The sequence below is a fragment of the Staurois parvus genome, unplaced genomic scaffold (genome assembly GCF_062004578.1).
Source record: "Staurois parvus isolate SC_StPar_1 unplaced genomic scaffold, SC_StPar_1.0 ptg000287l, whole genome shotgun sequence".
Lineage (NCBI taxonomy): Eukaryota > Metazoa > Chordata > Amphibia > Anura > Ranidae > Staurois > Staurois parvus.
Genome location: NW_028318083.1, coordinates 2,990,405 through 3,094,306, shown reverse-complemented (window position 1 = coordinate 3,094,306; position 103,902 = coordinate 2,990,405). Strand labels below are relative to the sequence as shown.

The 103,902-nt window shown below is 42.9% G+C and overlaps 1 long non-coding RNA gene across 1 annotated transcript; it reads right to left on the bottom strand.

The window, feature by feature from the left end:
* Positions 1-13,834: 13,834 nt before the first annotated feature.
* LOC149458322 (uncharacterized) lies at positions 13,835-81,512 on the bottom strand. The gene is made up of 2 exons (XR_016313421.1): positions 81,343-81,512; positions 13,835-14,428 (listed from the first exon to the last, which is right to left on the bottom strand). It is a non-coding gene; the product is annotated as an uncharacterized LOC149458322 (long non-coding RNA).
* Positions 81,513-103,902: the final 22,390 nt, after the last annotated feature.

Here is a 103,902-nt window from a genome sequence, read left to right as displayed (position 1 = left end):
ATTAGAAATTCGTTAGTTTATCAAAATATTTCCAACATGCCCTATCACTCAAATTCGATGGGCGCTCGAAAAACAGTCTTTGCTGTTGCCCACTAATGGTGCGAAAATTCTTAGAAAAGAATTTCAAAAGAAAATTCTTTCAGAATTCGACCCGTGTATGGCTGGCTTAAGGCATACAGTGAACCTCACTGGGTAATATTTCAAAGTCTATTTACTGAAAGAAAATCTGTAACATCCAGAAGAACAGACACCTTGGAAATGTTTACAGGAGAAATCTATTCATTTGCAGAGTTAGATTTGCTGTCTCAGTGGAGGGTTATTATATCACCTTCCAAGCAAACCAGCAGACTCTTATTATTATACAGGATTTATATAGCGCCAACAATTTGTGCAGCACTTTACAATATAAAGGAGGCAGTTACAATATAATACAGTTCAGTACACAAGGAATAGGGAGGCCATGATCATGGAGCTTACAATCTAAAGGAAAAAGTACTCTTAAAGGGAAAGTACTGCATATTTTAGTGAGCACATTTTGTCCAGTTATTATTCCAGCCTGGACTGTTGGTAAACATAAAACTTATTTTTTTTTTTTTTTACTTTTAGACAGAATAGAGAACATTTAAGGCTCAAGGTTTTTTACCTTCATGCATTCTATGTGCAGCAGCTCCCCCAGGCCACCCTAATACTCACTTTAGCCCCCCTCTCGATCCAGCGATGTGCACTGGAGTCTCGGCTATCCCGGGACTCCCTCTCATCATTGGCTGAGACAGAAGCGAGAGCCATTGGCTCCCACTGTTGTCAATCACAGCCAGTGAGCCAATGAGAAGAGAGGGGGCAGAGCCAAGCCTCATCTCCATGTGTGAATGGATACACGGAGCAGCAGGTGCCCCCATAGAAAGCTACTTGCTATGGGGGCACCCAACAGGAGAGAAGGGCCAGAAGCGCTGGCAGGGGACCTGAGACGAGGAGGTAAGTATAGACCTGATAATTAGTGTTTTTGTCCTATTGTTTCAGTTCACATCAATGTACTGTGTTGCTGTGTGCTGGAAAGAATTACAGTGGAACTAGAGTAAAAATTACTTACTGTAGTTCCAACTGTCTGACACCTGAGAGGTCTCTCACTGGCATCTTCTCCCTGGCTTCTTCCCAGTGCCGGACTTCAGGCATCTTAAATGGCCAGTTTGGGATGAGATCAGTCCCACGCATGCACAGGAATGCAGCCACCCCAGTGTGCCTGAACGTAAACTGAGCAACAAATGCAACAGGGGATTGTGAACAGGTAGGTAAGTGTATTTTATAGCAGAAGAGACATTGCAGGTCACAGTGTTGAATGAGTCATTTTGTAACATTTCAATAATGTAAAAAAAAAAGAAGTAAACTGTATGATGCAAATAACTATCTAAGCCCTGGTTCACATATATGCAGCTGTGCGAGCTGAGTTTTGCATGGGCACGAGAGCCCATTCATTTGAATGGACTCCAGTACCCCATAACACGCAGGGAAGAAGTCCCTGTACTTCTTTGGAAAAAGAAGCCCGCACGGGAACCTCGGTTCCCAGTACGGTTGTGTTTTCCAGTGTGGGCGGGTGCCATTAGAACTAATGGCACCCGCCCACGGGTGCGCAGTCCTCTGTGCGGGTAGTGCAGCTGCACGGATTTTAGTGCAGATCTGCAGCGGCACCACCATCACAGATGTGAACCTAGGGTAAGAGAGGAATACCCTTCATTTCGGAGATATTTCCTTTAAGTTCCTCTACAGCAGGGGTAGGCAACCTGCGGCTCTCTAGCTGTTGTGGAACTACATTTCCCATGAGGCATTGCAACATTACAAAACTGACAGTTACAGCTATGACTTGCAGAGGCATGATGGAACTTGTAGTCCTGCAACAGCTGGAGAGCCGCAGGTTGCCTACCCCTGCTCTACAGCATGGGTGTCAAACTGGCAGCCAGCTAGCTGTTGCCAAACTACAAGTCCCATGAGGCATTGCAAGATTGACAGTTACAAGCATGACTCCCAAAGGCAGAGGCATGATGGGACTCGTAGTTTCTCAACAGCTGGAGGGCCGTCAGTTTGACACCCCTGCTCTACAGACTACAAAACAGGAAGTGAAGGGAAATTTCCCTAAAGAGACACAGTAAAAAATAAACTGACAGGGGTTTTAACCTTTTTCCTGCTATAAGCAATTTTTTTTTTAAATTGGGTTTTACATGCACTTTAAATAGGTAAAGCCCAACTCTGGGCACAAGAAAAAAACACCCCATATTGCAAGGGTTAAAAGCTCATTTTTGCCTAGAGGTAGAGGAATAAGGTGAAACACTTACCTCCTTGCTTGAGCCAGCAGGCTCCTTCCATCTGTGCAACCAGTCCCCCACAGCCTGCTCTCTAAGGTGCTCCTGGCCGCAGTCGCATGCTTGCTTGCACAATACAGGACTAATAGTCCTGCTTTGTTTGTGATGACGTGGAGGGACTGGCAAAGTCTTGCCTTCAAGGAGAAGTGGACAATGCCTGAGCCTGCCAGGGCAGGGGGTAAGTTCAGTAATAAACTACACATTAGCATTAATGAGCATTTAACAGCACAGAAGTCAACACCATTGCAAGGGTGTTTTTTTTTTTACCATCCTAGAGTTGGGCTTAAAAGTAGATCTAACTGAATGGCATTTAGTTTACTAAAACACAGTACTGTACATCTTATCCATTTTCTGACCACAGCAGGTACAGGATAAGTGATGTACCCATACACGTACTTCGCTTAGCACATGTGCATTTCCACAGGACACAGCGAATTGCGGTTGCCGGTACCTGGCCGCTTTGATCGGCTCGGGGATCATGCGATCGCTATGCGATCCATCACTATGTCAACAAGGCTGTTATGAATTAATTTTATTCATAACAGCTGTGTTTCCTTTAATAAGCTGTGATTGGCCCACAGCTATTACATGGTACCTGGGCCAATCACACCACCCTGTACCATGTAACAGCTGGTGGCCAATCACAGATCACAATAGTAAAATCACAGCTGTTACGAATTACGGGATATTTTTTTTTATTGCTGTTCACAGCAACAGCAATGTTTTGAACTGTCATGAATGGGTTAATTCATGACAGTTCAAAACATTGCTGTTGCTGTGAACAGCAATAAAAAAAATATCCCTGATCATCCTCCCAGAGTAGTACAGTGTTTCTATGATGACACTGAACTACTCTGGTGAAAGTATTAGAAAGAATTAAAAAAAAAAGTAAAAAAAAAAAAAGTTTTTTTATTTCACATACTATCACCAGTTAGTTCCTGACCACCACCACACTAGTCATATTCTGACATTGTACTGCTCTGATGACAGTATGTAAACAGAAAATTGTGAGAAAAAAACAAATGTTATTTAATTTCTTCATTTTCCAAAAAACTGTTATAAAAATTGCAACTTTAGAAAAACTCAGCATGCCTTTTACTAAATGACTATCTACTTTCCTAAAAGGGGTCATTTGGGGGGTATTTGTACTGTCCTGGCATTTTAAGGGCCTCAAGAAAAGAGATCAGACCGTCGGTACATCAGGATTGATCAATTTTCAAATACAGTATATATGTACCATAGATTATATAGTATAGTAGTATATAGAACTCTCACACAAACCAATGAATACACACTTTGTGGCCTAAATTTATGAAGAGATTGTATTTTATTGGATATGTTTTATAACAGAAAGTAGAAAATATTGTTTTTTCTTCAAAATATTCAGTCCTTTTTCGTTTCTATATTAAAAAATAAAAAACCCAGAGGTGAACAAATACCACCAAAAGAAAGTTCTATTTGTGTGAAACAATGATATACATTTAATTTTGGTACAGTGTTGCATGACTGTGCAATTGCCAGTTAAAGTAGTGCAGTGATGAACAACAAAGAACGGCCTGGTTATGAAGCGGTAAAACCTTCTGGAGCTGAATTGGATAAACAATGGCCATGCTTTTTTCATTATGTTTTCATCCATTTTCACATTCCAGTACTACTGGTCTCCTCCAGGCTTTTTTTAGCCACTTCTTGTCTACATGCAAACACTCTGGTGCAGGGGCGGACTGACAGCTCATGGGGCCCCCAGGCAATAGGGGATCATGGGGCCCCTGTGTCCTCGCCAACACTCAAACCACACCCAAAAAAGCCTATGAAAGGTACCAGGGGTATCTCATGGGGCCCCTTACCGACAACAGACTCTCGGGCAGTGCCCGAGGGCCCGAAAGGTTAGTCCGCCCCTGCTCAGGTGGCAACTACACATTATAGCACTGGACTGGCTTCTTGAAAATGAAAACTGTAAACCATGTCTGAGCTATGTGTCAAGGCATGACTTGCTGTAGCATGGACCAGAGGAGCATGTGACAGGAGCTTATTTAGGAGACAGTTTCAACTCCGCTTTAATGCTACTTTAAGACTTTTCCCCCCTTTTTTTGGATGAACTAGACGGAATTGTATCTTTTTCCAATCAGACTATGTAACTTTCTATGTAATTGCAGAAACAGTTTAAGTGTCAGAAGCTGACCTTTAGCCCCCAGTCATATCAAAGCCGACTTTGAAATTGTGCGACTTACAGTGAAATCGTACGTTTTCCAAATCAGGTGCCCTGCCGATTTCAATTGCGATTTGCAAGACATCTGACACAGATATCTATGCAAATCACAAAAGTAGTGCATGTACTACTTTAGAAATTGGTGCGGCTCCGACCAAGTCAGAACCCCACCGATATGACCGCTCTAATTGCAGATAATATGGTGAAACTTGGCAAGTCACAGGGCATGCAAATCGCATGCCAAATCGCACCCAATGTGACTGGGGTGTTAAGAAAAGACACTTAGGCCTGGTTCACACCTAAGCAATTTGCTTTTGATCTGTTTCTGCAGTACTTTTTGAGGTGCGTTTTGCATTTTTGCACACTTTTTTCAAAAATAATTTTTTTTATTTGTTTTATTTTTTATATTATTATTTATGTTTTTTTTTTAACATACTGTCACCCTAGCAGTACAGTGTCACCATGGTAACACTGTACTACTTGTGGGGGGTGATGAAGATTTTTTTTTTTTTTACACTGATTGCTTTTAACACCCATAAAGACTGTAAAAGCAATCATTTTTCCTTCTCTCTGCCTGCATTCTTGCAGCCATTGAGAAATAGTGTGCGAGCTGTGATTGGTCACAGCTTGTCACGTGGTACAAGGCTGTTGTAAATAGCCTTGTACCATGTTATCTCTGTGATCATTCACAGATTTCACTAGTAGTAAGCAATGATGTCAGAAGTGACATCTTGCTTACTACTATTCATGTGATCACTGATTGGCCAATCACACAGAGGTCCCGTACAGCGCACAGTCCAAAATAGCATTTATATATAGTACATGGGCCAGAAAATGGTTAAAAACACCAGTTTTGGGTTTAGAAAATTCCCTGACCCTTTCCAAAAATGCAGCGGTTGAAAAAAGCATAGATGTGAATGTGTCCCATAGGAAGCCATGTTTAATGGACTGTAGTGCATTTCTGCAAAAAGCACCACAAAACAAAAATGCATAGATGTGAACTAAGCCTTAGTACAATATTTATTTTCTTCTCATGTCAAAAATTATCAAAGTCATGGTTCATTGACTTATTGTTAGTGCTCACTGCAATCTCTCGCAATTCCTTCTCACTGTAGAACAGGATTATTGGCATCACCATTATCCCAGGAATATGATAACAAAAAGTTAGGCAGGTTCAGTTTTATTGACTGAGAGTTTCACCGTAAGGTCTAGTTCACTCTAGTGCGATACCTGATGTGACTTGAGTGAGACAGAATTGCAGGACAGTGAAAAACACATTGTTTTCAATGCTGAGACTTAGCAAGAATCGATTTTGGAAAAGTTCCTACGATTTGGGATTGATTTTGGCCCCACAGACTTCCGTGGAAATAAGGGAAAAAAACTAATGTTACTAGGCTATTTTCTCTCCAGGTTTAATGTTTTTAATTTATAAGAATGAATCAGGAAAATACTGCACTGGCCACTAGATGGAGCTGATGATCATAGGAAATAAGTATTTTCTATGATCATCAGCTCCATCTAGTAGCCATAATGCAGTATGTTCCCAATTTACACTATTCTTATAAATGAAGAACTTCCGACCTGGAGATAAATTAGCCTAGTAACGTTGATTTTGCCCCGATTGCATTTTCACAGGTGAAAACTCATATGGAAAGAAATATATTTGAAATATATTTTAAAAATATTCTTCCCAAATATATTGACATATATTTGAAATGCTACAATTTTGGCCATATTCAATATATATTAAAAAAAAATATATATATATATATATATACTGTATGTTGAAATGCGTTTTTTATATATTGCAAAATATACAAAAAATATTTCTAAAAATATACTTTTTTAAAATTTATTCTTCAAATTTTTTTTAACATAACAAAAAGTAAATTTAACAGATACTTTTACATATATTTGTAAATGCATTCCAAAAATTTAGATTTGTATTTTTAAAGACATACAGTATATTTTAAATGTATTTTTAAAAATCTGTTTCACATATTTTGTAATAAAAACACATTTCAACATGCAATGTGTATATATATATATATATATATATACAGTATATATATTTATTGAAGTATATTTTGAAATATATTGAATATGGTCAAAGTTGTAGCATTTCAAATATATGTCAATATATTTGGGAAGAATATTTTTAAAATATATTTCAAATATATTTTTCTTTCATGTGGGCAGCCCTCCAGTTTAAAAAAAAATATACTCCATAATCTCTCATGCATTCTGTACCAAAAATGAAAGAAAAAATGTTTATCTATCTATCTATCTATCTATCTATCTATCTATCTATCTATCTATCTATCTTTCATAGCCTTCCAAGTTAACATACCATAACATAATGGAAGTATGTGGCTGATGCTGTAGGGGGTGCATTTTTTTGGCTTGAAAATCAACCTGTATCAAAGAAGAAAAACTTTTCCTTTTTTTTAGTTTTGGATAGAATTTGGAAGTATTAGGAACTCCTTTTGGTTTCAGGGCTCCTTTAAAGAGATTTCCTCTCACTTCTTATTACAGTGACAATGGTTTTACCATACAGGGTAAAATCTGCAACAAGGATACAGCAATAAAAAGCTATTTTTAAAACTGTGCTAAAGCACAAAAATGCCCAAGTTCAGCCTCAATCAAAGTCCACAAACATATGGTAAACCTCCCCACATTTGCCTTGGTACAGTGCTGTCACTGTGCTCAACTTGTCAAACCACTACAGTCATCTCTTTATACAGTCACTTGTGATCTCCTATGTCCTCCGGCTCTGTGCTCTGCTTGTCATCTTAGACTATTTAAACACAAAACTGGAGGACATAGGAAATCTTAATGTAAAGGCTAAATACATAAAATGAAACACTGGGGGAGATTAACTAAAACTGATACACACAGAATCTGGTGCAGCTGTGCATAGCAACCATTCAGCTCCTAACTTTAGCTTGTTCTATTCAGCTTTGGCAATAAAACCTAGAAGATGATTGGTTCCTATGCACAGCTGCAGCAGATTCTGTGTGCATTAGTTTTATTAACCCCCCCCCCCCCAATATGATAAAGTCTGTCATTAGCAGTGTTTGCTTTTTTTGTTTTTCTGAGTCCTCTCTAACATTTTTTTACCTGTTCAGCAAAAGTGCCAATTAGAGGGTTGAGACAAACCATTTAACACTGACAGTGGTGCTTACAATGGTCAGCTTTTATTCATTCAGTTAAAACCTTTATTCCCCCCCACCCAAAAAAAAAGAGTTATAACTGATTAAAAAGGGTTTGCAAGAGTTAGGCTTTAATTTGTTAATTACTTAAGTCCATCATACGGGAAGTACAGTGGCTAAGTGGTTAGCACTCCGACCTAGCAATACTAGGGTCGTTGGGTCAAATTTCAACTATGGCACTGCCTGCATGGAGTTTGCATTTTCTCCCTGTGCCTGTGTGGGTTTCCTACCAAACTCCAAAGACATGTTGGTAGGTTAACTGGATCCTGTCTAAATTGGCCCTAGTATGTGTATGTATGAATGTGAGTTAGGGACCTTAGATTGTATGCTCCTTGAGGGTTAATGACCGAAGTGAATGTTCAATATATATGTAAAGCGCTGTGTAAATTGATGAGGCTATATAAGCATCTGAAATAAATAAGTCAAAACCTACTAGTCCATTTAACACTACCCTCTCCAGAAAGTGATGTTGTCCAAGGGTGGCTCCAATGCTCCTCCATAGATAGAGGAGCCACCCTAAAACAAGAAGTATGTTACTGGTTCGATCACCAGGTGAAAATAAAAAAACAAATGCAACTATAAGCCATAAGGACTGGTAAGCTGATATATATGTATTATATATATAAACCCTTTCTGTGCTCAACATATAAATCCTCCAAAAAATTATGAGTGGAAGTCCATAGAGTACCAGTCTTACGACAAAATTAATCACCAAGTGTCCATAAATAATAACGTCACTCAAAATTTCGATCAAAAAAGGAAAATTCAAAATCTTTCTGTTGAGCCCTCTGGCTCCAAAGAAGACGTGAACCTCAAAACAAGAAAAACTCAATAGTGCATTATCATTAATAAAATAAATCATTAATAATGTAACACGTGTGCACTATTCACTCCGAATAAAAATGTGACCACATACGTGATTGTGAACACTTGTGAAAACCGTGATAGTGTATCACACTGTGAATCAATAATTAAATACAAAAATAAAATGCAAAAATAATTTCCAGTGGCATTCAGTGTGCACTTCTAGTGTCTGAATTAAATACACTTACCAAATAAATATTATAATACACTTTAATCCAGCAGAGGGTATGTGCCTTCAGAGCCTCAGTGCATGTACTCCATTGTACCAATGCTCCACAGTATACATAGGAAAGAGGAACAGACCCATATAGTGTAATTCCGTTTTTAGATATAATAAATCACTTTATTGGTTGCTCTTACATAAAAACAGCATAAAAATGCCTTATTCCCATGTCTCCAAACCCTGAAGCAGCTTCCAGGAACGCCAGGTATGATATTCCAACTTTCACAATGGCCGCTCCCCTACTTCTGGTCCTCTGTGGCCTACTGACGGTGCATGCATTGTTGCCCTGGTACTCTGGACTAAGCATCTGCTGTACTAGATTGCTACTCTGTCCCACTGGACTTAACCTTTGCTGTACAAGATTGAGCCCTGCTACTCATTGTGCATGGATTGTTGCCCTGTGGCTCTGGACTAAAGGTGGGAATACACGATTAGAAAATTGACCGATCGGTCATCTAATGACTGAAGGCGTTCGGTCGTTGGTCGAAATCGTGACCCACATTAACAAATCTAAAAAAATTGTTCGTCGGGCAATACATAGTGTTGACGTCTTCCGTACAAGTGGAAGTGATGCAGTGTGCGTATGACCTTGTAGCTACGCCCTTCCGGCCAGAACGAGCGATATACACAACAATTAACAGCAATGAGTATAATATAGTTTATTACATTACCTATATACATAAAATATAATATGTAGAATTCTGGTTTCATTATCTCATTAGGCCAATCTACTTTTAACATTTGGATTTTTCGTTCGTGTTTACGAAGATTCTTTGGACATAATCATCCGGGTCATCTTCTCTTTCCGCTCATGCGTGATAGCGCTTTATAGATTTTTCTTGTACGACCGTCATACCACCGCATAGAAAATTGGTCGTTTGTATGCGAAACGACATTTTTCACTGTTGTTCAACCGGATTTTTTTGTTCGCAATATCGTTATTGGTTAAAACATCCTGCTCATCAACGAAGAGAAAATGGTTTGATCAGTGGTTCTGCGAAATGTTTCGTACAGTTATCTTATCGTGTGTACGGGGCATAAGTCCGTGCTGCACTAGACTACTGCCCTGTGCCTTTGGACTTATCCCTTGATGTGGAAAGAAGAATAAAGGGACTTATCCCTTGATGTGCTCTATTGCCACCCTGTTAAATTTCTGCATGTCCCACACGGTGTTAGAATTATTGCCCTTTGACTTTCCACTCATCTGACTCCCTGTTTTTTCAGCCCCCAAAATAAAGAACCCCTTTGTCAGGGGCCCTAACCCCTCTTGATCTCCGCTTGTGTTCTGTTCCACCCACACCTCCATCACAATACTGAAGACGTGTTCCCTTATAATTCAAAGCCAATCACTGGTTTAAAAGCAATACCAAGTTCACAGTGATGTAATGCAGTCACAGGAAAAACAATACCAAGCTCATGGCTGCAGTCACAGGAAAAACAATACCAAGCTCATGGCTGCAGTCGCAGAAAAATATAAAACCAAGCTCATGGCTGCAGTCGCAGAAATATATAATACCAAGCTCATGGCTGCAGTCACAGATAAATATAATACCAAGCTCATGGCTGCAGTCGCAGAAATATATAATACCAAGCTCATGGCTGCAGTCGCAGAAAAATATAATACCAAGCTCATGGCTGCAGTCACAGATAAATATAATACCAAGCTCATGGCTGCAGTCGCAGAAAAATATAATACCAAGCTCATGGCTGCAGTCACAGATAAATATAATACCAAGCTCATGGCTGCAGTCGCAGAAACATATAATACCAAGCTCATGGCTGCAGTCACAGATAAATATAATACCAAGCTCATGGCTGCAGTCGCAGAAAAATATAATACCAAGCTCATGGCTGCAGTCACAGATAAATATAATACCAAGCTCATGGCTGCAGTCACAGATAAATATAATACCAAGCTCATGGCTGCAGTCGCAGAAAAATATGATACCAAGCTCATGGCTGCAGTCACAGATAAATATAATACCAAGCTCATGGCTGCAGTCGCAGAAATATATAATACCAAGCTCATGGCTGCAGTCACAGATAAATATAATACCAAGCTCATGGCTGCAGTCACAGATAAATATAATACCAAGCTCATGGCTGCTGCAGCCAGAAGTGACATAATGCAGTTGCAGTAATGAACCCAGAACTGGTGTAATGCAATTTTAGTGAAGTTCAGGGTACAGATGCTTTCTGATCACCTCCTACTCCCCCTGTTGGGGCATTTTACCCTGATCTCAGGCTCCCCAGAAGAGCAGGGGGCGACACATTCCTGATACTGTAAAAGTCATCACTTTTACTTAAAAGCCAATCCCTGACTTAAAACAGCAATACCAAGGTCATAGTTGCAGTAGCAGCTGTGAGCTTGTTTTAACCACGTTAAGACCAGGACATTTATAAATTTACCTTGGTAGACATCGGGTTAAGGAGCACAGTACCTTCTGTCTTGTCTATTTCTTTAGTGATTACTTGGGTGTCAGTCAAGTGTCAGTTATTTATTGAAGCTCTTGTGGTCTGTTTGGGGTGGCACTTTGATACTTGCTATAAACGTTCATTCTTACTTATATCATAAACCGGCATAGAAACATCTAGAAATGCTAAACTATATAACATGATGATATGACTTATACATCAGTGGAGAAGAAAGAGAAATGACATTATAAAATGTATAGTTAAGCTAGGGTGTGATCCTGATATCTGGTATCCTTTTTTCAGTCCTTGCTCTTGTTATCCTGGCCTTGAAGTGTGTCTAGTTCCATTTCATGTGCTCCTGTCTCCCAGTTTTCACTCCTGATTCGTGCCTAGTTTTGTTCTCTCCTTTGCCTGTTATCTTTGATCTGGTGGACTCCCTGGATCTGACCACCGAAGTGAATTGACCTCACTAGAATGCCTCCTGTTCTGATGTTGGCTTGGTTAGTTGGTTCTTGCTCAATCCTTTGGCTAAGGTCTGCCACAGATGGTTTGAATTATGGCAGATTCAGCCAAGATTCGAACCATGTATGGGCAGGCTGAATGTACCCAAGGTGATCTATTGATCAACTTGGGTACAACTAGCCTGTCGGATTTTACATACAACTATTACTCTTGGCTGGTATAGCCATGAGCAATAATCAGTCTTCTCCTGGTGGTGATGGCTTCCCTTGCACCTGCGTCACCACTGGGAGAAGACAGTGATTATTGAACTTCTTTCCTGCAACTCGTGCAAAGAAATTCGCTCTGTGTATGGCCTGCCTTAGATGCTTGGCCCTTGTTATCTCTGTCAATGACCTTGGTTACCCTCTGTTGTCAGTCTTTACTTCATTTTTATTGGGATCAGTCCCCTGATAAGGTCAGGTAATCTGGTGCTTCAGATTCTGTCTCTTAAAGTGGTTGTAAAGGCTCAAGGTTTTTTACCTTCATGCATTCTATGCATGAAGGTAAAAAAACCTTCCCTGTGCAGCATCCCCCCCAACCCCCCTAATGCTCACCTAAGCCTCCTCTCCATTCAGCGATGTGCACTGGAGTCTCAGCTATCCCAGGACTCCCCTCCTCATTGGCTGAGACAGAAGCAGGAGCCATTGGCTCCCACTGCTGTCAATCACAGTGAGCCAATGAGAAGAGAGAGGGGGCGTGGTGGGACCGAGCCACTGCTCTGTGTGTGAATGAATACACGGAGCAGCGGGTGCCCCTGTAGCAAGCTGATTGCTGTGGGAGCACCCAAGAAGAGGGAGGGGCCACAAGCACCAGCTGGGGCCCTGGAAAGAGGAGGATCCAGGTTGCTGTGTGCAAAACCTCTGCACACAGCAGGTAAGTAAAGACATGTTTGTTATTAAAAAAAAAAATAAGCCTTTAGAATCACTTTAAGTCCCGGGGAACCCAAGTACCAGTAAATCACATAAAGATCCCTCGAACAGTGACTGCTAAAGGTGACGTGCACTGCACCTGTGGTCATCTGAGATGAGACCTAACCCTTACAGAATGGATTGCTTAAATAGACATAATTTCCAATATTTTCTGGTAAATTTTGTTGATCTGAGTAATCGATGGATGTGGCCATTTTAAGACTATATTAATCATAATTTCTAAATATACTATAAAGTCATTTGATGTTATTCTCAAAGGGACCACATTACCCCAGAAAGCTATTGGCTCCCAGGATGGGATTTTTCATAGGCCACCTAGGCTGTAAAAAAAACTGGGCAATCAAAGTTTTGCGCTAGAGTCTACAAGCAGAAGATGGATAGTTCCCAGCTATGTGGTTGATGATAGATCGACTTCTGTAGATCCAGCCTGCCTTTACATGGTTTGAAACTCAGCCGGTCCCTGGTGAACCCGCTGAATTTCGATCCAGGTATGGCCGCCCTAAGGCCTGGTTCACACCTATGCAGGTTGCAGTTGATGCTTTTTCTGGGTGCATTTTACAGTCCCTTAGGAAACCATATTAAATGGCCTGTAGTGCATTTTTGCAAAACTGAAAACGCACTGAAAAAGGCATAGGTGTGAACCAGGCCTTACATAAGAACCACTCCAGCCCTGCCTCCTTATTGCTCTCTGGTGTGGCCAGAAAAATAAAGCAAGATGCTATAATGCATGTGTGTTCTAGTACCAGCTCATATATGTTCTAAAAGAAAGGAGCCAGTGAGGGTTTTATTCACAAAGGAATTATAACTCTAGTCTAAAAGATATCTGGCATTTGTTTTTATTGTGCTTCTGCGTCCTTGGGGAAAAGCCAGATACTTTGAAAATGCCTCCCCCTGAGTATGGTTCAGTGGAACAAATTAGTTTTAATAGTATAGAAATAACAATTAGTTTTAAAGCATATCTAAACCAAAGAAAAATATGTAATGTAATATATATACAGTTGCAAGAAAAAGTATGTGAACCCCTTGGGATTACGTGGAGTTTTGCATGAATTGGGCATAAAATGTGCTCTGAACGTCATCTAAGTCACAACAATAGAAGAACACAGTCTGCTGAACATAATACTACACAAACATTAGATGTTGCCATGGTTTAATTGCACATAACATGTAAACATTCACAGTGCAGGGAGGAAAAAGTATGTAAGCCTTTGGACTTAATAACTGGTTGACCCTCCTTTGGCAGCAATAACCTCAGCCAAACATTTCCTGTAGTTGCAGATCAGACCTGCACAATGATCTGGAGTAATTTTGGACCAATCCTCTTCACAAAACTGTTTCAGTGTAGCAATATTCTTGGGATGTCTGGTGTGAATCGCTCTCTTAAGGTCATGCCACAGCATTTCAATCGGGTTGAGGTCAGGACTCTGACTGGGCCACTCCAGAAGGCGTATTCTGTGCTGTTGCAGCCATTGTTTTGTTGAATTACTTGTATGCTTTGGGTTATTGTCCTGTTGCATCACCCATCCTCTGCGGAGCTTCAGTTGGCGGACAGATGGTCGTACATTTTCCTGCAAAATGTCTTGATAAACTCTGGAATTCATTTTCCCATCAATGACAAAATGTTCGTACCTTTCTCAGCTGTCTTCTGTGAACTACAAAGTACCATTCTTCTATGTAACTGAAATGAGGAGAGGGGAGTTGTTTGTAGTCTAAATTAGGAGATCAGCCTAGGACAGAAAGTATGTTATTGGCAAGATCACCATTTAAAACACAGGGCAAAAAGCCTTAAAAAAAGAAACCTAATGCAGCTACCACATCTAAGGCCACATTCACATCTTCGCATTCTGGGTACAATGTACATTTCTGCGTGCATTCCTGGGAATGTGAAAAACAAGCACAAAACAAGCAATGCACTTTCAGTACCATTATTTCTTAATGACACCCCAAACTTGGCTAGGAATCTGTCGTTTTGTCACATGACAAAAAGTGTGGCAAACAAAGGAGCCAAGATCTTCTCCTGAGAAAGGTACAAGCGGTATTTTGACACATTTGTCACAAGTAGGGTAGCCCATTCAGGTGAATGGGCTGTCCTACACTGTTGCGCAAAAAAAAAAAAAAAAAAGAAAAACACATGCACTGATGTGCATAGCACAGATGGTAATGAGACCTAAGGATTACAAAATTTTAAAAATTTGTTTTTGGATTTTGTTATGTTTCTAAAACACGTTTGTTTTTGGATTTAGATGTGTTTTATAAAACACAAAATTTATAATGTTTATTATTGATTGTGTTTAAAGGGGAACATTTATTAATGTCTATGTGGCGCAGCTCATTTGCTGCATGTGCATGTTCATGTGCAAGGCGGTTTTTCTTCTTTAGGACAGCTAAAATTTTGCTTCTCTTTTATGCATCAATAATAATTTTTGTTTTGCTAATAAAATGAAAGTGGCAATAAGCTTTGTGTTCTGTTAAAGTCATATGTTACGTCCTCCTGTTTTGTGCGTGCCGGATAGTTAACCACATCTGCACGGTGCTCTTTCAGCAGAAGACTGGCAGAAGAGAAGCATTTTTTTTTCACTCTCTACAGGAAGAAGAACAAAGTAAGTAGGTGTGCTGATATGTTACTTTGAGTTTCAGTTTCTGAAAATTGCATGTCTGATATGGTTTCAAAAGTATCACAAATCCTACAACAACTTTTAAAATACAAACGTATGCCTTGGGTCACAACCCCCTCCACCTACATCCAGGTCCCAACATTTAAAATGAAATATTAAAGAAAAAAGTTAAATTAACAGTTAGTCCCAGTTCACATTAGTGCGACTGCAAAGTCATTTGGCTTTGTGTTCTGACTTTGCTGTGCGACGTCATTGTAGCTTCTTGACACTCAGAATAGAAGTCAAGGCAAGTTGCAATGAAGTTGCAGAAAAGTAGTGCAGGAACATTTTTTCAAGTTCGCTGTGACTTGAGTGGCATGGATTAGAACGGTTCCATTGATGGTAATGCGGTGCAACTTGTCATGCGACTTTGAACTTGCAAGTTGCATGACAAGTCGCACTGGTGAAACAGGGCTTAGGGAGCTATTTATAAATATTTTCACCCAAGTTTCACGTAGCTTTCACCCAAGATACACACATTTTACTAATTGGATTAAGCTGGAAATTAAACTGGATCTACTGCAAAGACACATATTTTCTCGTAAGCAATAAATTCACAAGGTTTTCACAATGTTAGTCATAGGTGAACTGTAAGATGGAATTTTCTTTATAGTATAAGTGTAGTTCACATTACACTGTAAAGGGTATATACTGTATCTACGTAGTTAGTAAGTGGACATTGACATTGACACTTGATCCCTTGTGGCCTTATCAATTAAGTTGAGTTGGTGGTATGATTTGTTAAAGTGGTGGATAAAGGGGAGATTACAGAAGAGAGGGAATGGGAAAAAAAGCAACGGAAGGGGAGGAGGAAGTAACAGAAGTCTGTCCAGCAAAAGTGGCAGTAAGAGCGCTAGGATAAACCATTTAAAGCTGAATTTCAGGAATACAGCAGTTTTGTGAAAAGAGCAGGCATACTATGAGTTAAAGCGGAGATCCATTCAAAAGGGTACTTTCCGCTTTAAGGACTTGTCCCCAGCTCCCAGTTAAGAATTGGCACTTTTGGGGAACGGGGGAAGAGCTGGTACCCGATTCTGACAGGTACCCGCTCCGACCGCCAGGGTAATCGGAAGTTCTCCTCCCTCTTTCAGTTTTCTGGCACATGTGACAGGTCCCAGAAGACTGTGGGATCATTCACAATGCGCAGCACTGCTCATGTATGCGCACTGGGCTTCCAGCTGTGAATCCACAAGCTGCCACAGTCAGGTGCCCACAGTTAAGATGCTGGCGCAGGGAACAGAGGAGGGCCGGTAAACACGGCTGGGGTAAGCACAGTTTTTGTAGCTGATATAAATAGGTGCAGCGCATGAAAAAGATAGAATAAATGTAAAACAGTGTCAACACACAATATAGATATTGAACATATGAAATGACAAATGTACAAGTGATACACAATAATATGTCCCAAAGTAGGGAACTAGACCAAACAATAGTCCCAAAATTGTGATGTGATCAATCGAAGAATAAATATTAGTGACTTCTGTGACTTCCATGTTATTCCCCCACCATTATGTACTCACCATAAGCAAGTAGCAAACCATCATAGAATGGACTGACACTTAGGGGTAAATCTGCTCAATTCCCATCTTCAGTCAGAGGTCTATCTAGGGGTGGGATCTCTCCAGAAGCAAGCAGCAAACCAGCATAGAACGGACTGACACTTAGGGGTAAATCTGCTCAATTCCCATCTCCAGTCAGAGGTCTATCTAGGGGTGGGATCTCTCCAGAAGCAAGCAGCAAACCAGCATAGAACGGACTGACACTTAAGGGCAAATCTGCTCAATTTCCATCTTCAGTCAGCTGTCTGTCCAGGAGTGGGGTCCCTTCTAAAGTGGAAGATCATAAACCAAGCCCAGAGACAGCGTATTATAGTGTAGTATGTTTATTAAAAGTAAGCAACCATGTGAAGCTGTCTGACAAATAATAAAGTAAAATAAGGAAGAAAAATATATTTGAAATATATTTTAAAAATATTCTTCCCAAATATATTGCCATATATTTTAAAGATATATATTTTTAAAATATACTCAGCAGATTTTTTTTAACATATAAAAAAGTAATTTTAACATATATTTTTACGTATATTTGTAAATGCATTCCAAAAATGTAGATTTTTATTTTTAAAGACATACAGTATATTTGAAATGTATTTTTAAAAATATTTTTTCATATATTTTGTAATAAAAACACATTTCAAAATGCAGTATATATATATATATATATATTTTGAAATATGTTTTGAAATATATTGAATGTGGCCAAATTTGTAGCATTTCAAATTTATTGCAATATATTTGGGAAGTATATATAACATATAGGATTCCAACAATGTCTGATCCAGTCCCTTTCAGTATGTCCAAGAAGTAAATAAATTTGAGCCCACACTTCATGGCACAAGAACCATTTCCATTTGTTAACACCAGCCCACCAGTGTAGAGGAGGACAGCAGATCCAGTACGAGTTATCCTGCCCATTTACCTAAGAGGCTTCCATGGTGACACCCGGGGATTCATACCAAGAGAGACAACCGTTTGGCTGCCCAATACCCAGGGGGAGGAGAGTCCGTTAAGACAGCTCAGCTCATCCATCCCATCCCATGAGGGGGACCTCTGGTTATATTGATTATATGCGTATTGAAAGATACGCATCTGGTGAGTGTGTATTTTTACTATTTATCACCTCGCCACTGGAACGTGAAGTCACTATCAACTCCTGTACCTATCACCTGCCACGAACTGTCACCAGTTTTATTATATTATTATATTATCATTTTATGGATTTGTGATTTTATCTTGATTTTTACTTTTGACTATGATTTTACTATGATTTACCCCAGAACTATATAATTTTTCAGCGCTGCACTTTCTTTTATATACCCAAAACGGACTTCTCCAATGAGTGCTGGTAAACTCAGATTAGAAAAAGGAACTTCTCCACTCAGAGCCGAACATGGACGTGGAATGTGATTAATTTCATCTGGTATGAAGATATAGCTGCTGGTTTCACCATGTCCTTTCTGCTCTGAATCCACTAATATATATGTGCTCCTACTATAGAGGCTCTCAAATGTTTATAGAGTTAGGACTGCAAATAATGCTATGGTGCCGTGAAGTGGCTCTGCAACTTACTCATGTATTTGCAAATGTTTTTAACATGAACTGTTAGGGCTGGTTCACACCATAGAAACGCAGTATAGATGAGTTCCAAATATGTTTCTGCGAGTGCGTTTTTTAATGTGTTCCACTTCAATTTTTCACCCTCTCTTTTTCTTCAATTTAAATAGGGACATGTGCGTTCCAGTGCATTTTTGTTGTGTTTTGGTGCGTTCCGATGCGTTTTTTATGTGTTTTACTGCATTCCAGTACAGTTCTGTGCAGGAAAAATTCAGCTTGTTCTACATTTTTTTCTGCAGTGGGAACGCACTGGAACTGCAAGCACTGATGTGAACTATGACATTGACAAGCATATAACCTACTTTCTGTACGTTTTTGGATGCAGAAAAAACTGAAATGCATGCAGTATGAACTGGCCCTTAGGATAATTTGATTGATTGCAGGCTGGTTATAGAGTTGAGCTGTGAATTTTTCTTTGTTGTTGTTTGATTGGTGTGAACCATCCCTAATGGGTTGATTCACACCAGGGTGCAAAGAAGTCAGTTTTTCTGCACATGTTGAGCAAGGGCACAGCAATATCAGTTGTTCTCTATGTGCCCTGTTCACAACATTAGTATCACCTATGGATTTTTTCTGAGCAGGAATCTGCAATGTGTATAAGTGCCCAGGTATACTGGTGCGATTTCAGGTTTTTGTTTTCAGGTTCAATTTGCGAATTGAAATGGCACGTGAAATCTCATCTAATGAATGCGAATGTCAGTGTCATAACATGTGCAATTTGCTGCAGAGCCATTTCTAAAGTAGTTCTTGCATTGCTTTTTGCTGCAGTTTTGTTGTGATTTCACATACAAATATAATGTAAATCGTAATGCAATTTGCAAGAAATCTTTGAAAATCTTTACAAGTAGCAATAAAGTCATCAGAAATTGCACCTGAAATCGCACACAAATCACATGATTTTAAATCGCAGTGGTGTGACCGGTGACTAAAACTCAGTGAAGCACACATGAAAACCGATGTAAAGTGATGCCTCTGCAAGTGAAATCTGCATGTCAGTTTCCATCAGTTTTTCTGCATGTATATTGTGAATGAGCCCTAAATCAGTAAAAACTGAACATACCTTGGGAATATGTAGTTAGTCTAGATCCCTTTAAAAGTTTGCGCTCTGGATGAAGAGCATATTGCCCTTTAACTTATGAACAGTGTACTATTTTTACATAAAATCTCACCTCACACACCATTGGCCATATAAAGATTATCTGAGCAGATTGGTAATTAACCACTTGCCTACCGGCATTTTTACCCCCTTCATGCCCAGGCCTCAGCTTTCAGTGCTGTCGCACTTTGAATGAAAATTGCGCGGTCATGCAACACTGTACCCATATGAAATGTTTATCATTTTTTCACACACATAGAGCTTTCTTTTGGTTGTGTTTAATTGCCACTGGGTGTTTTATTTTTTGCACTATAAAAAAAAAGAGCAAAAAATGTGAAAAAAAAAGTTTTTCTTTGTTTCTATTATAACATTTTTCAAACAGGTAATTTTTCTCCTTCACTGATGTGCGTTGATGAGGTTGCGCTGATAGGCAGCACTGATGGGCACTGATGAGGCTGTACTGATGAGGTGGCACTGGTGGGCATTGATGCTGTACTGATGATGCTGCATTGATATGCTGCAATGATGGACACTGATAGATGGCACTGATAGGCAGCACTGATGGGCAACACTGACTGGTGGCACTGAGTGATGGCACTGATGGGCGGCACTACTGGGCACTGATCATCAGTGATGATCATTAGCTCTAGTAGCTATTGCAGTGTAGTATTTTCCTGTCTGAGGTATTTCAGGAGAATATAGCATTATTATTATTATTCCAGAATAGCTGTTCGAATACTTGAGGCATTCACACAGCAGTTTTTTTAATTAATAGACTCCTTTGTGTCAGACAGCGGAACTAAACTCTCTCAATCAACATGGACTATTTTTAATCCTTATGCAACTAGCATTAATAAACAGAAAGAACAGTATGTTCACTTATTTTAAGCCTGGTTCACACCTATACGTGTTGCAATTTGCTGTGGGAAAAAAGTCCCTGACCCTTTCCAAAAATGCAGTGGCTGAAAACACATAGATGTTAACGTGTCCCATAGGACACCATGTTAAATGGTATGTAGGTAGTTATACATTCTAGGAGTCTTCATGGACATTTCTTTCATGTGGAGTAGGGAAGGAGAGGCTTTCTCAGCTAAGCATGCCCTCTTGCCTGCATGCCTGATCTAAAGGCAGATAGATTCCAGGAAGTAAATGTTACATGAATCATCTGCCCTCACTCAAGATAGCCATGGCTAGAAATGCTAGGGTGGTGTTTTTCAAAGTGATTTTGCAACAAAATGAAGAATGGAGACATGGTTGGACGGATGGATGAGTTTGCGGTGAATATTAAAAATTAATTAAATAGAGTTTTTAGTTTGTGGGGCTCAGATACATTTTAGTCCAATATTATTTTTTAATACATCATAGGTTTCTTAGTAAAATAGCTTATAACAATGACAGAACTGTGTTAACAGGTTAGAATCAGAACCATGTTGTATAGAGATTACTGCCTGTCTTGTCCCCAATGGTCATTGTCATAATACAATTTCCACTCATATTGGGCTCCATTCACTAAAGCAGATCACATGCACATTTAGGTGATATGACTTTTTTTCCTAAATATCATATGCGATGCTGAAAATGTCCAATCACTATTACATTTTACAGTATTTACCTCCAAATTCAAAACAGCTTAGCAAATACCACATAAAACAGTATTAAAGTCAGTTCACAAAAGGTAATAAATAATTAAATGCATGAATTAAAAAAGTAGTGGTCCAGGCATGCGGTATTTTAATTTGTAGGGATTTCCTTTCACTTCCTGTTTTGGCTGTGGGACATGAAGTGAAGGTGAATCACCCCAATGGGACATAGATGGCGAAAAAACTGACAGGGGTTCTAATCCTTCTCCACTGTATCTGTCCCACATGGATATCCCATCATGAGATGAAATTCTGAATGGTTTCATGAGATAAATACTACACATTTCGGTGAAATACCACATAGCATATTTTAGTAGTGTTTTTTTGTGAATTGCAAAAAAATGTTTGAAAACCTCTATGAGCTATTTTATGTCAGATTTTAAAGAGGAAAATACTGCTTCGTGAATTGAGCCCTCTGTTTCCTGTTTGGAATATATCAATATACACTCACCAGCCACTTTATTAGGTACACCTGATCAATTGCTTGATAACACAAATTCCTAATCAGCCAATCACATGGCAGCAACTCAATGCATTTAGGTATTTAAACATGGTGAAGACGACTTGCCAAAGTTCACACCAAGTATCAGAATAGGGAAGAAAGGGATTTAAGTGACTTTGAACGTGGCATGGTTGTTGGTGCCAGACGGGCTGGTCTGAGTATTTCAAAACTGGTGAGTTACTGGGATTTTCACATGCAACCATCTCTAGGGTTTACAGAAAATGGTCTGAAAATAGAATATCCAATGAGTGGCAGTTGTGTTGTGACAAAAATGTCTTGTTTATTTTTTAGAGGTCGGAGGAGAATGGGCAGACTGGTTCAGCTGTGACATTCACATGGTAGGGTCAGAATTTGGCGTAAACAACATGAAAGCATGGATCCATCCTGCCTTCTATCAATGATTGGTGGTGGTCATGTAATAGAGTGGGGGAGATTTTCTTAGCACTAGCAAGTTGTACCTAATAAAGTGGCCGGTGAGTGTAGTGATGGGTCTTTTAATGATGAGTACATGGCCTAGAACTGAGCGAAGCTAAGGGGAGGGCCAGCATGACTGGGGCTTGCAGACCAGGTGGAGATTTGAATAGGGTGGGAGTATATTCATTAGGGAGGGGTGGTTACTCACCTGACTGGAGAAATTGAGTATGAGGGTGGTCTTTCCAGGATGAGGAGAGGGGTTGGGACTTGTCGAGTGTCAGGTAAGACCTGCCCATAGTGCATGTGAAGTTCCGCAGTGCACAAATATGCGCACTCACACATGCGGGCGCGCACCTGTCACTAATGCTGGTGCCAAAAGGGCTATTTAAACTGGCTGCAGTAGTTGTCCCATTGCCGTATGGTCTTTTCCCTGCTCGTGTTCCCTGATTCCAGTGATTGTCTCCTGATACCGAACCAGCCTGTTCCTGATCTCCGCTTGATTGCTTCCTGCCCTGACCTCTGGCTTGTCTTGGATTATTCTTCTGTCTCCACTCCTGTCTGATTGATCTTCCGTTGCTGAGCTGGCCTCTGACCTGACTACTCTTCCTCCTGCCACTGTAAGCCTGATCTGCCTGACTGATACCGAACCCGGCTCGTTTGACCCTGCATCCTCAGCACGCTGCGCTCGAGTATTCATCCATCCCGCACGGCTACATCAGAACCCTGCTCCTTGTCTACAACTCATCAGCTCACCTGCTATTACCGGACTGATCACAGGCACTCATACCCCACCGTGCCCCTGCGACCGCCGTCTCACCATCAGCAGTCCTTGAGCCGGAGTTGTACGGGAAGCCTGCCTCTTCACGTCAGGCTCACTATCCAGGTACGTGACATTGGGTGTCAGTCGGAGCTTGTGCGGGTGAGGTTTCTTCAGTCTTTGTCTGGTACCTGTGAAGAAAAATAGACCATGTGTGATTTGGATGGGATGTTCTCCCAATTGCGGGCAGCAGCAGAAGATCAATGGTGGCCCCGGTGTTGAGTGTTTCCTCTGGCGCTGGCTCTGAGGCTGTGGTGGGGGATATGGTTGTTGGTGGTTCTGGGACCAATGGCAGGGAAAAGGTGGTGCCGGGGTTTGATGGGGTGCGTTTAGCAGATGCGGCTAAATGCGATGTCTATGTGTGCTTTAAGGGGTCCTTGGAAGCTCATCTGAAGCTGTAGGTGAAGGAGGTCATTTGGAGGGGTAAGTATGTGGAGATCTTCTCTTTGTTGCCGTTGGAGAAATTCAACTTGGACAAAGTTTGGCCGGATGAGAGTAGGAGGGAGGAGGAGAAACGGCGGTATCGTTTGATTCCTCGCACTTTCTCTAATTGGCTTCAGGCGTTTGCCATCTTGGCAAGCATTATAGGTGAGAGGACACCGGAACATTGTTCACCTCTTTTGTTACTTGGATTCCATCGGGGAAGCCAGGGGGTTTATGGGGGGATCGCGTGGTTGTGTTATGATGAGCAGTTTCGGCAACGCAAGTTGGTTTCGGCCATATTTGTGTTGGGACCACAAGAATATTGGATTGTGGATGAAGCTGATGACACCCGTGCAGACTACCACTCATCCCTTTCCAGGGGGTGTCTGTGGTGCAGCCTCGGTTGCACAGCTGGCCGCGCATCGTAAAGGATATTGCTGGCAACTCAACGAGGGACCGTGCAAGTTTGGATCTGGATGCCGCTTCCGTCACAAATGCTCGGGCTGTGCGGGGTTCCATTCCTTGTCCCGGTGCTTTAAACAGGGAAGGGGGAGAGGAGGCGATGCTGGAAAAAGGGAAGACGCCAATGAAGGTAGGAAGGATGGTGCCGTTTTCAAAGCTGTACCCTGATTGGGTGGCGTGTTGCCTATTGCAACAGGGTTTCGAGGACGTTTTTTTGATCCCGTGTGCTTTGGAGATTGTTCCTCCCGTGGTGGATAATTTAAGATCGGCGCGTCTGCATCTGGACGTTGTTCTTGCTAAGTTGGACAAGGAGGTGTTCTTGGGTCGCATGGCTGACCCGTTTGCCCGCCATTGCCTGATCTTGTCATTTCACTGTTAGGTGTTGTTCCTAAGGAGGAGCCCAATAAATATAGACTCCTCCATCATCTGTCGCAGCTGAGAGGGGTTCAGTCAATGACGCTATTGACCCAGATCTGTGTACAGTTTCTTATACTTCTTTCGATGCGGCGGTGTCGTGGGTGCGGCAGTATGGTCGGGGTTCCTTGTTGGCGAAAACTGATATTGAGGCGGCACTTCGCCTATTGCCCGTGCATCCCAGTTGTCTCTGTCTACTGGGTTCCAAATGGCAGGGGCGCGTTTTTGTGGACCGTTGTTTGCCTATGGGTTTTGCCATTTCTTGTTCCCTGTTTGAGAAATTTACACCCTGTTCCAAAATATTATGCAAATTCTATTTAAGTGTCACAAAGATTAAATATTTTGTTTTTCAGTTTAACTCATGGATGGCATTGTGTGTCAGGGCTCTTTTGATCACTGAAAACAATCTCGGACACCTGTGATAATTAGATTGGCAGGTGAGCCCAATTTAAGGAAAACCTACTAAAGGAGGGTGTTCCACATTATTAAGCAGAGCACTATTTTCAAGCAATATGGGAAAGAAAAAGGATCTCTCTGCTGCTGAAAAGAGTGAAATGGTTAAAAGCCTTGGACGAGGTATGAAAACATTAGATATTTCACGAAAACTTGTTCATCGCACTATTAAGAGATTTGTGGCTGATTCAGAGCAAAGACGGGTTCGTGCAGATAAAGGCACATTGAGGAAGATTTCTGCCAGATCCATGCATCAGATCAAGAGAGCAGCTGCTAAAATACCATTACATAGCAGCAAACAGATATTCGGCCACCACTAACCAATGCTCACAAGTAGAAATGGCTGCATTGGGCAGAAAAATACATGAAGACTAATTTTCAAACAGTCCTGTTCACTGATGAGTGCCGTGCAACCCTGGATGGTCCAGATGGATAGAGTAGTGGATGGTTGGTGGACGGCCACCCTGTTCCAACAAGGCTGCTACGCCAGCAAGGCAGTGGTGGAGTCATGTTTTGGGCTGGAATCATGGGAACAGAGCTGGTCGGCCCATTTATGGTCCCCGAAGGTGTAAAGATGATCTCTGCAAAGTATGTGGAGTTTATGACTGACCACTTTCTTCCCTGGTACAGAAGGAAGAACTATGCTTTCCGTAACAAAATCATCTTCATGCATGACAATGCACCATCTCATGCTGCAAAGAATACCTCTGCATCAATGGCTGCTATGGGGATAAAAGGAGAGAAAGTCATGTTGTGGCCTCCATCCTTCCCTGACCTCAATCCTATTGAGAACCTTTGGAGCATCCTTAAGCAAAAGATCTATGAGGGTGGGAGGCAGTTTACATCCAAACAGCTGCTCTGGGAGACTATTCTGACATCTTGCAAACAAATTCAAGCAGAAACTGCCCAAAAACTCACAAGTTCAATGGATGCAAGAGTTGTGAAGCTGCTATCAAATAAGGGGTCCTATGTTAAAATGTAACGAGACCTGTTAAAATGTTTAGAAAGTTAAAATGTTGTTAAAAGTTTGATTGAAATAGCTTTTGATTTCAGTAAATATGCTGCAAACACAACAAATGACAATTTTCAGTTCTTTACAACCTATAAAGTGTTTTGAAACTTACTGTGTGTAATTTGGAACAGTGCATTGTAAGTGTTTTATGTTTAAAAAAAATCCTGTTATCATTAGGAGGTTTGTTCAATAAAATTTGAATTGTACTCTTAATAGTTGATAACATGAGAATTATGCTGACTGTTATTTACATCAGTTATTTAGGTAAATGAGAAAAATATAATTTGCATAATAATTTGGAACAGGGTGTAGTTCCTTTTTGGAATGGGCTGTGCAGGATGTTTCTGGGCTTGCCTCCGTCATCCATTATTTGGATTTTTTTTTGTACATTGGCCCCCCTGGGAAGTTCTATCTGTGCATCCCTACTGAGCATGTTGCAACATGTTTTCGAATATTTTGGTGTCCACTTGGCTCCGGATAAGACGGTGGGTCCGAGCATGGAGTTGTGTTTTTTGGGCTTTGTTATCAATACGGAGGCCATGGAATGCTGTTTGCCTCTGGATAAACTTGAGGATCTCCGGGGGTTGGTGACTGTGGTTGCAGGAAAATTCGTGATTTGCAGTTTTTATTAGGTAAGTTGAATTTTGCTTGCCGCATCATGTTCATGGGGCATGTTTTTTCCAGGGGCTTGGCTGCTGCCAAGGCTGGAGTTGCGGCCCCGCATCATCGTGTTAGGCTGAATAGCGAGCTATGGGAAGATTTTGGGGGTGTGGTGGACATTTATTGATTCCTACAATGACAGATCGCTTTGGTTGGACGGGGCAAAATTAGTTTTGATCTGGAATTGTTTATGGATGTGACAGGCTCTGCTGCTTTTGGGGCGTATTTTCAGGGTCAGTGGTGCGTGGGTCTGTTGCGGTGCAATGGAGGGAGGCGGGTTTGTTGCACCATCTGACTATTTTGGAGCTTTTTACAATAGTTTTGGTCATCTTTTAGTGGGGTCCTAATTTTTGGAATAAACGGATTCGATTTCATTGTGATAATGTGAGTGTGGTCCATGCTATTAACAGTGTTTCGGCCTCCTCTAGGCCGGTGGTTCATTTGCTTCGTCACTTGGTTCTGGACTGTTTATGTCTTAATTGTTTTGTTTCAGCTGTTCATGTTCCAGGTAGATAACTCAGTGGCTGATGCTCTGTCTCGTTTTCAGTGGGACAGATTCTGTCGGCTGGCGCTGGAGGCGGAGCAGCGCAGGATTTCTTGCCCAGATCATTTGTGGAGCACCGCCTTGCCCCTTCTGCAGCCTTGATTCGGAGATCGGTTTGCGAGTCCACTTGGGCCTTCTACGATAAAGTTTGGCGGGAATGGCTGGATCTGGTAAGTGAGATTAGGAGTGAGTCCGGGGTTGATGATGCTCGCTGCCTCCTGCTTTATTTCATTGGTAGGAATTTTGAAGCTGATGTTTCTGCATCTTTGATGTCCCGCAAGCTGGCGGGGTTGGCCTTCCGATTGAAACTGTTGGGCCGCTGTGACGTTACAAAAGATTTCCTTGTCCAGCACGCTATGCGGGTTATCGGAAGGGCCATTCAATTTCAGATGCCAGGCGGCCGGTTTCTTTTGAGGTTCTTCATGCGGTGGTGGGCCAGTTGGATGGTGTTTGTTCCTCGTTGTATGAAGCTACTCTTTTTTGGACGGCATTTGTGCTTGCCTTCTTTGGTGCTTTTCAAGTTGGGGAGTTGGTTAGTTGGAACACGTGGGGTGAGGGCGGTTTGGTTGGTGGTGATGTGCTCTTGTGGGGTTGTAGGTTGGGTGTTTTTCTGCGCAAGTCAAAAATGGATCAATTGGTTCAGGGCTCTTGGATTGAGCTGTCCGAGATCTCCTTGTCCTGGATTTGTCCTGTTAATGCCATTGGGGGATTTCTCAGGTTGAGACCTGATCTTCCTGGGGTTTTCTTTCTGCATCAAAATGGGACGGCGCTGTCTTGTTTCCAATTTGGGGCAGTGTTTAAACAGTGTTTGTGGTCTGCTGGGTTGAGTACGGAGCACTACTCATCTCATTCTTTTCGCATTGGGGCAGCTACGGAGGCTGCCCGGTGGCGTTTGAACAATCAAGTCATTCGCCGCATTGGCTGTTGGAATTCGGCTAGGATCTGCTTATACGTGCATCCTCAGCTCTTGTGATGGGTGTCTAATATGTTTGTTGTGTTGGGTTATGTCTTGCGGGTACCTGTTACCGTCCATTCCTTGTAATTTTGTTTTCTGTGTTTGGGGGTGTTTGTTGAGGGTAATCTACCTCCTCCCACTTTCTTTTCCTTACAGGTTCTGACGTCTGTTTGGTGTGGATCCTGGGCCATTCATACGTTTTTTTCGGAGGCTAGGTGGGTGGATGTTTGGAAGGTGGGTCGGCAACTGGGTTTTTCGTGGAGTGAGGCCAGGCTTCGTTGGCTTGGTGTGCCTGGGATGTTGTGGTCCACGGTGGTACCTAAGATCCACCGTTATTCCCGGTTAGACAGGCCTCCGAATGTTCTTGTGTTGAATGTGGGCAGCAATGACCTCGGGTTGCAGTCTATGCGGGAGCTGATCCAGGGCATTAAATTGGATTTTTTGTGCCTTTGGTCCTTTTTCCCACAGACTGTTATGGTCTGGTCGAACATGGTGGCCCGTTCTTCTTGGCGCCTAGCCCGTTCGGTCGACAAACTCAATAGGGCCCGGATAAAGGTCAACAGGGAGGTGGCATGCTTTTTTGTGCAGAATGGTGGCCTAGCAGTCCGTCATCGTGATTTGTAGAAAGAGTCCTGGTGGTTTTTGCGGGCAGATGGTGTGCATCTCAATGCTGTTGGCATTGACTTATGGTCGTTGGGCCTCCAAGATGGTATCCAGCAAGTGTTGCGGGTTTGGTGGGCTACTCGAGTGTAAGAGTTCACACTCGTGTGCTGTGTCAGGGGTTGTTGGGTCTTTGAAGGCGGTGCTGGAGTGACAATTTGGTGGATTATGGGTTGGGCCCATCGTAGGCAATTATAAGGTTACGTTGGTAAGGTTGTAGTTAATGGGCTGTATCTGGGACTACGTAGCTGTAGTATTGTCCCTGAGGCGGTGTAGTAGTGGCTGGGGGCCTTTTCATTGGGTGTCAGATACAGCCAAATTATTTATGTGATTAACAGTGCCTTCGAAGACCTTGGACCCGGTTGGGATCATTACTGCCAGTTATTATTTGATTGTACTGTATGAAGTGTTATGTAATAGTTAAGTTAAATAAATGGGTTGCTATGGCCGTTTTTACATCAAAAAGGAGAGTAACGTGGTTATGTCAGGTGGGAGAAGGTTGAGGGGGTGGTTGTTTTATTGGTTAGGTGGTAAGTATTAGCCTTGATATTCTACATGTCCCTCAGTCATGACTGGAGCAGGGGAAACAATTACAAACAAAACAAGGTAATTTGCTGCAACAAGTAGCCTGAAGCAAAAATCTGAACAGAGAAAAACTTGAATGCCTGGAGTGTTATAATGTGATGACCTATAGATGTGACTCTTTAAGTGCGGCTTCACGCTGCCCCAGTGCTGTCCCGCTGTGCTTTGGGTTTCATGTGGGTTAGCTGCATTTTCCCATAGAATTCTATGCTGCAAACCAATAATGCAGCATGCAGGAGTTTTGGTGAACGTTCTACACTGCACCAAGACCTCATAGATGTCTATGGGTCAGCAAACTTGCACAAAAACCACAGCTTTAGCAAAGGCACTGTGAAGCCACTCTAAATATGAATCCCAAACTGATTGTCACAGAAAAGATTAAAAAATGACTTTTCAGGTATGCCATTGTGACGATGTACTTTTTGTGTATTATAATTTATGTGAGGTATACTTATCTGGCTTTCTCCTGTGCTGACCTAATGTTCCAGTCAAGAAGGAAGATAAAGGCTTAATTAGGTGGTGCCTCCTCCTTTGTCAGTAATGTCAGTAGAAGTATTGCGGGCAACTGCAGATTACCTGGAAAATGATCAACTGTTGCAAGAGACAGGAAATCTGTTCTTAGGTCATATACATTTAATTAAGGAGATATACAGAGATATACAGTAGATACATACTGTATATAATGACTGAATGGGTCAGTATATCAAGCACCACATCCGAAATAGATCCATTACAGAGATAGAAGGCCCTGTAGACCGTACTCTCTCTCCAACATATGCAGTAGATGCAGAAGTATGCTAGGGTGCACTGCAGAGAAGCATGAACAAAGAGATAATCTCTTCAGAAGCAGGTGATGTCCTTTGTTATGGGCCAGTGGCCTGCTGCGACCATCTTTTTCTGACAGGAGAAGGATTGAAAAATGCCCATAAGCTCTCCACATTAGAGAAATGGTAAATGGGAATCTGCTTGATGAGTAAACTTGGATTTTCATGTTCTGTACTGCTTCATGGGCAATTATTTTCAAAATGCTCTATTGCTGTCGAAAATATCTATCTATCTCCTAGATTGTAAGCTCGAAAGAGCAGGGCCCTCAATCCCCTCATGTTTTGCATTGTATTGGTATTGTTCTGTCACATGTTCTGTCCCCCTCTGTAATGTACAGTGCTGCGCGAACTATTGGCGCTTTATAAATACTGTATAATAATAATATCTAACTTTTTTATTTTTCTTTCTGAATTAAAAAAAAAGGATATGAATAGTACAAATCATCTCACAAAAAATGTCATTCTACATTTCTTTTAAATGATAATTTTAAATATCTACTCTTATTAGGTTATCCACAAGTCTTCACCCCATTTTATGTAATGGTGTCTATATACACTATATTGCCAAAAGTATTGGGACGCCTGCCTTTTACACGCACATGACCTTTAATAACATCCCAGTCTTAGTCTGTAGGGTTCAATATTGAGTTGGCCCACCCTTTGCAGCTATAACAGCTTCACCTCTTCTGGGAAGGCTGTCCACAAGGTTTAGGAGTGTGTCTATGGAAATGTTTGACCATTCCTCCAGAAGCGCATTTGTGAGGTCGGCCACTGATGTCGGACGAGAATGCCTAGCTCGCAGTCTCTGCTCTAATTCATCCCAAAGATGTTCTAGGTCAGGACTCTATGCAGGCCAGTCAAGTTCCTCCACCCCAAACTCGCTCATCCATGTCTTTATGGACCTTGCTTTGTCCACTGGTGCGCAGTGATGTTGGAACAGGAAGGGGCCATCCCCAAACTGTTCCCGCAAAGTTGGGAGCATGAAATTGTCCAAAATGTCTTGGTATGCTGACACCTTAAGAGTTCCCTTCACTGGAACTAAAGGGCCAAGCCCAACCCCTGAAAAACAACCCACACCATATTCCCCCCTCCACCATTACACTCGGCACAATGCAGTCAGGCAAGTACTGTTCTCCTGGCATCTGCCAAACTCAGATACATCCATCAGATTGCCAGACAGAGAAGTGTGATTTGTGACTCCAGAGAACACATCTCCACTTCTCTAGAGTCTAGTGGCGATGTGCTTTACACCACTGCATCCAACGCTTTGCATTGCACTTGGTGATGTAAGGCTTGGATGCAGCTGCTCAGCCATGGAAACCCATTCCATGAAGCTCTCTATGCACTGTTGTGCTAATCTGAAGGCCACATGAAGTTTGGAGGTCTTTAGCTATTGACTCTGTAGACATTTGACGACTTCTGTGCACTGTGCACTTCAGCATACACTGACCCAGCTCTGTCATTTTTTCACGGCTGAGTTGCTGTTGTTCCCAGTTGCTTCCACTTTGTTATAATACCACTAACAGTTGATCGTGGAATATTTAGTAGCAAGGAAATTTCACAGATGGACTTATTGCACAGGTGACAACCTATCACGGTACCACGCTTGAATTCACTGAGCTCCTGAGAGCGACCCATTCTTTCACAAATGTTTGTAGAAGCAGTCTGCATGCCTAGGTACTTGATTGTATACACCTGTGGCCATGGAGGTGATTGGAATACCTGAATCCAATGATTTGGAGGAGTTTCCCAATACTTTTGGCAATATAGTGTATATCAGTTTTATGCACAGCAATGGCAAAATTATTATTATTATACAGGATTTATATAGCGCCAACAGTTTGCTCAGCACTTTACAATATAACGGGAGACAATACAGCAATGAGGGCCCTGCTCCGTGGAGCTTACAATCTAAGATATAAAAGTTTCAAACAGAAAGCAAATGCTAACCTAACCATGGGGTATGTTCTCTTAACATGCATCTCATATACTGTATGAGAATATTGTGGTTTTTTAATTCTGATGAAAAAAATCCCACACACACCAAAGAGTTTAGTGTCAGTTGAAGATTGTGGGGTTTTTTCTGTTTCGTTGGTAAGATGAGACAGGAAGGAAAAGCAATTTCTTGAGTGTGCATGCTAATTATACTGTTTCTGATGCACGCAAACCACATTTGTAGCCATTTCTTGGAATTGCAGACTAAGTACCTTTCTAAGTGATAGTAAAATGAAAATACATCATCCCCACTACAGCATATATTGATAATCTTGCAGCTGCTAATGATGAAGTGAGGGCAGTGTATATTTATGCCAAGTGTCTGCGTTGAGGGACAAAGATATACAGTAGGTAATGGTTATATTAAGTAAGCGAGGATATGTCATTTGATTCTCCTGTATTGTCACACCAATCTTAAAGTGGTTGTAAACCTCAGACATGAAATATGAACAAAGTATATCTATCTACAGTGTGAAATTGTCTAAATCCAGAGTACTATGTGTAATTTCTGTCCACTGCTTCATTCCTCTGCTATAACCATGAGTCACGTCTGAGACGTTTTTCTGACACCAAGAGAAAAATGGGGACAGGGGAGGAACAGCCTGTGATTGACCGCCTCAGCTCTGTTCCTGTGGGCTGTGTAAAGGGAGGGTATCCCCCCTTTCCTCCAACCATCTCTCAGAGCTCTCCTCACTGATGGAATTTCAGCTCCCCGCCCCCTGCTTTTCGGAGCTGAGAGATCCTGTGTAAATTCTCCACTTTGAATGGATGTAGGGGAAAACCACTATAGATAAATAGGTACAACCTATGTTGGAGGATTTGTTTCATTTCTGTGTATCACCTGAGGCCAGTCACTTCACTAGGTAGATGTAAGGGTTTACAACCACTTTAAGGTCTTGTTCACATCTGTGTATTTATGCCTGTAAAAACGAACACAATTTGCATGATGGGATCAGTTGCAATAATGGCAATTGCATTGTATTCATCCATACATTTTTCTTGCAGTTTTAGTACCATTGATTATAATATTAGCACTGTTTGCATCATACATTTTGTGTGCAGTTACACAGGGATTTAACAATACCAAAAATATAACAGGAAAACAGAAAAGGCGCAAACGCCTAGAGCATTACCTTAAGACAATTTATTACAGAAATTAAGAGACAAAGATTATACTCACAAGACAAGTGAGCTAATGGCATTTCACTGCATAAGCACATGGTATAGACTGCTCTCCACCTTCAACTGGAGACAAGATGGTGATAAATGCTGATGTGTTTTGGGGACCCTATCCCATTCCTCAGAGCAAAGGCTAAAAATGGCTGTTAATCAGCCTTTGTTCTGAGGAAGAGGATAATGTCCTGAAACACGTCAGAATTTATCACCATCTGGTCTCCAGTTGGAAGTGGAGAGCAGTCTATACCGTGTGCAGATGCAGTAAAATGCCATTAGCAAGGCCCACTTTGCAATTTTTTCCACAGTTTACCTAAAAAGAATGACGGCAGCCAGAGAATGAATTTTTAAATTCCATCAAACAGGTGAAAAAGAAAGCATTGCTTTAAAATGTAGGGATAGAGCATTTGACTGTAGGGGTGCCCCCTGAGCATTTTCTCCATAGTTGTACTTGAAAGGAATGATGGAAGCCTGTGAATGTAGTTATAAATGCCATCAAACTGGCGAAAAAAAACAGCAAAAACGCTAGTGGTATGGCTCAGTGGCAGACAATTTGACTGCAGTTTGAATGGTCCTTGGTTTAAATCTGAGTGCTACATTATTATTATTATACAGGATTTATATAGCGCCAACAGTTTGCTCAGCGCTTTACATTATAGTAGGAGACAATACAGTAACAATACAGGTCAATACAAGAGGGATTTGAGGGCCCTGCTCCTTGGAGCTTACAACCTAGGATGGAAGGGTTAGTGGTGAAATAGTTAATAACTGTGGGGGATGGAGTGGATGGAAGAGTAGAGGATTCCAGTATTAGCAGAGGACGGGATAGGCTTCCCTAAAGAGATAGGTTTTCAGTGATCACCTAAAAGTCAGCAGAGTAAGCGATAGTCTGATAGATTGGGGTAGGGAGTTCCAGAGGATGGGGGAAGCCCTGAAGAAGTCCTGGAGATGAGCATGGGATGTGGAGACAAGGGAGCTAGAGAGTAGGAGGTCTTACGAGGAGCGGAGAGTACTGTTTGGGTGATATTTAGAGACAAGATCGGTGATGTAATTTGGGGAAGTGTTATGAGCGGCTTTATATGTCAGTGTTAGTTTTTTGAATTTTATTCATTGGGCAACTGGGAGCCAGTGGAGGGATTGGCAGAGAGGGGTGGCAGATACAGAACGGTTAGTAAGGTGGATGAGTCTGGAAGCAGCATTCATGATAGACTGAAGTGGGGATAGCCTGCGATGAGGTAGGCCAATGAGGAGGGAGTTACAATAGTCGAGGCGTGATATGACAAGGGAGTGAATAAGTTGCTTAGTGGTTTCCGGGGTTAGGAACGGTCGTATCTTGGAGATGTTGCGGAGTTGAAGTCTACATGATTTTGTCAGCGATTGGATCTGGGACTGGAAGGACAGATGGGAGTCTAGGATTACATCTAGTAACCTGGCATGAGGGGAGGGACTGATGATTGTGTTATCGATCTTGATGATGAAGTCAGGGGAGGGGGCACGGGCTGGAGGGAATACTAAGTGCTCAGTTTTGGAAAGATTGAGTTTGAGGAAGTGGAGTGACATCCATGCCGATAAGTCACTTAGTAGGTTAGTAATGCGAGTGGAGACTGAAGGGGTGAGGTGAGGGGTAGACAGATAGATTTGCGTGTCATCAGCATAGAGATAGTAATTGAAGCCAAGGGAGTTTATCAATTGACCAAGGGAGGAGGTGTAGATGGAGAATAGAAGAGGTCCAAGGACAGAACCTTGAGGGACCCCTACAGAGAGAGGGACTGAAGAGGAGGTGGCAGCGTTATAGGTAATAGAGATGAGCGAAGTATTCAAAAATTTGATTCGGCTGATTCGGCGAATTCGAGGAATAAATTCGCTGCGAATTTAACTTATAAAAAGGGTGTTTCTAGGCTTCAGAGAGCCTTTATATTAGTGCAGAACACTGTACCCTTAATTTAAATGCCCTTGGAGTCTGCTGGGGAAGAGAAATAATACTGTCAGTCAGTATGACATGCAGATGAGTGCCGTCGATCTTAGAATCACCGCACACTTCACTCATTTGGGCAGTCACGGGGCCAAAACCAGAGTGTGGAGCCACAGTGTGGCGGTGGAGGCAGCAGCAATGGGAGGCCATACAGCACCCTATGACAAAATGGAACCCACCAGCAGTGTGAGGAGACCTGAAAGTGGCACATGGCAGAGTGTGGCGATGGAGACAGCAGCAATGGGAGGCCGTACAGGGACCCATGAGAGACTCTGGACCTGGCAGCAGCATGAGGAGGCGGTACAGGGGCCCATGACAGATTACGGGCCTGGCAGCAGCATGAGGAGTCGGTACGGGGGCCCATGGCAGATTACGGGCCTGGCAGCAGCAATGGGAGGCCCGTAATCTGCCAGCACCCTATGACAAAATGGAACCCACCAGCAGTGTGAGGAGACCTGAAAGTGGCACATGGCAGAGTGTGGCGATGGAGACAGCAGCAATGGGAGGCCGTACAGGGACCCATGAGAGACTCTGGACCTGGCAGCAGCATGAGGAGGCGGTACGGGGGCCCATGGCAGATTACGGGCCTGGCAGCAGCAATGGGAGGCCCGTAATCTGCCAGCACCCTATGACAAAATGGAACCCACCAGCAGTGTGAGGAGACCTGAAAGTGGCACATGGCAGAGTGTGGCGATGGAGACAGCAGCAATGGGAGGCCGTACAGGGACCCATGAGAGACTCTGGACCTGGCAGCAGCATGAGGAGGCGGTACGGGGGCCCATGGCAGATTACGGGCCTGGCAGCAGCAATGGGAGGCCCGTAATCTGCCAGCACCCTATGACAAAATGGAACCCACCAGCAGTGTGAGGAGACCTGAAAGTGGCACATGGCAGAGTGTGGCGATGGAGACAGCAGCAATGGGAGGCCGTACAGGGACCCATGAAAGATTACGGGCCTGGCAGCAGCATGAGGAGGCGGTACAGGGGCCCATGACAGATTACGGGCCTGGCAGCAGCAATGGGAGGCCCGTAATCTGCCAGCACCCTATGACAAAATGGAACCCACCAGCAGTGTGAGGAGACCTGAAAGTGGCACATGGCAGAGTGTGGCGATGGAGACAGCAGCAATGGGAGGCCGTACAGGGACCCATGACAGATTACGGGCCTGGCAGCAGCATAAGGAGGCGGTACAGGGGCCCATGACAGATTACGGGCCTGGCAGCAGCAATGGGAGGCCCGTAATCTGCCAGCACCCTATGACAAAATGGAACCCACCAGCAGTGTGAGGAGACCTGAAAGTGGCACATGGCAGAGTGTGGCGATGGAGACAGCAGCAATGGGAGGCCGTACAGGGACCCATGAGAGACTCTGGACCTGGCAGCAGCATGAGGAGGCGGTACAGGGGCCCATGACAGATTACGGGCCTGGCAGCAGCAATGGGAGGCCCGTAATCTGCCAGCACCCTATGACAAAATGGAACCCACCAGCAGTGTGAGGAGACCTGAAAGTGGCACATGGCAGAGTGTGGCGATGGAGACAGCAGCAATGGGAAGCCGTACAGGGACCCATGACAGATTACGGGCCTGGCAGCAGCATGAGGAGGCGGTACAGGGGCCCATGACAGATTACGGGCCTGGCAGCAGCAATGGGAGGCCCGTAATCTGCCAGCACCCTATGACAAAATGGAACCCACCAGCAGTGTGAGGAGACCTGAAAGTGGCACATGGCAGAGTGTGGCGATGGAGACAGCAGCAATGGGAGGCCGTACAGGGACCCATGAGAGACTCTGGACCTGGCAGCAGCATGAGGAGGCGGTACGGGGGCCCATGGCAGATTACGGGCCTGGCAGCAGCAATGGGAGGCCCGTAATCTGCCAGCACCCTATGACAAAATGGAACCCACCAGCAGTGTGAGGAGACCTGAAAGTGGCACATGGCAGAGTGTGGCGATGGAGACAGCAGCAATGGGAGGCCGTACAGGGACCCATGAGAGACTCTGGACCTGGCAGCAGCATGAGGAGGCGGTACGGGGGCCCATGGCAGATTACGGGCCTGGCAGCAGCAATGGGAGGCCCGTAATCTGCCAGCACCCTATGACAAAATGGAACCCACCAGCAGTGTGAGGAGACCTGAAAGTGGCACATGGCAGAGTGTGGCGATGGAGACAGCAGCAATGGGAGGCCGTACAGGGACCCATGAAAGATTACGGGCCTGGCAGCAGCATGAGGAGGCGGTACAGGGGCCCATGACAGATTACGGGCCTGGCAGCAGCAATGGGAGGCCCGTAATCTGCCAGCACCCTATGACAAAATGGAACCCACCAGCAGTGTGAGGAGACCTGAAAGTGGCACATGGCAGAGTGTGGCGATGGAGACAGCAGCAATGGGAGGCCGTACAGGGACCCATGACAGATTACGGGCCTGGCAGCAGCATAAGGAGGCGGTACAGGGGCCCATGACAGATTACGGGCCTGGCAGCAGCAATGGGAGGCCCGTAATCTGCCAGCACCCTATGACAAAATGGAACCCACCAGCAGTGTGAGGAGACCTGAAAGTGGCACATGGCAGAGTGTGGCGATGGAGACAGCAGCAATGGGAGGCCGTACAGGGACCCATGAGAGACTCTGGACCTGGCAGCAGCATGAGGAGGCGGTACAGGGGCCCATGACAGATTACGGGCCTGGCAGCAGCAATGGGAGGCCCATAATCTGCCAGCACCCTATGACAAAATGGAACCCACCAGCAGTGTGAGGAGACCTGAAAGTGGCACATGGCAGAGTGTGGCGATGGAGACAGCAGCAATGGGAAGCCGTACAGGGACCCATGACAGATTACGGGCCTGGCAGCAGCATGAGGAGGCGGTACAGGGGCCCATGACAGATTACGGGCCTGGCAGCAGCAATGGGAGGCCCGTAATCTGCCAGCACCCTATGACAAAATGGAACCCACCAGCAGTGTGAGGAGACCTGAAAGTGGCACATGGCAGAGTGTGGCGATGGAGACAGCAGCAATGGGAGGCCGTACAGGGACCCATGAGAGACTCTGGACCTGGCAGCAGCATGAGGAGGCGGTACGGGGGCCCATGGCAGATTACGGGCCTGGCAGCAGCAATGGGAGGCCCGTAATCTGCCAGCACCCTATGACAAAATGGAACCCACCAGCAGTGTGAGGAGACCTGAAAGTGGCACATGGCAGAGTGTGGCGATGGAGACAGCAGCAATGGGAGGCCGTACAGGGACCCATGAGAGACTCTGGACCTGGCAGCAGCATGAGGAGGCGGTACGGGGGCCCATGGCAGATTACGGGCCTGGCAGCAGCAATGGGAGGCCCGTAATCTGCCAGCACCCTATGACAAAATGGAACCCACCAGCAGTGTGAGGAGACCTGAAAGTGGCACATGGCAGAGTGTGGCGATGGAGACAGCAGCAATGGGAGGCCGTACAGGGACCCATGAGAGACTCTGGACCTGGCAGCAGCATGAGGAGGCGGTACGGGGGCCCATGGCAGATTACGGGCCTGGCAGCAGCAATGGGAGGCCCGTAATCTGCCAGCACCCTATGACAAAATGGAACCCACCAGCAGTGTGAGGAGACCTGAAAGTGGCACATGGCAGAGTGTGGCGATGGAGACAGCAGCAATGGGAGGCCGTACAGGGACCCATGAGAGACTCTGGACCTAGCAGCAGCATGAGGAGGCGGTACGGGGGCCCATGGCAGATTACGGGCCTGGCAGCAGCAATGGGAGGCACGTAATCTGCCAGCACCCTATGACAAAATGGAACCCACCAGCAGTGTGAGGAGACCTGAAAGTGGCACATGGCAGAGTGTGGCGATGGAGACAGCAGCAATGGGAGGCCGTACAGGGACCCATGAGAGACTCTGGACCTTGCAGCAGCATGAGGAGGCGGTACGGGGGCCCATGGCAGATTACGGGCCTGGCAGCAGCAATGGGAGGCCCGTAATCTGCCAGCACCCTATGACAAAATGGAACCCACCAGCAGTGTGAGGAGACCTGAAAGTGGCACATGGCAGAGTGTGGCGATGGAGACAGCAGCAATGGGAGGCCGTACAGGGACCCATGAGAGACTCTGGACCTGGCAGCAGCATGAGGAGGCGGTACAGGGGCCCATGACAGATTACGGGCCTGGCAGCAGCAATGGGAGGCCCGTAATCTGCCAGCACCCTATGACAAAATGGAACCCACCAGCAGTGTGAGGAGACTTGAAAGTGGCACATGGCAGAGTTAACATGTTTGGGGCATGATTCATGGCGGATTTAGTCAGTTTTGTCAGGAACTGGTGGTTTGAAATCCAGACTAATCCACGCCTGATTCATTTTCACAAACGTGAGTCTCTCCACACTTTGGGTGGACAGTCGTGTCCTCCGCGGAGTTACAATACCTCCTGCCGCACTAAACACGCGCTCCGATGCCACGCTACTGGCCGGGCATGACAGCCTTTCAAGGGCAAATTCAGCTAGTTGGGGCCAAAGGTCAAGTTTCGTTGCCCAGTAGTCAAGGGGATTGTCTACCTCGGTTGGCAGGGTGCTGTCCAAGTAGGCCCGAGCCTGTTGTTTGAGGTCCTGCTCCAGGTCCACCTGATGCTGCTGCTGCTGCGGCTGGTTAGTAGTTTCCTCACTGCGCTGGTGAAGAAAGCTACTCATCATCGACTGCAGACTGAGGCAGCTGCTGCTGGTGGAGCTGCCACTGCTCCTACCACCCCACCCCTCCCCTGCTGCCATGGCAGCGGAACGCGAGCGCACAGGGCCCACAGTGTCTGAGGATGGACGTTGGCGCAGAAAGGCAGAGACCAACTGACTACATAGGTGGTTTTTATAGTACGTTATTTTGGCCTCCCTCTCAGCAGGTGTGAAAAAGGCCACCATTTTTGAACGGTAGCGAGGGTCCAACAAGGTGGACAGCCAAAAGTCATCCCTCTGTCTGATGGTTATTATTCGGCTGTCGCTACGCAAGCAAGCGAGCATGCTATGGGCCATTTGTGCCAAGGAATGCGTGGGACTCCCTGCCTCCATCTCCACAGCATACTGCCACGGTGCGTCTGGGTCCTCTGTCTCCTCCTCCTCCTCCTCTACCAGATGCTCCTGCTCCTCCACTCCTGTCCGCTGAGTGGAAAAACCACCCATTTCACTCAATAATTCCTGAGCACCAATGTCCTCCTCTACCTCCTCCTCTTCTTCCTGTCCTGCCCCCACAGGGGTCATGTGGCGTTGAGATCTGTGCGCCACGTCTACCGCACCCTGACCAGCCATTGTTAACAGCATTTGTTCCAGGACGTGCAACAGAGGAATGACGTCGTTCATCCCATAGTCCTGCCGACTCACGAATAGCGTGGCCTCCTCAAAGGGCCTGAGCAAACGGCAGGTGTCACGCATGAGCTGCCAATGGCTGACATCTAAGTTACACAGGGGAGTACCTTTATCCGCTTGTAACATCAGGAAATCGGTGATGGCCTTTCGCTGTTCATAAAGGCGGTCTAACATATGTAGGGTTGAATTCCACCTTGTTGCAACGTCGCAGATCAGGCGATGCTGTGGAATTCCGTTCTGCCGCTGCAGCTCAAGGAGGGTGTGCTTTGCGGTGTAGGAATGGCTGAAATGCATGCAAAGTTTACGTGACATTTTAAGGATGTCTTGCAGTGGGATGGTGGATTTTAGGAACCGCTTGACAACCAGATTGAACACGTGAGCCATGCATGGCGCATGGCACAACCTTCCTTGACGCAGAGCAGACACCATGTTCTTTCCGTTGTCGGTCAACATGGTTCCGATTTTCAGTTTGCGCGGAGACAGCCATCTGTCGATTTCTCTGTTCATTACACTCAGAAGTTCCTCCCCTGTGTGACTACGTTCGCCAAGGCATACCAGGTGCAGCACAGCGTGACACCGTTGCGCCCTGCACATGTGATATGCCGGTCGGGTAATGGGACTTGGCACGGGGGTGGCGGCTGAGGACACGGCGGAAGAAGAGGTGGTAGAGGCGGACATCTTTGCCGGACCAAGGACGTGCAAACGTGGAGGCAAAAGCGGCGTGACCTGTCCAAGTTGCTGGTGCGGCTGTGCCGGCACCACGTTCACCCAGTGGGCCATAAATGACATGTACTGTCCCTGACCGTAGTTACAGCTCCACACGTCGGCGCTGCCGTGCACTTTGGCAAAGACCGACATGCTCAAAGACTGGCCCACCATCTCTTCTACATGTGAATGCAGGGCTGGCACTGCCTTTTTGGCGAAGAAATGCCGGCTTGGCACTCTCCACCGCGGCTCGGCACAAGCCATCATTTCTCGGAAAGGTGCTGAGTCCACCACTTGGAAAGGGAGGGACTGCAGCACCAGCAACTTGGACAGGAGGACGTTCAGCTTCTGCACCGTCGGGTGCATGCTCGCAAACTGTTGTCTCTTGGAAACGGATTCCAAGAAAGACTGCTGACGGAATCCGTGAAGAGGAGTAGCAGGAGAAGGAGCATCTGAACGAGCGGAAGATGCCAACGAGCGACAACTCCCCTCAGCAGAGGTGTTGGAGCCTTGACTGGCTGATAGAGGGCGATTGACGTCGGGTGACGGAGCAAGTAACGGAGCGGGTGATGGAGCGGGGACTGGGGCAGGCAGAACCGCCGTATCTTTATCACGGTTTTCCCAGGCCACCAAATGGCGACGCTGCATATGCTGAGGCAACGCTGTAGTCCCAACATGGGCCCCCTGGCCACGCTTGACTTTCTGGCCACATAGTCGACATACGGCTACGTTTACTTCCTCGGGCGGCTTGACGAAAAATTGCCACACCGCCGAGTAGGAAACTTTGCCCCCGCTACTCCTCACTGGCTGACTGCTACTTCCTCCGTGCACACCAGCACCACTACTGGCCGTGGTGGTAGGCTGCAGTGGAGCTGGTGCTCTACTCCGTGGCCGTTTGCCTCCACTGACACTGCTGCAACCCTGCTGCCTCCTGGGCAACCCACCGACTGTTTTGCTCGCTGGCAAGCTGGCACCCTCTTCTCCTGATGATGCGGAAGCAATAGCCTGATGACGACAAGGCTGCCAAGTGCGATCAGCCTCATCATCATCAATTAGGGTCTCCGCCTCACTACTAGCCCCCTCGGCTGCATGTGGGTCAGGAGACAGACCTGTCTCTAGACCGGCTACCGAGCCACTCTCCTCGCCAGTACTTCTTCGCCTGGCTGCTGAAGAGGCGGATGTCTCCCTCCGTTCCTGACCGCCCTCTGTTAGCTCTTCCTCACTGTACAGTGGGGCTGAGCCCACAGCATGCGATACTTCACTTGGTGAGGGAACACCAAAGGACAGGGGCAGGTAGAGGACACGTGATTTCAGTGGGCTTGCTCTCGGGCCATGCCAACTAACGGTTGTGTCTGACGTACCCACCGACCGTTGGCTGTAGGTGTCAGAGGTGACCTGGGAAGAGGAAGACGACCGAGCCAACCAATCGATGATGGCAGGGTTGTCAGTGGAGACACGACCGCTGGATGACACCGGGAGCACTGGCCTCTGGCTGCGACTAGTGCTGCCTCGACCCCTTCCTCTGCTGCCACGTCTGCTCGCTCCTAAAAAATGGCCTCCTCTGACACTCCTCTGCGTGTTGTCTGACATACTCTTTAATTCAACGATTCTGTGTCCCTGAGTAACGATTATGTGTCCCTGAGTAACAGTTCTGTGTCCCTGAGTAACAATTCTGTGTCCCTGAGTAACAGTTCTGTGTCCCTGAGTAACAGTTTTGTGTCCCTGAGTAACAATTCTGTGTCCCTCAGTAACAATTCTGTGTCCCTCAGTAACAATTCTGTGTTCCTCAGTAACAATTCTGTGTCCCTCAGTAACAATTCTGTGTCTGTCCCTGAGTAACAATTCTGTGTCCCTCAGTAACAATTCTGTGTCTGTCCCTCAGTAACAATTCTGTGTCCCTCAGTAACAATTCTGTGTCCCTCAGTAACAATTCTGTGTCCCTCAGTAACAATTCTGTGTCTGTCCCTGAGTAACAATTCTGTGTCCCTGAGTAACAATTCTGTGTCCCTGAGTAACAATTCTGTGTCCCTCAGTAACAATTCTGTGTCCCTCAGTAACAATTCTGTGTCTGTCCCTGAGTAACAATTCTGTGTCCCTCAGTAACAATTCTGTGTCCCTCAGTAACAATTCTGTGTCCCTCAGTAACAATTCTGTGTCCCTCAGTAACAATTCTGTGTCTGTCCCTGAGTAACAATTCTGTGTCCCTCAGTAACAATTCTGTGTCTGTCCCTCAGTAACAATTCTGTGTCCCTCAGTAACAATTCTGTGTCCCTCAGTAACAATTCTGTGTCTGTCCCTGAGTAACAATTCTGTGTCCCTGAGTAACAATTCTGTGTCCCTCAGTAACAATTCTGTGTCCCTCAGTAACAATTCTGTGTCTGTCCCTGAGTAACAATTCTGTGTCCCTGAGTAACAGTTCTGTGTCCCTGAGTAACAATTCTGTGTCCCTGAGTAACAGTTCTGTGTCCCTGAGTAACAATTCTGTGTCCCTGAGTAACAATTCTGTGTCCCTCAGTAACAATTCTGTATCCCTCAGTAACAATTCTGTGTCCCTCAGTAACAATTCTGTGTCTGTCCCTGAGTAACAATTCTGTGTCCCTCAGTAACAATTCTGTGTCCCTCAGTAACAATTCTGTGTCCCTCAGTAACAATTCTGTGTCTGTCCCTGAGTAACAATTCTGTGTCCCTGAGTAACAGTTCTGTGTCCCTGAGTAACAATTCTGTGTCCCTGAGTAACAGTTCTGTGTCCCTGAGTAACAGTTCTGTGTCCCTGAGTATCAATTCTGTGTCCCTCAGTAACAATTCTGTGTCCCTCAGTAACAATTCTGTGTCCCTCAGTAACAATTCTGTGTCTGTCCCTGAGTAACAGTTCTGTGTCCCTGAGTAACAATTCTGTGTCCCTAAGTAACGATTCTGTGTCCCTAAAGTATCTGTGGCCCTAACTCTGTCCCTAATACAGAGAGGTCTGTCTCTCTTGAATGACCAGAGGCAAATGGAGAATTGTAAGATGGCCGCAATTTATAGCTCCACCATTACACAGTGCTGGCTGGCTGGCTGCTGATTGGCTAATGCGATCACATGTCATGAATGAATGCATTATGGGTCAGCGCGCCTTGTCTGCGCGCCTTCCCAGAGATCCCCGCTCCGTCGCCACACATGTCGCCGCCATTTTTGGAAAAATTTCGATTCGCGCATCCGAAGTCTGCTAATTTTCGGATTCGAAACGAATTCCACTTCGCCAAGTTCGATTCGCTCATCTCTAATAGGTAACACTGACGGAGCGCTGTGATAGATAGGAGGAGAACCAGGAGAGAACAGAGTCTCTGAAGCCAAGAGTGTAGTTTTTTGAGGAGGATGGGGTGGTCAATCGTATCAAAAGCCGCGGAGAGGTCGAGTAGTAAGAGTATTGAATAGTGGCTGTTGGTTTTAGCAGTTAGTAGATCATTAGTGAGTTTTAGTAGGGCAGTTTCAGTGGAGTGTAGAGAGCAAAAGCCAGACTGTAAAGGGTCGAGAAGGTTGTTTTTGGTGAGGTGGGAACTACGATTGTAGACTAAGCGTTCTAGGAGTTTAGAGGTAAATGGCAGCAGGGAGATGGGTCTTAAGTTGTTCAGGTTGGTGGGATCCAGGGAGGGTTTTTTAAGTATGGGAGTGATGTGCGCGTGCTTTAGAGGGAGGGGAAGGCACCAGTAGAGAGGGAAAGATTGGAGATGTGAGTGAGGGAGCATAGGATGGAAGAGGGAGGGTGACCGAAGGAGTTGCGAGGAGACAGGGTCCAGGGGGGCAGGTGGTGAGGCGGGCTTCTGAGAAAACCTTAGTGACCTCTTTGGTAGTAGCAAGGTCAAAAGAGGAAAGTGTTGACGGAGGTTTAGTATGAGGAATGCTAAGTGGGGTGGATGTCTGTGTAGTGGCGATGTCCCTACGAATTGCGTCAATGCTACATGAGCATTTTGTTTACAGTTGTACTTGAAAGAAACAATCACAGCCTGTGAATAGAGTTATAAATGCTATCAAACAGAAAAACGGCAGAATGCTTTGGAATGCAGGAGGTGTAGCTCAGTGGCAGAGCACTTGACTGCAGGTTGAGAGATCCTTAGTTCAAACCTGGGAGCCCCCTGAGTGGTTTGTGTGCTTCAATGGGATGATGGCAGCCTGCAAATGTCATCATAAATGTCATCAAACAGGTTAAAAAAGGAAAAAAAAACTCTAGAGAATCAGGTATAGCTCAGTGGTAGAGCAGTTGACTCCAGATCAGGAGGCCCTCCTTTCAAATCCAATTGTCCTCTGACCGTTTTGTCCACAGTTGTGCTTTAAAGGAATTATGGCAAGTTGTGAAAGTATTTGTAAATGCATCAAACAGGTTAAACAAATACTGGAATGATGACAACCTATGAATATAGTTATAAAAGCTATTAAACAGATTAAAAAAAGAAAAAAAAGAACCCATGGCGTTCTGTGATGGTGCATGGGAGAGAGCCTGTCATTTTATTGCTCTTCCTCTCATCCATTTTTATATAAGATTCAGTTAGAAGAATATATTAATCTCGGATACAAACACATGTAGCTCTCACTCCCCAAGAAGCCGCTGAATTGTATTGGCTCCCTTCTGCTCTCCACCTGTATTGACCTGCCCTTATCTGGACCCGAGAACACCAACACACCTTGAAGGTTTAAATGGGCTTTATTTAAAGGCAAGCCCTAAAAGGAATGGGTTAAGTAACATCAGTTTACAGGACAGCAGAGCAGGCACCTTGTTAACCACAGTCACAGGTTGGGAAGCAGCAGGTGCAAAAATGTTCACCATGCAGACACTAGAGAATGATTGCAGCCCTGAGCGCAGTACATAAATTTCCAATATAGACAGTCTCTGGGCATAGCAGCCCAGAAAACAGCCCAGTCCAGCTCTTTTCTCTCACAAACTCAAAGCTTCAACTGCAGCAGCAACCAATAAGGGCACAGTCCAGCCTTATCTCTCTCTACATTTGTCCATAAAAGAGGAAAGAAAGAAAAAAAATCCTTTCTGCCGTTTATTTGGTTACCACTGCTGAACAGAATTCAGAGTGATTTGTAAAGATTTTTTCTTTAAACAACAAACATGTCAGACTTACCTGCTCTGTGCAATGGTTTTGCACAGAGCAGTCCCAATCTTCCTGTTCTTAGGTAACCTGCTGATGCTCCTGGTTTCTCCCCCTTCCAGGTACCCCCATAGCAATAAATTAATCAGTATTCGGCATCCCAAATTAAATATAGCATAAAATATGTAAACCAAACTTGTGTAAAATTCAAAAAGTCCAAAAAAGTCACACTTTCACCCTTGAAAGTGAATAATATCATAAAAACCTTTTTTGTGTAAGTCAATACGTATAACAAAATAAAATAAAGTCCAAAATAAATTAATCCTCTGTGTCCAACTTCAATATTCCCATAAATCCAGATCACGTGAGTATCTCAAAAAAAAAAAATGAAACTAAAATAGTGTATTACCTCAATAAAATCGGTATATACTTTAACAACCAATAAGTATATACTTATAACAAATACGTACAAAAGCAAACCAGGATTCAAAACGTGAGTAACACGTGAATCATGAGATCACTCTGTGTACATTATAAATAAATAAATATAAATTAATTAATTAACACTATTTTAGTTTCATTTTTTTTTAGGTACTCACCTGATCTGGATTTATGGGAATATTGAAGTTGGACACAGAGGATTAATTTATTTTGGACTTTGTTTTATTTTGTTATACGTATTGACTGACACAAAAAAGGTTTTTATAATGCCACCATAGCAAGCCACTTGCTTTGGGGGGCACTCATGCAGACTCGATCCTGAGCTGGACTCTGAGTGACCATTGACACACACAGAGCAGCTCGGCCACTCCCCCCATTCCCACCTCAAAGGTTGTGATTGACAACACATGAGACAATAGCTGCTGATGCTGCCACCATGTCCAGTGAGGAGAGAAAGAAAAGAGAGAGTCACTGCTCTCGGGCACAGTGCTGGATCAAGATCAGGCTCAGTATAAGGGGGAGCTGGGGGAAAACAATCAAAATTTCTATCCATGCATTCACGGCTTGCCAATTGGCCATAGACAAGTCTTTTTTTTTTCAATCACCCTGCCCTGCAGGTTGAACATAAAAATATAACTGATTCCACCATCCACACACTCAATGTGGATAGGGATTCCTCCCACTGATATATTGTATTCTGACAACTGGGAGCTATGTGGTCCCTGCTGAACTGGATGAATATTGATTCATCTATGGGCAACTTAAGACTATTTAAAAAAAAAAAGTGTAGAATGGAGTGGGAGTGTAAAGTGAGCATGAGTGATGGAATTTGATATAATGGGCCCCTGACTTAATTGTTTTGTTCCCCTAGTTCATTATTTTTGCCCCCTAGTTCATTGTTTTGACTCAAACTTGGTTCCTTTTCTGAAGCATTTTGCTCAGAAATGTGCTGCCTGGAGGTTCCCCCCTCACATCTGTAGGTAGGGTGAATCTAACAAAGATGGTATTCCTTCATCCTTCAAGATTCTTTTATTTGTTTTAGGCACTGTTCCATCTTACTCCAAAGATCCTTTTTTGTTCGATTGGATAGTATTATCGTTTCTTTTGTATGGGCTGGGAAGACACCAAGGTCGGTCTACTCTTTAACTGCCCCTATCCCAGGGTGGGCTGTCTCTGCTTAATTTTCAGGTGTATTACTGGGTAGGCCGCAGTCTTAGTCACTGTTAGGTGGTGGTTTTCCCAACCAAGGGACAATCCAGTGGTTGCCTTGGAGGTGGCTGTTGTTGGTTCATACGCTACTCTTAGTAATTTGGTCTTTCAGGCCCTAAAGCAGGAATTACACGCCTAATGAGGACTATGATCTTGATTTGGGTAGTGACGAGGGCGAAATATCCCACTACATTCTCACCGCAAATACACCTGTGGGAAAATCCAGTTCTTCTACACATGAATAGTATCCCTGGACCCCAAATTTGGACAATGAGGGGGATAGTGGGATTAAAACTAGTTGTTGCTTACGGTAAATTGTGATTGTTTCCTGATTTCAAGACTGCATTTCATCTCCCTAATTGGATGCTTTTTTGCTGTGTAAAACTACGCAAGGCCTACCGTAATCAGTTACCAGCCTCGATTACGCTGGAATCTGATCCAGTGGAATGTTTGTTGACTTCCCAGGTCTCGGACAGACCACTTTCCTCTCTTTACCTCTGACTGTCTCTAGATTATGCTGCTAAGGTTATTAACCTCCCTAGCGGTATGATTATGTCAATATTTCTGTGCTCAAAGCGGTAAATTTTTTTTGCATGGAAATATGTTGTTTTTTTATTGTAGGCCTGTAATTTTTAGGAATAGCTCACTGAAATCTGTCTGAACAAGAGTCTAGTAAACATCCCGGGTATGATAAAATTTGAAACACGAAATCTTAAATTATAACATAATAAATAATCATAAAAAATAATAATATAATAATAAATTTAATTCAATAATATAATCAAACCAAAAACACTGAAATTTGAAATATAGCGCCAAGTTTGCACATCACTGAGCTTAGTTGCAAAATCGTTTTCAGTGTCTGATGACGAATTTCCCCACAAATCATTATCACTCAATTCTGCAAGTGGTTCTAATTTACTATCGCTGTTCTATAGCTGATCTAAAACCGCTTTTGACATAAAGGGATGCTTTTTGGACACCATGGATGTTTCTCAGTTTCCAGGCAGAAAGAACAGTAGAAATGCAGGCAGGGCACAGGACAAAGCACTAGGGACAAAATGTATGTGAAATGGTTTGATACAGTAATGTTTTACTATGTGATTTTAGTGTATTTTGTGAATGTCACTTTTTAAAATTTTTTAATTTCCCGCTGGTTCCATCCCCGTACGTCCCAACGCTCGCAGGGACCAGAAGACGGATGCCGGCATCGGCCGGAGGAGAAGCCGGGGACGCTGCAGGGTGGACATCGTGGGAGCGAAGGACAAGGTAAGTGAAACAGGGATCACAGAGCAACACTGCAGTGTAATCCCGTGTGTAGCTTGGGGTTGCCGCTTATAGCACTGATAATTAACCCCAAGCCAAACTCGGGAATACCGCCAGGGGGGTTAAAGTATTTCACAATGGCAGGTTGATCTCCCCGATCTGATGGTTGAGAACTGGGAAGATTGTCTGAACTCTTATGTCACACACTGATTTTGGCTAGAGACCGTTTCATACAACTGAAATTTCTACATAGGGCTTATTATACTCCTCAAAGACTAGCAGTTATCTTGGGATGGCAGATGGAATAAACCTCCAGACAAAACTCATGAACACTAATTTAGCTGAATAATGGTCGCGGCCTTGTTTATTGGATTTCACAGCTTTAACAATTCATAACTATAACTTTTACTTAAAAAAACATAAATATTTTAAAATACATCAGCCCAGTCAAGAAAGACGGCTACAGAGTGGTTGTCTTGTTCTGGGACGACAACCATGGATGTTATTCCAGAATACGCCCCCAGCGGCACACATCCATTGTCGCCGGTGATTGCTGTGTCCTACGGACACAGCTGATCACGTGATATGGTAAACAGCCAATCACAGCGGTCTTTTACCACGTGATCAGCTGTGTCCAATGACACAGCAGATCACCTAAGGAGGGTAAGTGGTTAAACTATCTTGTCAAAGCACCTTTTGATTTTATGACAGCATTCAGTCTTTTGGGGTAGCTTAGCTGTACTGTTCTTTAAGGCTCTTTGATCTGGATCAGCTGATGGTTCTCCTGAGGCTTAACAAGCTCAAGTGGGCTTTACATTCATGTGATTGGCCAATTGTTTGTTTTTGCATTAAGGTTGATCACACTACACTTGAATCGAACATTCTGTTCTGTTTTATCTTTTACAGTATTGAATTTTCCAAAGATCTCTGAGAGGAGCTGAAGCAGTTGTACATTGAGGTTGTTAACCCTATGTCTTTTGGAACTTTCTTTACATGTTTACTTATTATAAAGTACCTGAAATAAATAAATACATTTCCTGAACTTTTTATCTTTTTACCAGTTTGACATATTTATTGGTTCTGTTGCTCATTTGAATTTATTATGATCTTCCCTTTTTAGTGTCACTAGTAGCACCATTCTTTGCACATATACCACCACCACCTCCCTCTCACTCCCCCTCTCTGTTGGGGTCCCTCAAGGCTCTGTCCTCGGGCCCCTTCTCTTCTCCATCTACACCTCCTCCCTTGGCCAACTCATACACTCTCACGGCTTCAACTACCACCTCTATGCCGATGACACACAAATCTATCTCTCAACCCCCCACCTCACCCCCTCGGTCTCCGCCCGAATCACACACCTGTTGAGCGACATATCAGACTGGATGTCGCTCCACTTCCTTAAACTGAACCTCTCCAAAACCGAGTTTCTTGTCTTCCCTCCAGCCCGGACACCACCCCCCATTGACTTCTCCATCAAGTCCAACAACGCCACCATCAAACCCGCCCCACAGGCCAGAGTACTTGGTGTCATTTTGGACTCCAACCTATCCTTCCAGCCCCAAGTCCACTCTTTAACAAACTCGTGCAGACTCCAGCTCTGCAACATCGCCAAAATCCGCACGTTCCTAACTCCAGAAACCACTAAACAGCTCATCCACTCCCTCATCATATCACAACTCGACTACTGCAACTCCCTTCTCACTGGCCTGCCTCGCCGCTGGCTATCCCCGCTTCAGTCCATCCTGAATACGGCTGCCAGACTCATTCACCTTTCCAACCGCTCCGTTTCCGCCACCCCCCTCTGCCAATCCCTCCACTGGCTTCCGATTGCGCAACGGATCAAATTCAAAATCCTAATGCTGACGTACAAAGCTGTCCACCATACTGCCCCGAACTACATCACTGACCTAATATCCAAGTACCGCCCAGCACGCACACTCCGCTCCTCACAAGACCTCCTTCTCTCTAGTTCCCTGGTCTCTTCCTCCGATGCCCGCCTCCAGGACTTCTCCAGGGTGTCACCCATCCTCTGGAACTCCCTGCCCCAACCCATCAGATTATCACCTACTCTCCTTTAGGCGCACCCTGAAAACCCATCTCTTCAGGGAAGCCTACCCCGCCCCCTGCTAACTTGCCGACCTCCTCCACTCTTCCTACCACTCCATCCCCCACAGCTATCTCCTCCTGTGCCACCATCCCCTCCCTCCTAGATTGTAAGCTCGAAAGAGCAGGGCCCTCAATCCCCTCATGTTTTGCATTGTATTGGTATTGTTCTGTCACATGTTCTGTTCCCCTCTGTAATGTACAGCGCTGAGCGAACTATTGGCGCTTTATAAATACTGTATAATAATAATATACAGTGGGTAAAGAAAAGAATCACCCCCCTTTAAAAAAATCTAATTTTGTTGCTTTGCAGCAGGAAATGGAGATAGACACATTTTTTTAAATCCAGCTGTATTTACATTCCAATGAAAGATATAACACCAACAAAACAAAAAATTCAAAAGCAGAATCACTGAGTTCGAAAAAAGGATCAACCCCCTCCTAAAAATGACTTCTAAACTCAATCAAGTGTAGCTAATCTAAATAGAAAAAACACAGCGCCCAGGACCAATCTACTAACAACCAATTTTAAGTGAAATGCTGCTGTGCATAGGTATATAAACCAAAACAAATTTTCTCAATATAAACCAGCGCAAAACACAAATATTATAATAATGAGTGAATATAAAATTATATAAAAATTTTTTTTTTAAATAATCTTTAAAGTCCAGTGATAAATATAAGTGACCACAAACCCGTGACTTATAAAAATAAAAAAAATAAAAATTATTTCATGAATCAAAAGTCCAGTGATCCCCAAAAAAACTTTCTAAAAATTAATCTTCAGTGCTTCAAATAGTTCTTCCACCATCCACCAGTGCCAAAACCAACATAAACCGCACTCACCAGATATTGGTGAGTAAAACACCATTCAGGATTATTTAGGGCTCCTGGACCCCCTTTGAGGACTCCTCTATTTTCCACCTCAGATCTATGGGTATTTCTCCTCTCGTCCCCTCGCCAAATCACCAAGTTCCAAAAGGGAGAAAAAGACTAATAGTGTAATACTGTTATACCTCTTATTATTTAATTTAAGCCAAACCACTCACATTTCATAGGATAAAAACCAGCATTTATTTATAGACATCAATCGAATTTTCAAACAGCAATCGAATTTCCACAGGTCCTAGGAACTCACAGCCATGTATACAGCAGGATGACAGCCTCCATACAGAAAACTTCCTCCACTAGTCAAAATGGCCGCCTGGAACGCAACCCTCGGCGTGCGTTCCACTCACCGGAAATGACGTCGGACGTTCGGGAGACCAACCGGAAATACGTCAACCCGTTTCGCCCCACCCACAGGGCGTTTTCAAGACTATGAACATTGTGTGAATCCAAACTTTGGCCGCGAGGAGGATTCTGGGAGCGTGGTGACATCATTTCCGGCGGCCTTATTTGAAACCCCTGTATTCATATACCCATGCAGGAGATTCATAGCATGGGGTACTGAAGGCTTGTTACAAGACGATTTTAAATGTTAGTGGGCAATTTTACTATATATCTACTTACCTAATAAACAGGATTACACTATGTGAGTTTTTGTTTGTATATGAACCGAGGAGGAGATCGCTGTTAGAGTGTAAGAGGCGGGGAAGGTCCTGGTGAGTCATCTAAAGGGTCCTGTTGTAAAGCGAGCTGACCCTGTAGGGTCTTGGCAAGGAGGTGAGGAGCCAACACAGCCGAAGTTTGGATTCACACAGTGTGGACACGTGTGACACATGCATGAAGACTGTTAGTCCTTTTGTTGCATTTGGACACTTTATCTTACTTTGGATTTATCATTATTTATAATAGATGATTGGAGTGATTTTTATTGCACTTTATTCTCATTTTGATTGCACTTTATTCTCATTTTGAAGCACACGGTTTGCACAATTTTTTGCTTATGCACATATTTGTAAATGCACCATTTTTACACATACAGTATGTTTAGTATTTTGTGTCACTATGTAGAGCACTTTTCAGCCAAGTGTGCACTTTATATTTATATTTATATATAATTAGTTTAGGGAGAGCGCTGCACTTTATATTTATATGTACTCCTCCATTAGGCTTCCAATTTTGGTTACACATTCCTTCTTTGATATCATACTGAATTTGTCATTGCTTGTCATATTTGCCTGTATTCTTTGACTCTTCTTGGCTTTTTTTTGCTTGATCTGTTTTCCCCAAAGGTTGGCGTGACCCATCCACTGGGTATGCTTTTACTATTCTCATTCCCCCAATGACCATCACCATGGTCTGCTTGAATATTCTTTCCCTTAATGTACAAGGACGTAACATACCGCAGAAACACACTAAAGCCTTCTGCACTTTTGCTACTACAAAGGCACATGTGCTTTGCATAAAAGAAAACACATTTCACAATCTAGGCTACAGTTCACTATACCTTCAAGTATATATGGCCTCAGCCACAACTAAGCAATGGGGTGTTCTTATCACTTTCCATCAAACCACACCTTCCTACTCTCTACCGAAATTAAAGACCCAGAGGGAGGATACATAATTCCCACAGGTCAGCTTATGGACTTTGCTTATTGGGACCACTTATTAGCAGCATAATATGAGACAAATGTAACAGCAGATAGTATCTGGTACTAGCCAGAATTACAAAGTATGCCCCTGATCATTCAGCTCTCTGTTTTTGTGGCTGTTCGGGCTCGGGTACACATATGCACATCTGATGGGATTGCCCAGTGAGCCAAGACTAGAAGGCAATCTTTGCACTCACCTCAGAAATATTCCAGGCACCCCTCCAGTCAGATCTGTCTACCGCCCTCCTCAATTTGAGGCCAGCATCTTTGACATTCTGACAATTTAAACTCTTGATCCCATTCCTGACAGCCACGAAACAGACGATAGTCAAAGCATAGAAATCCCCCTCTTTTAACCACTTGCCCTCCAGAGGATTTACCCCCCTTCCTGACCAGGCCATTTTTTGCATTACGGTGCTGTGTTACTTTAACTGAAAATTGCACAGTCATGCAATACTGCATTCAAATTAAATTTACGTCCTTTTTTGATATTTGATTGCCTGTTCATTTTTTATTTTTTGCGCTATAAGAAAAAAAAAAATTCTGAGAAAAAAAACAATATTTTGGACTTTTTGCTATTAAACATACCCAGTAAAAAAATGAAAGGCCAAAATGTATTTTGCTACATATCCTTGCTAAAAAAATTCCCAATATGTGTAAATCAATTGGTTTACATGAAAGCGTTTACAAATGGCGGTATATATAGAGCGATACCTCAGTTCACGAACTTAATAAGTTCCATGACTCTGGTCGCGAACTGAATTGGTCGCGAACCGAGGCAAATTTTCCCAAAGCGTTCAATGTAAATCAGGTTAATCCGTTCTGATCCCTACAAACGTGATCGCAAACTGAATTTGCCGAATCAAATTTTTCCATAAGGTTCAATGTAAATAAGGTTAATCCATTCTGAACTTTTTTTTTTTTTGAACCTCAAACATATGAAACAAAGTACAGTATAGTACAGTATGAAGAGAGAGAACACTAACCTTGCTTGAGACGACTTCTGTCGTGGAGGACAGGAAGGCAGGTGTGAGGCAGTTATTGTTCAGAGGGAGAGTCCCCCTCCATAAGGACATTGGGGAGATCTCCATCATGGGCGTGTGTCCCAGCAGTGCCTTTTCCTGCTGCGTAATTTAGGTTCTGTTGGGCATCTTTTTCCGGAAGAGTCATATTTCATCACAGTTGAACACTTGTTGAGTGACATATCCTTCTGTCTTCATGAATTCCGCAAATTCTTTCTTGTAGGCTTCTGCAGCAGCCTTGTCAGAACTGGAAGCCTTGCCATGTCTTGTCACACTGTGGATGCCACTTCTCTTGTGGATTTTTTCAAACCACCCTCTACTGGCATTAAATTCTTCACTTGCTGCACTTGTACAGTAGATGAATTTTTTTGCAGTAAATCACTGTGCAATTTCCTGGCTTTTGCACAGATCATAACTTCACTAACGCTATCACCTTTCAGCTGTCTCTCACTCAACCACACTAACAAACGTTTTTCCACTTCTTCGAGCACTTGCATCCTCTGCTTGGTTAACATCATTACTCCTTTTGCAACATCAGCTCCTTTGATGGCAGATTTCTTATTCAAAATAGTGGAGATTGTCGTCTTCGCCATCTTGTGCTCCAAGTCCAGATCAGTCACACGAATACCACGGTCATGCTTTTCTACAATTTCCTTCTTCAACTCAATGGTTATTTTCTTCACAACCTTATTTTTTACCATTCTTGCTCTGCACTTTCTTTTTACCACCATGCTTGCTCTGCACATTCTTGTCACCTTCATTACCGCTCTGCACGTTCTTGTCACCTTCATTACCGCTCTGCACGTTCTTGTCTCCTTCATTACCACTCTGCACATTCTTGTCAACTTTATTACCACTCTGCACTTTCTTTTTACCAACATGCTTGGTCTGCATGTTCCTGTCACCTTCATTACCACTCTGCACATTCTTGTCACTTTCATTACCACTCTGCACTTTCTTTATACCACCATGCTTGGTCTGCATGTTCCTGTCACCTTCATTTCTGCTCTGCACATTCTTGTCACCTTCATTACCACTCTGCACTTTCTTGTCTCCTTCATTACTGCTCTGCACATTTTTGTCAACTTTATTACCACTCTGCACTTTCTTTTTACCAACATGCTTGCTCTGCACATTCTTGTCACCTTCATTACTGTCACGGATCACACGGTCGCCGCCACCAACATGCGACAATCGCACGACCGCGACTAACAGTAATACGTCACGCCGGCGGCGTCAGACCCCAGACCTTCTCACCAAACTTGTGACCAAAGGACCGGCCGATCTAAAACCGCAGTGTGATGCACGTAACAAGGCCACACCCAGCTGCACCCTGCACAGCGATTGTCCAGATAATGGGCTACAATCGGTGCCTGCAGCCTGAATGCGCTTGTTACTGGGTCAGGTTAATTACGCAACTAACCCTCTACTGCCACCACCACTTTTGTCGGAGACTGGGAAACTCCCGTTATCAAATATACACTATAATGATTGAAAAGTCGCCTGTCCAATACGGTCACCTACAGGCCAATTGGGCAGGGAGTAAACAAACACAGTAGAGTCTCTTCAAAAGGCAGGAATTTGTGAATTGCAGGTAAGCGCTTAAAAACAGTTTAACACTTTCAGAAAGAAAGATTTATTACTAAAAGAGTCAAACAGGTGCAATAAAATATTTACAAAGAGATGTCACAAAAAATAAATAAATAAATATACATATATATAAAGATACAGCAAAGGGATAATAGGAAGAAAATTACAGGGTTAAGTTGCTTGCCCTTAGCCTTGTTTTGCAGATCCAAGTTGCAGAGCAGGATGATTCCTTGATCTCCTTTTGTTACGATGTTCAGTTTGGAAGATCTGTTACACTCTAACTTGCAGGCTTGCTAGCCTGTCTCTTTTTTAAAAATCCCTCTGAAAGGGGGGTTGCTCTGACTACGCTGTTTTGGGAGGAGTCAGTGGGGAACTCTGAATTAGAGCCAACATCTGTCATAATCCATGACATGAAACATCGGGGGGGGGAAGCCTTACTTGAGGAATGTTCAATTTTCTTTCACGTCCGGAGAGAAGCTATCTTATCTTGATTATGATGGGGGAGAACTTTCTTTTTACCACCATGCTTGCTCTGCACATTCTTGTCACCTTCATTACTGCTCTGCAAGTTCTGGTCACCTTCATTACCACTCTTCACTTTCTTTTCAACAACACGCTTGCTCTTCACATTCTTGTCACCTTTATTACTGCTCCTCACTTTCTTCTTACCACCATGCTTGCTCTGAATTTTCTTTGGAGCCATACTGGATGTCTGGTACAGTATGTGTTAAAAAGCACATAAAAAATCTCTACAGCAAGTGTGCACAGGGATGTACAGTACAATACTGTACAGTATGTGCTAAAAAGCACACCAAAAAGCTTCTCAGTACTGTAAGTTTCTTCACAGTATACTTTCAGTGTCTGTCTGTGACCACGATCTCGCCTACAGGAAGTCACGACCACATGTCAGAGCAGGGAAGATGGCCGCGGCTCATGTTCGTCAACCGAAGCAGAGTTCGTGAATCTGAGCAGATTTTTGTGAACTCTTCTATTCGCGAACCAAGTTGTTCATGAACAAAAATGTTCATGATCTGAGGTATCACTACTGGGATTTTTGAAAAAATGTTTACTAGTAATGGCGGCGATCAGCGACTTATAGTGGGACTGTGGGACTGCGGGACTGCAGCGGACATTCTGACAGTGGGGGGAACTGACTTGGTGTCATTGACATCCCCAATGACACCAATACAGTGATCAGTGCTAATAAAGATCTCTGACACTGTATTAATGGCATTGGGCAAGAAGGGGTTAACATGTGGGGTGATCAAGGGGTTAACTGTGTGCTGTGTGTGTTTTACTGTATGTGTGTGTATGCTTCACTGTAAACAGTGTGCAGGAGCTGACAGGGAAGAGAACTGTTTTGTTTACAAACAGTTTCCCCGCCCCCCCATTGGAGATGCTCAGCAATCACCGAGCGCCGGCGAGTAATCACCGGCCGGGACACAGTGATTTACAGCTGCGGCCGTGACGGGCAGCATGGGTAGGGCATGCGCACACCCCCTACCTGAGAATGCAAAATCATATATATATATATATATATATATATATATATATATATATATATGTGTGATTTTGTGCACCTGTGCCGCCCTGTAGCAGTACTTCTGTTGTAGACGGGAAGCAGTTAATTTTGGCTGAGATGAATTACAAAATGCAACGCACCCTAATTCATGCTAAGATGGAAGCTTTTGAAAAAGGACAGATAGATACATTTGACAAAGTATGGCAGCCATGGATCACTAGCCTACTGGCAGACTTTGATGAGATGGTACTTTTACTTTGGTAGATGGAACTACTGTAGTGTGTATACCTAGCTCACTGCCCAGCTAGGGCCGCACCCGTCACCTCTGAGGAATCTCTCCTTCTTTGTCTCTCTGTCTTTCCCTTTTTCGCTTGCTCCCTTCCTTCTTAGATTGAGCCTTGTATCTTGCTATTATTGGCTTCTTCATAGCTGAGCCTGAGACTGTTCAGCTGGCTTAACCCTGTTCTACTTCCACTAAGGCCCATTTTCTTATCACAACCCAGCCACGTTACATTTTCTCTGTTCCAGGCTAATGGCACAAAATGAAACATAAAGTAGACGGCTAGATTCCTTTAATGTCTTTTGATCTGAAGTTTTGTAGTATTTGTTGTGTTAGTTCAGTTAATAGACCCTTGATTGCACTTCCAATTTGTCCTATTTCTGCATTGCAATATAACACCTATTGCGTTATACTCTAATTATGTTCATTGGTGAATGTTTAATGTACCATGGTGGCCTGCCTTAAACTTGTTCTGTACTAGGTTCTCTGTTAAATGTATAAACAATTTTAATAAGAAAATAAATAACACACGGACATGGTTTTGAGAACGGGACATGCATGCTTTCTCTGGGCGAGGTGAATTCTTTGTTTTCCACTGCATGCTCTGGCGTTTTGTTTCCAGATCATGCTGTAAACACCATGTTTCTTGAACATTAATAACCCTATCAAACGCCTCTGCATTCTTCAAAAGATCAGATGAATTTGAAGAAAATGTTCTTTCTGATCTTCAGTCAAGATTCAAGGCACCATGTTTGCCTAAATCTTTCTAATTCCCAAATCCTCTGTTAGAATCTGTTGCACTGTTTCTCTGTTCACGTTCAATTCTTTTGACAGCCAATGGGCTCCTGCTGCTGTCTCAGCCAATGAGGAGGAAGAGACCCCAGACAGCAGAGGCCGTTGAGAACATCATTGTCCTGGATTGGAGGGGGCTCAGGTAAGGATTGGTGAGGGCTGGGGGGACCGCTGCACACAGAAGGTTTTTTATCTTCATGCATAGAATACAGTGAAACCTTGAGCCTTTAGAACAACTTTAACATGGGCATTACAAAAAAGAATACATTGTGGTCATATTGGATCACACCCCCTATTCATCATATGCCCATGTTCTCTGCTGCAATGGACAGGAAAAAGATATGAGATAATAATGCATTTTATGCATTTCTGTGATAATACCTCCTGTCGTTCACAGGGTGACCCTGACTCTGATCGGTTCCACAAAATTCGTAATAAATTGCCTGTCCCAGAAATTTGCAGATGTGTATATGCCCCAACAAAACATCTGCATGGATGAGTTCCTTGTACATTTTACTGGCAGGCTTGCAATGGGAAGCAGTGGTAAGATAGTCATCCTTGTTCCATAAGGGGTACCATTCATACATGGACAACTTTTATGCAAGCATGCTGCTTTTTAGACATTTGTTCATTAAAGAAATTGGATGCTATGGCACCATGTGAACCAATTGCAGTGGATTCTTGTAATGGCCCATTAGTACCCCACTTAGAAAGGGGAAGAAATCCTGCTTTTGGAATAAGGAACTACTCACAGTAAAATGGAAGGACAAACGTGATGTATTCAACCTGTCTTCCATTCACCCAGACAGGACAGTTCAAATTAATACGGCTTCTGGTGTCGCTAAAAAGCCTCTCTGAATCCACACCAAGAATCTAAATAAGGGAGGTGTAGACTTCAATGGCCAGGTGATGAAGCCATATTTAGCCTCCCACAGCTAGACACTGGTACGTCTACACTGGTCTATATTTTTATTTACAGCTGAAATGCACTGCTTACCTATGGATGGGATTGTTTATTATATCTTTCAGTATTTTATTTCAACAGAATTGAAATGTTATAGAGATTTATTTATTAGTACCATTTTTTATGTGTTTATTATATTGTATCCTGTGATATTGTGCCAACTGCTTGATTAGATGTTTATAGGTTTTTTTAAAAGGTTTTTAACCTGAGCACAATTATTTGTGTTGTTTAATCTATACATTTATTTAAATTGGTTCTGTACAATTCTTTTGTTTTTTACAAAGCTACTGGAAGAACTGTATCCTTCCTAAAATTTCAGGAAGCGGTCATCTAAGCCCTTTTTGTATCCAGAAGGCGCTGCTGCCCAAAACCCAAATCCAGATGCAGTTAGCCAGCTGCATGAGAGGCATTTTCCAGATGTTCTCCTACCCCACTCCAACACAAAGGTCACCCCCAAAAAAAGATGTGTCTGTGGTAAATGCGGAATAAGGTGTGACACCCTTTTTTTGTCCCTCCTGTCCTGGCCAACCCAGCCTCTGCTTCCGTTGCTACCACAATGTAGTGGACTATCAGTCTAGGGTACAGCCTGGCACAGTATAAGGGGCTGCACAATTCTGCACAAGAAGGGTCTCTAAAGATGTTAGGTAGTCAAGTCGACTGTCTATCACATTTTTACAGACCCTAAAATCAAAGGTTGGAAAGGTTATGGTTCTGAAAAGTTAAGTTGCAAAAAAAGTAAAAAAAAAAAAAAAAGTTGTTTTTTTGAGTTAATGTTATAATATTAATGTTATTGTTTACTTTCCAGGAATGCAGCACTGATCTGTGTATTCTAACAGCAGCAGGGTGCTGTTCTCAGAATACATGCATCAGAGCCTGCAGCGCTGAAGGAGGAGATTTCTCCATCCACAGTTAAAAAAAAAAAGAACATACTGTATACAGTATGTCAAGCATTAGGAGCGTGGGGTGGTCAGCGGGCGGTAACTCCTATGCTTTGGCATATACTTTTTTTACTTTTTTCTTGCAGAGTTCTTCATCCACATCTATTGATGTGAATGAAGGAATCTGTTAGGTTCTTTTTCATTCAGCCCACAGGTTGCATGAATAAAAAGGACATTACATGTATGCCCAACATTAGAAAAGTGGGTGGATGTTTGGTGGAAGCATCTAATGTTAGGCATAAAATGCAAGGGCAGTTTAAATACCCCCAAATTACCTCTTTTTGGAAAGTAGACACCTCAAGGCCTTTGTTGAGAGGCATGTTGAGTCCATGCAAGATCATATTTTTTGCCAAATGCCAAAATCTTTTTGTTTGTTTACACAACGTTGTCACTTTAATTAAATATTTCTTACACAAGCCCTGGAATTACATCTCAAAACACATTCTGCTACTTCTCCGGAGTATCGGGATATCACATGTAAGAAACTTTTTGTCAGCCTAGCCACATACAGGGGCCAAAAATCCAGTGAGTACCTTCAGGTTTTCAAGGGGCGTTGATTATGCATTGGATTTCCTGCGTACCTATCACATTTTCAGAGGTCCTAAAATGCCAGGAGAGTATAAACACCTCCAAATGACCCCTTTTTGGTAAGTTCTTTGCTTTTTATCATAGCTTTGTGTATTTTTTAGGCTGTAGTTACATCACATTGCAGTAACAACATGTTGATGCACTGTGGTACTGTCAGGGATCACCGCGGCGCATAGGTCTGCCAATGCGCAGATTGCCAAAACGCACTAACAGCGCAGGGTGCTCTATTTAAAGCCGGCTCTTGCAATGCTCAAGTGCCGTATGGTCTTATTCCTGTGTTCCTGTTCCTAGTTCTGAGATTTCCATGTTGCTGAACCTGCCTGACCTGGATTATCGTGACCCTCTCCTGCCCTGATCCCTGGCTTGTCTGACCATTGTTCTGCCTTCTCCTGTTTACCTGACCTCCTGTTGCTGAACCTGGCCTGTGACCCGTTTATCCTTTTGCCTGCCGATCTGTACCGTCTGCCTCTGCTGTTACCGACCTGGCCTGTCTGACTACGCTACACACTATCTCTTCACATCTGGCTCTCACCTGCTACCTACCACTGTCAAAACCACCTCTACCACAGCTGGTTGTACTCGGGAGTCGCGACCTGGTCTCAGGCTGCTTCAAGTCCATCCCCACCATCAGGGGCCCTGGTGAAACAGCGGACTGAGGCTTAGACTCCGCGCCCTGAGGAATTCCAGCCTGTGGGTCGCTAGAGGCTACTGCCAGTCGGTCCGTGACAGGTACCAGTCATTTTGAATGGCACCCCAACACCCCTTGCCAATAACGCGTGTTGTCAAATTGCTGCTTACATCTTTTTGGTGTGTTTTGGTGCATTAGACAGCCCATTCGAATAACTAAGGCAAAGTGCATTAATGTGTGCATTAAATGCACCACAAAGTTGTAAATGAGATACTGAATAAGCAAGCTAAATCAGACTGCTAGTATACAAACTAAAAGAACTGTTACTTAGTGACTTCACAAGAAAAATCTCTTCATCAGCACTTCCAAGGAATGTGTATTGTGTTACAAATTGACATAATGACTAGTGTTTTCTCACAACATAGGCACTGAATGTGTGTTTTACATGTAAACACAGGTATAGCTTCAATATGCTGAAAGAGGAACAAATTACTGATTTACAAAAAAATATTCAACTATGCACCTGTTGTACCCCACAGGTTGTGTGTTGTGTCAATCTGTCTAATTTTTGCTTTGCTTTTTTGTTTGCTAACATATTAGTCCTTATCTATTCGCAAACAAAATTAGCTGGTTAGGTAGAGCAGGACACGCTGACTGTGCTGCCTGAAATACTGCACATGAACCACACAAAAGTAAGTGTAAAGGGAAAGAATTAGGTCTTGTTTCCACTAGTATACTACAGTGTACACCCGCAAGGGCTGTGTTTGCCCCCGCTCAGGGATGCACAGGTGTTCCTTGCCATTCATGTCAATTAGGATGCAGTGGCTGCACAGACACAGCCCCTGTTCCCAATCTTCCATATGTGTGGAGCATGGCCGTAAATGCAGATAGTGTGTGTCCAAAGCTGTGCACCCGCTCCTGTATGACTGTCAGTTTGGGAACAGGGGCTGTATCCGTGCACCTGACAACTCCCAATGGATATGAATGGCACTGCCTGTATCAGGATACATGGAATACATAAGTGTCCCCGTGCGGGCAAATACAGCCCTCACACAGGTGTATGCTGCGTATGGTTCACTTACTCTTTGTGGAAGTACTGATTGTAGTATGCCAGTGTGAACGATGCCTTAACCACATGGGAGAGGTCAGGGTCCTTCTGTGGCTAGGTCCTTATAACAATGATAGAATATTAATGTAGAATTTGGGGTCAACTGGTACTGGAGTCTAGTCCAATACTATGAAAAGAAGTTAGCGCCAGGGACACTATATACAAAAAAGGACCTATGCAGTCTGTTTATCCCACTGCATTTCATTATGGATCAGCAAGAGTGTGATATTCCAAGGTGCAGACTAGTCAGTATGGAAAAAACATCCTACAAAAGCATTTGTAGGCAATAAGAAGATACAATGATATACATGCTATAGACCAGCCTTTCTCAACCAGGGTGCCCAGGCACCCTGGGGTGCCTTGAGGTTTTTTCAGGGGTGCCTTGGCAAAATGTCTAAAAATTGCCCAAAACTTGCATAGAAGCCAGCGGGTGAAGTTACACAAAACCACAGGTCTTCATTGTGGCCACTATGACCTTCTAGCTGCCAGCATCCTAACAACCAATGATATCATCAGTTGATAAGGAGGATGTCAGCATCCTAGTTTGCACTCCTCTGCCGCCTCTCCATTAATGTTGGGGTCACATTACCTCAGTGATAATGAAAAACCGAGGGAGAAGAGAAACATTGGCATACTAGTCAGTACCAGTGTGCAAAAGTGTATTTGCTTTGGAAGTATAAATCTCCTGTAATGTTGGGTGTCCTACATGTGTGGATTTTCTGTATATAAAACTACTAGAATAGTTTTTCACATTTTACAATGGGGTGCCTCAAGACTATCCTTAATTTTAAGGGGTTCCTCGGGACTGTCCATAATTTTAAAGGGTACCTTGACTGAAAAAAGGTTGAGAAACACTGCTATAGACAATAGACTGAAGAAAAGTTCTAAAGATAACTTATACTTATATCGCACATCACATGCATATATTGGAGCTGATCAGTCTTTTTGCAAAATAGGAAAAGTGTTTGGAGAAAAACAAAAAATTCTGGTCAATTTCTGCATGATCCATTAACCTAGCATTTGAGATTACAGCCTCAGCTGTTCTTGGATGTTTTAATAAGGTTGACAAAAGATTCTCCCATATGTGGCCAGCATAAAATATACAAGTATTGATTTGCAGTACTCACTAAAACTACTAAACGCTAGTTTAATTTGGTTATTATTTATTAATGCACAATATGACCCATTCAATTGCATTATTTAAAAGGGCCAATTAACATACTGCTTTGGGTAGTGGGAATCTTAATTAATATAAAAATCTTAAAATATTTTATATATAAAACAGAAAAAATATAGGTATTTAGTCCCTTCCCTCTTTAATTAATGGAAGGACTGTCAAACCAGCCCTGGCTGAAGTTATCCTATAGTGTTAATAAGTGGCCTTTCACAGAGTCGGTTTTCATTGTGATCAGCAGGGAATATGCTCGCAAATCCCCTGCTGATCAGAGCAGGGCGGTAATTGACACATCCACGTCCGCTCAGTTTATGCAGAGAGGACATGGACAGACCCTGCTCTATGGGCAGGGATCTATGAGTAAACGGATTCTGCTGTTTACATCCAGCTGCCTCCGATCCTATCTATCCAAACAGAAGTGGAAGTGGAAGGCCTCCTCCATTTTATTTCAGCGGTTCTGATTGGACCCAGAGTTAGACAGGACACATCCATGAATATATGGACCATCCAATCAGGTTCTCCTGAAAACCTGACTGAATAGCCTATGTAAAAGGGCCCCAAAGGCGCACACTCTCCAAGACCTGCTTTTCTTTGAGAGTGGGTATTATTTGTTAATTCATTGTTCATATTAATGCTAATGAACTATACATCCCATTTAACTGCAGTAAAATGGGTCATAATACATACTTTTGGGTCTAAAATATTTTAATATAAAACTGATAAATACAGAGTTATTCATTCATCTACCCCTCTAATTAAAGTGTTACTAAACCCACAACAGTAAAATCAGTCTGTATATGCAGTAAAGAATGCTTGTTATACTCACTGTGGAACCTAAGGGGTTAATCCTCTGCATTGTGTACAAAGGCTGTTTGATCCTTTCTTGTATGCCCCTCCTCTTGTTGACCACCTGATACAGACTGAATCCATAGTCATATGCACACGCTCAGTTTGGTGTGTTTTGCTAGAGAGGTTTTTTTTTTTTTTTCTTGGGAGGGTCAGCACAGGGCCAATCAGCACTGTCCAGACAGAGGGTCAATACTTTCACATAGAGCAGAGAGAAAACTCCTCTTACAAGCTTTAACCAGTGCTCTGCTGAAGTCAAAAGACTGCTCTAACTGCTGATGAGAAAATTTATTTATCAGTTGATATCAGCAGCGGACTGACCATTTGGAAACTCGGGCACTGCCCGAGGCCCTGGAGTCAGTAGGGGGCTGCATGAGATGCCCCTGGTACCTTTTTCATAGTCTTTTTTTGAGTTCGAGCAAGGACACAGGGGTCCCATGATCCCCTATTGCCCAGGGGCCCCATGAGTTTTCAGTCCGCCCCTGGTTGATATTTACTAAAATAATTGCATTTCCATGTTTTGTGTACTGTGGGAGACCAGATATAGTGAATGCAGGGTCCTGGGTTTAGTAACACTTTAATTTACCACCAAATATGCACTAATTAATGTTATTCTATAGTGTTAATCAGACATGCACTCTGCAAGACCAACGTATCTATTTTATTGGGTACTATTTGTTGATGTACTGTTGATAGATTGCACATCCCAATTAACTGCAATATTAAAAAAGGTTACATGACATACTGATGGATCTAATATACTTGCATATAAAACTGATAAACATAGAATTATTAATTTCTCTTTATTTTTTATTAATATAGTGACCACCAAATCTGCACTGGAATAAATTGAATCATTTGGGCGCCACTCTCCTAAACATTCTTGTTTACTAGTATATTTTTTAAATTTAATAACTTTGTATTCTCCATTTTCCTCATTTTATAAGTGTATTCTAAGGACTTGGGCTGCACCTTGTGTCTTTCACATACCCCACTATGTATTTTGTTCCCCAGTAATGCACTATGTAGATTGTCCTTACTTAGGGTGTTTTGCTGTTATTGTTACCTGCAGGAAGCCTTATCATTTTCCCTTTTTAGGGAATTGTACGGTACATATACTTTCAGCAACACATACCAATATGTTTATGTGATGTGCCCTCCACTTTTTTCCCCTCTTTCTCTCTCTCTCTCTCTCTCTCTCTCTCTCTCCCTCCCTCTCTCTCTCTCTCTTCTTTTTCTTTTTTTCTGTCTCTTAACCATTAGACCTGGGTGTTCCTTTTTCTCAGTTGCCCTTCTACCCAGACCATGATGAGGGATATTTTTTTTCATCCTTGTCCTTGTTCAACTGCAGGGATTTCAATTTCCTGAAGAAGAGGAATCAGGTATTATACCACTTTCACAAAGCCGCAACTAAAATATTATTACTCCAAGAAACTCACTTTCGCTCTGGCAAAATCCCCACCCTGACTAGCAGATTCTTCCTGACATGGTTTAATTGTCCTAAATATTGGCTCACCACCTGCCTCTAAAGCAGGATGCTCCAGGCAATTAAATGATAACCTCCTCGCTGGCGTACCTTGTATAACAGACGTAGCACAAGCCATTACAGATTTTATTTCTGATCATCTCTCAGAACAGACAGACCCCCTTTACTAAGTGGGAGGCACTTAAATGTGTTCTCCGTGGTATTTTCATTCAGCATGGGTCCCATCTCATAAAGGCCAGGGCATGTGAAAAATGTCATCTTATAGATGTAATCTTCTCCCTGGAATCCGGCCTCCTGTGTAGCCTTATCCAATGCCAAGAGAGGACTTCCCAGACTATTAGATGACCCATCTTAGAAAAAGGGAAAGAAACTCATTATTGTTTAGCAAATAAATGTTGACAGCACCTGGTTAGGGTCTTCCTCCCCTGGTGCCCCAGGCAGTCTGTCAATCTCTCAGCTACATTTATACCTCTCAGGGCACTAAAGTACACACAAACTCTGAAATTACTTCTGAATTTCAAAATTTCTTTTCGTCCTCTAATACCCCTACTACATCTTTATCTGACAACATGTCCTCCTATACCCAAGACACAGCCCTCCCATCTATTGACTCACAAACCTCCTCTTTGTTGAATGAACCCATTACAGAGGTGGAATTTCTGCAGGTTATCAAGGGTTTGAAGCCCACAAAATGCCCAAGACCTGATGGTTTTACACCCTGATTTTACAAATTCTTCACCCCTCAACTGGTGGCAATAAAGACTTTTAACTTGATTGATAATCATACTTCCTTTTCACCTCTGCTTTTCAAAGCTTATATAGCAATATATCTAAAACAGGCAAATACCCATCCTCTTGTGGTAGCTACTGCTCAGTTTCACTCGTCAACATAGACTTAAGGGTTTTTGCCAAGGTGCTTGCTTCCTGGCTTTCCCCTCTGTTACCTGGCATTATACACGAGACCAGGTGGGTTTTGTCTCTGAGCATAAAGCTATGGACAACACAATGAAGACTCTCCATCTAATCCCTTATATTAAGAGACTAAAATTGAAAGCCTGTCTTCTATCATTCAACACTGAAAAGGCCTTTCATAGAGCTGATTGGAGATTCCTTTGTCTGTCTTTAGAACTAATAAGCCTCGGTCAACACTATCTATAAAGCTATGTCACTATACTTTGTCTCCTCAGCCACTGTGCTAGTGAATGGAACTATTTCTGACCCATGTACAATCTTGAATGGCAAGAAACAGAGATGCCCATTATCTCCCCTATTTTATGTCATTGTTATAGAGCATCTCGTCCAAGCCCTTAGATTCAAAAACTGGATTTCAGGAATATAGAATCCTTCTGCAGACCATAAACTTTCCTTGTATGCTGATGACCTCCTTTTGTATGTACAACAGCCTCACATCTTCATCCCATCAATTTTACAAGATTTCCAAAGATTTGGAGCATTCAGTAACTTTAAACGTATCATCTCTAAAACTGAGGCCTTAAACATATCTCTTCAGCAGACCTCCATTTCCCAACTTGTAGCTAATTTCCCCTCTCAATGGCAGTCTCAAGGTATTTCATACCTTGGGACTATTATTCTTTCGAACTTAGCCAACCTTTACTCTCTCCCAACTATAGTCCCTTATTATCTAAATCTCAAAAGGACTGGAATGCTGGACCTCATTCCCTCTACCTTGGTGCAGTAGAATTAAAATAGACATCCTCCCTAAACTTTTATATTTCTGTCAGACAATTCCCCTTGTCCTGCCACATTCCTTTTATCACATACTTTTCTCCCTAGCTATTTGTTTAATATGGAACTATTATCAAATCTTTTCACTAATGACCAGTACTTGGGGCCCATATCGGGGCATTGGAGAGATCAGATAAAGTTTCTCTGAACCTGGGTATAGGTGCCTGCACTGTGTCCCAAACAAACAATACTGTTCCTCTTTAATTGGGTGCAGTAGTGTTTGTCCATCCACCTCACACCAACTCCTGGGGTAACGATTGTCTCTTTCTGTTCTCTTTGACAGCTCAGTGAAGTCAGTGGTAATGGTGTCCTCCCCAACAATCAGATGGCAGTACCAGTCAGCAACAGTGGCACTCTCATGAACTAGGGAGATATCCTCTACTTTGCCTCTCTGCATCCCCGATGAGGTGGCAAAATGTTCCGTTAGCAGCCTGCTTCACAGTTTGTCTCCCACAAAGTCCTCACCACTTCTGCCTCAACCCCAATCCTTCCTTTTCATCTCCACAGAGACAAGGATTAACGCTGGGATGTGTGGTTTCATTGCCAATCAGACACAGGTGGTCTGTCTACGAACTACAGTCAGGTCCATAAATATTGGGACATTGACACAATTCTAACATTTTTGGCTCTATACATCACCACAATGGATTTGAAATGAAACGAACAAGATGTGCTTTAACTGCAGACTGTCAGCTTTAATTTGAGGGTATTTGCATCCAAATCAGGTGAACGGTGTGGGAATTACATCAGTTTGTGCCTCCCACTTGTTAAGGGACCAAAAGTAATAGGACAATTGGCTTCTCAGCTCTTCCATGGCCAGGTGTGTGTTATTCCCTCATTATCCCAATTACAATGAGCAGATAAAAGGTCCGGAGTTCATTTCAAGTGTGCTATTTGCATTTGGAATCTGTTGCTGTCAACTCTCAAGATGAGATCCAAAGAGCTGTCACTATCAGTGAAGCAAGCCATCATTAGGCTGAAAAAACAAAACAAACCCATCAGAGAGATAGCAAAAACATTAGGCGTGGCCAAAACAACTGTTTGGAACATTCTTAAAAAGAAGGAACGCACCGGTGAGCTCAGCAACACCAAAAGACCCGGAAGACCACAGAAAACAACTGTGGTGGATGAGCGAAGAATTCTTTCCCTGGTGAAGAAAACACCCTTCACAACAGTTGGCCAGATCAAGAACACTCTCCAGGAGGTAGGTGTATGTGTGTCAAAGTCAACAATCAAGAGAAGACTTCACCAGAGTGAATACAGAGGGTTCACCACAAGATGGAAACCATTGGTGAGCCTCAAAAACAGGAAGGCAAGATTAGAGTTTGCCAAATGACATCTAAAAAAGCCTTCACAGTTCTGGAACAACATCCTATGGACAGATGAGACCAAGATCAACTTGTACCCGAGTGATGGGAAGAGAAGAGTATGGAGAAGGAAAGGAACTGCTCATGATCCTAAGCATACCACCTCATCAGTGAAGCATGGTGGTGGTAGTGTCATGGCGTGGGCATGTATGGCTGCCAATGGAACTGGTTCTCTTGTATTTATTGATGATGTGACTGCTGACAAAAGCAGCAGGATGAATTCTGAAGTGTTTCAGGCAATATTATCTGCTCATATTCAGCCAAATGCTTCACAACTCATTGGACTCCGCTTCACAGTGCAGATGGACAATGACCCAAAGCATACTGCAAAAGCAACCAAAGAGTTTTTTAAGGGAAAGAAGTGGAATGTTATGCAATGGCCAAGTCAATCACCTGACCTGAATCCGATTGAGCATGCATTTCACTTGCTGAAGACAAAACTGAAGGGAAAATGCCCCAAGAACAAGCAAGAACTGAAGACAGTTGCAGTAGTGGCCTGGCAGAGCATCACCAGGGATGAAACCCAGCGTCTGGTGATGTCTATGCGTTCCAGACTTCAGGCTGTAATTGACTACAAAGGATTTGCAACCAAGTATTAAAAAGTGAAAGTTTGATTTATGAATATTATTCTGTCCCATTACATTTGGTCCCTTAACAAGTGGGAGGCACATATGCAAACTGTTGTAATTCCTACACCGTTCACCTGATTTGGATGTAAATACCCTCAAATTAAAGCTGACAGTCTGCAGTTAAAGCACATCTTGTTCGTTTCATTTCAAATCCATTGTGGTGGTGTATAGAGCCAAAAATGTTAGAATTGTGTCAATGTCCCAATATTTATGGACCTGACTGTACATCCCCAATGAGTCTCAGTTCCCCCCAGTGGGCTCTTGTTGTCCCAGGATACACAGCAGTCCATATACCCTTCCTCCTGGTGGTGGGCAAGGCTTCCCTTTCCTTTCTGTCCACAGCCCAGCACTGATCAGTGTCCTCTCTCTATCTCTACCCACAACTGCTCCATTGCATGACAGCTTGAGAGGAGATGAAGAAGTGCAAGGCAACAGCAGTGATAATAGTCCAGTCCGGCTGCCAGAGAGAGCAGCGCTGTGGACCAGTGGCTATACAGTATGTACATGTATATGCTACTGTTCCTTTGACAGCTATTTTACTGCACTTCAACTAAACAAAGAGTTCTTTGGTTTTATTGAATGGGCAAAATGAAACTCTCTGGTGAGAAACAATCTTCTCTTCCAACTAGTCACACGCTTTTGGGGAAAAAAAGAATATACTGTAAACCTTTCCACTACAAAAAGTAAAACATTTTAGTGTAGATTCTACATTAAAATACACTAAGCTTTCCCACTCATCATTTCATTTTTGTAGAGTTGAATCAGGTGTGTGATTGGCCTCATGCTATAGCTTGTGTGTGATTTACCTTCTGTTACTTTAACCATCTACCTGTGTGCATTTCACTCTTAGATATTTCTATGAAATGTGTATGTTTGGATGTTCTTCTTTCTTAGTGTAGGTCACTGTGTACCAGTCAGTACACATTGAACAGTTTAATAGTTAATATACAGTATATTATTTATTTAGGGGTTAAAGGGTTAGGATTCAGGGGATTAGTTAAGCTTAAGTGTATGTTATGTTAAACTAAGCTTTAGTTAAACTGCATTCTCCAAAAATACTCCAGCGCTAAATCCAGGGGTTTTCTTCAACAATATGCCTGTCTAAAATGCCTCTCCAGGTGCAGTCCTCCACCGACCGCAAAATCTTCAATATATTGCAAAAAATACACAGGAGGGTGCAAAATCCTTGTGTGCTACCATAAATAGATTTATTAAATCCACCAAGACATATGGATACTCTACTGATAAAAAAAAGCATGTAACTGATGAACGTCAGCAGAACATGATGTAATCTGTCCCAGGACCAAGTGATTGGAAGGCTAGGACTGGCCTCTTTCCTCCAACCGTTTGGTCCTGAGAGGGATTACACCATGTTCAGCTTTAGCTGAAGGCCAGCTCCAGGAAAATTTAAACTGATCTTTTGCAGTGGAGATAAGTCTGCAAGATAGCTTGATTTTTGTGGGGGGAGAGAAACAGTTTTACTTACCTGATTCTTCACTTTCCCTGCTGCGATGATGGACCAACCCCTGCTTTGGTCTTGATAATGTCAGGACCCGAGCATTGGGGAGAAGAAGCCTTTTGGCCTAGTGGTCAACTTCTGTCTAACAGGGCAGGCTACACACAGATTCCTGCTGTACCATCTATTCCCAGCCTTAGAATCAGGGTATAAGTGCCTGTAAAGATTTTCATTTATGCAGGTAATGGTATAGCTAGCAGTAGTTTTGACATTTTGGAGCGTGCAAAAGAACTAGCTTCATATTGAGCTTCCTTCATGTACAGCTACATGGATCATTTTATGATATAACCACAAGGTAGAAATAGGCATTCACTAAAAAAACTGAGATCTCATGGAGTGGGGTAGGGTTTTAGGGGTATACCCAGAGGGTGTGCCCAAAAACTTTGGCAGTGTCCAATCACCTGAAGGTAGAAACCTAAAACAAAGGCCTGTTAATATACAGGCCATGTCCTTTGCTGCATGGTATGGAATTTAAAACCCTAATACATTAAATTCCTTTTTTTCATTATTTTTAAATCTAACTGAAAGAAAATGTGAAACAAAGTAAAAACAACCTAATAAAACAACAAAAAACTGCAAGGAGCTCTCAGAAGCTAAATATCTCTGATTACTGTATTTGTGTCACTGATATAAAAAACTAAAATAAAAATTCCAGTATATACAGTATACCATAGTTTGTAGATGCTATATCTTCTGCACAAACCAATCAATATATGCCTATTGGGTTTTTTTTACAAAGTATATGTAGCAGAATACATATTGGCCTAAATTTATGAAGAAATTAGATTTTTTAATTTTTTTTATTGGATATGTTTTATAGCTGAAAGTAGAAAATATTGTTTTTTTTGTCGGTCTTTTTTTGTTCATAGCGCAAAAAATAAACCACAGTGGTGATCAAATAACACCAAAAGAAAGCTCTATTTATGGGAAAAAAGTACATAAATTTTATTTTTTATATATGTACACCGTTACATAATCGCGCAATTGTCAGTTAAAGTAACTGCGCCGCACAGCAAAAAATGGCCTGATCATGAAAGGGGGTAAATCTTCCAAAGGGCAAGTAGATATAGGGGAACCAGGACCTCCTTTCTTCTACTAGTGACCACTCTAGTGATGCATCCTAGAATTCTCTTTGCTATTCCCACTGCCTGGCCACACTGTTTGTTCATTTTGCAATCATCTGAATTAAGTATTCCCAAATCTTTTTCCTCTGTAGTGCTAGCCAACACTGTACCCCCAATATTCTTTTTCCCAAGGTACATTATTATTAGTTAGAAACATAGAACTGCAGTTTCCACTGCTTTGAGCAATCTTCATGTTTCATTTTACAAACACCTCCAGGGACCCCATTGCACACCTTTGTGTCATCAGCAAAAATACATACCTTACCCAACCCACCTTATATCTCTTACATATAGATTAAATAGAAAAGGACCTAGTACAGAGCCTTGTGGTACACCACTAGTGACTGGTCTCTGTATCGATAGAACTCCATTTACAGTCACACACTGGTAAGTATCCTTTAGCCAACTTCATATCCACTGAACCACCCAAGAGTTAAGTCCTAGCTTGCACGACTTTTTTATTAGACTGATACATGGAACGTTATCAAATGCTTTTTTAAAATCAAGATAGGCTATGTCCACAGCACCATCCTGGTCTAAAGCATTAGTGATTTAATAAAAAAAATTCAATCAGTTTTGCTTGACATAATCTTCCCTCAGTAAAGCCATGCTGTTTGGGTCCAGCAAGTTGTGTTTTTTTAAGTGATTAACCACTTGCCCTCCTAAGGATTTATCCCCCTTCCTGACCAGGCCAATGTTTGCGTTACGGCGCTGCGCTAATTTAACTGACAGTTGCGCAGTCGTGCACCCAAATTAAATTTATGTCCTTTTTTTCCCACGAATTGAGCTTTCTTTTGGTGGAATTTGATTGCCTGTGCATTTTCTATTTTTTGCACTATAGAAAGAGAAATAAATAAGACTATCAATTTTGAGAAAAAAAAATATTTTTGACTTTTTGCTATTAAACATGTCCAGTAAAAAAAATTAAAAAATCAAATGTCTTTGCTAAAAAAAATCCCAAGACATGTAAATTAATTGGTTTATGCAAAAGTTATAGCGTTTACAAATGGAGGTATAGATATTGGACTACGGGACTGTGATGGGCATTCTGACACTGGGGGGAACTGACTTGGTGTCACCGACATCCTCAATGACACCAATACAGTGATCAGTGCTAAAAAAAAGCACTGACACAGTACTAATGGTACTGGTCAGGAAGGGGTTAACATGAAGGGCAATCAAAGGGTTAATTGTGTGCAGGGAGTGTTTTACTAGGGGGCGGTGTGTGTGTGCTTCACTGATGTGCACAGCCATCCAGAGCAGTGTGCCCGAGCTGACAGGGTGGAGGACTGTTAGTAAACAAAGCATTCCTCCTCCCCGTCGGAGCTGCTCGGTAATCACCGGGCGCCGGCTGGGAATCACTGGCCAGGACCCGGTGATTGACAGCCGCAAAACATATATGTGATATATGTATACATACGTGATTTTGCGCACCCCTGCTTCCCTGTAGCAGTATATCTGCTATAGGGTGGTCGGGAAGAAGTTAATGATCCTCACTAGCCTGTAATTGCTGCCCTTCTTGTGGATAGGTACAATAGTAGCTGTCCGCCAGTCATGGGAGCCTCTGCTGCTAGAAGAGATTGATTAAAAAAATCTGTTAATGGTCCAACAACTATACCTCAACATTCTCTTAGAACTCTGGGATGAATACTTTCAGGGCCCATTGCTTATTAAGCTTTAACTGAGCCAGTTCCCCGGTTACCTCTGTCTCCAGAAACCTCAAAAATGAACCGTCATTACTGAAACTAATATGACCCACCAACTTGTTATTGTTAGTACAATGTATTTCTGAGAAGACTGAAGAGAAATAATTGTTTAAATATTTTGCTATGTCTAGGCCTCCCTCAACATAAGTGTTGTGTCTAATTTTCATTTTAGTAATCCCATTGTTTTTGTCTTCCATCAACGATGTACCTAAAAGAGGTTTTGTCTCCTTTCTTAATAGACTTAGTAATTTCCTCCTCATTCTGTGGTTTGGAAGTCCTGATAATGTGTTTTGCCTCCCTTTATCCTATTTTTATACATTTCTCTATTAGCTACATCTCCTATTTCCTTAAATCTCCTATATGCTGATTTTTTTCTCTTTTACTATCCTACTTACCTGTTTAGTGAAATATATTGGTTTACTCCTACTAATTTGCCTGACATTTAATCTAGTTGCCTCTAGGGTAGTAGACTTTAACAGTGACCACTGATTACTGACTCCTGTCATTTTACTACAACCTTTTAATAATTTTTTTTAGAAATTTCCCCTTTTCAGCAAAAATTTGTCCTTTTGAAATCTAAAACTTTTGTTTTTGTATAAGATTTCTCAGTTTTTGTTTACTATCAAACCAAAAGGCATTGGTAATCAATAGAACCCAAATGTTCCCCCACCTCAACATCAGACAATCGATCCCCATTTTTAGTATTAGGTTTAGAATATGATCACCTCGGGTTAGGCTTTTTACTAGCTGTTTCAGAGAAACCCCATTCACTGCCTCCATTACAACCCTGCTGCTGCTTGTAATAGCTGTAACGGACTGCCTGACAGTACCTCTATCAGTCCCCTGATAGAGCCTCCCCAGAGTGCGGAGTCTAAGTACCGGAGCACTTGTTCACCAGGGCCCCTGATGGTGGGGATGGACTTGGAGCGCTCCGGGACCAGGTCGCAGCTGCTAGGTATCTCTACCAGAGGTAGAGGAGTCTGCCAAGGGCTCCAGCGGGTTAAGAGTCTGATGTGAGGGAGCCCAGGGATCCCTGAGGGATGGATGGATGGATGAGCAAAGTCAGAGTCAAACAAGCCGGGTCGGTAACTAGCGGGTCGGTGAGGTACAAGACGATAGGCAAAGGATAGTCGGGTCACACGCAGGGTCAATACCAAAAGATCAGATCTATAAGGGAACATCCAGGAGCAGAGTCAGGCAAGCCAAGGGGTCAGGACAGGAGAAGGCAACAAGGTCAGATAATCCAGATCAGAGTACTCACAACACAGGCAACAGGATACAAAAGACCATTCGGCAACAAGCGTCTGTGCAGGGCTAGTTTAAGTAGCCCGCCCTGCACCTGACAGGTGCCGCCTAGGTCCCAGTGCCTGCCTAGTACTGTCAAGACGACAGGTGCGCCTGGGTCCTAGTGCCCTGCTACCTGCACGTCTTGACAGATGCCTACGCATGTGTAGACCCATGCGTCGCGATGGTCCCTGACAATAGCAGTTTGAGATATCCAGTTAACATCAAGCATGTTGAAGTCAACCATAATTAAAACCTCTCCCTCCACTGCCATTTGAGTTATCTTGCCAATGAACAAGTTGTCATAATCTTCAGTCTGTCCTGGGGGTCTGTATACTACACCAATTCTAAGTAAAGATCTGGTTGGAAGGGAGACCCAGTTATTTCCCAGTCATTTGGATCCTTGAACCATATCTCTGTAATTGCAACAAGGTCCAAGTTGTCCCTAGACATAAGAGCTGTCAGCTCACAAAGCTTGTTCACAGCAATGTTTCTGTTAGGTATCTGTTGGATTCTGTAACAATAGAGAATCAAGCTGACACTCCCTACTTCTGTAAAACAGCACAGAACACAGCTGTTTGTGATTATCCTCATAGAGAACCTCCCTAAGAGTGAAGTTCACAGTAGTTCTGGTAAAAAAGGTGAACAACTGGATGTATCAAAGGCACAAAGGCTACAGGGAACTCTGACTTTTATAGAAAAGGGTACTGAACATAGGAAAATCCACATGACTGGACCATCTAAGCCACTTGACCACAGTTAACGACCAATTGGACAGCACAGTGGCTAAAGGGCTAGCATTGTGGAAAGCACTAGGGTCATTGGTTCGATTTCCAAGCACAGCACCACTTGCCTGGAGTTTGCATGTTCTCCCTGTGCCTGTGTGGGTTTCCTCCCACTCTCCAAAGACATGCTGATAGGTTAATTGGCTCCTGTATAAATTGGCCGTAGTATGTGTATGTTGGATCTGAGTTAGGGACCACAGATTGTAGGCACCTTGAGGGTTAGGGACTGATGTGAATGTATAATATGTATGTAAAGCGCTGCTTACATTTACCTTGCTATATAAGTACCTCTAATACATAATTGGTTGACATAGTGGTGAACTGGTAAATTGCCTCATTAACTTGCTATTTCCCCAAGCTGTGGATTACCCAAACCTAAAGCTTATTTTTAGTCTTGAAGGTTGACATTCATGATGTTCATATGCATGTAAAAATATATATTTTTTGTTTACTTTTTAAAAAAATGTTTCCTCTGCATTCAAGACTGAATGCCATGATGCTTTTTTATTGCGTGATTACCTGCTTTCCAAAAAATTTTGAACAGATGCTGGCCTTTCTGTCAAGGTCAATGTGCTGAGATTGGTTACACTGCTAATGGAACAATATAATATATGCTCTTAGTGAGCACACTTTTCCTCTTTTTTTTTCAGTTTGGGCACTTTTATATATCACAATTTATATATTGTGATAGGAAATTTTTTTGTTGTTTTTTTTCACTAATAAAAAAAAGATAATGCTAAAAAGGTTGATTTTTTGTGTTATTTAGGTTTTAATAGTCTACTCTTTGTGACAATTAGCTAAAATACGTTTCAAAAATAGCTTTTATTCTTTATCATAACCCATATTGAATAGTGGTTTACAGTTCTAAGCCAGCATATGATGACTACATCTGGGAAGAGAGATTACATCTTGTTTCTTAAGAACCTCTCGGCCAGCACAGTTCTTAAAAGCAGCAATAATCATTTCCTGTTTTTAGACTTTAATGTCTCTTCATTTTAAGGAACAAATGGCAGTTAAGTCAATCTTGGTTTCTAATTCTAAGAATTTTCTGTCATTGGCAAGTGTAGACCACAAGGTATTTCCTTTTCTGTACATGTTCAGTATTGCCTTGCTTTGTACATTGTTAAAAAACCCAAATGTTTATTGTCCTGTGCCAGAAAATTGGTGAGTTTCAGCAATGATAATGATTTTAAGTTAAGTTTGCTACTAAAGGTGCCCATACACACTGAGTTGTTCACTAATCTTGTTTAAAGTTCTTGATACCTTAAAAGCAATCTTTGCTTTGCCCATGCAAGGAAAAATAACAGGTTTGCTTAACCTCTTCATGCCGGCCGCACGCAAATGTGCGGCCTCCCGGCATCTGGGCCTTGATGCCAATCGGCCGCACATTTGAGTGCAATTATCAAAAACATATGTGCTGAGAGTACGTGCCCTGTGCGCTCCCAGCACGAATGTCCGGTACTCACGGAAAGGTCTCAATCCCCTCTTTCGATCGGGACCTTTCCCGATCATGAGACCGCCATGACAGCGAATCATGGCGGTCACATGACCTTAAAACCTAGCCCTGCCTCCCAGCTTCTGAAGCCTTAAAGGGCCGGGAGGGGCGGGCGAGCAAAAATGTATGCAAAAAATAATGCAGCTTACCAGTCCTTAGATGTGGTGGCTGCATTAGTTTTTTTTTTCTGGCTTTTTTGCCTTTATTTACACATGGTGAGCTTGTCATTAACCCACACAGTATTGTATCTAAGGATGAACAACATTGTCAGCCTAGGATTATTATTATTATTATTATTATTATACAGTATTTATAAAGCGCCAATAGTTTGCTCAGCGCTGTACATTACAAAGGGGGACAGAACATGTGACAGAACAACAACAATACAATGCAAAACATGAGGGGATCGAGGGCCCTGCTCTTTCGAGCTTACAATCTAGGAGGGAGGGGATGGTGGCACAGGAGGAGATAGCTGTGGGGGATGGGGTGGTAGGAAGAGTGGAGGAGGTTGGCAAGTTAGCAGGGGGTGGGGTAGGCTTCCCTGAAGAGGTGGGTTTTCAGGGTGCACCTAAAGGAGAGGAGAGTAGGTGATAATCTGATGAGTTGGGGCAGGGAGTTCCAGAGGATGGGTGACACCCTGGAGAAGTCCTGGAGGCGGGCATGGGAGAAGGAGACCAGGGAACTAGAGAGAAGGAGGTATTGGGAGGAGCGGAGTGTGCGTGCTGGGTGGTACTTGGATATTAGGTCAGTGATGTAGTTAGCGGCAGTATAGTGGACGGCTTTGTACGTCAGTGTTAGGATTTTGAATTTCATCCGTTGCGCAATCGGAAGCCAGTGGAGGGATTGGTAGAGGGGGGTGGCGGAAATGGAACGGTTGGAAAGGTGAATGAGTCTGGCAACCGTATTCAGGATCGACTGAAGCGGGGATAGCCAGCGGCAAGGCAGGCCAGTAAGGAAGGAGTTGCAGTAATCGAGTTGTGATATGATGAGGGAGTGGATGAGCTGTTTAGTGGTTTCTGGGGTTAGGAACGTGTGGATTTTGGCGATGTTGCAGAGGTGGAGTCTGCACGAGCTTGTTAAAGATTGGACTTGGGGCTGGAAGGATAGGTTGGAGTCCAGAATGACACCAAGTACTCTGGCCTGCGGGGTGGGTTTGATGGTGGCGTTGTTGGATGTGATGGAGAAGTCAATGGGGGGTGGTGTCCGGGCTGGGGGAAAGACAAGAAACTCAGTTTTGGAGAGGTTCAGTTTAAGGAAGTGGAGCGACATCCAGTCTGATATGTTGCTCAGTAGGTGTGTGATTCGGGTGGAGACTGAGGGGGTGAGGTGGGGGGTTGAGAGATAGATTTGTGTGTCGTCGGCATATAGGTGGTAGTTGAAGCCATGAGAGTGTATGAGTTGGCCAAGGGAGGAGGTGTAGATGGAGAAGAGAAAGGGCCCAAGGACAGAGCCTTGAGGGACCCCAACAGAGAGGGGGAGTGAGGGGGAGGTGGTAGCATTATAGGTAATGCTGAAAGAGCGTTGTGACAGGTAGAATGAGAGCCAGGAGAGAGTAGAATCTCTGAGGCCAAGGGAGTGTAGTTTTTTGAGAAGGAGGGGGTGGTCAACTGTGTCGAAGGCCGCAGAGAGGTCAAGGAGTAAGAGCACTGAATAGGGGCCATTAGCTTTGGCAGTTAGCAGGTCGTTGGAGAGTTTAAGTAAGGCAGTTTCGGTGGAGTGTAGGGGACGGAAGCTGGACTGTAGGGGATCGAGGAGGTTGTAGTCGTTGAGGTGAGAGCTTAGGCGGGTGTAGACTAGGCGCTTGAGGAGTTTGGATGTAAATGGGAGCAGGGAGATGGGTCTGAGGTTGTTCGGGACATTGGGGTCCAGGGAGGGCTTTTTAAGTATGGGGGTGATGTGTGCATGTTTCAGAGGGGAGGGGAAAGTGCCGGAGGAGAGGGAGAGATTAAAGATGTGGGTGAGGGAGCGTAGGATGGAGGGGGAGGGAGGTCGTAGGAGTTGTGAGGGGATAGGGTCGAGGGGGCAGGTGGTGAGGCGGGCATCAGAGAGGATCTTGGAGACTTCCTCGATGGTAGTAAGGTCAAAGGTGCGGAGTGTTGGGGGGGCTTCAGTATGAGGAATGTAGGGTGGGGTGGAAGTGGAGGTCAGAGCAGTGGTGGGGCGGTGGGAGAGGGGTGATGAGGGGGTAGCTGAGTGAGGGGGAACGGGGTTGGAGGGAGTTTGAGCAGCGACGATGAGGATGAGGCAAGTGTTTAAGGACTAGAAAATAACCCCATCTCCCCTCTTCTACATAACAACAGGGAGGAGTTCTGTAGTCCACAAAGAGAGCTCGTAAAAAAATGTACCTGTTAACAGTCATCCCATACAGAAAACACAGGAAGTTATCAATTCACAAGATTTTTAGCAGAATTGATAAGTAATGTTGCATATATTAAACAGATATAGCAAAATATTTTCAAAGTTATATTTAATAGACAAAGAGGGAGAAAATATGAAGAGTTAATTAAGGTTCATGTACACTTTAACAGCTATCCTCACCAGTTTTGACTTGAAGGTTACACAGGGCTAAAGACTTTCTGCCTACTCCCATGTGACAATGCTGGAGGTCTGTCACAGGCACTAGCACTGTAATGTTGGAGGAAGAGGAATGATTGACATTTATCCAATACCCCCCATTGTATATTAATAAGAATTGGATATTTATGATACATTTGGACAGTAGCATGCATACAACTACCTGCAAAGAGAAATGCTAAATGTCTGCCCCCAGGTTCATCTAAAGTTTATCTGCTGTATACTTCTGTAAATAAAGATTGCATGATTTAGCTGTTATATAATATTAATTGTGTATATGCTATTTATATTGGTATTAAACTCCTCCAAAAATAATATAAATAAAAAATGCCTCCCTGTAGGTTTATGCCAGAATGTGCTAGTATGCACCACATACTAGCGCATTATGACGAACTTACCTGCTCAAATAAACCCTCCACTGGTGTGCTGTTACCACTGGTCCTGGGCTCTTCTATCTCTGCCACATCTTCCTTCTGGGTTCCATCTCTACTTCTGCTTGAGTTGCCAGGCTGTGATAACTTCACTCCAGCACATTCTGAGTTACATTCCCATGGCATAGAGTGGGTGCCGTAAATGTGGTCTGTGCTCCGCGTGTGCAGCTCAGATTATGTTACTGCTGACAGGCAGGGGAGGGCATTTATAACAGAAGAGACCACTAGGGTCTCTTCTGTCATAAAAACCCTGCCTATGAGCAGTTTTTTGCAAGTATGAAATATATACTGCAGATTGATATCAAATTTCAACTACTCTAGCTAACAAGCAGTGGCAGAGAGAAGTCAGAGATTTTTCTGTGATCCGCTAAGTTGTACCGCAGCTCCCAACACTTAACTTTAGAGCTGCTATGGCTCAAAACTGTTAGCCCTCAGCAGATTGATATACCCAGAGAAGGAAGGGGAAGTGGTCTGGAAAAGCTTGCAGCATTGATGTGTGATAAACTCAAAAAATATATATCCCAAGTGATTATGCAGCTGTGCAACAGTAAAAAAACACCAATGAATAACAACAAAAAATGTTGTGCTGTTTTTTGTTGTTATTCATGTGTGATAAACTGCTCATCATTTTAGAAACATTTTAAAGTGAAGTGTTCAATAAAAACTGTATGCACTTGCTTTTAAAAGAGTACCAGCAGATAGGTATGCAATAAATCAAAAGTACCAGGCTCCCTCCTCTCCTTACTGTGTAAGTGTGTGTAGAGGTCACACTGTTCTGAGACCTGCCCGAGCCAACAGCCTGCTATGCTTTGTTCTCTCTTTCATGGATAATGTAAGCTACTTCCAATGCATTTTATCACAGTGATGTCATCAGGGGCAAAATGGTGAACGCTTGGAAGCTTCTCTCTCTTTGAGCTGGGCTGTTGACTGGTGACCACATGGTGAGGTTCCACATTGTTTGGTTATTTGGGAACTTGTGTCCATGGAATTTCTGCCTGCAACTGGAGTCACAGATCTATTGGTATAAATAAAGCTTGATCAGCCCTCATCAAAAGGGCTTTTTTTGAGGTGAGTACATACCCCATTGGGTCCCTGGTGACAGTTCACATGCACTTCTTAAGGGTTGGGATTAATGCGCAGCACTGCACAATTTGTCTATATAGGTTTACTAATTTACCTAAAAAGATTTGTAATTCTGGACAGCTAGTATTGTGAAATACACACACACTAACTTGACTTATAAACAGTTTATCTCCTCAAACAACTCTTTAAGAATGTAAAAGTTGCATGAAGCAGGTCAAATGCATGTCAGAATTAAGGATCGGATTCAGGTTTGAGATCAACATGGGGGTTGGGAGGCAGAGATATGCTGGGGGGGAGGAATTGGAGGCAAAGGTGTGATGGGAGAATTGAAGACATATGTGTGCTGGTGATGGAGGCAGAGGTGTAATGGGGGGGGGGGGCAAAGGAAGCAGAGGTGTGCTGGGGGGCATTGGTGACAGAAATGTGCTGGGGGGAGAATAGGAGACAAAGCTGGGTGAGGGTGAAAGGAGAATAGAAGGTAGTGATGTGCAAGGAGGAGGCTAGAAATGGAGGCAGAGGTGTGCTGGGGGGGTTAGAGAGAGAAGTGTGCTAGGGGGGTAATTTGGAGACAGAGGTGCGCTGGGGAGACATTGGAGGTAGAGATGCTCTGAAGGGCAATGGAAGAAAAAGAAGAGTGCTGGGGGGTACAGAGGTCTCGTGGGGAGGGGGGGGGGAATCTGTGACAGAAGTGAACTGAGGGGTATAGAGGTTTGCTGTGGGGAGGAACACTGAAAGCAGAGGCATGTTTGGGAGACAATTGTGATGGAGGAGAGTCTGATGAGTCGTGAGATTCTCTCCCCCATTTCCATAACATGTTACAGGCAGGAGAAGCAATGACAAGACCACATCGGGAGGCAAAGGTTTATTGGGAAAGCATTGGAGGCAGAAATGTGCTGTGGGCGCTTTAGTGGCAGAGATGTACTATGGTAGACATTGTAGGAAGAAGTGTGCTGGGGAGGGCATTGGAGGTAGAAGCACTGAAGGAAGAGGTGTGCTGGGGGGGGCAGTGGCAGAAGAGGCATGCTTGGGGGAGGGGCATTGGAAGCAGAGGTGTTCTGGAGCAGTCATTGCAGGCAAAAGTGTTCTGTGAGAGTCATTGGAGGGAGAGGTGTTTTGGGATAGTCATTTGAGGCAGAGGTGTTCTGGACGAGCCATCGAAGGCAGAGGTGTTCTGGAGGAGCCCTTGGAGGCAGAGGTGTTCTGGGGGAGTCATTGGAGGCAGAGGTGTTCTGGAGGAGTCAATGGAGGCAGAGGTGTTCTGGAATAGTCATTGGAAACAGAGATGTTCTGAAGGAGTCATTAAAGGTAGAGATGTTCTGGGGGAGTCATTGGAGGCAGAGGTGTTCTGGGGCAGTCATTGGAGGCAGATGTGTTCTGGGGGAGTCATTGGAAGCAGAGGTGTTCTGGAGGGGTCATTGAAGGCAGAGGTGTTCTGAAGGAGTCATTGGAGGCAGAGGTGTTTTGGAGGAGTCATTGAAGGCAGAGGTGTTCTGGAGGAGTCATTGGAGGCAGAGGTGTTTTGGAGGAGTCATTGGAGGCAGAGGTGTTCTGGAGGAGTCATTGGAGGCAGAGGTGTTTTGGAGGAGTCATTGGAGGCAGAGGTGTTCTGGAGGAGTCATTGAAGGCAGAGGTGTTCTGGAGGAGTCATTGGAGGCAGAGGTGTTTTGGAGGAGTCATTGGAGGCAGAGGTGTTCTGGAGGAGTCATTGGAGTTTTAAGAAAATAAAAAAAAAAGACTCAAACAATGCAATTCACTGGAATCAGTGCATTGACGCTGTTACTTCCCAGGGCACACCAGCAGCTGCTTTCAGCGCAGCTGCTGGTGTGAATGAGCCCTACATGTTTTAAATGCAACCTTGCCGTCCATGTCATTGTTTTATTATCCAGGGCAGGGATGGCCTTATGAGGGGAAAAAAAACCAAATATATATACTGTATATATATGTGTGTGTGTGTACTCCGGTTTCCTCCCACACTCCAAAGACATGCTGGTAGGTGAATTGGATCCAATCCAAATTGGCCCTAGTAGATGCATGTATGAATGTGAGTTAGGGACCTCAGATTGTAAGCTCCTTGAGGGTTTAGGACTGATGTGAATGTACAATATTGACAGCGCTATATAAGTACCTATAATAAATATACATACAGTATATATATACAGTATATATATGAAAAGTATTTTAAAAAATTGGTAAATAATGTTTAAAGCATAAAAAGTTATGACGGGTGTAAAAATGACTGGATATAGACTAGACTAGAGCATTTACTTTCAGCACTGTTGAAGGTCAGGAATATGCCCTTTCTGTCTTGTTTCAGGGACTTTTGGTCTCTCACATCTTGCATTTAAAGGCTTAAAAAACGTTGGTGTTTTGTTTCAGGAGGAGAGGGGGTCTTATCTTGTTCTGTCCTGGCTGTCTTATCTTGCATTTGCATAACACATTTTTTGTTATACTTGCAAAGGGACTTTAAGGCCTGGGATTTGCCCAGGAAGGGCATTCAGTTTGCATTCCCATCCCTGCCTGTGTTTGTTTTACCAGAGCAGGGACAAACTTAAGAGGAAAAAAAATATCAAAAATGATAAATCAGTAAATAATATTTAACATTTTTAAAAAATAGTGATGTAAAAAACGGATGGCTATGAACCAGTATATGGCTGTTAGCACAATCAAGGGTCAGGTTTCTGCCCTTTCTATCTTGTTTCAGAGACCATTGGTCTCTCATTTGTTGATTAAGACCTTAAGGCCTCTTTAAACCCATGGGAGATTTTCCTCTCTCTATTCTATTTTCATATAACCATCACCTCTGCGTGGAGAGTGTCTGAGCTGGTGGCCTTATCTTACAAGAAACCCATTTTTTTGCACAGGAATGAGGTGACGTTGAGGTTAGGACTTCCCTCTTACCTAAGGTAGTACCCAGTCTGTACATCCATCCCTGCCTGTGTTTGCTTTATTGGATTAGGGACAGCCTCACAAGGAAAAATGCAAAAAATATATATAAAAGAAAAAGATAAATATAAATAATATGAATCAGAAAATAATGTTAAAAAAAGCTACTGCATCCTAATATTAGCATCATTAACATGTAAAATCCCTCCCCCCACACCCCCAATTTTTCCAAGATACACAGGATTTTACTACCTACAGGACAATTAGTAAGGGTTTGCATCTACTTTAAGAGATTGGTGCAGACAAACCCTACACTATTCTGTCCTGATGCACCATATGCTGTATCCATGTTTTGCATACCCAAGTACAGCAACCCACAGCCATTTGTGTCTATAGGAGACTGTGTGCTGCAACTGGGCTGACAGTATTTGCATTGAACTGGCATAATAAGTATCTTTATTGTAATAACACTGTAATTTATGAAATAGGTAAAGACTAAATAAATATGGGATTGAATGTGATGAAGCAACACAATATGGTTTGAATCCAAGGTAGAATATATAATAGAAATGTAGTGCCCCATTAGGCTACTTGTGGTTAGATTTCGTTTTTGGCCTCCCTGTAGTCAGGGAGAGCAAAAATTGTTTGGTTAGGTCTGCTCTGGACTCTGTTGGTGGGGGCTTGGTTACTTCCCCCTGAATCCCGGCGAGCTGGGACATAGTGGGTGGAAGAACACAGATCCCAACCTCCATATTAATGATTCTCCAGCCAATCCCTGGTCAGAGTTTTGAGTGATCAGCAGGGGGCTGGGGGAGGAATAAATAGACTGGAACTCAGAACAGAGGGTTTTTGTTCCTGGGGGAGTAAGACCCAGCCTGAGGGCTGTGCCATCCCTGGGAAATCCACCTGAAGCTGCAAGAATCTTTTATGGGATCCCGGCTACTGTTTGGCAGGGGGACTTCTGTTCTAGTCTACTGAAGCATTTGCAGAAAGTTTCCTAAGGACCCAGGAAACAGGCAATTAGCATACGGAAGCTGACTGAAATTGCACGTAGCTACATAGAATTCAGGGTACAGTGAGTAGCAGCCTTCTGGACTAGATGTTCTTTGGCCGCTTTTTGGAATATTTATTTTACTACCAGTATGCTCAGGACTGTTCATTGGTCTATCCCGAGGCTCACCCTGTCCAAGTTCATACCCAAAAATAAAAAAAATAAAAAACACAAAAAGACATGCAGAGCCTGTTCTCTGTTGTGAGTGATTGGAAAATAAGTGTACCTAGTCGCTGTGTGCCTATCAGGCTGCTCAAACTCCCTCCAAACCCATCCCCTCTCACACAGCTACCCCCTCCTCACCCCTCTCCTTCAGCCTCACCACTGCTCTGACCTCCACCACACCTAACATTCCTAACACTGAAGCCCCCTCAACACTCCACACCTTCGACCTTACTACCATCGAGGAGGTCACCAAAGTCTTCTCTGATGCCCGCCTCACCACCTGCCCTCTCGACCCTATCCCCTTACAACTCCTACGACCTCCTCCCCCTCCATCCTACGCTCCCTCACCCACATCTTTAATCTTTCCCATTCTCTTCTGGTGCTTTCCCCTCCCCTCTGACGCACGCGCACATCAGTCCCATACTTAAAAAGCCCTCCCTGGACCCCAATGACCCGAACAACCTTAGACCCATCTCCCTGCTCCCATTCACATCCAAACTCCTCGAGCGCTTAGTCTACAATCGCCTAAGCTCTCACCTCAATGACAACAACCTCCTCGATCCCCTACAGTCCGGCTTCCGTCCCCTACACTCCACCGAAACTGCCTTACTCAAACTCTCCAACGACCTTCTAACCGCCAAAGCTAATGGCCACTATTCAGTGCTCCTACTCCTTGACCTCTCCGCGGCCTTCAACACAGTTGACCACCCCCTCCTCCTCAAAAAACTACACTCCCTCGGCCTCAGAGATTCCTCTCTCTCCTGGCTCTCGTCCTACCTATCACAACGCTCCTTCAGCGTTACTTATAACGCTACCACCACCCCCTCACTCCCCCTCTATGTTGGCGTCCCTCAAGGCTACGTCCTCGGGCCCCTTCTCTTCTCCATCTACACCTCCTCCCTTGGCCAACTCATACACTCTCATGGCTTCAACTACCGCCTCTATGCCGATGACACACAAATCTATCTCTCAACCCCTCGCCTCACCCCCTCAGTCTCCGCCCGAATCAGAAACCTACTAAACGACATATCAGACTGGACATCGCTCCACTTCCTTAAACTGAACCTCTCCAAAACCAAGCTCCTAGTCTTCCCCCCAGCCCGCCTACCACCCCCATTGACCTCTCCATCACGTCCAACAATGCCACTATCAGGCCCGCCCCGCAGGCCAGAGTACTTGGTGTCATTCTGGACTCCAACCTATCCTTCCAGCCCCAAGTCCAATCACTAACAAACTCATGCAGACTCCACCTCCGCAACATCACCAAAATCCGCATGTTCCTAACCCCAGAAACCACTAAACAGCTCATCCACTCCCTCATCATATCACGACTCGATTACTGCAACTCATCCTCACTGGCCTGCCTCACCGCAGGCTATCCCCGCTTCAGTCGATCCTGAATACGGCAGCCAGACTCATTCACCTTACCAACCGCTCCGTTTCCGCCACCCCCCTCTGCCAATCCCTACACTGGCTTCTGATTGCACAACGGATCAAATTCAAAATCCTATCACTGACGTACAAAGCTGTCCATCATACTGCCCCAAATTACATCACCAACCTAATATCCAAGTACCACCTAACACGCACTCTCCGCTCCTCACAAGACCTCCTTCTCTCTAGTTCCCTGGTCTCCTCCTCCCATGCCCACCTCCAGGATTTCTCCAGGGCGTCACCCATCCTCTGGAACTCCCTACCCCAATCCATCAGACTATCACCTACTCTCCTCTCATTTAGGCGCACCCTGAAAACCCACCTCTTCAGGGAAGCCTACCCCACCCCCTACTAATTGCCTACCTCCTCCACTCTTCCTACCACTCCATCCCCCACAGCTATCTCCTCCTGTACCACTATCCCCTCCTTAGATTGTAAGCTCGAAGGAGCAGGGCCCTTGAACCCTCGTGTATCACATTGTATTGTTATTGTACTGTCACATGTACTGTCCCCCATTGTAATATACAGTGCTGAGCGAACTATTGGAGCTTTATAAATACTGTATAATAATAATAAAAAAATAAAATCAGCCAGACCAGTTACGGATCTGTGCTACAGAAGTATGCTTAGGTATTGGAAGTTAGTTTAAAAGGGGTAAGGTTTGAGGTCATGTTTGCTGTGCAAAACCCAGTTGCAAAATGTATGGATTTGTGTTGGATCGAGTAAAGGATAGTTAGGAGTTTTACTTTCTATTTACCCTGGTGTCACTGGCAATCCTACAGTTATCACTAAAATACTCGAAGTGGGCTTTCCACTCTTCCAATAAGAGAAAGAGGTGCAGGATTTCAGACATGACAAGCATCAATGTGCAGCAAGTCTGTGTTCAGAGCATGGTGTGTGGAACTGAGGGATGGAGCTGGCAGTCAGAGTATACACCAGCATCCAGTGTAGGGGAAAGCCACTCTGGTCCTGGCCGCCGCTGAACTCCTCACGTCAGATTCCTCTTTCACACTATTCCCAGTGCACATGTTCCTGCAAAATGGCTGTGAATGTAAATGAGTACTGCAGTGACCACCGGCTGGAAACCGAAGACAGAGCAAAAGTATTTCACCAGTACACCGATATTCAGAATGGGTCTTAAGCTGTATGCAGCAACCACATAACATCTGAAGCAACATTTTGGAGCCATGCAGGACCCCTTCACCAGACATGTGACCTGGTCCTGTGTGGCTCTGAAACATTGCTTCAGCTCTTATGATGTCATCGCTGAATAAAGCTTTGGACCCCTTCTGGATATCTGTGGTGTGCTGGTGACATACTTTTGCTCCTTTAATGGATAGGTGCAAGGGATTGGGGGATATGCATTTCGAGGAAACAAACTTCCTCTTTATCAGTCCTTCCCTCAGCTCTACACACCGTGCTCTGAGCACAGATTCACTACACATTGAAGGTTGTCATTTCTCCTCATTCTGTGCAATACTTTACCAGCTTTTATTTAATTTCTCATAGAGAGGGCATTATGCTCTGAGGCATCCTGCTCCTCTTTATCATTTTTGCTGTTTTCCAGTATCTTGTTTCCCAGCTGTTGTTCTAATGGCAGCACAGCCCTTTAGCTAGCCGGTATCTGTATAGTTTTCAGCCCTGCATCTGGGATCTATTTTCAGCACATTCAACATTACTGTATGCCTTGTTTTCTATGTGTTTTTCACTTATTTAGTCTGTCCAGTACATGTACCACCAAGGGTTATTTGGAATTCCTATACCAGAGGTGTCCAACCCAGCAGCCCACAGGCTGCATATGGCCCAAGACGACTATGAATGTAGCCCAACACAAAATCATAAACTGAATTAAAAATGTTGAATTTTTGGGGACATTTTTTGTAAAATTGCATTTACACTTAGCAAACACATGTGGCCGAAGACAAATTTGACAGTGTCTCTTTAATGGATTTTTATAAGTTTTATCTTCCCAAAGAAAAATAACCCACTCTTCCCAACCATACCTTATTCATGTCCAGTTTTCAGCAGCACCTATTTTTGTGAGCAACTATTTTCAAGGAAGAAGCACATGCAAGGCAAAATAAGAACCTGACAAGCACCTTGAGAATTCATTGAGAATTGCTTCTACATCCATGAAACCAGATATTGATGCATTAGTTTATCAAAAAGTGTCAAATATCGCACTAGTTTTATTTTGCCTTCTTTTGCTTTTTTAGTAAAAAATAATCCCCAAAAAATGTTTAAACACTCAAATAGGTACAGTACATTATCTATATCAGTGAGCATTAAATTGTCATCTGCCCAACTTTTTCTGCTCATCACTAATCCTTATTGTTAGTGTATTTTATGTGTGACCCAAGACAATTCCTCTACTTCCAATGTGGCCGAGGAAAGTAAAAATCTCGGACACACCTGTACAGATTGTTTTTTGTTTATGTTTTGTTTGTTGTTACAGTGTCTCATTATATTAATTGCCTTTGAGGTTAATCCTTTCCTAACATCATTCACAAAAAAACCCTTTACAGTTGATCAGTGTTTCAGATAGTGTGCCCTTTCTCTTTGTTTGAAGCTGTTCTGTTGACTATTGCCTTAAGCAGCCCATATGAACAAAAAAAAAAAAATCTCAATCCCCCCATCCACACATTCAAAGTGGATGGGGGGAATTCTCCCAACGGAGTCTTTGTATTCTGAAAGCAGGGAGACTTCCCCACCATCAGGATATACTGATCAGCGCTTTCAGCTATAGATAATTGAGTGGCAAAAATCCAAAAAGGCAGTTGTACAGAAGTTGATTGACTTCTGTAAAACCACCCTGCCCATAGATGGATCAAAATTTGTCAGGTTCCTGCTGAACTGGCCAAATTTTGTTTCTTGTATGGCTGTCTTAAGAGGTGATTTCACTTAACGTTTGAGAGATTTTCTTTTCCTTTCTGGTGTTACTCAGGGACAGAAAGTGAATGGAACGCCAGGGGTGGACTGACAACTCATGGGGCCCCCGGGCAATAGGGGATCATGGGGCCCCTGTGTCCTTGCCAAATTCAAAAAAGCCTATGAAAAAGGTACCAGGGGCATCTCATGGGGCCCCTTACTGAGGGAACGCTCTCCAATGGGAAATAGGCAGCAAATTGTTTATGACAGGGGTTTGAGACATTTTCTACTCTATCCAAAACTAAAAACAACATTTGGCTATACATAAACTTTAAGCATTATTAGGTTTATGGTTTAACCGCTTGCCGACCCGCCACAGTGTTTTTACTGTGGCAGGGTGGCACCTCTGCGCACAGCACCGTCTTTAAATGGCGCTCTGCAAAACAGGTAGGGGGCACGCACAAGGCGTGTTCCCGCCCTACCCGTCCCGCAGATCACGACAGCGGGAGTCCATCACTGGATCCCAGCGATTACCGGTAAACACTGACAGATAGCACGGCTGCAGTGTTTACATTGCAGTTCTCTATCTGTCAGTTCAGAGCACTTCTCTCGGGATCAGCATGTTCCTGTGAAGTACTACCCCCCCACCCACTAGTAAAACACTCCCCTCACACAGTTAACCCTTTCATTGAATAAAAATGTTAACCCCTTCCTCCCCAGTGCCATTAGTACAATGTCAGTGGTTTTTTTTGCACTGATCACTGTATTGGTGTCACTGGGGATGTCAGTGACCCTAAGTCAGTTCCCCCCCCAGTGTCAGAATGTCCGCCGCAGTCATGCCATAAGTGGCTGATCACTGTCATAAATCGCTGATCACCGCCATAAGTCGCTGATCGCTGCCATTATTAGTATAATAAAAAAAATCCCAGTATCTTTCCCGCCATTTGTAGATGCTATAACGTTCACATAAACCAATTAATTTACACGTATTGGGATTTTTTTTAGCAAAGACATGTCGCAGAATACATTTTGGCAGAAATTTATGACTAAATTTGATTTTTACATTTTTTTACTGGCCATGTTTTATAGCAAAAATTCCAAAATATTGTTTTTTTTCTCAAAATTGTCAGCCTTTTTTTTTCATAGCGCAAAAAATGAAAAACGCACAGGCGTTCAAATACCACCAAAAAGCTCAATTTATGGGAAAAAAAGGATGTAAATTTAATTTGGGTGCAGTGTTGCATGACCGCGCAATTTTCAGTTAAAGTAATGCAGCGACATAACACAAACCGCTTCTGTAACCGCTTCCTGACCGCCCTATAGCACAAATACTACTACTGTACAGGGTGGCATGGGTGCGAAAAATAACATATTTATATATATATATACGTGATTCGCTCTCCTGTGGTTTTCACGCCCCTCTCAGATAGCGTCAGATTGCCCATCAGTACACCAGTCATCACATTTAACCCCTTGATTGCCAGGAGCACGCTCATGCACAATAAACCTCCATTGCTAGTATAGTGTCTGAACGGGTCAATATCTTTGATCAGATCAGCACTATACCAGCGTTCACATTAGTAGAGCGTCCCCAAAAATGCAGCATTAGCGGAATCAGCCCCTGCACCTGCCAGCACCTGCGTTTAGCCCCTACGCTTACCCCCCCCTTTCCCCAGCAAGTGCAGTGTCAGTAGGTCACTGTCACTTGATACATTGCACTATTTAGACATGTGTTCAATCTTGGAACTGGCGCTTGTGGCAAATTGTGACCTAATGTATGCCCACCATTAGAAGTGGGTGGATGCAGAGCGGTATATTCTAATGGTGGGCATACCACACACTTTTTCTGGCTGAGATTTCTTCTCATTTTTTCATTCAGTTCACAGGCTGCATACAAAAAAAAAAGAACATAGCATATATAACCAACAAGGATCAGCGACGTACTTGTACATCCATAGACTTTGAATAGTTATACCAGGATGATGCCTACAGCTGCAGGCATCATCCTGGTATCATTTTTTTCAGCCGGCAATCGGCTTTCATGTTAAAGCTATCCTTGTGGGTAATTAGCTGCAGGATTGCTTTTACAAGCAGCGGGAGATGATGCCCCCCCCTCCCCCGCTGCATTCCACGGCCTTCTCGGGCAGTCCTGTGCCATCGGGGAAACCTGAGAATGCAGCCGGTGTTTCTGCCAGCTGACCATAGAACTGATTGGAGACCAGAGTGGTGCCAATCATCTCTATAGTCTAAGAATTCGGAATCTACAAGCATTTCATCACTTCAGTTTCGCAGGATATAAACAGCGCCATTTGTAAATTGGGAAAGCATCTGATCACACCGATTTTGGTTTGATTAGATAATGTAAGGACAGAGGAGATATCCAGAGTCTGATAGACCCCAGATTTCTCAAAAAAGAATATATGACAATGCCCATTGAATTTATAGGGGATATTTGCATTCCCTGTTATAGTATTAAAAGTGATAAAAAAAATGAAAGGTACAATGTAAAAATAATTTAAAAAAAATCAAAATAACTAATAAAAAAAAAAAAATCACCCCTCCCATGTGTGCACACCTGTGTGCATAAGCCTTGACCCTATGCCGGTATGTAAACAGCAGTTGCACCATGCAGGTGAGGTATTGCTGTGAACGTCAGATCAAGGGCAGCAATTCTAACACTGGACCTCCTCTGTAAATCTAAAATGGTGGCATTTAAAGGCTTTTAAAGCGTTGCCTATGGATATTAAAAATGTTTGCAATTTGTCGCCATTGCACGGGGCATGCGCAGTTTTAAAGCATGTCATGTTTGGTATCTATTTACTCGACATACCATTATCTTTTATATTTTACCAAATAAAAAAAAGTAAAAAAAGTGTATTTCTTTTTTAAACTTGCTTTTGAAAAATCGCTGCACGAGTACTATGTGCCATAAAAAATTGTAGTACCCACCATTTTATTCACTAGGGTACCTGCCTATCTGCTTTAAAAAAATATATAATATTTGGGGGTTTAAAATAATTTCCTAGCAAAAAATACTGATTTTTTTCATGTGAACAAAAAGTGTCAGAAAAGGCTTGGTCTTCAGGTGGTTAAAAGAGTGAGTGATGTGTGGCATAAACTTCTAATGCTGGGCATAGAATGCCCCCACCCCCCAAAACGACCCCTTTTTGGAAAGTAGACACCCCAAACTATTTGCTGAGAGTCATGTGGAATCAATAGAAGAATTTATTTTTTTACCACAAGTTTTTGGAAAATGATAAAAAAAAAAATTTTTTTTTTTACACAAAATTGTCACTTAAATGATTTACTGCTCACACATACCATGGTTATATGTGGAATTACTCCCTAAAATACATTCTGCTACTTCTCCCGAGTATGGAGGTACTACATGTGAGAGAGGTTTTGGCAGTCTAGCCAAGTACAGGACCTCAAAATCTAATAAACACCTTCAGGCTTTTAAAGGGCTTTATTTCCTCATTACACTTCCAGACTACCTATCACAGTTTCGGAGGCCCTGAAATGCCAGGATAGCACCTAACCCCCTCAAATGACCCCTTTGTGGAAAGTAGACACCCCACGGAATTTGATAAAAAGCACGGTAAGTATTTTTCAGATCTCATTTGTTGCCACAAGTTTTTGGAATATGAAGAAAAAAAACAAAAATATATTTTTTCTATTCTTTTTTTATATTTCAAAACCTTGTGAGAAAAAATCAGATCTGCAAAATACTCACCATGCCCCTTTCTAAATTCCTTGGAGTATCTACTTTCCAGAAAGGGGTCATTTGGGGGGTTTGGTACTATCCTGGCACGTCAGGGCCTTCGAAACTGTGATAGGTAGTGAGGAAGTGTAATGAGGAAGTTACGCACCTTCAGGCTTTCAAAGTGGTCATTGGATTTCAGGCTCCTGTATGTGGCTAGGCTCCCAAAAAGTCTGACACACGTGGTATCCCCATAGTTGGCAGAAGTAGCAGAATGTATTTTGGGGTGTAATTCCACATATACCCATGGCTTGTGCGAGAAATAAATCATTTAAATGACAACTTCATGTAAAAAGAAAACAAAAATGTTTTTGTCATTTTCCAGAAACTTGTGGAAAAAAAATAAATGTTCCATGGACTCAATATGCCTCTCAGCAGATAGCTTAGGGTGTCTACTTTCTGAAAAGGGGTCATTTGAGGGTGTTTGTACTATCCTGGTATTTTAGCACCTCAAGAAATGTGATGGGCAGTCAGAAAGTAAAAGCTGCGTAAATTCCATTATCTATACCATATTTTGTAGACGCTATAACTTTCACACAAAGCAATCAATATACACTTATTGGGATTTTTTTTACAAAAAACATGTAGCAGAATACATTTTGGCCTAAATTTATGACGAAATTTTAGTTTTTTTGGATATTTTTTATGACCGAAATGATAAAATATTGTTTTTTTCAAAAATGTGTTTTTTACTTCAAAACTTTTTCTGGTTATAGCGCCAAAAATAAAAAGTGCACAGGTGATACCACCAAAAGAAAGCTCTATTTGTGTGAAAAAAAGGACATAAGTTTCATTTATGTACCATATTGCATGACCGCGCAATTGTCCGTTAAACTAGTGCAGCACTGTATAGCAAAAAAATGGCGTAAATTGCAGTGTCTATACCATAGTTTGTAGACACTATAACATTCACACAAAGCAATCAATATACACTTATTGGGATTTTTTTTTACCAAAAACATGTAGCAGAATACATTTTGGCCTAAATTTATAACTAACTTTGAGTTTACTATATATTTTTTATAGCTGAAATTAAAAAATATCATTTTTCTTCAAAATGTTTGGTCTTTTTTTGTTTATAGCGTGAAAAATAAAAAGCACACAGGTGATCAAATACCACCGAAAGAAAGCTCTATTTGTGTGAAAAAAAGGACGTAAATTTAGCTTGGGTGCAGCGTTGCATGACTACGCAATTATCAGTTGAATTAGTGCAGTGCCGAGTAGCAAAAAGAGGCCTGGTCAGGAAGGGGGGTAAATCCTCAGGAGGGCAAGTGGTTAAGGAAACCAAATCATTTAGAGGAAACTTAAAGAAAATGCACAATCTATTATGCAAAAATCTAACGACACATGATTACAGAAAACTGATCTTGAAAAGTCAGAGATGTGCCCATATTCTGTACTGCTTCAGATGTTCCTGTATTTATTATTGTCTTCTGGTTTTTGTAGTGTGAACATCTGTTCTTTGAACAAAACACAAAGCTTAGGTAGTAATCATTAACCTTGTGTCATTAGATGAAAACACTTTACATCAGCAAAAAGCTTCACCAATGTTATTTTTTTTTACTTACCTACTTTACTTACTTTTTTTGTAACTTATGTTATTAATGTACCATATGGCAGGATATTATTTTCTGCTTCAGGTTTTAGAAAGTGAGTGATGTTTTTGCTAAAACAAAGGGGATTGGTAAGCTTTGCTCAGTAAATAGAATCTGCAGGTGAAGTCCTGGCATACAAGAAGGAAATACTATTATATACAAGGGTGTAACTGTATCTATATCATCTCACATAACATCCACAACAATAGATACGAAGCAATGAAATCTTTGAATGAAGGCAACATGAGAAAAAAAGCATATTAGTAATATGAGTACAAATATTTCAAACCCCTATTCTTTTTCATAGTAGGACAACCTTTGACAATCTGAATCTGCAGTAAACTGTAGTACTGTGTTAGCCGTAGACAGCAGCGGGAAAGTGAAAATAACCAATACCTATTGTTAGCAAACTGCTTATAGTTTGTGATGCAAACTTTTACAAATACTAATTTCTGTTCATCATCTATTGTGCCATTAAGACATTTTTTGTTTAGTTTTTGGGGAGTGGGGAAGAGTAAAAATTACTGTCAAGTATTTATTTCTATCTGTAACTCCATTAGGGAGTTTTTCCTCCACTTCCTATCCAGGCTGAACATGAGGCTTGACTTGTGTCTTGTGTCCTGTCCTATGTGATACCAATTGACCACTAAAACAATAGATGAGTTGAAAACCAAATGTTTTGTTTACTGAAAAATGAAAATAGCCCAACAATTGTGCCATAATTTGTTTTGTTTTTCTAAAAAAGTCCAGCATATTGGTTCAGGCACTTCCAATTGCGGCACTAAAATCATGTGTTGCTGCTGACATACTATGGATGAGAAAACCGAACGATCAACAAGAATTTTCATTCAGTTTTCGACTTATCTATGGCCAGCTTAAGCCTTGTGTCTGCTATTCAACAGTTTAATGCTGGCATCTGAATTGTCAGTAGAGGCTCAGGAATCAGACCATAGAATGTTGGGGCTTTGATTTAGCTCCAAGAATGAGCAGGTCCTGCCTTGGACAAAATTGGAGACCAAGAATAAATTATGGGCTTGGATTCCAGTGGAATTTTCATTCTTGAAACCACAAGAGAAATCAGCCTTTTTAGGGTAGATCTAGGTCAACAGGACTTTGAGAGAACATCAGCAGATCTCTTCTGAACTTTGTCTGTAGCTGTGTTGTGTTTTTGAGTTGATTCAAATGTTGACTATAGCTTTTGATGACAAAAATTATGATTGTAATGTAAGAAATAAATGCAGCTTGTAACTCTTAAACATATAGTTAATAAAACATTAGCCATGAATTCACAGCCATATTCTGGAAAATTCACTACATTGATAAAAACAATTCAGGGCTCATTCACACAGACAGAAAAATGCTGCATTTAGATGCATGTAGCAGATAGTTTTGTATGCATCAAAATGCAGCACTATAGAAATCAATGAGCCCATACACACAGCTGCATCTATACAAAATATGTGTTGCGTTTAGTCGTGCACAAAAAATAGGACACAGCTGCAGATATTATGCACTTATGTTCCCTATTTTTTTTTATCAAAATCATTAAAAAAAGATGTCCTCCCGGGAGGAAACCTGGGAAGAGCCCTGGGAAAAAAAGAGTCCTATTCACCTATTAGATTTCATACTAAACAATGATATGCCAGTTTGCTTCGGGGAGGATCCACTTCAATTTTCAGCATGAGGCTGAGATGTTTGAAAGGGAGGGGCTTTTCTCTATTGCCTGTCCTGGCTGAAACAGCTGAAGAGGAGATCTGGCAACAGACAATTTGGACATCGATAGACATATTTGTAAAATTTAAAATTATAGCGGTGTTTGTTTTTAGAACCCCTTCCTTACCAGCATACACTGATTTATCAGGGGGTAGGGGTTCTAAATAACCCTTTTAGCAGTTTACTAGAAAAGAGGTGACAATGACAACCATGATACATAAATGTCCATGACAGAACCTCATCCTAGTTACAAAGGGTATCAAAAAGTTAAGTGCCTATCAGACAAAGTTTCTTCGGAGGTGTTTACCTTTCTCTGTGGATTCCTATAAACCACGTGTCAAACATATGGCCCGCGGGCCAAATCTGGCCCACCAGGCCATTTCATGTGGCCCTTATACCTATCCTGTAGCTGTGGCACCCCCTCGTCTCTGCCCCCACCTTTGCTCAGTAGTCGGCAGCATACAGAAGGACAGAACTCCTCTGCCAGATCCTGTACTTCTCCATAAAGCCATGGAGAGGCTCACCTATGTCACCCCCCCATCTCAGCAGGTGGCAGCAGAGAGGAGGACAGAACTCCTACTACAGATCCTGCATTTCTCTGTACAGCTGCAGCACCCCCTCATCCCTGCCTCCCCAAGTTCCAGCATCCAGCAGACTCTGGCAGCTGATCCCAGCTCTCCTCCGGACCTCCTTCAGTCCCTGCACTCCCTGCTTCCCAGCCCCCAGCTTCTTCCTGGAAGCAAATAGGGGGGTGCACCGTGATGTAAGGGAGGGTGGTGGACTCTTGATAGTGGAGGAGCAGGGGCGGACTGACAGCTCATGGGGCCCCGGGCAATAGGGGATCATGGGGCCCCTGTGTCCTTGCCCAAACTCAAAAAACCCTATGAAAAAGGTACCAGGGGCATCTCATGGGGCCCCCTACTGACCCCAGGCCCTCGGGCAGTGCCTGAGTTTCCAAATGGTCAGTCCGCCCCTGGGGGGGAGCCTTGACATCTGATGTAAGGGAGGCTGGGTTGCTCTGGACATCTAGTCTTAGATACAATCGGCCCTTTGAGGGCAATCATAATGCTGATGCAGCCTGTGATGCAATTGAGTTTGATACTCCTGCTCTAAACACTCCAAATGTTGAACTGTATGTGGTCTGGCGTCAGCATAAAAGGAATGTAACAATCTTGCTCTTTTCTTGCCATGGAGATTCTAGTCTGCGTGCAGCAAATTTGACAAGACAAACATGGGTTGATGCATCAGGGTATAAAGATATACTCCTAAGAGTGTGGGATAAATTTTGATTTATGCGTGTTTGTGAATTTAACATATGACAAGTAGGGCTGGGATGACACAATGGCAGGAGAACCTCATGCATTGTGGTGGTGGTGGGATAAGGGAAGTTGTATTGAGAGCTTCCCATTGTTATCAGTAGAGATGAGCGAATTATTCAAAAATTCGATTCGGCTGATTCGCCGAATTTGCGGGAGAAATTCGATTCGATGCGAATTTATTCGCCGCAAATTTAACTTATTAAAAGGGTTTCTAGGCTTCAGAGAGCCTTTATATTAGTGCAGAACACTGTACCTTTAATTTAAATGCCCTTGGAGTCTGCTGGGGAAGAGAAATAATACTGTCAGTCAGTATGACATGCAGATGAGTGCCGTCGATCTTAGAATCACCACACACTTCACTCATTTGGGCAGTCACGGGGCACGACGAAGAAGAAGAAGAAGAAGAAGAATGAAAAGAAGAATGAAAAGAAGAAGAAGAAGAATGAAAAAAAGAAGAAGAAGAATGAAAAGAAGAATGAAAAGAAGAAGAATGAAAAGAAGAAGAAGAAGAATGAAAAGAAGAATGAAAAGAAGAAGAAGAAGAATGAAAAGAAGAAGAATAAGAATGAAAAGTAGAAGAAGAAGAATGAAAAGAAGAATGAAAAGAAGAAGAATGAAAAGAAGAAGAAGAAGAATGAAAAGAAGAATGAAAAGAAGAAGAAGAAGAAGAATGAAAAGAAGAAGAAGAATGAAAAGAAGAAGAAGAAGAAGAATGAAAAGAAGAAGAAGAAGAATGAAAAGAAGAATGAGAAGAAGAATGAAAAGAAGAATGAGAAGAATGAAAAGAAGAATGAAAAGAAGAAGACGAAGAATGAAAAGAAGAATGAGAAGAAGAATGAAAAGAAGAATGAAAAGAAGAATGAGAAGAATGAAAAGAAGAATGAAAAGAAGAAGAAGAAGAAGAATGAAAAGAAGAATGAAAAGAAGAAGAAGAAGAATGAAAAAAAGAAGAAGAAGAATGAAAAGAAGAATGAAAAGAAGAAGAATGAAAAGAAGAAGAAGAAGAATGAAAAGAAGAATGAAAAGAAGAAGAAGAAGAATGAAAAGAAGAAGAATAAGAATGAAAAGAAGAAGAATGAAAAGAAGAATGAAAAGAAGAAGAATGAAAAGAAGAAGAAGAAGAATGAAAAGAAGAATGAAAAGAAGAAGAAGAAGAATGAAAAGAAGAAGAAGAATGAAAAGAAGAAGAAGAAGAAGAATGAAAAGAAGAAGAATGAAAAGAAGAATGAGAAGAAGAATGAAAAGAAGAATGAGAAGAATGAAAAGAAGAATGAAAAGAAGAAGAAGAAGAATGAAAAGAAGAATGAGAATAAGAATGAAAAGAAGAATGAAAAGAAGAATGAGAAGAATGAAAAGAAGAATGAAAAGAAGAAGAAGAAGAATGAAAAGAAAAAGAAGAAGAATGAAAAGAAGAATGAAAAGAAGAAGAATGAAAAGAAAAAGAAGAAGAATGAAAAGAAGAATGAAAAGAAGAAGAAGAAGAATGAAAAGAAGAAGAAGAATGAAAAGAAGAAGAAGAATGAAAAGAAGAAGAAGAAGAATGAGAAGAAGAATGAAAAGAAGAATGAAAAGAAGAATGAAAAGAAGAAGAAGAATGAAAAGAAGAAGAAGAAGAATGAAAAGAAGAATGAAAAGAAGAAGAAGAAGAATGAAAAGAAGAAGAAGAATGAAAAGAAGAAGAAGAAGAATGAAAAGAAGAAGAAGAAGAAGAATGAAAAGAAGAATGAAAAGAAGAAGAAGAAGATGAATGAAAAGAAGAAGAAGAATGAAAAGAAGAATGAAAAGAAGAAGAAGAAGAATGAAAAGAAGAAGAAGAAGAATGAAAAGAAGAATGAAAAGAAGAAGAAGAAGAATGAAAAGAAGAAGAAGAAGAATGAAAAGAAGAATGAAAAGAAGAAGAAGAAGAATGAAAAGAAGAAGAAGAAGAATGAAAAGAAGAAGAAGAAGAATGAAAAGAAGAAAAACAAGAATGAAAAGAAGAAGAATGAAAAGAAGAATGAAAAGAAGAAGAAGAAGAATGAAAAGAAGAAGAAGAAGAATGAAAAGAAGAATGAAAAGAAGAAGAAGAAGAAGAAGAATGAAAAGAAGAAGTATTCCAGTACAGCAAAAAGTGTATCTGCAGAGAGCTCCGCTATTTCTGACAGTTCTCTGACAGTTCCTTCACATTTACAGCGGTTGAAACATTGTATCTATTTATTTCCGAATAAAAACATCTGTATCCTAAATGGAAACAAATAGATACAATGTTTCAACCGCTGTAAATGAACTGTCAGAACTGTCAGAAATAGCGGAGCTCTCTGCAGTGACACTTTTGCCGGCTGATCGGGAAAAATTCGATTCGTGCACCCGAAGTTTGCTAAAATTCGGATTCGATGCGAATCGAATTTTTCCTGATATTCGAAACGAATTCCACTTCGCCAGGTTCGATTCGCTCATCTCTAGTTATCAGCAACGTATATATGTATTTCCTGATACACAAAACACAGTGGGCATACTATACTATTAGAGCTGCTCACCCAGTCAATTCAGTAGGGACGGGCTGTCTGTGTGTCAGCTGAATCCTGCTCTTCACTTGTTTATGAATGAAGACTGTGGTTTCAGTCTTCATTCATAAATTGCTTTTGTGTGCAATTTATAAACAAGTACCATGTGCAGTATATCTAACGCTAGGGAGGGAGACTGCTGATGCTGCGACGTCAATGCGCCGGAACGTAGTAATGTGCATGGTGACATCATTACACACAAAATTCCATTTTTGGCACCACTTTGAGAATATAAAGCTGAGCATGTATGAGAAAACTTGTATGGCCTAATCCACCTGACCAACACCAGGGGACCGCTGAAATCTATTAATACAGGATCTATTGGGATACTGATCAAGGAGCCTGGGCATTTCTTTCTGCAGAAGGACAACATTGGGTTCATTACCCTGCTGATCATTTTTATGGTGTTGGCAATTGCTATGGGGTATGTACCCTTTTTTCTGTTGAACCCCCTATATTGGGCAGCTTTACTGTGGACAGTACACATGCATACAGTATGGTATGTCCCATAATTAGAGAGTAAATCTGTTTTTGCACTATGCAAGATGAATCTAGTCAGGGGGTTGATATTTATTTCATAATATGGGAAATAGGGGTGCAGTTTGGAAATCCTCTGACCAGTATTCAATAATATATTGTATTTATGCATTAAATTGGGAAAGTAATCTCTTTGAGATTCCCACAGGAATCCCCCTTTATTTATTGCTACCCTTCTTTCTGTCTTTTTAATATTTTTTCTGTAACCTTTTTTGACAACTGGAGTTAACCATATTTCTGATCATGTGAAAAGTTAATGTTACCCTTTTACTATCTGATAATTATTAATTTTTAGGATATTGACCTACCCATGAATGCCTTACAATTCTGATTTTCATTATCTTTCTGAATAACCTGGGTCCCAAAACCCATGTGATGTGTATGGCTGTCTTTTTTTAGGAATTGTCCGTAAGCTGTATGAGTTTTGGGAAAAGGTAACAAATGGACAATGTATATGCTGATCATTATCTATAATAACAGTTTCTTGAATTATAGAAAAATAAATGCCAGCTCTCTCTGATGAAGCAGGCTTGTCCTGCGAAACTATGACTGCTTAGAACACCCTCTCCTTTTTCTCATGACTATTATGAGTGGTAAAATGATAATGGCTGGCATACAATAGACTGTTTTGTTTTTATCAATATCGCAAAGTTGTCTATTTTGAAATGTAATGATTTTGTACAATAAATATTTGGAAAGTTCTTTTTATACATGGTGTGGTACCTTAAAAATCCTATTCATTTTTCTTTGTAAGGGAATCAATATATTTAAGTAACATGCACTTTGAGTTAAAATCTGCCTAAATTACCATATGCAAGAACAAACTTGTTACTATAATTTTAATAAAACTCCTGACCATGTTTTAGCATTCCCTTTCTGATAAAATTACACTAATTTGTTGCAACAACACTTTTTGGCACACTTTGCTATCTCTGCCTTGGGTTTTAGAGGACCTTACCCCAGCGCTGATGACAAATAACATGTTACTAAAATTAAAAGTGATTTCTAATGGTACTAACTTACATTTACTGAGGGCCCATTCACACCAGGGCTGTCCTTTGCAGTGTGCTTATAACACACACAAGTTAAGGCAGCTGATTCATCTGGATGGACTGCCTGGCACATTACAAAACTGAAAATTGGACCCGCTACATTTTTGCTAGCACAGCACACACATGACTGTGTTTACCCATACGTTCTAGTGTACTTTAATGCTGATTTGTTGCAAAGATGCTTTGAAAATACCATTGTTCCTGCAGCACAGTCCTGTGAATGGACCTTGAAGCACAGAGGCCATTTGTGGCTTTGGCTTGATTCTAGATCTTATCTACAAAGGACATCTTAGTTTGAAGATTTCTTTGTGCTAAAAAAGAAGTTGTCAGCAAGGGATTAATCTCATGTTGCTAAGTGGGAAACAATTGCTTATAAATCTATTATAGCACATACCAGCTTCTCTTTCTAATTTTATCATACCAGTTGTCATTCAGCCATGTTATCCTTGGAATTTATCACTTTTTACTTCCAATAATCATTTTCAAATCTCAAACTCTTGCAAACTATAGGGCAAACAATAGTG